We start from the raw sequence: 115,914 nt of genomic DNA on the forward strand, positions 1-115,914 counted from the left end.
GGGCGGTGGCTGGCCAAAGATCCCTTGGGGACCATTCTGTGGCCTGTACTTGCTTGGCTGGGCCAAGAAGTCGTCTGTGAAAGGGTGGGGGGCAACGGGAGGAGGAGCCCCCTCCCAGCCCAGCCCAAGCAGACACAGGGCTGGATGACAGCCAGAGGAGGACCTGGGGCACGCACTGCGGTCAGCCCTGCTTGGGGGCGACGAGGGCTGTGCTGGGATCCAGACGCCAGGGGCCTGGGACGGCCTCGGCCAAGCCTGGGTGCCCTGCTTGTAGGCCCCACGGCCTTGGGCTTCGCCTCCTGCCTGCAGGGGTGCATGCACATGGGGGAGCAGCCCTCTACCTGCCCTGGACTGCTGGGCCAGGGGCTGGGGCAAGAAGGGAGGTGCAGCCTCCCTGTGCTAGCTCCTGCGGGGTGGGCTCAGTCCCTCAGGGGCTGACCTGGGAGGCAGTCTGAGCCCTGTTACTCAGTAACAGGATCCTGGGCAGCCCAAGTGTGGGCCTGGCCGGGGGTGTGAGGACAGGGCTCTCGCCATCTGTCGCCATCTAAAAGCGACCTTCAGAGGCCATGACGGTCCCTAGCTCTCCTCCATCCCCGACAGAGTGCAGCTCCCTGTCCCCCACCCCAGGGGCTGACCCGGCCCGGGGGGGGTGGCCAGGGACCTCACTGAGCCCCAGGACCCCGAGGGGGCCCCTGGCTGTGCCACCAGCTCAGCCACGGCCAGTCTACTGGTCCTGGGGGAGCAGAGAGGGCAGCCCGATTCTCAACTCAGATTTTCCTGAAGAACGAGAAGAGCCGCTTGCCTTCTGCGGGGCCAGGCTCATCCCCCCGCCCCGCACTGGGGCCCCTGGAGAAGGTGTCGGCAGGCCGGCGCTGCTCCCTCCGGTGCGTGTCCATCAGCTGCCGGTCAATGACCCTGTGCATGTCATCCTGCGGGGGAGAGTGCAGGGTGCTGAGCTGGGCCGACGTGGCCAATGTCGTGAGGCCATGGGATGAGGATGGAGAGTGAGATGAGGGAGCAGCCATAGCCGGGGCTTGCCCGACCAAGCAATGCATGTGAGTATGATGCCAAGACGCACACAATCCACGTGACCCTTCCGGTCTCCTCGGGGCTCGGGCTGGCTTCTCAGTGCCCTCTCCCCATCTGACCCCGCACTCCTGGCTGACTTCAGACACCTGTGTCAGTAAGGCCAGCGAAGGCACAGTTCCCACCCCCACCCCCTGTACCAAGCTCCGGGGTCCAGTGCCCGGCTTGGCGCGCCTCACCTTGCCAGCCCTCGGGTCCAGCAACCTGGCCTGGGAGACAGCCTCATGGAGCCTGCAGCAGCAGCTGCCCAAGACACATCTAGTGCCTTCAGCCCGGACCTGCCAGGCTCTGGGCTGCCCTGGGTGAGTGCCTGCAGTTTGTCGGCTGCAGCCCAGTCCACCCTAGGCTCTGGCCCATCAGGTGTCTGAGACAGGGAGGAGCCCAAGTGTGGCCTGTCCCCTTCCTCAGCTGGTACGCTCAGCATCCTTCTTGGTACCTTCCTCCTTTCCACTAGTCACTCAGATCTGACATCGCCAGCTCTTCGCCAATATGTGACCCTTACTTCCGGGCACCGCACATTTAGCATGTGCACAATACTGTTAAACACTGGTAAACACAATGGCGGAAGGGACAGCACTGGTGCAGTGGGTAAAACCACCCCTGCAGAGCTGACATGCCATATGGGCGCCGGTTTAGGTTCCAGCAGCTCCACTTCCCATCCAGCTCCCTAATGATGTGGGAGAACAGTGGGGGATGGCCCACATTCTTGGAACCCTGCGTCTAGGTGGGAGATCCAGAAATTCTTGCCTCCGGGCTTTGGCCTAGCAGAACCCCAGCCATTGTGGCCATATGGGGAGTGAACCAGTAGATGGCCAATTTTTACCTCTTTAAAACCACTACAGATTTTTTAAAAACTTTTAACAGATTTCTTTCTATTGGAAAGATTTACAGAGAGGAGGAGAGACAGATTCTCTATCCACTGATTCACTCCGCAAATGACCACAACAGCCACAGCTGAGCCCATCCGAAGCCAGGAGCTTCCTTTGGGTCTCCCATGTGGGTGAAGGGGCCCAAGGCTTTGGGCTGTCCCCTACTGCCTTCCCAGGTCACAGGCAGGGAGTTGGATGGGAAGTGGAACAGCCAGGATATGAACTGGTGCCCATATGGAATCCTGGCACATGCAAGGCAAGAATTTTAGCCATTAGACTATTGCACCAGGCCCCAATACATAGATCTTAAAAGATGTATGATAAGGGAATATGTCTTCTGGGAACAAAGTCCTTTCAGAGCTGCCAACGGCTTTTCCTGGCACCTTGCAAACTGCACTGAGCAGTCGGACCTGGCAAGGTCTGGGTATACACGTGCTGCCCCTCCCTCCACACCTGCTGTGGCTCCTGAGGTCAAACCATCCAGCTGTGAGGAGGCGGTGTCGAGAAACCAGAGCCGGCCTGTCAGAGCCGGGACGGCCCGTCAGCCCACCGGACATGAGTGATGAGGGAGAGGCCATGGCTTGATGGCAGGGGACACTGCACAGAGATGACGCCGGGCTCCAGCACACACAACACGGCGGCCACGGGGGCAGGATGGTGATGGCAGTGGGAGGTTGGGGACACAGACCCGGGCTCACCTCGAAGGCAGGAGGGGTGTACAACTAAAGCTGTTGATACGGGAACTGAGAAAGGCCACTAGATCAGAAACCAAAGGAGCCAGATAGTAAAAAGCCCTGAGGAAGCAAACTGTAGCCAGGAGAGAAGAGAGAGAAGGGAGGTGAGCGGCGCAGGAGCCGAGGTGCTGGGAGGCATGGCCCATGCAGAGCTCCCCTCCAAAGGCTCCGGTGGCTTCTGAGTGCTCAGCACTCCTCAGGCAGGGACACCGACCCTAATGTCCAGATTCTAACTACTGCCTCAGCCTCAGCATAGTGCGCTGCGGACGATATCTAGCCGCAGCTTCTCTGGGCCCATGCGGTTCCTGCCCCCTGCCTCGTGGCAACCTGACTCCTTTCCTGCTCCACTCCAGGCCAGAGCAATGCCGCAGGGACCGCAGCTCCGAGCCCCAGTCCGCCGGTCCCAGCAGCAGCAGCCGGGGAGCACCGTGGACTTCTCCCCAGGGACTGGGCCCCAGGAACCCCAGGAGCCCCAGGCCACGTCCTGTTCGGCACCATCTCCCTCTTCTCCCCGCCATGGCTCTCATGGCCCCGCTCTACCTGCCAGGCCTCCAGCTGCTGAGACAGGTTCAGTTTTTGCTGAATGGCATCCAACAGCTGGCTGTTGAGAGACATCATGTCCATCTTGCACTTGGCCAGTTCCAGCTCCACAGCGTTCTTCCTGTGGAGAAAAACCACAGCAAGCCTGGAGCCCAGGGGGCAGCGCTTCCTCCCGGGGGTGGACAGACTGTGACCACAGACCAGCAGCACGGACAGTCTGACAGGCTTGCCCCTGTGTGTGCCAAGACTCCTAATCCACCTGCAGGTGGCACCACTGCTAGTCCCCTCCAACATAGGACAGATGCAAGTGCAAGAGGGCCAGCTCCCCCAAAGGGACCAGAACCCAGAGGGGGCAAAGGCCTCTCACACCCCAAAGGTGCCAGCTACTACTCTTCCCAATCTTAAGGCCCAGAGACCGACCTGCAGCCACTGACAGGCACGAAGGTGAGCTGAGCCCAGTGCCCAAGAAACGGGAAGGAAAGTGACAGAGTCAGGGGATGCCACAGGGACAGGGTTTACTGACAAGCCTGGCTGCGCTCAGCTAGGAAAGAGTCAAGAAATGGTCCCAGGACAGGTTAGTTTTTAAATAAAGCTGTCCCTGGCCTAAGGGTGGACCCACTGGCAGGGATGGCACCGCTGCAGGAAGAGCTGGGGTTTCAGTCCTGGCTCCACTTCCCGCTCCAGCCTGCCACTTGCACACCCCGGGAGGCAGCAGCTGCCGGCTCTGCAGTGGGGCGGAGGGCCGAGTTCCCGGATCCAGGCTCTGGCCTGGCACGGGGGGAAGGAGCCAAGGTGGGCGCTCTGCCTTTGGGTCTCTGCGTCTCAGTCAACAGAGAGAAATAAATAGAAAATAAAATTAAAAACAAAGAAAAGGAGGAAACAAACCCTTTGGTGAAGGTGGGCACACACACATGGAGCTGAGCATCTCTGGGTGAGGGGGACAGCCCCGAGCGGGGCCCAGCTCCCGCTGAACTGTGCACACTCATACCGAGTGTGCTAGGGCTACTGTGGCGGGAGGCTCGGGCTTGGCACAGCCCTGGTCATGATGGCCATGGGTGAAGGGAACCCACGGATGGAAGACCTCTAATTCTGCCTTTCAAATAAATCCTTTTTTTCTATACAGAGAGGAGGAGATACAAAGAGGAAGATCTTCCGCCCGTTGGTTCACTTCCCAAGCGGCAGCAATGGCTGGAGCTGAGCCAATCTGAAGCCAGGAGCCCGGAATCTCTTCCAGGTCTCCCACGCGGGTGCAGGGTCCCAAGGCTTTGGGCCGTCATCCACTGCTTTCCCAGGCCACAGGCAGGGAGCTGGATGGGAAGTGGAGCAAGCGGGACATGAACCTGCACCCATATGGGATCCCGGCGCATGCGAAGCAAGGACAAGCTAGCAGCCCCAAGCTCACTCTCTGCCGCTCACAGAAATAACCCTTAATTAGCCCCAGCAGAGGGTTAGACTTCCCGGCTGCCGGGTCCCCGGACAGTGTCCGCTGGGCAGGGCTGCTGCACCGTGTGAGGGCAGCAGAGCGGCTCCCAACCGGGGCTGCTGCCTGTGCTTGCGCCTCCTGAGCCTGGCACCCACAGGGTCACCAGGCCCCAGGACCGCGCCCTACCAGCCTGCCCTGCAGGGTTCGCTGCAGACGGCTCAGCAGCAGCCTCGGCTCTGCGCACTGCGGCTGCGCAAATAGGACCCGAATCTGCCCAATGGATGCCAGTGGCTCAGACGCAGCAGTGTCTTTGCCACGCTCACTGCCATTGGTGCGCGGCAAACAGCCGACGAGGCTCCCGTTGCCATGGACGCTCGGCGGTCCTGGGGCGCTAGACCAGGCCCTGCGCTTGCAGGTGTCTGCCGGCAGGTGGTGCCACGTGCAGCCTGGAGGCTGGGGAAGGTGCTGACTAACGGGGTGCCCGGCAGCTAGCAGGCCAATCCCGAGGGGCTCCCCGCTCCCTTCCCTGCAGGATCTCGAAACCCTAGCTCAGGAGCGCAGGGACACCCAAGCCGCCCCCCCCCATGCCTGCAGCCATCACATTTATTGAAAGCATCTGTACAAGGGCAAATCAAAGCGCTAGTAAGTGACTCCTCTAGGTTCTAGAAGGCAGACTGTCAGTGCCAGGTTCATTTTGTTCTCAGTGAGGCCCCTGTGCCAGCAAGGATATAAAACCAGCACTCTTGGGCAGACCGAGAGTGCGGTGTCTGCACCTCAAATCCCAGGGCCTGGGTCCCAGCCCACTCCTCTACCAGCCAGGCCTCCTGCTGATGCGCACGCTGCAGGCAGGACTGCACCTCCCTCCGCGGAGCCTGGGGTACAGCTGCTGGCTCCTGGCTTAAACCTGGCCCCGCCCTAGCCCTTGCAGACATCTGGGGAGTGAAACAGCAGCTGGAAGATCTCCCCCTCTATGTCCCTCCTAACTCTGAAATCAATCTTCATAGGGGCTGGAGAGGACCAAGGCCCCATCTCCTGAGCTCTCCCTGCCAGGGGCAACCTCCCGGTGACTGAGTCTGCAGGGTGGCAAGTGGCCACGGACAGCACAGCTGGCTCTGTCCAGCCCCGACTGCCGACCAGCGGGCCAAGGGGCAAAGCTGGGTCCCCATTTCTGAAGGCTGTGGGGCCGGAAGGGCCACTTGTTCTCCTGTGCACAGGCCTGACTGTGCCTCCACCACCAGGCTTCCCCTCAAAACTTTCTGTAACTTTGTTACAGAAACATTCACCAGGCAACTGAGAGAAACTGAACTCACACTGGACCCCAATGGATGTATCCAAAAACACTGTTTCTTTTCAAATGCAATGATTTGCTTCCGGCATCATGACTTGATCCGGCAGGGAGGTGGAGGGAGCAGAGGACAAAGATGAGCTACTTGGATCACATGTTGATCAGTGTGGGACTGGAAGACAGAAAACATACCTGAACCACACCTGAATCACACCTGAACCACACTTGAAAATGCTCATAATTTTAAAAGAAAAAGGTAAATATAAAAACAGATAAAGTCTAAATAATATCACTGAGAATCTGTCTAAGAGACAGACAGCAAAAAAGGCCAAGAAATGTAGAATTGTTCCACTGATGTTAGAAAACCCTGTATCTGAGTCTGGCACGGTAGCCTAGTGGCTAAAGTCCTCGCCTTCCATGCGCTGGGATCCCATATGGGCGCCGGTTCTAATCCCGGCAGCTCCACTTCCCATCCAGCTTGTGGCCTGGGAAAGCAGTGGAGGACAGCCCAAAACCTTGGGACCCTGTACCTGTGTGAGAGACCTGGAAGAAGCTCCTGGTTTCAGATCAGCTCAGCTCCAGCCGTTGCGGCCACTTAGGGAATGCATCAGCAGACGGAACACCTTTCTTTCCTCTTTCTCTCTGTAAATTCGACTTTACAGTGAAAATAAATAGATCGTAAAAAAAAAAAAAAAAGAAAAGAAAACCCCACCACTGTATCACACAGCGTGTATGAAGGCACACCGGTTTTCAATGGAAGCGTCTGTCCAGGCAGGAGAGACTAGCACTGGGGCAGGTAGCAGGAAAGCTAATTTTCACATTGCAGTTCTTCTGCATGATTTGGTTCTTAATTTTCTTTTGAAAATGCATGTAAGTGAGCCCTCCCCACTCACTTGGCAATGGCCTCATCCCGGTCCCTGATGGCCTTCTGGAGCTGCTCCTTGGGCTCCTTGTCCTGCGACGTCTCTCGGAGCCGGTCCCTCTCCTCCTTCAGGGCGCTCATCTCCACGCTCAGCAGTGTCACCTGACGGGAGCGAACAGGAAGCCGTCACTGCTGCTGTGGGGTGGTGGGTTGCGGGGGGGTGTGGACCAGCCCACTGCGGCCCAGCTCCCACATGCTGGATGCCACATGCCATGCCCAAATCCAGGGGGCTGAGGAAGTTCACCCTGGCCTTGCAACTCCGAGGCCAGAACTCCTATACTCAGCTCTGAACACCCCCCTATGTCCTCAGCCACCCCAGGTAACTGGTGAAGGAAGACAAGGAGAATCGGGGCTCTGGATCACATTTATATTCAAGTTTGGCTTCCAGCCATCTTCTCAACATGCAATGCTGCCACCCAACGGGGCCCTGAACTGACCGTGGCAGCACCTAGCACGGCCTGGTTCTCTTTCTCACTCAGCTTCCAAGGTTAAAGCCACATGAAAGTTACACACCTAAATGATGCTGTCATCTTGAACTTCCTGTCTGTTAGCCTGCCCTGTGGTCCAAGGCTCCGTGGTTGGCACCACAGCTTCCTTGGGCCTGACAACATGGAGGTTAGCCTGGGTGCTGAGGTGTTCTACCTGGCAGCTCCGTCAGGGCCCCGGGCTGAGCCCACCCACACGACAGCGACCCTGTGGCCCTGTGAGCACAAGTCTGTCCCAGCTTTCCGTGCAGCCCCAATGCGGACTGTGTACAGCGCTCATTCCACCCTGGCAGGGGACCCTGTGCGATAATGACTACTCGTCACACGGCATCGATTCCAGGGGCATCCTGGGGGTCATGGTCATGTTGGATGACCAGGCATGACCCCTCTGAGGGACAGAGATGTCTCCCTTCTGGGGGCAGGTGAGCTGGAATGGCCAGGCACCGTGTCCCCAGCTAACGTCGCCTGTGGAGGGAGTCCAGAGAGCCACAAGTGAGGCGGTCCTTCACCGGCACAGCACCCACTGTTCCTTTCCCACGAGCTGGGCTCCCCCGCCTCCCCGTGGACTCTCCAGGCTATCAGATGTAATTCAGTAATTCTCTTTCTGCTCAAGTTAAGCTGAGCAGATTTCTGTTGTCTGCAACCAGAAACCCTGCCTGGTGGAGCTTCGCTGAACAACAGAGGGGTGCGGACCCCTTCTCAGTCCAGACGTGAGCCAGGGCGCCTGGTCCTGCCCTCCTGCTAGTATTCCAAACACCTGCACTTTTTCCCAAGGTAGGATCACTTCCTCAAAGCCCGCCTGCCTCCCTCCCACAAGGGCACCTTCCGGAGCTCCTCCACACTCGTTTTCTTTTTAAAGAGTTACCTATTTGAAAGGTACAGCTCAGGGTGCGGGTAACGGGGTGGCTGGGAGGAGGGGGTGGGGAGAGAATGGCCACACAGCCAGGGCTGGGCCAGGCTGAGCCCTGGTGGCAGGGGACAAAGCACTTGAGCCCTTTGTCTTTGTAGGTGCCATTAGCTGGAAGCTGGAGTGGAAGCAGAGCAGCTGGGATTTGAACCAAGGCTGCTGATGAGAGGAGGGCGGTCAGCCCCGGGGGCAGCAGCCACTGAGCAGCAACAGGGATGCAAGAAAACTTGTTGCCACCATGGACGATGGATTTCTGTGCTCTCAGCAGTGTGGAAGGGGACATCAGAGCCTAATGCTGCGAACTGAGAACTGACCAAGGCAGCAGTTTTGCTGGAGAGCATGGCTGAGTGGGCAGGTTGGCCCCCTGCACACGCCCCTGGCCAGAGGGTTGAGGGCATGGGTGAGAGCAGGTGACAAGGGCAGTCACCCTACTTGGAGGCGGGCTCAGCAGCCTGGCAGGCTGGAACCCAAGAGCCAGAACCCACCTGGCAGAGCGCACCAGACCTCCACAAAGCAAATAAGCCCTGTCATGGGCGAGAGCCAGCCTGCCAGGCTGCCAGCTGTGCCACAGATGGGTAAAACTACCCAACATGTACCGTGGTTCACGTGAAACACGCCGGTCCGCTGGGCCGGAGAGGCTGATCCAGCTAATGCCCACCAGCCAGCCACCTGCCTTGGAAGGGACAAGGCACTGGCCTCTGTGAGACACACATTTCATAAAACGCAGAAATAAAAGTAACTGATCCCCACCAAAAATTCTTTCAGAAAAATTGAGACATGGATTCCAGGCAGGGCTCCCGTGCAGTCAGCGGCTGGTCCACAGGACTCCACTCCCCGGCAGTGTGCGAGCCCCGCCCTGCGGGCCATGCAAGGCCCAAGAAATGATTTGTTGTGGCCCTGCCATGACAACTGCAAGCAAAAGTCCGAGCATCTGCAGCAGGCTGATTCTATGTTGATACTTTCACATGGTCTGCCAATGATCTCATACATAGCCAAGTGCCCCCTGGCAGACATACCTGAACCACACACACACCTGAACGTGGCCTAACCCTCTGTGCCCCACTCATGCTCTGCCTGATTCGAGATTCCTGCTAATGAAACTCTGGGAAATAGCTGATGACGGCTCGACTTGGGGTTCCTGCCATGCATGAGGGTGATTTGGATGTGGTTTTGGGCTCCAGGCTTCAGTCCGGCCCAGCCTTGGCTACTGCAGGCATGTAGGGAGTGAACCAGTGAGGAAAATTCCCTATTAAATGTAATGGGGGAGGGCCCAGCTCGATAGCCTACTAAAGATAGCTAAAGTCTTCGCCTTGCATGCACCAAGATCCCCTATGGGGTGCCGGTTTGCGTCCCAGCTGCCCCACTTCCCTTCTAGCTTCCTGCTGTGTCCTGGGAAAACAGTGGAGAAACAATTGAGGGCGGCCCAAAGCCTTGGGATCCTGCACCCACATGGGAGACCTGGAAGAAGCTCCTGGTTCCTGGCTTCGGATTGGTGCATTGTGGCCACTTGGGCAGTGAATCAGCTGATGGAAGATCTTTCTGTCTCCCCTTCTCTCTGTAAATCTGACTTAATAATAATAATAACAATAATAATAATAGTAAAAAACAACTAATGGGGGAAAAACCTGAATAGGCTTTGGGGACGAGTGCTGCTGCTGGCTGCTCAGCTTCCAGTCCCACATCTGACTCAGCTCTCAGTGAGCAAGCAACGGGCCCAGAGGCCTGATCACCTACGTGATGACATTTTAGTCTGCATTAGCTGCTGCTGGCTGACACTTGGTCCCCACTACCACGGCTGGACACTGCCCCTTAAAGGGTCAGAAGACAGCTCTGAGATCTGGAAACACAGACCTGCCCACTCACCTCATGCCTCTCAGGGCCGGGTGCTGTACCAGGCACACAGCAAATGGCTCAACAGATACGGAAAGACCCCTGGGGTGGCCCCACACTGTGCCTGTAGCGCTGGCTACAACTGTTGGGGGACTGTCTTCACCCAACCCTCCGCCCCGGGGCGTTGGCACCGACTCTGGTCTCCGACCGGCAGCATGGTGCCTGTGCTGAGGCCAGGGGCCTGTCTCCTCTGAGCATCTGGGACAGGATGCCTGCAGGGAAAGCCCAATCCACTCTTCTACAGCCATCGCCGGGTGAAGTCCCTGTGGGGGAATCCAGAGACCGGCTCAAACCTGCTCTCAGCCGAGCTTCTCAGGAAACTTCCCTGGTAAGAGATGACACCCTAGCTGCCTATACTTGGCACCTTTTGGTGAAGTTCTCATTTCATAGTTTTGAGAAGCAAAAAACAAAGCAAACTCCCCCAGTCAGTGAACATTAAAGAGCAGGAAGGGGCTGGTATTTGGGCTAGGGGTTAGGGCCAGGTTTGGAAAATGTCCCAAGGCAAAGTACCTGAGCGCCTGGGCAAAGCAGCCCCTGCCCGAGCCCCACTGCCCAGGGTCTGGCCAGAGCAAGCCACGGCTTCACATGGCATCTCTGTCCTTGGTGCCAAGTCACTCACAGAAAGATGGGTACACTCATGGCTGTGGTGGGTGGGTCTCCCAGCATCTTCCCAGACAATGTCAGCGATGCTACTGGGATAACCCAAGAAAGACAAGTCTTACTTCTGTTAAAGTACATTTGAAATGGAAAGTCAGGGTCAGGCTTAAATTCTCCCTCACAGAAATCTCATGTAACAGGAAGGGACAGGCAGCTTTGGGCAAGGAAGGGAGAAGGGAAGGCCAGCAGGGAGATAGGCAAGAGAGTGGCTCAACTGCCATTCAGAACGTCTGCACCCCATGACCCAGTGCCCAGCTCCAGGCCCTGGCGACACTGCGTGTGAGCCAGCTGCCTGCTGCTGCACACCCTGAGGCCCTGCTGCTGACACAGGAGACTTGCACGGAGGTCCTGGGCACTGCCAAGGCCTACGTCACCCCCAGCCACAGCAGCCATCTGACGACTGAACCAAGAGATGAAAGAGCCCTGTTTCTCTGCTTTTTACACAGTATAAAAACAAATTCCAACAAGATTTTTTAAATGTGGCTGTGCTCCTCCCCTGCATCCATGCCCATGCTCGGCGGAACTGAGACAAAGTGCTGACGCAGCTCTTCTCTGGCAGGGCTGCTCCACAAGCCTTAGCATCTCATAGCTCTCACAGCAGCATACAGTGGAGACAAGGCCTCATGACCCAACAGGAAGCAGCAGCGAGGCCACAGCGAGTGGCTCCAGCACTGCCAACCAACAGGGCACCTTCGAGGAGGGACGAGGCCAGGCAAGACCCACCATCTCTCAGTTGGGCAGTGTCTCTGCCAGGCACCTGCTCGGAACAGTATCCACAAGTGACCAGGAACCAGGGCACCTATTCCCCTCCTGAAGACCCCCATCTCCCCTCAGCTTCAGGCTGCAGTCCCCAGGGGGACTCCCGAGGGTGCCTACAGAGCCGGGCAGCATGTGCCAGTCCTCCCCAGGGGACTGAGGAGGGGACGCTCACCTGGCTGTGGAGTTGCTCCAGCTCTTCTAGGCTTTGCCTCAGTTTACCCCTCTCTCCCTCCATGAGTTCCCTTAGGGCTCGTGAGTCCTCACTGGTCTGCCTTATCTGTTCTTCTAAGGAGTCATCATCAATTCTCTGGGAACTCTGACAGCAGGAGAGCGAGGGAGCCGGCCACAGAGGGGGTAGTGCACCAGTTGACAGGAGATGGGGAGGACAAGACAGAGTGGAGGGCAGGCAACAGGGGAGGGAGAAAAAGAAAGGGCAAAGGCAAGAGGGAGAAGAAAGAAGGTTTAGGCAGAGAGCCTCTTGCTCAGTGTCAATATGCAAGCAGTGGCTGCACGTTCACTCCCATCTCAAGCTTCAGGGAAAGGAAGCTGAGTACATGAGTAACAGCTCGCTCTGACGGCACCCTCCTCCCACCACGGCCTGCTCTAGTGCAGCAGGGGATAGGAACTGCCCCCTTTGTCTTACAGCACCCGGAATGGGTAGGAAAGCCCAACCATCCCACGGGAGAACCAGGAGGAGGACAAACCGCAGCCTGAGTCAGCAGCAGGTGTATGGAGTGGATCTGGGAGAACGAGGTTATCAAGTTGGGAGGATGTACCCGTCTGCTCGGGAGAACCATGGGAACATGGCCCTCCTGCATGGGTGTGTGTGTGTACACCCCAGCCAGCTGTGCTGCTTCATTCACATCCTTCAACTCCACCACAGAATCCAAGGGCTCTGCAGAGGTGCCCCAGTCTCCCATTGCCAGACAGGTGCACTCAAAGTCTCCAAGGAGAGCTCAGTCACTGCGGACGTTAACCATCTGAGGAGACCCCAGCAGCACCCTGGCATCACCCAGCAGGTGGTCCGGGGACCTCTGCTCCCTGGCATCTACTCAGGGCCTTGCCTGAACATGGTGCTCTCTGTTCTCAAGCAAATCAAGAGGGTGCAGAGGAAACTCTTACAGCTATTTTAAAAGGCTACAGGTTCAGAGTCAGCTGCACCTTCTGGGCTGGACTGGCACCTCCCAGAGCCCAGGCACCATGGGGTCAGGCCTGCCCCAGCCTGGCTTCTTACCGTGGGCTCTAGGCCATCCACGATGCTCTGGATGAGTCTCTTGAGCTCGTTGAGGGCAGTGCGCAAGCTGCCGGCTGGCACATCTTTGGCGGATGAGGTTTCTGAAGACTCATCCATCGAGGAGTCTGTGGACACGGCCGAGTCGGCGCTGTCGTTTCCCCGAAGGTGGGAGCAGAGATAGCGGACCTGGCAGTAGGCTTCCCAGAGCTGCAGTCTCAGCTGTCCGGGACACAGAGAGACACCCCTGAGTTCGGACTGCTGGGGACATCACCACCTGGCCACCCTCCCCCAGTGCCTGAGCCTGGAGATGCCAGTTCTAGGAGGAAGGTGGTATCAGTTTACTTCCAAATCTACTGTCCCAAGCCATGATGACAATTTTTCTGGGCCCAGTACATCTACTATCCCACTCCCAGGTTTTATCCTGCCATGTACAGCACTTCTTTCTATCGCAAGGTCATTTTGGAGGGAGTCAGGAAACAATTAGGAAATGAGTGGCCATGGGCAACAGAGCGGCCACTTGGCTGGATGGGATGGATTAGGAATATTCCCGAACAATAAAAATAGTAGGGGCCTGATCATTAGCCACTAATTCCTTCCTGAAAGGAACTGGAATGAGGCCGAGTGGGAAGTGGCTCTGCCCGGACACTCTGCCCTTTGGCAGTTCTGCCCAGTGTCAAGGTGGGAGGGGAATGGAGGGCTAGGTACACTTTAGTCAAATCTGTTTCACAATGCTCCAGCTGGCAGGTCTGAAGAGTTCCCACCAGGTTGGCAGCAGGGGGGTGGGGAGTGCCCCTGCCGCGTCCCAGGCCCGAGGGAGGGGGTGCCAGCACCTGCTCTCGCTCCTGCTCCAGCTCCTCGGCCTCCATGCTCTGCTCGATCTCCGACAGCAGCGATGTGCTGGTGGCGGCAGAGCTCTGCAGGCTCCGCTCCTCGTTGAGCTCTTCCACCTTCACCTGCAGCTGCCGGTAGGAGAGCCGCACCTCCTGGAGCTCCAGCTGGCTCTGGTGCAGCTTGCAGAGAGAGGGGCAGAGGCAGTGAGGCTTGCCAAGTGGAAAGGCAAATTGCAACAACTGACCCTCACCCTGACTGTGCTTCGGGGCTCAGCCACCAGCTCACAGAAGACCAGGGAGGCAAGTGGTGTCCACCGGGGGACACGGTTAGTGACATCTAGACTGGAGAGATGTTGAAACACAAACAACTCCATTCCTTTACCAAACCCATTTCAAGAAAAGAACCTAGAGATTATAAAAAAAGACTTCACAGGTCTAGCAACTATTTGCAATGTACAGGTCTATTTTAGTTGTATGTTGATTTGGAAAAAAAAAGTGAAAAACATGACATTTGTAAGACAACTGAAAATCTAAACACTAAGGATATTTAGGGAAACTATGCTAAATTTTAAAGGTACTTTAAATAGTAACGTATTCATATTTTTATTATTTTCAAAGATTTATTTATTTGAAAAGTACACCAACAGAGAGAGGCAGAGTGAGCAAGAATGTATACTTCCATCCACTGCTTCACCCCTTAAACACCTAACAGTCAGGCTGGGGCCAGGTCAAAGCCAGCTGCAGGAACTCTCTCCAGGTCTCTCCCACATGGGTGGCAGGGGCCATGGGCCTGAGCCATCATCTGCCGCCTTCTCAGAGGTGTTGGCAGGAACCTGGATCAGAAGTGGTATAGCTAAGACTCTAGTCAGCCTTCCAATATGGGTTGCAAGAACCCTAAGTTCTAGCTTCACCCACTGTGCTACCATGTTAATCAGATTTTTTAAAAAGATTTATTTTTCAAAAGGCAGATTTTACAGAAGAAAGCAGACATGCAGACACAGACACACACACACCAGGAGTTTCCTGTGGGTCTCCCACATGGGTGAAGGGGTCAAAGAACTTGAGCCATCCTTCTCTGCTCTCCCACGTCACAAGCAGGGAGCTGGATCAAAAGTGGAACATCTGGGATGCAAACTGGCATCCATATGGAATGCCAGTGCCGCAGGTAGAGGTTTAGCCCAGCACTGGCCAGTCCTCCAGCTGCCCCCCCGCCCCTTTTTAAATGTTTCTACTATTTAGGAGTATTTTTAATTTACAGGTTAACTTATTAAAATTCTGACTTTTCCTTTAAAATAATACAAGTGAAGAGACAATAGATGCTATGAAGATGGCACAGGCCCAGGCAGGGACAAGCAGGCAACTGTGCACATAGCACCACACCACTAGACTTTCACAAAACTAACAGAAATAATTTTTAAACAATAACATGAAGTGTTAATGAAGGGTATGTATATCCCTGAATTTCAAATGATCTCAACAAGATATTTCACGTAAGCCTACAGTCTCACAGTTGGCTGGGCCACTGATACCAATGGATCCAACACCTCAGGTTCCCGAGGGTAAAACTGAAGCTCGGTGCAGGGCGGTAACACCAATGGTACAGAGGAGAGAGCAGCACAGGGATGGATGACGCCTGAGGGGTGCGGCTCTGCCTCTCCTGTGGCTCCTGGGCATGGTCCACCCCAGGGCCCCCTATTGTGGTCAGGTCTCTACAGCTGAAGATGGGACAACCCAACTATTCTCTCTTCATGGCATGACCAACTTTTAACTTTTGTACTATGGCCTAGCAGCAGCTCCTGACTGTAGAAGCATCCAGCAGCATGCCAGCTGCCAGGCACAAGGCCACATGCCCAAGAGGAACCTCTCCTACTCTTGATATTTGTGGGTTATACCTCTCACTGACAAGATGCTGGGACTGAGAACAGGAAGAGCTTGCGATTTAACTAATGCAGCCTTTCATCAGACATTTCTAGGGTTTCCTATGTTCTATGGAGAGAGTGGCCTTGGCACAGGTCTGCCTCAGCCCTGGCCTGGGGCTCCTGAGGATGGTCTCCGAAGGGAGGATGGCAGCAGCACCTCAGAGATCCGGTTCTCAGGGAGGGCAGGCTGTCTTGCAGAGCCTTTGGCCAGTCTGACAATGTCCTGCCTTCCCTGGTCTCAGCCAGAAAACGGCTGGTGAATGGCACCAGCTTCTGGGGGAGCCCTCCCTAGGAAGGCTTGGGAAGTTGGCTGCTCGGAGAATGAGTGAGTAACTGGCAAGCCTACTCTTTGTGCCTCCCGTGGATCAGCACTGCCTGCCAGTCCAGTGGGAACTCCTCCAGCCCCAGTTTTGAGGAAACCCAGAAAGAAAAAAAATAAATCAGCGTTATGGAAAACAAAGAGAGACATTCCTAGGAGGCATTTGGCACAATTACAAACGGCATATTAATTTGGCAAAATGCTTCCCAATGATTTTCTAGACAACCCTACACGCTTCTCAGCAGGGGAAGCTGACCACAGGCAAGCACACGATCTTACGCACTGGACAAAATTAGTTCAATCACTCATACACACTCAAAGGTGCTTAACAGAGTCTAACAGCAGAAGAACAAAGCACCAGCAGAGACCTGCACACTCTGGTCAGGGACCAATTCCTCAACTGGACAGACACATGCAGAAAAACAGAACCAGAACAGGGAGAATCTGTTAACTGTAAGGACTTCCAACAAAATACACTCTTGACACAAAACAGATGGCACCGAGTGTTACAACAGGGATGACATCGGATTTGGCACACTAGGTTCCAGCGTACAACAAGCATAGGGGCAGAGGTGAGCATCTCTCCTAGCAGAGCCAGAGTGACGCTAAGTGATTGGCCTATAATGATGAGCGTCACAGCCAGTTCTAGGCTCCAGGTCGCCTGCTTCCTGGGCCGCCCGTGGTGAGTAGGGCCTGGGTCCTGCACGGCCCTGGAAGATTCCTGCGTAGCAGACAGGAAGTAAAGTGGTCCTTCAAGGGACAAAACCGAAGTTAAGAGTTTACCAAAATGTTATTTACTGGGAGGTCAAAAAGCAATTCTTATTCCTATCTCGGGTCTGAAAACAACAGCAACACAAAGCCAGACCAAGTTGGATTTGATCAGTGGTGTAGAAATCTGATTTTGACAGCGGGACACCAATTACACGGTGAAACATGAAGTGCAGGCTTCCCTGGTCGGCGGGTGGTTTACAGCCTGCTCAGTCTTCTCTTCACTCCCATCTCAGGGTTTCCAGTCACAGGGTTTAATACACTCCAAGGCTGCGAGCTTTCTGCTGCACAGGCCTGGGTGAGGACTGCGCAGCCACCACCTCAGCGAGCCCAGGCCTAACTCCCATGTCGGTTCAGCTCTCTGCAGCAGCAGAAGGGCCCTTCTGGAGGACAGTGGTAACCGGTGGCAGCCTACGCAGACTTTCACATGTCAGAAACAACAGAATTATCAACAGGAAAGAGGAGAACACAGGTCAGAAATTCAGATTTTCCAAATTATAGGGGGACTTTGGCCTTAATGCAGGGCCTCAGGTGAGCGTCACTGCTCGCTCTGGAAGGAGGGTGGCTAGAAGACAGCGGACAGGCAGACGGCGGCAGGGATGGGCACATGGCAAGCCTTGGGCTTCTCACTGCTGCAGACACAGCCCACTGTGCTCCTGCTCCCGGGTACCTGATGCTGGTTCACCAACCCTGGCTCTCTCCCCCATTCCCAGGGCCTCCATTCCTTATCTGAAACAGAGACTTTTTATCTGGGAGCTCATGCTGGACCAAGGCTTCTTTTAGGCCTGTGTTCTGTTACCTCTCCTTCTCCTGTCCACATCCTGTCTCAGCAAGTCTCCTGAATGAGCTTGATGGGGAAACAACTGCTCAAACACTGACACTCATGGGCAGGCAACACATAAAGTTATCACTGAGTAACAGGCTGAGCAAGTGGGAGGGAAGTGATCTGGAAGCTGCTAAGGGTGACACAGCTTTGGAGAACTCCTTCACTTCTCTTCCTAAGATTTATTTATTTTTACTGTAAAGTCAGATATACAGAGAGGAGGAGAGACAGAGGAAAATCTTCCATCCGATGACTCATTCCCCAAGTGGCCGCAATGTCTGGAACTGAGCTGATCCAAAGCCAGGAGCTCCCACATGGGTGCAGGGTCCAAAAGCATTGGGCCGTCCTCGACTGCTCTACCAGGACACAGGCAGGGAGCTGGATGAGAAGCAGGGCTGCCAGGATTAGCACCGGCACCCATATCTGGGATCCCAGCGTGTTCAAGGCAAGGACGTTAGCTGCTGGGCCACAGCACTGGGCCCCTCCTTCACTTTCCTAAGCCTCTGCTTTATGAAGTGGGTATGAGCACTCTGTCTTCCCATGAGGAGCATGCTAGCATTCATCACTACTATTGCCAACCCTGGGAAGCAGCAAACTTCTCCACTCTAAAAACTGCCGGAAATTTCACCCAGCATTGTTTACTGAAGCCCTACTATGTGCTCAGTCACCAGCTCAAGGGACAAAAACCCGGAGGGAGAAATGCTATTGGTCATTTCCTGTAAGAGGTGTCCCACTCAGATGGCCGCCTCCCTAAGGGTATCAAGCAACAAGTAGCGTTGGCCTCAGATGCCATTCTCCTCATCCCACAGCCCATGGTGGCGTTTCACGGCTGGACCTTTAGGCAGGGATGCCTGATGCTCCAGTATCCTAGGCTCACCTGACCTCCCCCGCTCAGAAGGCTCTGTTGCCCTGGGACAAGCAGAGGGTTGCAAAGGGGCCCAACATACCCCTGGCCTCTGACTCCGGGGACTATCAGGCCAGTCTGAGGTCAGTTCTGCAGGACGTGGAGGGGTTGCCTCTGCCGTGGAGATGGTTTGAACTAGGACACGAAGGTGAAGCCTGGTGACAGTCCCCAAGTTAGGACAAACATGGTGACCTCTCTGAGGTCCAATAAGACTCACACAGGGTCGGCCTGTGCCCTTCCGGGTGACCGGCAGAAGCAGGACACATGTCTAGTGGAGAGCATCTTGTTCAGCTTTGTGCCAGCCAACTAACCCCACCATCCCAGCAGCAGGGGGAGCTGTGAGCTGAGATAACCCAAGGTTCCCTTCTAGCAGATGTCACAAATGCTGGCGATGCAATGATGAGCCCATTAACAGCCCAGAAGGAACCCTGCAGAACTGCTCTGGGAGGCTGGGACTCAGGACACAGTGCAGGGATGACCTGGGTAATCAGACCTTTAGTGTGCGCACAGCCAGAATGGCCGAGCCGGTCAGCACCTGAGGGGTTACTACAGGCCCACTGGGAGACCTCTGTCACTCACTCACATACAGCTCCTGTGCCCCCTGTCATTTTCCTTCTGACCAAGCAACCAACTGCTCCTTGGATTTGGTCCTGTCCTGCCATGGAGCCGTTGTGCCCCAGTACCTGGAGGTCTTTGTCATGGCCTTGCCGCTCCAGGATCAGCACCCGGTCCTGCAGTTCCTCCACGGTTCCTTGCAGGAGGTCATTTTCCTCTAGGGTGGTGCTGAGACGATGCTCCAGCTCCCGTTTCCGATCGGACAGCATCTTGATCTGCAAGGGTGGAAAGCCACAGCGGGTACGGAGTTACACTTGGGCTGATGGGTAGGAAGGAGGGGGGGAGCCCCAAAACATGAAGTGTTCTGCCCAAGGACTCAGTGTCCCTGTCTCTGAGAAAACAAACAGGAAACCCTAAGCTGGGGAAGCAAACCCCTCCCCTCTAGAAACGTGTCTGGGAAGGGTGGGAGTGAAGCTTTGGGGAAGCTGGAATGTGGGATGCCAGGCAGAGGAAGGGAAGGCGGGTGCTTTGGAAATTCCAGAGATAACACAGAGGCGGCCTCACCTTGCCTGCCCTCAGTTTCACCCCAACCCTGCAACGTGCACGGGCAGGCGGAATCAGACCTGCTGCACTACTCCTCTCCCTGCTCAAGTCACAAGCTCAACCGCATGCCCACGAAAGGCCACAGGCTGCTGTGCTCCACACTCCAGGGCTCCCCGCTATCCCTCTCCTACTGAGTGCCCCTCCGGCCCTGGAGGTCTCAGCTCAAATCTGGAGCTTCGAGTCAGAAGAGGAACTGGGAGGAGCACGAGGAACTGTGAAGGGGTAGGACATGATACTGTGAATAATGATTTCCACTGAGCAAGTAATTCACAAAGTGAAGCAAACTCTATTCTTTCATGAGACAGGCTGATGTGTCTGAATGATGGGTACCAGTCAGTCTTGACATGCATAAAGCTTCTGCTGGGAAGGGTTGTCTGCTGTTCAGTGTCAGAGGGCAAAGACAGGAAAGCAGTGCCAAGTCTTTGGGGGTCCAGGCTTGCAGGGAGAGAAGCTGCACAGCAGCTCCCTTGGGCCAGTGATGCTCCCCACCGAGGGTACCGCTCTACACAGGGGTTCCAGAAAGCCTGCCAGCTCTGCAGGAACTTTGGGGGTTCCACCAGCTCCCCTGAGTTCTATGCCAGCTTCTGGCCCATAAATCCTCTCGGGTCATGATTAAAGTGTCCTCTAGACGCTCCAGTGTGGCCAGGGCAACAATTCCCCAAGGTCCTGCCTTGCTGAGTCCTCTGAGGGCCGCCTTTCCCCCCGCTCTGAGCCGCTCTCACTCTCCACACTCTACTTGTGACCAAAGGACACACATCTTCCCTGGCCACCAGTCAATCAGATAGGATGCTGGCCTGGGGAGACGAGGTATGTGGCCCTTGTCCAGAGCTCAGGTATCGCAGCAGACAAAGAAACGCTGTCTCTCAAGCAGGCACCTGGCAGAGGGAGCCAGAGCAGCCAGCCCCTTTTGTGAATGGGCCCCCTCTTACCCCACACTGAGGCAGAGTTACCCAAGTGAAGCGAATTCCTACTCTAACGCATTTTCATTTGAACACCTTCTGACCTTCCAATGTTCCTTCCCGTAGATCAACTCTGTTTCCCATAGTTCCCATGATCGCTTTGTTTTCTGTTTCACTTAGTGAGGTAATGAGTTAATCCAATTCTGACACACAACTGACTCTTTAAAAGCTTTAGTTCAGAGCTACATGAAGCAACATCTTTGTAACCAATAATCTCACAGCCTGGCTTTCAAAAGTAGCAGTGGTAACACATGAAGCAAGGAACCGGTACGAAGCTGGTTCCCTCAACCAACCCTGCACACCCCAGGGCGTGTGACCACATCTGGCAAACAGCATTCCTGGGAGTGACCCTGTTTATGAGGGTCTCAGAAGGGGTCAGAGCCTGGCAGAAGCAGCTGGATGGCAAAGTCATGCACACAAATGGTCACAGATAGGCATGCCAACCCCAACAAGCTTACTTACTTCAAGAACCTGCTGCTCAATACCAGTAGGAATTCCAAGAGAAAGGAGGAAGGGAAGGAGTGGGAAGCAGGAGAAAAGAGAAGACATTGACAGACTTTAGGAACAACATCCTCACGTCATTGATGAAGTGGGCAAGCAGCCATCTGGAAGGGTCTCTGGCAAGCTGACTCCTGAAGACAGGGGAGGGCCTCACTCAACCTGTCCTCCGCTGTCTCTCAAAGCCCAGCTGAGACGAAGGGCTGCTGCTGAGAGGGTCCAGAGGGCAAGGCTGCGTGGAAGCCTCTGATTGGGGTGTTGATGTGACCTTGGCCTTCTCCTCGCCTCCTGCAAGTGTGTTCGCCCAGTACTGCTCCCCAGGGGCTCTCTTGGTTCCTCCAACTACCTCAGGGCCAGGGATCCTGGTGGCACGTTCCAACCTCCCATTTGCCTTCAGTGATATCCCTACATCCCAGCTACCACTAGGTGCTTCCCATGTATGAGGATACTTCAATAAGTTTCTGGAAAATAGAATTAAAAGACAACATTTTTGGGTACAAGACATTAAACAAATTCAAATATATGATGAGTATTCAAAAAGTTATGGGAAAAAAATGTATAAAAACTATGTACAATGTATTATGTTAAAAAAAGTAGATTCAAACTTTTTTACACCAAAATAAGCTTTATCTTTTATTTCAATTTTTCTGTAAACTTCCTGAAGTATCCTTATATTCATACAGCAAATTGTCACAAAAGCTATTCAGACTAAAAATTGTTATTATCTTCATTGTGTAGTCCATTAAGATGGACTGAACTGGACCAAAGTGGAATGCAGAGAGGGAAGCTGCCCTTCCCGCGCTATGGTTTGGGACTGGCTCGAGGGATTAGCATGGTCAGTAAAACGTAGGTCACTCATGCTTCCAACACACTCAGCAGTCACACTGAGCAACTCTCCTCTTCCAGACAACAGGCTACGGAGAGGAACATGGATCAAGTGCTGCCCATTTAGTTTCTCACAGACATGCCTCTCCATGGAGCTTCTGAAGCCTTTGATATAGAGCAGGCCTTTCTTTTCCAGGTCAGAGGGCTTCCTGTTCAAGCCTGCTGTGAGAACGGCACCTCTAGTTCCAAGCACCACCCCGCCGGGAGGCTCACCTCGGCCTGCAGGCTCTCGAGCCGGATGATGTGCTGGTTAGTGGACGAGTTTTTCTCCCGGAAGTCTTCTCTGAGAGCGTGGACCTGCATGGAGAGCTGTCTCTCAACTTCTGACGCCTGCAACAGAGGAGACCTTCAGAGCTGAGTCAAACGCAGTGCAGACCCGGCTGGCCGAGATTTCTGCCTCAATTTCTCAAGTATCTCTTTGTGCTTCCCACTCCAGAAGGTGTTGGGTGGGATGACAGGATCCATCCACCTGCTACAGAACCATTGCTCTACTCTCCAGCACCAGAACTAGACAATCTCTACCCCGTCTGCACCATAAATGACAGCCCAGCTCACCCGTAACAGGCTTGGAGCACAGCAGGCTTACGACACCAGTTAGCTTTATGATTCTACACATTGCGGAAGCTCAGCAAACACAAGGGACAGAAACCACGAGAAAAATAAGACAGATATACCTACAGTCTCAAATATTACTTTATTCTCGCCATCAACTTCCTCAGCAGGACTCAGGCAAACCACCTCTCCCAGCACTTCTCACAAATGCTCAACATGAGCTCTATGTGAAATTAACTGTCACATGGGTCGGACACTTGGCCTTCAAGGACTGTTATTATTTTCAATTTTTAAATTCTCTGCAGTGTGCTGGGTGAGGTGCTGATTTTCTAACCCAGCCCATTTACTCAGACAATGGAAAGTGAAAAGCCACTGGGTGCCGTGGGAGCGTTGTCCGCTTAAGGTGCACTCACTTGGCAACACATGCACTCTGGTTCCTCCCCAGGGCAGCAAGAGGGGAGAGTTCCAGAACAAGAAACTGTCTTCATGCTTTTCTGAGGCCAGAAGGGGTCAGCACGTTTTCTGGGTTCTTGGGAGAGCGCCATGGGCTGGAACAGCTGGCAGGGGCTTGTGGAGGCAGCAGGATGGTGATCCTGTGGAAGGGTCGGCTGCCTGCACAATGAGGGACAATTCAACCGTGATTCCCTGTGTAGTGCCTCTCTGCATCTTTAAGCTCTTAATAACCAAATGTCCATATTTTGGGGAAGGGAAATCTTCCACAGATTCAATAAATGCTGCCTTCTTGGATTAGAGAGCTACAAGAAAATCTTAATGTATATTTAGCTCTACTTTTTATCTTTCTTTAATTTGATTTGAAAAGCAGAGCGATAGAGACAGAGATATATTTTTTCCATCCACTGGTTCACTTCTCAAATGGTTGCAACAGCAGGGCCTGCACCTAAGAGTCCAAGTCTCCTACAGGCATGACAGGGACCCAAGCACATCGAGCCCTAGTATTTTAACCTGGGATGCGGGCATTGCACACACAGCATCTTTACTATTATTATTATTATTATTACATTGCATTATGTGACACAGTTTTTTAGGCACTGAGATTCCCCCTACCCCTCCCCTAACCCTTCCCTCATGGTGGATTCCTCCACCTTGTTGCATTGCCACAGTTCAAGTTCGGTTGAGATTCTTGCATTGCAAGCATATACCAAGCACAGAGTCCAGCATCTTATTGTCCAGATAAGTTCAACAGCTTCTTGTGGAGACCATCTCTGGTCTGAAGGTAGAGCTAGCAGAGTGTCATCCCGACCAATCAAAAGCCACAACATAACATCAGCAACAATCCACAACGTCATGGAGTTAGTGGACATAGTATTGAGTAATCAATATGTTAGAAAAAAAATTACATTTAAGGGACTATTTTCATACTGACATCATTTCATCTTAAATTAAGGCAAACATCACACACAGCATCTTAACTGCTCTACCAAACACCTGCCCCAAGCTCTGCTTCTTAAACAATTGCAAAACACAAAACAAAATCAAATCATCATCCTCTTATAATCCTGAATTTAATTTCAGACACCGTGAGCAGCGTGGCTTATCAGTTCACTCAGGAACACATTAGTCACTCACTCATCCTTGCCAAAAAAAATTGAGAACCGCTGTAATGTTTACTGAGTTCTTACTATCTGCTCAGAACTGTGCTAAACGCTATCAACGCATTAGCCCAATTACTGCTCCTTCTCCACCCTTGACATTTACTCAGGAGGGAACACACTAAGGAAGTTGCCCAAGATGTTACCAAGTGAGGCCATCAGAATGGTACATTTGGGGCTAGATTTTCTTCAAATTGGGACTGAAATTTCTTGTACTTGAAAAAGTTTCAATTGATTACTATGAGACAAAACTTTACATTAAGTCCAACCTGGCAAGACTTTTTTTTTTTTTTAAAGTGTGAAGCACTTTCATTTAAGGCTCCTGAAATTTGTTCAAATACAACATAAGACCCATCAGGAAAATCCCCTTTACATGCTGCCGCCTGGCTGTATTACATTCAGCTCTTCACAGGGTTTCCAACACTTGCCAAGCATGGAGTAACACAGGCAGCTGACTGTATTCCCAGCATTACTATCCTGACACAAATCCCTAGGAGCACAAGGCCCACGGAGCTGCCCCGAGGACTCCGACTCCAACAGGGCTGGTACAGAAATACTCTCCTTGTCCAGACTCCTCTCAAGGCAATCTTCCTAGAGCATAAACACTGTTCTCTTCCTGTCAAAAAATTTCATTCCAGAGTCCCTTAAGTTAAAACATCCTTGGATGTGCCTGGGGATGTACTGTTCTCAAAGGTGCTGAACTTGTACTTATGTGAACCTCCCAGGACCTGAGAAGCAGGAATGGGGCATTGGTCTTGTGTGGCAGACAAGGAGGCGGAAGCGCAGACATCAGCGCAGAACTGGTGTTGGGCTGTGGCACCATGGCCACTTCCCAGTCAGGTGGCCAGTCATGTGCCTGCATTGCTGATGAAGGGCAGACACAGATAAAAATTACAATTTTACCATTTGCCAGCAGCAAATGCATGTTTTCAAAGCCAATTGTGTCCTTTCACAGAGACCAGATATCCTTCAGATGTCTAGATTTGACTGTGTTTTTTCTGTACACATGCTATATAACAGTATCTTTTGTTTGTGAATCGAATGCTCTACATGCTTGCTAACCACACTCTTGGGGACCATGGCTCCACAGCGGGCTCTGGGCTTCTGGGAAGCTTCCCACACAGGAGAGCCAGCCCAACAGCAGTTTGCTCCTCAAGGAGGACGGCATCACTCAGAGGAAGAAAGTTAAGGCCAAACCACGAACGGTGGGGTTCCTGTCCCGCCATACACACACATACGATTTACATTAGTCAGAAAAATGTCTTCCAAACCCATGGCCTAAATAAACATAGTCTTTTTTTCTTCTCTGCAAGCTTGCTGTAGTGCCTTGGTTTCCACACTTGATCTTAGCCAAAAGGCCGAGAAGCGATCTCTGCCTTGGTTCCCTAACAACTAAAAATGAGAATCCAGTAGTGTAAGTGGTTGGAACAGTGTCTTGTGCCCAGGCAGTACCATGTCTTACTACTTTCAGCTCATTCGTGTCAGACAGCTCTGATCACCTTTTGCAAATATCAACACTGACTGAAGATATGATATTCAAGTTGCTGGCACAGAAAATTTTAAAAGGTTAAAAGTAATTGAGGGCAGGCCTTAAAACAGTCTGAGGCACTCTGGCCCAGGGACTGAGGAAGGAAGAGGACAGCCCAGTGCTGCAGGGAGGAGTGCAGGGGCTCTGCTTCTCTCACCAACAGTAGTACAGTGGTAACAGAAACTCTGACAAGTCTGGCGAGTAAGGGAGACTTGGATCAAAATGTACCCGAGCGAAATTGGGGCACTGCTTAGCCCCAAACTTCCTCTGTGCTCAGGATGGAAAACACAAGGATAACTCAACATGTTCATGGAAAATGAAATTAAAAATATGAGCCGGTTTTGACACAAAATTTTTTTCACAGTACATACAAAACGGCTATTATGAAAAAGATACGCATGGATTTCAAAAAGTTTCTAAGTCTAAACGTTTCTTGTAAGCTCTGTGACCCAAAGAAAGCAAAATGAACGGATGGAGAAAACGCTAGTACATTCATTTTGCTTTCTTTTGGTCATAGAGCTTACAAAGAAAGTTTAGACTTAGAAAGTATAGAAAATTAAGATATTCTTTGCAGCTGCATGGTTTACAGAAAAAAAAAAGTCTTTCCAAACTGACAGGTTTTATTTATTTATTTTTTCTCTCTCTAAAATAAAACTGTTCTTGACATCCTGTTCTTTCCTTTCTCCCAACCACCACACTCATGGCCCTGCCCAGCGTGTGCTCCCTTCTGCAATGTCGTTCCTGGGAAATTTTTACCTGAGAAATTCTTAACCTGATTGGACTCCTTTGAAGTCCAAGTTCTATCTTGTTTCCAGGGTAAAATCACATGGTTTGCAGCCCTGTCAAACTCTACGACACCCATATTATCAATGCTCCCTTTATTTGTTTACATGCTTGGGGAGTTTTCTCTTTTAGATTTATGGGCAGGAATTGTATCTCCCAGTTACCTTTGTTTCTTTAATCAAGTGCAGGACACACGCTAAATGCTCAGATGTTTACTGTGTTAAACCAAACAAACAAACAAAAAGATCTGAACTTCTTCAGTAAGTTCATTTTAGAGAAAGCCATGACTCTGGAAAACAGAAGAAAGATTAAGCTAAACCCCAGAGCGCTCCTTTAGCCAGGTTCCACCAGGTTCACCAGGGAATATGAGATAATTCTTTTTGACTTAAATGGCCGGCCCTGGTCAGGGCACTCTTTCCTCCCGGAGGTCATCACCATGGCTGGGCCGACTTACTTTTGGCTTTGATGTAAATCACCCGTGACTGATCCTGGATTTGCTGCTCACTGCTCCTGCCCACACCTTCACCCTGTCTTTGGTATGTGGAACCATTTAATACTCAGAACCCACAACTTCTTCCCCTGTGCCCTCTACAGACCTCATGTAAGCTCCTTATTTTATAAGGTTATTAGCATCCGAGGGGAGATGGACTTGATTTTTTTTTTTTGAGCCTGTCGTCGTTGCAATCTCCACCACTCACAACAGGAAATTAAACAGAAGGCTCGATGCCCAGACTTTTCCACCCTAACCAGAGCAGCTCATGCTTTGCTACCCTGGGCTGACTGCAGCGAATTAAACCTGGGGAAATGTATTGCAAAAAGTTTTTGATTGACTGATTGATTTTTTTTTTTTTTTTTTTTATTTAAAGATTTATTTTTATTATTTTTTATTGGAAAGGCGGATATACAGAGAGGAGATACAGAGAGGAAGATCTTCCATCCGATGATTCACTCCCCAAGTGAGCCGCAACGGGTCGATACTATGCCGATCCGAAGCCAGGAGCCTCTTCCGGGTCTCCCACGCGGGTGCAGGGTCCCAAAGCTTTGGGCCGTCCTCAACTGCCTTCCCAGGCCACAGGCAGGGAGCTGGAAGGGAAGCGGGGCTGCCGGGATTAGAACCGGCGCCCATATGGGATCCCGGGCGTGCAAGGCGAGGACTTAACCACTTGCGCTACCACCGCGCCGGGCCCGACTGATTGATTTATTAAAAGATGTATTTTACTTTCATTGCAAAGTCAGATATACAGAGAAAAGGAGAGAAAGATCTTCCATTTGTTGATTCACTCCCCAAGCAGCTGAAGCTGAGCTGAGCTGAAGCCAGGAGCCAAAAGCCTCTTCTGGGTCTCCCACCAAGTGCAGGGTCCCACGGCTTTGGACCATCCTCCACTGCTTTCCCAGCCCACAAGGGAACTGGATGGGAACTGGTACCCATCTGGGATTCCAGGTATGCAAAATGAAGACTTTAGCTGCTAGGCTACTACGCCAGGCTCTTGATTTACTTTTTTTTTTTTTTTATCAGAAAGTCAGATATACAGAGAGTAGGAGAGACAGAAAGATGTTCTGTCTGCTGGTTCACTCCCCAGGTGGCCACAATAGCTGGAGCTGAGCCAATTTGAATCCAGGAGCCTCTTCTGGGTCTCTCCCGCAAGTGCAGGGTCCCAAGGCTCTGGGCCATCCTCCATTACCTTCCGACTGGATGGGAAGTGCAGCAGCTGGGACACAAACCTGCGCCTATATAGGATCCCAGTACATGCAAGGCAAAGATTTAAACACTTGGCTACTGTGCCACGCCCAAACTTGGAGAAATATTAAGCACTTTTTACCTCTAAGCACTACTCAAGTGACATACATGTCATTTTATTTTTTAAAAAGACTTACTTATTTTTATTTTTATTGGAAATTCAGATTTACAGAGAGAAGGAGGGAGAGAGAAGGGTCTTCCATCTGTTGGTTCACTTCCCAAATGGCCACATCGGCTGGAGGTGAGCCAATATAAAGCCAGGAACCTCCTTCAGGGCTCCCACACGGGTGCAGGGTCCCAAGGTTTTGGGCTAGCCTCCACTGCTTTCCCAAGCCACAAGCAGGGAGCTGGAAGGGAAGTGGAGCAGCTGGGACATAAACTGGCACCTGTATTGGATCCAGGTACATGCAAGGCGAGGACTTTAGCCACTAGGTTACTGCACTGGGCCTATGTCATTTCACTTTATCTTGGTGACTATGGGATACTGTTGGCCCATTTAAAAATCTTTTTTATTTGAAAGGCAGAATTAGTCAATTGAAGGAAAACAGAATGAGCATCTTCCATTGGCTGGTTCACTTCCCAAACAGCTACAATGGCCAAAGCCAGGACCCGAAGCTTTTTCCAGGCCTCCCATGTGGGTGTACCGGCCCAAGTACTTGGGCCCTTTTCTGCTGCTTTCCCAGGTGCATTAGCAGGGAGCTGGATTGAAAGTGGAGCTGCAGGGACTCAAACCAGTGCCCCTTCCCACTACACCACAATACTAGCCTAAACACAATTGTTACACAAACCAAACAGCTGAAGCTAAAAGAAATGAAGGCACATAATTTAAATAACTCAAAAATGAGAGAGCTAGTCTTCAGAGTTCAGATCCCAAATATGACCAGGGTCAAAGGGAAAACACAGCCCTCAGGTCTACCTGTGATCAGGCTAAACAGAAAATAAGACATTGCATTGGCACTTCTTCCTGAATGCTGTGAGTATGCTTTTGTAATTTACCTCCTGACCTCCAGTTCCCACACCCAGGTGTCTACTCCATACATCCTCTGGGACAGCCAATCTGTGTCACCCACCCAACACTGCTGCAACCCAAACTCCTGTCTGCGGGCTTCACCCTGAGCATGCTTTCCCTCCTCTCCTCTTCCCAGGACATGGTCACTTCACAGGTCCAAATTGATCATTTTTCCCCCTCACATTCCGCATCCAACTGTCTACAAATCCTTCAGATAGGACCTTTGCAATTTCCCTCAGAAGACTGCTGTAGGCATCAAACAAGCTGACATTTATAAAGCTGTCAGGGCCATATTTGCATGAGTGGTGTACGATCATTTCCTGAGTGAAATAAACATCCAGCATCCTATCTGCCGCCCACTTCTTGCAGCTCCAGCCAGTGTCGTCATCACTTACTACTGCCTGCCTAACTACCTGCATGGTTTCCCTGCTCTGACTCTTGCCCTAGCTTCAATCCTACATACCACAAAGCTAAGAAATCCTTTAATAACTTAAGTTAGGTGGGCACTTGGCACATCCCAGATCAGAGTTCCTGGTTGCAGTCCCGGTTCCTCTGCTTCTCATCCAGCTTGCAGCTATGCACACTGGGAGAGCAACTGATGGCACTCAAATCCTTGGGTCCCTGCTACGCTTGGAGGAAACCCAGATTGTTTTGGGCTCCTGGCTTTGGCCTAGCTCAGTCCTGGTTGTTGTAAGCATTTGGGGAGTAAACCAATGGATGGAAGGGCTCTTCATCTGTCCTCCATCAGATAAAATGAAAATAAACAAAATAAAAACTCAAAGTCAGACCATGTAGAAGTTTTCTTTCTTACTTTGGGTAAAACAGAGCCCTATCTTGTAGAATTCCAATCTCTTTAGGCTGGCATTGTGGTGTGGTGTTACCAGTCCATGTCCAGGTGGCTCCACTTTTTTTTTTTAAAGATTTATTTATTTTTATTACGAAGTCAGATGTACAGAGAGGAAGAGAGACAGAGAGGAAGATCTTCCGTCCGATGATTCACTCTCCAAGTGACCACAAAGGCTGGTGCTGCGCCGATCCAAAGCCAGGAACCAGGATCTTCTTCCAGGTCCCAAGGGTGCAGGGTCCCAAGGCTTTGGGCCGTCCTCGACTGCTTTCCCAGGCCACAAGCAGGGAGCTGGATGGGAAGTGGGGCTGCCAGCATTAGAACCGGCGCCCATATGGGATCCTGGTGTGTTCAAGGCGAGGACTTCAGCTGCTAGGCCACGCCGCCGAGCCCAAGGTGGCTCCACTTTTGATCCAGCTCCCTGCTAATGGCTTGGGAAAAGCAGTGAAAGATGGCCCAAGTGTTTGGGCTCTTTCCATCCACTGGGAGATATGGAGGAAGTTCCTGGCTTTGGCGTGACCTAGCACATTTAACCCATCTGGGGAGTGAACTAGTGCGTCAATACGTAAATATTATAGATATGATTTTCAAATAATTTTTCTTCTTCTTTTTAAATTCTGACCTCTTATCTACTGCATTCTCTCTGACCTGTATATTTTTCCTCTCTCTGCCTCGAACAGTCTTCCCCTGGCTACGGTGTCTTCTTAAATGCCATCTTATCAGAGAGGCCTCCTTTGCTCACCCTGCCCTACCTGCATCAAAGTGTCCTTACTCCCTTTAATTTTTCTCTGTCATGTGGACATATTTCCATCCAGCACCCTGCTTATGGTCTGGGAAGGCAGTAGAGGATCACTCAAAATCTTGGGACCCTAGACCCACAAGGGAGACCTGGAAGAAGCTCCTGGCTCCTGGCTTCAGATTAGCTTAGCTCTGACTGTTGTAGCCACTTAGGGAGTAAACGAGTGGATGGAAGATCTTTCAGCCTCTCGATCTTTCTGAAAAACTGCCTTTCCCATAAACATAAATAAATCTTTAAAACTTTCCCTTTAATCTGTAAGTAAAACTGAGGATAGATCACCCCACTGATTTAAACCTTTCCCCTACTAATTAGTAGTCACAATACCTTATATAAGTTTGATAACACTTTTCCCTTCTAAGATTCACCTGATGTTCATTTTGCATAAATCAAACAGAATACCAGTACAATGCTATTTCTTTACAGAACAAAATTCATGGCCAAATTTCTTTTTCCCTCAAGAGTATCTGCTAAATGTAAAGCAGTCCATCTAATCATCTACCAGTGGGACATTATGCCGTTAAAATGGGGTATTTATGATGAAAATACTTCTCCCATCTGGCCTCCCAGATTATGCATCATCTGATGGCTGCTGGATAAATAGTAGTGACACTAACAAGGATTAGCCCTACAGGGTTTCTGCAGAGTCATTGGGGGAGGCAACAGAGAGAGTATGTGGGAATAAAAAGCTGGTGAGATTCCCTGAGTGCCGGAGGATGACAGATCCAAATTCCTCTCCCAAAGCACAATCTATCCTTTCCTTATCCTTACAATACCTACAGCTTGAAGCCAAGTTCTTTAAACTCTACAGCCTCCACAAAGCCTTTTCAAAATTCCACTCCTGGTTGTTGCTTTTCTCTCTCAATTCTTTATTTCTTCAAAAGGCCTTCATATAATCATCCAATGAGGATACCTTGCAAGGTCCTCTAGATCTTAGGTTTCCGGGTACCTACCCTGAGCCAGGCACCAGGTTCCAAGTGCTGTCACATACATTATTTCATTACATCCTAATAGTCTGTTAACCAGGTATTAACTTACTTAAAAAAATTTTTTTTAATTATTTAATCGTCAGGTAGAGAGACAAAGATTGAGATCTTGCCTTTGGTGGATCACACCCCAATGGCTACAAAAGGACTAGGCCAGGTAAATGTCAGTATGAGGAAACCCATCCGGGTCTCCCACAGGAGCGGCAGGTGTCCAAGCACTTGGGTCATCACCCGCTGCCTTAGCAGGTGCATTATCAGGAAGCTGGATCAGAAGCAGAGCAGCTGGGACGTGGACTGTAGTCCTACAGGAATTCCGGTGTTGCAAAAGCAGTTTAACCTGCTCCACTACATCACTAGTCCCTAACCTATTGTTTATCTGAGGAAACTGCACTTCAAAGAAGTTAGATGACTTTCCCAATAAAGTAAGTTAGCTCCCCAAAATAAGGCTTTGCAATGACAGTAAACTGTTAGTTCCTTAAAACAAAACAACCAAAAAGCAAAATGTGACTCAACTCATCCTGCAATCTCTAGTATTCAGTCAGAAAAGGTCTTGTCTCACAACAATCAGCAGACTGAAAAATGACAAAGAGCAGCAACAATAAAAATAAAACATTTGGGGCCCGGTGCGGTGGCGCAAGTGGTTAAGGTCCTCGCCCTGCACGCCCGGGATCCCATATGGGCGCCGGTTCTAATACCGGCAGCCCCGCTTCCCTTCCAGCTCCCTGCTTGTGGCCCGGGAAAGCAGTCGAGTACGGCCCAAAGCCTTGGGACCCTGCACCCTTGGGACCTGGAAGAAGATCCTGGTTCCTGGCTTTGGATCGGCGCAGCACCAGCCTTTGTGGTCACTTGGAGAGTGAATCATCGGACGGAAGATCTTCCTCTCTGTCTCTCCTTTCTGTATATCTGCCTTTCCAATTAAAATAAATAATAAAAATAAATCTTAAAAAAAAATCATTAATTATTTAAAAAAAAAACATTTGGAGTGAGCAAGCAGAAACTGAGAGTCTGCTATTTTTTTCTTCTTTGGTTTATGTTTTGGTTTAAGTAATCAAATGTAGTAAAATGCTTTTGACAATGTCCAAAAACTATTTTGAAAACAACAATTAAGACCCAAAAATGCCACGTACATCAATCTTTCACTGTGAACATCTCAGTTTTGATCAGTATCAGTTGTGGGCATCTCGTGAGTCTTTTTTGATGACAAATAATAATGAAGTAAATCCTTTATTTCAAAAAATTATCTCTAAGGGACAATTTGGAAAGCTCACTCTCTGCATCTTCTCAAGTTGGAGGGAACTGGCACCGCAATGGCTAGTGCTCTGGGCAAACATTACGGAAGCACTCTGTCTTACGAGAAAACAGGAGAAGCAACACTGGGATGGGATCCCCCACTCCTGGCCTCCATTCCTGGCTGTTGCAAGCCCACAGCACAGGCCGGTCATCCTCTGTCTCCTCAAGCTGTGGAAGACATGGGACAACGTATCTGCCAATGCCTGGTAGGTGGAGCCAGGCAGGTGCACCTGCTACCTCTGCAAACTGCTTTGTGAAGCTGAAACCAGAAGATTTCAAGTTGTAGACTGAGAAAAATGGAAAGTCAACGAGGAGTCCATGAGAACAAATTCAGGTTTTACAGAGAGAGGAACATCCCGGGGCTCTACCATAGTAGAGAGACTTCAGACAATGTACTATATGTCTCCCTAAATACAAAAAATCACCATGGGAGGGTGGGTGGTGAGGTGGTTACTGGAATACCTGGTCTAAGTCACAGATCCTTTGCTTCTGAAGCAGTTCATACTAATGTCCGCTCTGGAAACAGCAGGTGATGGCTCATATTCTTGGGTCCCTGTTACTCAAGTGTGAGAGCCGAACTGTGCTCTGGGCCCCTGCCTTGGGTCTGACCCAGCCTTGGTTGTTGTGAACATTTAGGAGGGAGACAGCAAATCTAAGGTCACTGTCTCTCTTTCATACAAAGAAAAAATGAATTTTTTACAAACTTGGTAACAGAATTTAAAAAACAAAACCCTAGATGACAGTTCAAATGTTTTCACCACAAAGAAATGTTAAATGTCTGAAGACAAAAATTATTTTTACTTGGGACATTTTACAATGTGTATATATACACAGCAATGGTACCCCCTAAACATGCATATACTTATAAATAATATATACAAATATGTATATAATCATGTGTTTTAAAATTCTAAAAATTAGTTTACACATTAAGAAAAATGTATTTTGTAAACCATCCTTCCAAATCTGTCTCAATGATTTTGCAAATTTACAAATAAAGTTGTTTCCAAGTGAATGTCACCTTCTCAGAAAGGGTTAAAAGATGAAAAGCATCTCCTTTTCCCAGCTATTACACATGCCCATAGTGCAAAGCCATTTCCTGCTTCTCCAAGGTGCAGGAACACTGATTAGCTAACGCCTAAGGCTCTCAGGTGTAAAGCGCTGTCTCACTCTAACCACACCTCTGCTTCCTTTCTGTCAACCAACTTCCATGTCGATCTGGGATGTCACGCTGCAGAATATTAATAAACTGAAGTCTTCCAAGCCTGAAAAATTCTCAGGAGCAGGAAGGCTTCTAAAAAGATAAAAACAAAAACTTGGAGCTTCTAGACCAAGCTCATTTAAATGCCAGAAGAATTATTTCAAGTGAAAAAAAAAAAAAACTGGATTTCAAATAACCCTGCTGCCTCAGAGCTCACAGTGACAGAGAAGGTGCTAGAAACATTGAGACAATCAGTTAGAGAAGCTAACTACATCATTTCTTCTCTCAAAGCCAGTCCAGGAAGCAAACACCAGGGCACTTCAAAATGTTTGTGGAAAAATAGAATAAAAAGTATGTTTATTTCGGTGCAAGGGATTGAAATCCATGTATAGTTTTTAAAAATATCTATACATATTCTTTCAATGTTCTCAAGTACTCTCATACAATAAAGATAACAATTTCAAACAGCAGGTACCAACACCATTTGACATGCAATTACTGAACAGTAACCACAGGCCAGGCAACGGTGCAGCAGGCACTGGGTGGGACAAGTGAATGAGGACAGCAGGGATGACCCTTGCACCTTGCTAACGGAGCAGCAATGACATGAAAGCACATGCACAAGCACAACTGAAAACCATTCCACTGACCGAAGTTCTAAACAACAAACACTCAAAGAAAGCATACTCCACACTTCCTTCAGGACACATCTGAAAACGGCATTTCTGTGTCACGAGACTCATGAACAGTTCTGAGCTTTCCAGCCATGACTACTGCATAAATCAGAAGAATGGGCTTCACACAGCATGAAATATACTTCCAGATGAAACTGTGAAAGAAACAAATCTAAATGCTACCCTACTAGCGCTTACTGACTCACAGGGTCGCTTCCACAGACTGAACTGCTGGCTTACATGGCAGCAGAAATTCCAAGGCTTTTACTGATGACGGAGTACATTCACGAAGTCCTGAAACTACATTCCCTGGCTGCACCTTCCGATCCATTAATTTTATTGCTAGAAATCTATCCTCAGAGAATAGCTGGGAGAAGCTGGCAAAGATGTATGTACTTAGAAGTTCCTAGCAGTATATTCTTCTGATACATGCCCCAGAATATGCACCTAAGACGGGTTTATAATAGCATTATTTGTTAACAGCTAAACTCTGCAAACAGCCAACACCAGTAAAATACAAACGGTGTTAATATCCATACAACAAGCGATACAGTCATGAAATTAATTTAGCAACACACATTCAACATGGATGAGTTGTAAAAACAGTTAAGAAGTCATTAATATAAGTGCTGATGCTGTGGCACAGCTCGTTAAACTGCTATCTGCAATACCAACATCCGAAATGAGTGCTACTTCAAGTCCCTGCTGCTCTATTTCTGATCCAGCTCCCTGCTAACATGCTTGAGAAAGCAGCTGATGACGGCTGGAGGACCTGAGCCCCTGCTACCCGTGTAGGAGGCCTGGCCCAGTCCTGACTGATGCCAGCCACTTGGGAGTGAACGAGATTTCAGAAGATTCATCTCCCCAGCTTTTAAGTAAAGAAATCAATTTTTTTTAAGTAATTAAAAAAATTCCAAAAAGGCAAAACAAGATGGGGGCAAACCGCTCTGCTGCGAAAGCCTGGGTAGAAGGGCAACCTCTTCGTGGGTGCCAATCCCACAACACAAGGAATGGGATTCAGCCAGCCACCTGAAGGAACTCAGAAGAGGACTGTGGGCACCACATGTGAACCTGACCCAGCCCACACTTTCCATCACAGAAGACCTAGTTGGGCCAGCGCTAATACCTGGTACCCAGGAATAGTGGGATAATACACAAAAAGCCTAAGACCCTTCTATTCCTTGAGAGGAACAAGTGACTGAAGCCAAATCGCAGTGAGGGAGTTCCTTGGATGACCTTGTGCCCTGAACAAGGTCATAAAGCCACATGTCCTGCCTCCCTGGGGATCAGCTGCCTAGGACCAGATGCCTCTGTTCAAGATCAGTGCTCCCACTCAGGAGGGAGACCCAGCACCAGACGGCAGTTCTCTCACCCCCCCCCCCCCCGGTGCTGTGCTCAACTAAAATTTAGCCCTTCCTGCCTTTCCAAGTTACAGTTAAACAATCTGTGTTTCACATGTTCCTAAATCAGGGACGGGAAAAGAATTCTTAGCTTGCCGTTTCCATAGTCGGCAGATTCCAATCATGTTTGAATGCTTTCCTAATTTCATTTTTAGGAAATGAAATATTTATTTCAGTCTATAACTATACTGGTTGATTTTCTAAAATCAGAAGAAAACAAGTTATATGTATCAAACCACATAGGAAAGTTACATGTGAAAATCTGACTTGATAACTGGGGCAGGCCCTGTGAGCCAGTGGGTAAAGCTTCCACCTGCAATACCAACATCCCATGTGGGTGCTGGTTCAAGACCTCACGGCTCCACTTCCAAACCAACTGACTGCTAGTGTGCCTGGGAAAGCAGCTAAAGACGGCCCAAGTGCTCGGGCTCCTATATCTACATGGTTGACCTAGAAGAAGCTCGTGGCTTTGGTCCTGCCCAGCTCTGACTATTGTGGTCATTTGGGAAGTAAAACAGTGGATGAAAAATCTGTCTCTTCCTCTCTGTAACTTTACCTTTCATATAATATATAATCTCAAAAAGAAAATATGGTTGTTGACATGCCATTTTTATCAAAATGCACAATGACCACAAAGGATGAAAAACCGTGTCCCAATCTTAAAAGTCCATGCCTGAACACTCTGTAGACTACCTTTTGTGAATAAAGGATAAAACCAAAACCAAGCAGAAGCATGGTCTGCAGGGACACTCAGCTACACGAGGCAGGCAATGCCTCAGAGGCGGACATTCCCAGCCAAAATATTATCTGACTTGACTTCATCGAGCCTTTAGATATAAAATACAGTTAACAGGAAGCAGCAGGGTTAGAAGAATGAGCCATCAATGTGAGGAAGTAGCCAAATAAAGAACATGAACTCTGTATGGGAAAACTGGCCCAGCTTCTTCAACATGTTGTTGGCATAAAAAGGAAAGGATGGGTTGCACTAGAACAAGTAGCTCTGAAGGGACACAACACAGGTCTTGCACTGGATACAGATGTGTAAACCCACTGCAGAGGCTGACTTCTAAGGCTGACTGAGATAAACACCAACATGACTTTGGTTATGATCATGAAAAATTACTGGGGTTTTGGAAAGGTAGAGATCACTGACCTAAAAATGAGGTTACAAAACAGTGTTCGTATTTTGGCTTAAACAACTATAGTCGTGGGCTAGCACTGTTGCTCAGTGGGTTAATCTGACACCTGCAAGACTGGCATCCCGTATAATGCTAGGTGAAACCCTGGCTGTTCTACTTCCCATCCAGCTCCCTGCTAATATGCCTGAGGAAAGCAGCAGAAAATGGCCCAAGTCCTTGGGCCCCTGCACCCACGTGGAGATATGGATGGAGTTCCAGGCTCCTGGCTTTGGATTGGCCCAGCCCTGGCCACTGTGGCCATTTGGAGAGTGAACCAATAATGCAAGATCTCTTTGTAAGTGCCTTAAAACAAAACAAAACAAAACAGAATTGCATTAAGCAATTTCAGTGGAGTTCTCCAGAATGTGAAAATGCAGTGCTTTTAGTCTGGAATTGCTGTCTGTCTTCTAATTTTTTTTTCTCTGCATATGTACTACTTTTGTAATAAAAGGTTAAAAAATTTCAAAATGTTCCCAAGGTAGTAAATGATAATGAGTTTAGATAAAACACAACACTATGTCCTAAAACAATGATGAAAGTATTCAAGGAGAGTGAACTTGGAAGATGTACAGAATTTGGCCAGACACTGACAATCCTTTAACCCATCAGTCAGCTAGAGTAACAGGACTATATGGATAGCAGCTTCGTTAGGCCATAAACGGGTTCTTAGAAACAACAACAAACCTCCCTTTAAGTCCCAGCACTTGCTCCTTGTTTCTGACACCATTCACAATCCTAAACTAATCCAATTCATTACCATGAGGAAAAGGGGTACTGACTTAAACTTGGCTCATTTCTCACCAGATTCTTGCCTTCTGGGTTTGTGTGAACAGAAAGTTCTACATAGGTTCTGTAAACACATAACAGGGTGAAGAGGTTATCAGTGGATGGAATTTTGACTTATCAAGTCAGCAGACATCAAATAGTCTTTTAAAGCTGTGTGGGTTAAAAAAAAAAAACCAACTGTATGGGCTCTACCACTTTTATAAGTGTGAGGAGTCCAACCTTCTCATTTTTGGAAATTGAACTTTAAAAAAATCTCTGTGAAAGGCAGAACCACTGAGAGTAAGAGACACAGAGATCAGAAGGCCCCCGGCTCACTACCCAAATGCTCACAACAGGCAAGCTATGGCCAGGCTCAAGCCAGGAGCACAACTCCATCTGGCCTTCATGGTGGCAGGAATCCATGTACTTGAGCCAGCACCTGCCGTCTTCCAGGGATACATCAGCAGAAAGCCGGAAGCAGAGTGGAGACTCAAACCTAGCACTCCAATACAGTATGTAGTTATCCTAACTTATGAGATAAATGTCTGCACCCTTTAATTTTTAGATCCATGACATACTCAGTAGACATTTGCCTAAGCACCTGTAATGTACTTGGCACACAAAAAAGTGAAGCACACAAACAAAAAGTGAACTTTAAATAAGCATTGACCTCTAGGTAATGATGAAGGGTCTTCAACAAGCTCATGGAAAAATGAGTATTAGGAAAATCTATGCATAAATCACATTTTTTACACCAAAATAAACTTAAGTCCATTTTCTGTTAAGTTTTTGAAGAACTCATACCATTTTGAATTATTTAAGAGTTAAGTGTACTGATGCCAAATTACTCTGAAATGTATCAAAACATAAGATGAAGTCACAGATGAACAGAACTGCTGCAAGATCGAACACACAATAAGTAAACTTAACTGCAAAACACAGGTGAGGGCCATTTAAAGTATTCAGTGAAAGCTACTTAAAACTTCTCTGAAAATTTTCAGAATAAAGCTTTTAGGGAAAATGCACATAGCTTGATATCTTGCCTATAGCTGGCATTCAGTCCTCAATAAATGATTTTATGAAACAGAAACAAGCTAAACAAGGCCCTGAATGTAGATCTGAAAGCACGTCCTACTGGTCAAATCTAAATCTGATCAAGCCCAGAGTTTGATTTTCTGACTGCAAAACTTAAACTGTTAAGACCTCCACATGCAGGCTGCTAGGCTGCTTATTGTTCAGCTTTTGCGGGAACCAAGGGTAGACATGCAGCTTTAGGTCACGCGTGAGAGCAAGTGGGCGGGACAAAATATGCATTTCTCTATAAACACAGCACAGATGTGGGCAAGTCCATCGGCGATGAGGGCACAAGAACTGGCCTGAGGCTGAACCCAGCCTTCCAGATCCATCAAGGGCACTACGTGAGTCCAAGTCATGGACTCAAGGTTCCTCTTTTGTAACAAGGCCTGTGTCTGTTTTCCACCTCACAGGATTCTAATCAGGGAAATACAAGTTTTGTCAATCTTAAAGCTTAATGCAAATTACTACAGGAGAGCTTAGTGTAAGTTAACATAGGATGAAGCATCCTCATCACCCTGGTAGCTCCATGTGACACAAATCTGTCCCACTGTCCAAAATACACTCACCTCCTGGAAAACAGCGACTATCAGCATTGTGAGTCCTTTCCTTGGGTTCTTGTACTCCCTTAATGGGGGCGTGGGCTTCCCTCTAAACCATGGGGCTGCAGTAAGGAGAATCTACATCTCTGTTCAAGTTCAATCTACTTATTATGCCGTGTTCCCACTACTATCTAAGAAATACAGCTAATACAGTATTATTTACTTATAATTTTCCATGAAAATAGATTTTAGTATCCTCTCTCTCACACACTGGTAAAATATGAATCAGTTTTGTTGCAGTTTTGTTGTTCTACAATGTATACACACATCAATTCCTGTTGTACAGTGTGAATATATATGTGTATATATACATGAAATTCTCATTTGTGAATTATACCTCAATAAAACTGAAGAAAAAAAGGTGAGTATGCATTAATAACAAAAACCAATTCTCTGAGGTCAAACATTTGGGAAATACTGGGTGAGAAGGGTCTAGAATCCCTACGACGATACAGTGTTAAATGTTTCCTAGATTCGTTCAAACACAAGATCTTTTTATCCTGAGACACATTTCTTGGCATCGAGGCTATAATGAACATACTTTGAGGAAAGCTGCTGTAAATACTTCTAAAAATTTTAAATCTGCATTTCAATTCAGGGTCCATGTATAGCAACCAAGTTAAAAATAAAGAAGAACATTTAGTTATAATAATCACAAAGCCACAGGCTGCTTTCCACAGAATGAAATTTAAGGATCTACATTCTACCTATTGAGAAGAGAAAATGGCACAAGCCTTCATTCAAGTAAAATGACAGCTTTGCAGTTCAGAGCAGAGAGAAAGACTGCCCTGGGGTCCACAGTACATCTTGTGCATACCCGTGATGACTGAGCAGGCTACTGTTGTGTGACTTACAGCAGGGTTCCCCAGGGGTCTCTGACCACACACTGACAGTCACAGTTCTAAGGGCCCTACCCTCAGCTCAAGGCCTACATTTGCTCAGCAGGCATTGCTAGAGTCTTCTTAGTTCTTGGATCACAATCACCTCAACATTCTTTTTACCAGCCTGCCTTGCTAATTTCTAGTTTAACTCCTTGTTTACCTGTAACCATGGCATCTATAAACTGCCTATACTGTTAAATTACTGGCAAGTCCCTGCTGAATGTTGCCTTATTTCATAAAATAACAGCTTTTCTTCTTAATTTTTAAGACCCTATTTTTGGACGGAAGGGGAAGCAGTTCTTGGATGAATGGTTCACAATGGGACTGTATAAAGGTCAAACGAAATAAGTCTACAGGCAGAGAGTAAAACAGAATTAGAGGTAATTTCTTATTAGCTAAAACTCCAGTGAAAATGAGAATCAGAGAGACTACGTCACTGTATTTCTAATAAAGCTTGTAGTCTGAGATAATGACAGACACACACTTCAATTCCAGATCTTTGATGAAATGACCCTGATAATCCAACATTATGAGAAAAACAAAACCACTTAACAGCTAGCTTTCAAAGTAGCCAGTTTTCTGGATGAATTTTTGAGTGATTAAAAGAATAAGGGTATGGGTGAGGCAGAGCACGATTAATAGTCACTTAATAGTCACGACTTTTCAATTAAAATTCTGCCTTAAAAGTATCCATTTAAGAGGATACATTCAACATTTCAGTGTCCCTGAACCTGTGTCTTTTTGCTGTTCCCCCATCTTTCTACCACGATTGCAAATTAGTAGCAAACAAACCTGTTAATTAGAAATAAATGTTAAGTGATGTTATTTTCGGTCCTGGATGAAAACAACTAAATGAGTCTAATGGGGACCTAAGATATTTTGGGTGTTTACTTAGCCCAAGAGAAATTACTGGGGCATAAATTACAATAAAAGTCTTATTGTCAATAATATCTACTGAGTATAAATCGGATTTTTTAAAAAAAAGATTTATTTACATATTTTTATCAGAAAGTCAGATATACAGAGAGGAAGATCTTCTAGCTGATCCGTAGCCAGGAACATGGAGCTTCTGTGTCTCCCATGCAGGTGCAGGGTCCCAAAGCTTTGGCCTTCCTCTACTGCTCTCCCAGGCCACAAGCAGGGAGCCAGATGAGAAGTGAAGCAGCCAGACATGAACTGATACCCGTATGAGATCCCGGTGCTTGCAAGGGGAGGATTATCCAACTAAGCCTCAGAGAAAGCTCTGGACTCCTGGCTTCGGATCAGCTCAGCTCTGGTCATTGTGGCTGCCTGGGGAGTGAACCAGCTGATGGAAGATCTTTTTCTCTGTCTTTCCTTCTTTCCATATATTTGCTTTTCCAATAAAAATAAATAAATCTTTTTAATAAAAGTTGCTTCAATAAGAAGCTCTAAATAAAAAGATAAGGACCTTGCAAGTGTATGTACCTAATATTATTTCACATCTTAAATAAAAATTAAAATAACTCCTTAATATCATCTGACACTTGAATACTCAAATCCTAGCTGTACCAATACATCATACTTTAAAATAATCTCATTGATGTGTAACTGGTAGACAATGAACTGCACACACCTTTTTCTTCTGGGTATCCCACATGGGTGGAGGGTTCCAAACCTTTGGGCCGTCCTCGGCTGCTTTCCCAGGCCACAAGAGGGAGCTGGATGGGAAGTGGAGCATCGAGGATATGAACCGGCATGCACATGGGATCCCAGTGCATATAAGGTGAGAATTTTAGCCACTAGGCTACCAACCCACACATATTTTTAGTATACAACCTGGAGGGCAGGTGGGGAGCAGCTGACCAGCCATCAGTGCTCTGCAGCTGGGAGTCTGACCAGAGTGGGCAGGATGCCTTCTGAGCACAGGCTGAAGGAGCTCAGGAAAGGAAGACAGCACCCCTATGTGCTCTCCCATACACCGGCCGTGCACCTGCACCAGAGACAGGAGTGTCTACCTCTTATCATGACCCTTCGAGATCCTGTACTAAGAAAGCTTAATACAGCGCACACTTCAAGAAAGACTGAAGCATCAGTCTGTCCATTTCAAAGCATGCACTAAACGGGGTTTAGAGGCAGAAAACTGACAAATGACAGTGGAATAGTCCTAAAGTTTCTTGCATTTGAGGTTCACTGAGATTTTTTTCAAACCTATAAGCTATATATTTTGTAAATAAAATTTGGTTAGTTTTCAGCCATTTCTTCAAATATTTTTCCTATACTCCTCTTCTGAGAAGTCAATGATACATATATTAACCTTCTACAGTTATTCCACAGCTCACTGATGCTTCTTTTCCCATTTCACTTTGGATACTTTCTGTTGCTAAACCCTCGGATTCACTTTGCTTCTATAATGTCTAATCTAGCATGAATCCCATCTGCTGCATTTTTCATTTCAGATAAAGTATTGTTCATCTCTAAAAATCTGTTCTATAATCTTTCACGTTTCAACTTCTGAAAAAGCTGCAATATAGGCACAACTCCTCTCTGAATGTCACGCCGTGTTAATCTTTAACATCTGTCAGTTTCAAGATTATTCTCCTTATCATAGAGCATGTTTTTTGCCTCCTTGTGCATCATCTCTAGATGCCCAACACTGTGAATTGTACCTTTGAAGCACTGGACATTTCCAAGACAGTTTGATTCCTCTGAATCCCATTTTTCAGGTTTGTTACAAGAGCCTGCATCTGATACAGCGGTTAAAAAGTTGCCTTGGTTCCCTGGGTTTGAATCCTGGCAGCTTCTGGATCCCAGCTACCTGCTAGAGTGTATCTTGGGAGGTAATAGACGATGCTCAAGCCAACTGGGATCCTACCATCCACTTAGGAGATCTGGACAGAATTCCCGCTCCCAGTTGAGTCTGGTTTAGCCAAGATGTTGCAGACATCTGAGGAGTGAACTAGTGACTGGAGGATCTTTGTCATTCCATACCTCTGTTTCTCTATTCTTCCAAAAGGAATTCTGTTACACAGGTACAGGAAGTACTCAATCCAGAGCAAATTATTTTCCTATTGCTAAAGTAACACATTCCAAAGGACTCACAATTAAACTTTCTTTTTCTTTCACCTTCAAACCTGGTCCTCAGTATTCTGACTCAGTACTGGGGACAGAACCTGAGCTGTGGGCACCACTCTGAGTCGGGAGCAGTTGGCTCCCATGCTTCTGCTGAGTTGAATGTGCAGTGTATGAAGCGTAGCCGCACTGGTCTAATCATCACCTCGGGGAGTCCGTGGGCTCTTCCTCAGGTGGAAGTCTTCCTGCTGGTGGAAGTCTAGGGGTAACCCTGGCCTCACCTTTTCTTCTCTACTTCTCAGGAATCACTGCCCTCCATTTCCTGATACCCAGTGCGGTGAAAACATGAAAACATTGTGTCCTACAGTTTGTGTGTTTCCTCCTATGGAACTGAACAGTTCCAGTTACTTTTGCTGTAGGATGTTTAGGACTACAAGCTCTAAAGATCCAGGGACTACATATAAGCTCTGTTTTGGGTTGGATTTAAAAAAAAAATACTTTAAAAATGTAAAACCAGTTTCTTAGCTCAAAGGCCACATACAGATAGGCCCTGCATTGAATTTGGTCTGAGGGCTGTAGTTTACAGACACCTGATCTAACCTGTGGGTTTTCTGTAAGCTAAAAAGCCAGCTAAAGCTTTGAATTCAAGCTTTGTTTCAAGTTAAACAATTATCACAGACACATCAGAGGTGACACTACTGACCTCATGCTATATCATAATGGAGACACAAAACTATTGCTTGCCCCAGTATCTTCTTGTCTGCCATGGTGGCTTCTCTCAACCCTTTCTTTGCCTTTCAAATTCTGTGTCTTGAGCAGTCTGCTCACATGCTTCTGTTGACCCATCTCTGATAGGTGCTTCTCAGAAGGCACACACTTCCTGGTGTTGCCACTATCACACGGTCAAGAAAGGGCACTATACCAAGTAACGCCCTGCCAGTCACCAAACAACATGTGGGGCAGCATCTAGCTCTGTACTCTTTGTAAATGACTTTTGCCAGATTCAATTCATTAGGAACTAAAATGATTTCACTCCTTAATATCACCTCTTACATAATGCTTAAAAGAATCCTATGTCTGGAAACAAAAGAGCAAGAATTGTACCACAAAGCACCCATGTGACTAAACCTCACTGGTAAACCATACGCACAAACGAAAAAGGAAAATCTTTCCATTACAGAAACTCTCATCTCCAAAGAAAACCACCAAAATAGCAAAAATGAACGAGAGAGACGGGAAGGCGCAGAGAACACACAAAGCAATCAGGGAACAACAAAGCTGTCATAGTGCGTTCTTTTCAATAACCTCATATATAAATAATTTTCCAAATCAAAATATATGGAGTGGATAAAAAGGATAGAAAATGAGACATTCTATGAATGCCTCCAAAAACCTTTCTAATGAAGACACAGACTGAAAGTGAAAGGTTGGAAAAAGGTATGTTACACAAATAAACAAGCGAGCAGGAATAGCTATACTTAATCAGAAAAAGACTGAGTTACAGACTGCAAAAACAGAAACCTTCTAATAAAGCCTCAATCCAACAAGAGGAAAAGACAACCATAAGTATAAATGCAACCAATACTGAAGCATCCAATTATATAAAAATTAGACTAAAAGGAGAAATGAATGGCAATATAGTAATAATTCAGTATTTCACATCCTGTCTCATCAATGGTCGTATTATCCAGATAAAAATCAACCAAGAAACAGAGTTAAACTACTCTATACACCACATGGACCTAATATATTTATATAAAACTCCATCCAAATCCACTTTTTTCTCATCAGCATGTGACACATTCTCCAAGATAGACCATTATCAGGTTTCAAAACAAGTCTCTCTCAACAATATAAAAAAATCAAAATTGCATATATGTAGATTCTAGAGCCATAATGTAATAAAACTAGAGAAGTCATCAAGAACATTAAAAACAGTACAGAAATATGGCAATTAACACACTCTTAAAATTAAAAAAAAACCAAAAGGGAAATTAAAAAATTTTTAAAACACGTATCCAAACAAAACAACCCTGTGGGCTCCAGGGGTTGATACTGAGGCTCAGCGGATCAGGCTGCTGCTTGGGAAGCTCTGCTTCCTACGAGTCCCTGTGCTCCAGCCCTGCACCTCTGCTTCTGATCCACCTTCTGCCACTACGCACTGCAGAGGCAGGAGCAATGGCCTGTCCTTGCGTCCCTGTCACTCACGGGCAAGGCTGGTGTAGAGTTCCAGGCTCCTGGCCTTGGTCTGGTCTGGCACTTGCTGTTGTGAGGGCATTTAGAGTGAGCCAGTGGATGAAGATCTGCTTATTTGTCTTCTAAATAATAAACATAGAAAAAGTACTAAAAGGAAAGCAACAAACATCTACACCAAAAAGAGACAGTTTCAAATAGCTTAATAATGCTAGTTCAATAGAAGAGCAATAAAATCCACAGAAAATAAATTAGATTTTAAAAATACAAAAGATCAACAGAGTTGATTTTCTGATACTAAAATTAGTCAGCCTAGGCAAGAACAGAACCAAATTAAAAAAAAAAAAATCACAGAGGAGCTATTACAACAGATACAACAGAAATACAAAGAATAAAAAAAAAAGCGAAAAAGAAATGCAAAGAATCATCAGTAGCTACTATGAACAGCTTAATACCAAACAAGTCAGAAAACAAGAACAAAGACATAAATTGCTGGGTACATATGTCCCACAAAAATTCAAATCATGAAGTCCAGGACCAGTTACAGACTATGAAATTCAGTGAGAAATAAAACATCTAACCAAGAATGTCTAGGACTTGTCTGAATGAACTGAATTCTAGGAAATATTTAGATAATCAATGAAATCCTTCCTAAATTAATACAAAATAAGAATTTTGCCATTCACTTTATGAGGGCAGCATTACCCCAACACAAACAGAAAAATAAAAATCAGATGAATATTCCTGACGAACATAAATACATAAATTCTATTAGCCAACTAAATCCAATGGCATACAAAAAAATTACACATTACATTCATGTAGGATATGAGGATTCCTCAACATACACTTATCAGTAGAATAAATCAAGCTTATCGATGTATAATCATTTCAACAGATGCAGCAAAGACATGCAGTAACTTTCAATGACTATGATAAAAATCCTCAACCTACTTGGTATTAAAGGAACTTATCTCCCCACAATTAAGACCATATAAAAAATCCACACAAAGTGTTCATGGAAAATATATATTATGAACAAACAAGGCATGGCTTTCAAAAAAAATTTCTTAGTCCCAAAACAAATGCATATTAACTAGCTAGAACATGTCTGAACAGGCTCTGGTATGAGGCCTAAGACAGATATTAAGTTTGAAAAAAGCCACTACCAAACATAAATTCTACTAGAAGTGAAAGAAGAATGAATATCAAATTGATGATGAAGACTGAGCAGAGGAAGGGTGAAATTCCTGGTGTTTTACAGCATATGCCCTATGAAATCAGCAACTTACAAATGGATGACTTGTCTTTAAACCATGATGTCAGGATTATGATGAAGCCCACAATCGCAGACCAGCCACATCCATGCCTGAGGGAAAAAAAATGAATCTTGTCCATGCACTAAATGAAGAAAACCCAAGACTAGTAACAGTCCACATCCCCACTTTCTCTTTGACAGCATCGAACTATCACGCCTACATCACCTGTAGGCAAGGGAAGAGCTTTCAATGGAAATGTCAAACAAATGGAATCAAGACCCCAAATCATTCAACAACTGTAAAGGAAGATACAACACCGCTTTAACACAACGGTTCTGAACACTGAACACGATCAAAGCAGCGGCCGCCAAGTGGGCTCATCCACAGCAAGCAGCTGACAACTTTTTTTTTTTTCATGGCATGATCAGGGCATTTTGTTTGTTGACTCAAACGTCCACAACACCCAGAGCTTGTCCCGGGAGAAGTCAACAGCCTGGAACTCCACCCAGGACTTTCCTGTGGGAGGCAGGGACCACACACTTGGTCACTGCCTGCTGCCTCACAAGATGGACTGCAGGTAGAGGTGCGGCCCCAAACTGTGCACTCGGAAGTACAATCTGACAGTCCCAAATGGCAGCTTAACCACTGCAGCACAACGCCAGTCACTGCGTGTTGACTATGTGCAACCTAAGGAAGCCAAAGTTTTAGCAGAAAACCAGCCAGGAGAGGTTTTCTGAGTCCCCCATAACAAATCCTATTCATTCCTCTCACCAAACCAAGGAAACTCCGCAAGTTTTTATGGGAAATCATTAGGAATCTCTTATAGTAATAATGCAACACCATCTGACAATTTTTGCTACTGATTTTTTTTAGGTTTATTTATTTTTATTGCAAAGACAGATATACAGAAAGGAAGATCTGTCTGATGATTTACTCCCCAAGTGGTCGCAATGGCCAGAGCTGGGCCAGTCCAAAGCCAGGAGCCTGGAGCCTCTTCCTCCGGGTCTCCCACACAGGTGCAGGAACCCAAGGCTTTGGGCCGTCCTTGACTGTTTTCCCAGGCCACAAGCAAGGAATTGAATAGGAAGTGAGGCTGCCAGGATAAGGACCCATGCCCATATGGATCCTGGTGCGTACAAGAAGACTATAGCTACTAGGCTATCACACCGGGCCCCACTACTGATTAATATACATATATATATAAATATATTTTTTTTATTAGAAAGGCAGATTTATGGAGGAAAAGAGAAACAGATAGAAAGCTCTTCCATCCACTGGTTCAATTCCTAAATGGCCACAATAGCTGGAGCTGAGTGGATCCAAAGCCAGGAGCTTCTTCTGGTTTCCCACACTGAAGCAGGGTTCCAACACACTGGGGTGTCCTCACTGCTTTCCCAGGCCACAAGCGGGGAGCTGGATGGGAAATGGAGCAGACGGGACATGAACCAGCGCCCATATGCGATATCAGTGGCTTGGATTAGCCAGGTGAGTTTTCATGCCAGTCCCTTGCTTTCGATCTTAAAAAAAAAACTTTATATAGGGTAGCCACTGTGGTGTAACAGATTAAGCAGCTGTCTGCAACGCAGGCATCCCACGAGAGCACTGGTTTGAGTCCCAGCTGCTCCACTTCCCATCCAGCTCTGGGAAGGCAGCGGATGATGGTCCAAGTGCTCAGGCCCTTACTCCCTCACATGGGTGATCCAGATGAAGCTTCTGGCTCATGGCTTCAGCCCGGTCCAGCCTCAGCTGTTGTGGACATTTGAGTGTATCAGCAGATTAAAAACCTGTCTCTGCCTCTCCCTCTCTCTCTGAAATTCTGCCTTTTAAATAAATAAACTTAAAGAAATCTTGAAAGGGTACCCATTCTTCTTTGGGTGGCACTGATATGGTTAAAGGCTTAGGGCTCTTAGTTCTTTTGGAACGGTCTAGATGGCTGGCATCATGCCTCGCAAAGTGTCCTATACTTGATGGCACTTCTGCTGGGATACAGTCTGTATTTGCATCTTTTTTTTTTCCCCACAAAAATTTTGAAATCTCATATATAACAAACTCACAGCAAATATGCTAAACAGGGAAAAACTGAAAGTGTTGCTTCTAAGATCCAGAACAAGGATGTCCACTTTCACTGTTCCTATTCAACGCAGTCCTGGAAATCTGAGCCAGAGCAATTAGGCAAAAGAAATAAACAAAGGGCAGCCAAACTGAAGAGGAGGAAGACAAATCATCCCTGTTTGGATCACACAGGTAAAAAACAAAAAAATTCAAAGATTTTAACAACAAACTCTTGGAACCGATGAACAAATTTAGCCAAGTTGGATACAAAGCCAACATAAAAAACACGCAAGTATTTTACATTCGCTCTGCTTCTGCCACTCACCACTCTCCTTGTCAACTTTTAAACCTCCAAAACTATGAACTGAAATAAACCTTCTTCATTCTTGGCCAGCTTCTCTCGGGTTTTTGTGACAGTGATGGAAATGTGAAACTTGTACTCTGAGGACAGGGTTGTTAACTATCCCAGAGGCTGTGGAAGAGCCTTGGAAAAAATGGTTCCCTTCCCCCACAAAATAAATTGGAAGGGTTTGGAGGTAGCAGGTTAGAGATCGTTCCAAGTATTGTCAGAGTTCTGTGGGTGACTCTGAGGAGGGCTCACGACAGACAGGATGTGGATGCTATAATTTACGCTCATGAGGGCTTTTATAAGTTTTTTTTAAATTAACTTAAAAGGCAATGTGACACATACACATACACACACCGATTATTCAAAGCACCTGGGTCATCTTTTACTGTCTTCCTAGGTACATTAGCAGGCAACTGGAATGGAAGAGGAGCAGCCAGGACCAACTTGACACCCATGAGATGCTGGCCCTGCTCATGAGGTGTGAGTTAGAATGAGGTTCTACAGGGAGCTCGACTAAAGGCCACCCTTGCTACCGCATGGCCAGGAACCTGGCTGCACTGTGTTCTTGTCCTGAGTCCTTGTGGAAGGGTGAACTCACAGATGGAGGGCAGAAAAGGATCAGGCTGCAGCCTGGGTGTTACTGGCTGCTGTTGCACTAAGTTTTATTGTGAGGACCGGGAACAAAAGAAAACTGAGTGGAAAGATTCCACAGATTCAGAGCCAGAGAAGCAAGAAAAACCTTACTTGAGACAAGAAAGTGAGATGGAGCTAAAGAGGTTAGCACAAATAAAAAGGAATTTTGTCTACAGGGCAGGAGAAGTGGGAGAGAGATACTCAGGGCGTGTGGAGACCGCTGAGGCTGTCCCTCCCCACAGCAGCCCAGAAACCTGCAAGGGTACAAGTGTTTCATGAAACCCTAGAGAGCTTGCAGCAAGCTTCCCCAAGACACCCCAAGATGGCAAAGCACGGGGGCCTGCAAGTGGGACCAGGTGGGGTCTGTGCCAGTGTCCATGTGTTGCTGGCTTTGCAGAATCCAAGTGTTAGGGGTCCTGGTGGCTTTCACTGAGATTTCAAAGGGAAGCCTGGGAGGTGAGGCAGAACAGTGTCACAGGTTGCAGTCCCTGCCTGGGGCAGTGGTTGGTGAAGCTATGGGAGGAAAGCCACAGTGGAGCTCCGGAAGTTAGCACTATCAGCATGAGACACTGACAGAGTAAAGCTACAACCCTGTGAAAGCCACTGACATGAGTGTGAAGCCTTAGAGAGTAGTCATGTGGGCAGGGACCAACAGGGCCCCAGGGAACTCCATCCAGATTTCAAAGAATGTCTCAGACAACCTGGGAGACCCAGGCAGGGACAGGAGCAAAGTCACTGCAGAAATCCCCTGCAGGCCAACGCCTGGTGGGGCAGCAGAGAAGACTCTCCTGCGAGAACTGAAGCAGGGCCTGTAACCAGCAGGGCACAGCGGGGGACCACTCCCCTCTCTGAAGCAAGCCCAGGATGCTGTGTTGGGGTGTTCGGGACTTCACACGTCCCCTGCTGGTTTTGGTCTTGCTCTGTTATGACTCGTCAATTCTGTTTTCCTGTCTCCCCGTCTTTGTACTATGGAAGCATACAGCTTGTTTTTTTTATTTCATAGGGGTTCAAAGCTAACAGTTTTGCCTTGAGTCTCAGATGAGACTTTCAATTTCTGAATTAACTCTGGGCTGAATGAAGATTCTGGAATTAGTAGAGACAAAATGAATGCATCTCACATTGTGAAAAGGGCATGCAACCTTTGGGGACAAGGGATAGTATCAGTGACTTCCAAAGGCTCGTGTGTTAAAGGCTTGGCTTTAGGGTGGTGACCTGATCCAACTATGGTATTTGGGAGGTGAGCCTAGTGGGAGGAACTTAGGTCCCTGAAGGCATGCCCTTAGAAAACAGTTCCCATGAAAGCATCGGTTATGTAAGAAGCCCCAGGTGCTATCTCTGATTTTTGGCCCGTCATGCGATCCTTTGCACTTGTTCTGCCATCCACAGCTCTCATCAGATGCCAGACCAAGGGAAACACATCATTCTAGACTGTGAAGTTTCCAAATTTTCTTTCACAAGTAGCTTCCCTCAGGTACTCACTATAATGTACTCACTATATAAGGTACTCACTATTAAAAAAAAAAAAAAGCCAACTAATACAAATACCCGGGAATAAATTGTACTAAGAATCTGAAGGATGACTTCAACAAAAACAAAACATTGATAAAAGAAATCATAGAGGACAAATAATAGAAAAGACATCCCGGGCCCACTGACTGGAACAATATAGTTAAAATGCTCATGGCAGCCACAGTGATCTACAGCATCAATGTAATCCGTATCAAGAAATCCGTATCGAGACCCCACCGAGACAGCTGAGCAGGATAGCAGCTCATTCATCAGCCATCCTGGCAGTCAGCTATTCAGACAGCCAGTCACCTTCTCAGGAGCTGTGTGAGCCATGTTAGAATCAAAGGTACCCGGAAGGAAACAGGAAGGAGTCACCCACATTCCCCCTTCCCTGGCTTCAAGTGGCTTTGTGTGCAGATGGATGCCTTAACTTGAATCCCAGTACGAGGGCCTCTGTCCTGGAGAGCGGGTGGGGAATGGACTTGATTTACTGTGTACTGCTGCTAGCTTCCTATTGGCCTGGCATGCACCCCAAGGACTGCATAAGGCCTAATAATGACTGTGACATCCACGTGTGACTCCATTTAGTCACACTTTGGGGAGCCAAGGTACTGCATCTATCAACCCTCCTCTAACCTTGGGCAGACAGAAAGGAACCACAGAGCTGTACTCAGAGCCAGGCTGATAAAACCACACATTAGGAATACAATTTCACATTTGTGCCCAGGCCAAATGCCATAGATGAACTTTTAGACCTGATTCTGTGCCAAGTAGAGCTCTGTGGTCCTTCTTGATTGGTATTCTACCCAGCACCTTCCGCAGCCGGGCCGGCGGGAGCAGCCTCAGGCCGTGGGAACCTCAGCAGCTGCCAGCCAGGTGAGCTCTGTTGTGCTCCGCAGGATCTGAGTGTGAGCTAGTACTACTGTCACAAGACCAAGTACTGGGGCCTTCTCCAGGACCAGGAAGAGACTTGATGGGACCACCTACCCCTTTTTAAACATCTCCTAGTTTATTCTTTATTTCTCTTTTAGAGATCTTAAAAGGCAGAGTGACAGATCTTTTATCTACCAGCACACTCTCCAAATGGCTACAATATCAGGAGCTGGGCCAGTTGGAAACCAGGACCCTGGAACTCCATTTACGATTCCCGTGCTGGTGCAGGTGCCCAAGGCGTTGGGCCATTTTTCCAATGTATTTCCAGGTGCATGAACAGGCAGCTGGACTGGAAGTAGAGCAGCTGAGACTCAAACCACTGCCCACAAGGGATGCTAACACTGCAAGCAAAGGCTTCACCCATATGCTACAACACTGGCCTCACTAAAGAGTTATTTTTTTTTAAAGATTTATTTCATTATTGTTAGAAAGTCAGATATAGAGGAGAAAAGACAGAGTAAGATCTTCCATCTGTTGACTTACTCCTCAAGCGGTCACAACGGCCAGAGCTGAGCTGATCCAAAGCCAGGAACCTAGAGCCAGAAGCCTAGGTCTCCCACGCAGGTGCAGGGTCCCAAGGTTTCGGGCCGTCCTTCACTGCCTTCCCAGGCCACAAGCAGGGAGTCAGATGGGAAGCAGGGCAGCTAGGACCAGAACCAGCACCCATATGGGATCCTGGCATGTGCGAGGCGAGGACTTTAGCCACTAGGCTATTGCACCAGGCCCCTAATGAATTCTTAGTAACACACCAGTAGAAGGTTTACAATAGATCTGGACTTAAGCAATAATTTAGGATCAAAACAGTGAAGCTACCTAACACAGATAAAGGACAAGTTTATATGTTAATTAAAAACTCAAATCATTTGATTCCAGAAAAGCTTAATTATTTCCTTCAATCAATATTGAGAGTAAGGGGTTGATGTCTGAGTAAATTTTACTGTTGGCGAGGAAGAATCAAGCTGATGGAATAGGGTAAGGACATGTTTAAACAGACGAAGAAACATCAGCCAGTGTGAAGCAGAGCGGGCACATTCCAGGAAATAGGAGAGGACAGAACGACAGCAGAGGGGCACCTGCAGACTGACAGACACGGGAAAGCAGCAGACACAACAATGTGGTGCTGCAGTGGCCAATACCCCAGTGGCACTCAGCGAGTGTTATCTGAACTGCACCAGCAGTCAGATCTCCAAAAGCAACAAGGTGGGAAGGGATGTTCACCGGGAGCTCAGGAGGTGGACCCAGACAAAGAACCCACAACTAACCAACAGTCCCTTCCAACTGGGTTGTGTCGTCTTGACTCTGCCGGTCTGTTTTAGACAGGTGTGACTACTGCACTAGGCTTTTAAGGCATTCTTGCTTCCGCTGACATGCTGTCTCAGGCTCCCCCTGTCTAACTCTAGCTGCAGACCTGGAACTGGTTATTTCTCCAAGGAGCCCTGGTGGCTCCTTTCTGTGAGGAACAAAGACTCAGAATCAAAACCTGAATACTAGGTTGCACTACTGTATTTCACTGCTTCTAGACCTTCTCAGGATGGAACAAGCAAAAACACACCAAACCATGCAAATGAACTACACCCGTGGCGTTCATGTTTCCCTTGCCGCCCTCCTCACCTGTTTCGGTGCTGTCTCCATCAGAGCTGTTCTTCTCAGTCATCACTCACACCTGCTCCTTGCTTGTATCATACTTGTTCTAACTACTGAAGTGTTTTTTGGGAAATACTAAAATGCTTCTGTTTCTGTCCTTGGGTTGTATGACATCACATGACTCAGACCACAAATCTTATTTCACACAAAATGAAGGTCTACTGGCAACAGAGTAAAGCATAGATAGCAACACTTACAGTGGCATGTCTATGAATTATTTACCTAAGCAGTCAGCCAATTTTTTAAAAAAGAAAATTGCCTCTAACTTTTGAAATTGTATACCCTTCTGAGTGCAGAGTACTATGATTAGTACTAGAGATAAAAATGAGTCTAAAATAGAAACTTCATAGTCCCTGGGTTTTAATTCCTAATTGCTGAGACAAAACATGAATAAGGATTTCTCCAGTCCAGAAGACAATCAACCCTAAAAGGTATATAGCATGCCTGACCTTTAAAAAAAATCCCTATTTTTTTCTAGATGAGGAAAACGTTCTTGAACCTCAAACAACACAACCAAAACCTACATCCATTTCACCACGGCGCGCCGCCTCCTGGGAGTAGTTAAGGAAGAAATATGCCTTGATTTCAGCAAGATTCAGGCCATTTTGCTTCATTCCACAATGTAACCTTTTCCTTACAGATGTGCTGCCCGGGTGGAAGCGAGGCTTACCTCAGAGGACCCGCCAGCAGCCTGGCGTCATTCTGACAGGGTCCGGGAGTCCATCTTGTTCTATATTGATCAAGTAATTAAAATACTTGTAGCATGAGCTGCTGACACTAAAATTAGGTAACAGCAGCTGTCTCCAGTCTTGCTTTACATTGGAATAAGAATGCTCATCCCTGGTTACATATTACAATCACCTGCTTTCTGTCGAATAAATACATCTTTTAAAAGGGGCGGGGGAAGAGTAGACACAGGGGCAGGCAGTTAGCTTAGCAATTAAGATGCAGGTTGGAACGTCCATGTCCCATGTGTGAGGACCTGGCTTCCATTTGCAGGTCTGGCCCCCAGATTCCAGCATCCTGTTGCCGGGTATTCCAGGGGAGAAGCCATGGATCAGATAAAAGCTGGGTTCCTGCCTCTCCTGTGGGGACACCTGGATCTGGCTCCCAGCTTCAGCCCAGCCCAGTACCGCATATGATGGTACTTGGAGAGTGAACTGCCAAGCTGGGAGCTCTCTGTCTGCTGGCCATGTTCACAAAAAAGCATGTACACAAGTGTTTATAGCAATGCTATTCACAATCCAGAAATCTATTCACTGGTTAATGGATAAACAAAATATGATCTAATCACAGATGGAATACTATTCAGCAATTCAAATGACTTATGTGTTACAGCACGATAACCCTCACAAACATGCTAAATGCTAAAAGTGTGACACAAAACTGTACAGTGATACATTAATATGAAATACCCAAAAAAGGAAAACCAGTAGAGGCAGGAGACAGGTAAGAGAGCCCTAGAACTGCAGGAGTAGAGAATGAGGAAAGAACTTTGCACTTGGCAGAAATTATTTAAAAGAGGATTGTACAGCCCGGCACAATGGCTCCCTTTGCAAGCACCAGGATCCCATATGGGTGCCAGACTGTGTTGTGGCTGCTCCACTTCCCATTCCAGCTCCCTGCTTGTGGCCTGAGAAAGCAGCAGAGGATGGCCCCAAATCTTGGGATTCTGTACCCACGTAAAAGACCCAGACAGAGCTGCTGCCTCCTGACTTTGGACTGGCTCAGCTCGAGCTGTTGCAGCCACTTGGGGAGTGAAACAGCAGATGGAAGATCTTTCTCTTTGTTTCACCTTTTCTCTATAATCTGCCTAATAAAAATAAATAAATCTTTTTTAAAAGAGTAGATTACAGTTATGGCTGCACAACTATTCATTTACTTCAAAAATTTGAATTATGTGCTTACAATGGGTGAAGTTTATATTCTGTAAGTTATACCTTAATATGCCTACTCAAAAATATTTTAGGTCTCAAAGCAGTGAGAGGTTTTTACACTCAACGAATGAAAACCAGTGATCTAGACAGGGTGAAGAAATTCTTCCTAGAAAGAGGCTGTATTAAATAAAGTGAAAGCTAAACTCTACGGATGGGTAAACTCTTTTAATAATCCATCAAATCTGCATACACATGAACCATGAGACTGAATGTAGTCCTAAGCACACCCAGCGTTCTACTGAAGTGCTCAGTCCTCCGCAGAGCAGCCTCAAGAGAGCAGTCAAACCTGCCACGCACATGAACTGACCACAGGGGCAGGGAGTGGCAAGCAGCAATGATTTTGAAGAAGGTACTCAAGTGCTTCTGGTAGGGGCAGAGATCAAAGCTGCTGGGCCGAGAACGTCAAAGGCATCTTGGATGAAGTAACAGCTGAGCCTAAGGATTGGGGGTGGGATAGTGGAACTGCACCAGGTGGCCGTGGGAGGCCGGGAGGCTAGGTGGGAAAGCGCAAGGCATCCTGAGGAAACAAGCTGATTTGGTTGCAGAAATGCAATGGTAATGGGAGAGCCGGCAGGAGACCTGGAACCTGGGGCCGGGTCCAGATGGTAGGCAGCCGCCTTTGTTATGCAAAGGCGAGTCCCTGGAAAGCGCTGAGGTGCTCGCAGCCAGGGAGTAAGGCAGCTGACAATAGGAAAACGGGAGGGCAGGACTTCAAGTGGGGAACTCACTGGGGGTTACTGCATGGAGAAAATGACAAAGAAGGGTGCACTGCAGGAAAATGAAAAGGAAAACTCAGTAGCTCAACTCTCTGGTCATAGCGCGATGGCTGGTCACCTTGAACTCTGTGTCCCCCCCTGAGGGCTTCTGCTTTGCCTGTCTCTCATGGAATCCATAAATTCATAATTAGTAAAGACATTTTTCATTCTTTTTTTTTTTTTCTGTTGGTAAATGAACTGCTTTCCCTTTAGGTATGTGACATCATGCGAAGAATAGCTTTCTCACTCAAATCGTACCGGCTTTCAAAAGGGATGTCAATTTTGAAAGACTGGCTTCAATCCTATGCTATGTTCAATTTCAATTTGGTTTGAGAAATAAGGCAACTATTCAAATAGACTGCAAGGCTCTGAGGGGATCTGAAAAGGTAACTGTTGTGTTGTTCACAAAAACACCCATTAAAAACAAATTCTAAAAAGAAAATTTTTTTTTTAATAAAAAAAAACCCAAACTTGAAAATAATGTGGGACTGCCAGCTAGCTGAGTGAATAGACTGTATAAAACAAAGTGCTACCACTTACGTAAACACAGGACACAAGGTATTAGCTGAAAATATTTTCTACCTTGTTTTTGGCACAGTTTTTCCTTTTTTAAACCACACATCTGCATCAACCACAGCTTCACTGGCTTTGTGACCTTAAATGAGTCACATCCTCTTGGGCCTTGGTGGTTTATTCAGGCAAAGTGAGAGCTAGACACGATGGGTTAGCCTTGCTCGTCAGTGACTCTAAGGCGAAGAGGTTCTCACCATCCCGAAAGTCTGAGAAAGCTCCAGTCAAATGAGTCATCATCTGTCCTTTCAGTCCTCAGAACACATCAATAACCCATTTCTGGATCCCTGCCACCTGCGCGGCACTAACGCACTGCTGGGGATAAGAACCTGCTAAAGACACATTCTCTGGTTTCATGTTATCTAAAAAGCTAACAGAAAGGCAAACATAGTCATGTGTGAATCTAAATGAAAAAAAAAAAAAAAACTTGGCCCAATGGCTTCATTGTTTAGGTAAATCAAGAGTTTGATATTCGTTCCCAAATGTGCCCAACTGAGAGTACTATCAAGGTAATAAACACATTCCACGTACAACCCTCCCAAAGGACACCGGTCCATGGAAGCAGGAGCTGGGCACGGATGGCAGGTCTCACGTCTGTATTGCATCATCTGTTAGTTTTCCTTCTGCAGACTGGAATAGAGGAATAGGCTGTCCAGGTCTCAGCTAATACCTTGTGTCCTTAATTTAAATAGCATTAGAGCACGAGGAATCAATGTTTACTTTGATCTTATTAATAGAAAGTGGGGAAAGATAAGATGCTAAAATGTCTCTGACATCACAGTTACGTCTTGCAGGTGCTGTGAGTCTGACCAGAATGGTGCCATAGGAAGGATAAATGGTATCCATAGTAACATCATCAGACTGGGACAATATAAAAAGCTGTAACCTAGCAACTGATGACGAGAGGTTGTCTGTAAGGGGAATTCTTCCAGTTCTGCAAATGACAAACATGCAGCACTGAATGCAACTAATCCACACTAGGGCACTGCGGAAAATCTGACTCGTAAGAAGCTGAGGAGTATCAACCTCATAAAACCTCAGCACTGCGATGCACAATTTTAAAGAGGAAAAGCACATAAACACCTCCTCATTCTCCACAGCGACAACTGCGTGCCGGAAAAGCACCTTATGTGTCATGACTGGAATGGAACATTAATTGTTGTGCAACCCAGCGATGTGAGTCTCTATTGCTTGTTCTACAGAGGCAGTGATGTGGGTGAGAACAGAAACCACCCCTGCTCCCAGAGCATGGCAAGTATGATCTTCATGCAAAGAAGGTAGCATTTTAAAGCTACCCGACACAACGTACATAGCATGCAAGAACGTCTGTAAGAGTTATCCTTCTCACCGAGACTACACACACCGATGTGGACGTTTAGAGAGCGAAGGAACCACTGAACTCAATCCTCTTGTTTTACTGACTTAGAGCAGGGATTTTCCACAAGGTCGGGGAGTTAGTAACAAAGCATGGGTTAGAACAGCCTAGGTCTCCTGCTTTCCGGGTCAATCCTTTCCATTTATGTAAGACATTATTTTTTTCCCTTCATGTTCAACCAGCAACAGTGGACTTCCTAGGAATGAGAAACCTGCATCATGTAAAGCCATCAAGGTTCTTAAGGTTTATCTGTTATAACAGTGTCACCTACCAAATGTAACCATAAAAGGATCTATCTTACCCACTCCAAGGCAATTAGAAAAACTTTTTATTCTCACAACTTCTAAAGAATTGACTCAGCTCTGTGATTACCAGGGACTGTCCAGGTACAAAAACACCAAACAGTCTGCATTTGGGTAGAATGGTGTATGCATACCCCCCCAAAAAAGGGGGGGCACTGTTATTACTATGTCAGTTCTAGAATCCTCTCTGGTCAGGACTGGAAGGGACTTGAAACTGGTTCTTTCAACTCCCCCAGAAAACATGTGGTCAGAGAAAGAATCTTTTCTCCTGACACTGTAAGACTGGGACTGGCCAGCTGTTCACTGATCCCTCTTCTTTTTCCTGGCCACTACGTGGGCCTGCATGTCCCAACCTCTTTCATGACAAAGGGTGGCACTGGGACAGAGCTCTGATATGGGCCAGACTCAGGAAACTCTCCCCCACCCACCTTTTTTTAAGATTTATTTATTCTTATTGGAAAGTTAGATATACAGAGAAGAGGTGAGAGAGAGGATCTTCCGTTCACTGATTCACTCCCCTCAACAACTGCAATGGCTGGAGCTGAGCTGATCCATGGCTAGGAGCCCGGAGCTTTTTCCTGGTCTCCCACGTGGGTGCAGGGTCCCAAGGCTTTGGGCCATTCTTGACTGCTTTCCCAGGCCACAAGCAAGGAGGTGGATGGGAAATGGGGCTGCTGGGATTAGAACCGGTGCCCATGTGGGATCCTGGTGTGTGTTAAGATGAGGACTTTAGCCGCTAGGGTACCACACTGGGCCTTGATGTTTCCTTTCACCCAGGACATCACCTACTGAAAATTTTTCCTCCCCTTTACCAAGTGATATAGTTACAACCAGTTTTTTATACAGCCTACTCACAACTGCACAATATTCCTCAGCTAGAGAGGGCAAGGGGCTCTAATGCCAGTGTCTCCATTTAGGCCAGCACAGACAGAGGCCCTGATGGTCTCTACTATGTTAAGTGTGGTGTTTATATACACTACGTCTATTTCAGCCATGGTTTTTCAAAGCATCACAAGTTTTAAAAGCCAATTTGCAGAGCATTTTACAAACTGCTGGTCCAAACTGCTTTACTTCTAAAAATTATGAAACAGCACTGGATAGGCTTCCAGAACCCAGTTAACAGAAAGGTATTATTGGCTCAAAGGGTGACCTACTCTTCTGCTGGCTGCATTTATTCACTGAATACAGATCTTTTATTTCTCAAAGCAATAATATTTAGGGGCCAGAGAGTGTAACTAGCTAGCAAAAGTAACAAAACACAGTTTAATTTTCTTTTAATTATCCTTTCTCTCTGCTTGTAAGCATCTAACTTCTTCCCACCTGCAAACCATCTGCAGATCACCTTGCATCGGGTGAAGGTGACTTTCTGAGCTGTTTCCATTTCTCCAACACATATTGACAAGTTGTCCCTAGGGGCTGAGGGAATTCAGACTTTATTGCTAAAAAAAAGCTGACAGTCCCTCCTACAGTAATTTACTTGAATCGTAGGCCTTGCCACCTCCAAAATTTAAACTTAGCATGGAAGAGTTTCAGAAAGTTCATGGAAAATGTTAATTTTTTTAACTGAAGTTTTCTGAGAATTACCTGAAGCCCCTTCAATGCACTAGAATCTTGGGCTCTCCTCCTTTGGAAAAGAAAATCACAGCCAGAACCAGACGCGGCTGTAACCAACACAACGAGCCTGAAGGCACGGATATAAAGTAGGACTCCCTGGACAACTAATGAAAAACAGGTTCAAATAATTGAGACAAGAAAACCAATAAAACACCCGTGCACTAGGAGTAAGCAACAGCACTCTCATGGGCTGGACCCACTAATTAGCAAAGGTATCAAAGAGGAGACGCTATCTTCAGAGAGAAGTCCCTTAACCCAAGAGCGCCCTGTTCCACGTCAGCTGAAGGGATTCTCTCAATGGGACTTTTAATCTTTTGAGCACACCTTGGATCTAATGAACAGAAACTGCTAGAAACAAATTCCAAACCTTTGGAGTTTTCACCCCAGTGACACTAAAGTTAAGAGGCATGTAAGAAACACCAGCAGCAGCAAATACCAACAGTAAGAAGTAGAATGGGTGAGGGCCGGTCAGGAAAGGCCACTGTTTTGGCTAGCACAGGATGTAGACTAAGTAGGGCTGTAGATTGCAGATTCGCTCTGAACAGGTAACTGACTGCTTAGTTCGTCAAACATGTATTATTTAACAACTAATTATAAAGCAACTGCCCGATTCCCATGAAGATCTCCAAGTAGAACACAGTCAACTTTGCAGAGGCCTCCTCCAGCCACGTTCCCTGAAATCACCGCTGCACGCCCACTCCCCCGCCCCTCCACCAGTAATCATTATCCTGAACGTTACAGTGAGAATTACCGGTTTTCTTTACCCTTGTACTACTTACGCATGCAGAGTAAGTTCTTTGGTCTTAACACAGACAGATGTTAAGGAGTGCACAGACTATGAAAAAACATTCTTGGAAGGCAGTATGATAATCACTATGAACAATTTTAAATGCCATACCTCCTGACCTAGCCAGCCCGTTTCTAAAGAAAAATGCTAATATGAGTGCAAAGATACATGTAGGAGGATGATCAAGGCAGCAGAGCCTGTAGCACCAGAACACTGCAACCAGCACAGATGCCCTTTAATAGCACAGTGTTACCCTATCAGTTACACACACTTCACAGAATTTCTGGAAATATGAAAATGAGCTCAAGATACAGCAAGTGAAAAAAATCCAAGCCATCTTGTTTAAAAAAAAAAAGCAAAAAATTAAAAAAGTATTCATGTTTGTCTGTGCCTATGTATGAAAAAAAACACAGAAAGTAAACACCAAACTGCCACCAATCTTTTTGCAGGAGATAGTCACGGGAACTTTTTACTGTTTAACATTTATATTTTGTCTCAATTTCACATTAAACACTGCTTCTTTTAGTCATTCAAAAATGTGCATACACGTATGTGTATTTAAATGTAAAAAAATCTAGAAAACGTAAGAACCTTAGGATAGAGGCAAAATTATAATTCCTGAGATAGAATCTATTGGATTTTTCTAAGCTCAATTTCTTAGGAAGTGACCCCGGTTCTGACAGGATCTAAATTCACAAAAAGACCTCCCACTGGGGAGTGATTACCTCTCACAGACACAGATTCCAGACTGCTGGCCTCCCACGAACTACAGTGGGTCTCTGTTCTTTACTGTCATCTCTTCATCACCAAGATCATTCCTCAGGTACCTCTGGGTCTGCGTGGCTGAAACCTCAGTAGTGGGTTTCTCCCGGTCTTGGCCCCAGGCCTAGCTTCCTGCTGAATGCCTTTTATCCCTCTCCTTAGCTGGGGTTCACACAGTGATCACTCTTTAGCTACACTGGGGCCTCCTGAACAGCTCTAGCCGTAGAATGCCCCCAGTACAGCTCCTGGCTTTGGCACAAAGACTATAAAAAGCTAAAGCCACGGGGACCAGGAACACGAGCACAACTCTGTGTGGAAAATTATGGAGAGTTTGAAAAACCTGCAGACCCACAAAGGAAAGGAAGGCCCAATGAGAAGCAGCTTGGGAAAGCAGAAGCCAAAGGAATTCATCACAACGCCTAAATAAATGAAGCATTCAAATGATGATTTTGAGGTGAGAGTCTGACTCTGCAAAGCAGCAGAGAAGGCTGCCCAGGGAACAACTCCAGATGGTGGGAGGGGCTCTGTTCAGAAGCGGTCACTGTTTAGCTTTCCACAAGGGACTCTCCAGCTGCCACCTCCTCCACATGACAGAGCATTTTGTAAGAATGGACTAGACGACACTGCAGTTGGAATCAGGGAGTTCTGCAGTCCAGTGTGCCTTTATGCTTCCAGGAAGGGGGAAAGCCACGACACCCACACCCAAATAACAGCCAAGTCCCCCATGAGACAAGACAATTCTTTTGTAAGAGCAGAGATTCTCATTTCCAAATCTATATATGAGGTGAGACGATGACAGGGTAAGTCACTACAGGGATCAACTGACTGTAGAGCATGAGTGAAACACAGCAGAGCTGTCACTATCCACTGGGCAGAGAAAACATAGCTATACAAAGCTTAACTTAAAAATGAGGCACAGTTAGAAAAGAGTAACTGACAATAAACTAGAATGTTAACAAGACTCTAATAATCAAATTTGTTAGCATGGTCTTTCTCTGGCAAAATCTCACCCTGTACTCTATTCGTCCTTCTTCCTGTCACGATGTGACATTTTTATTTACTTAAAAATTTTTATTTATTTGAAAGTTAGAGTTACAGAGAGAGACAGAGACAGAAAAATCTTCCACCCACTGGTCCACTCTCCAGATGGCCACAAGAGCCAGGGCTGGGTCAGGCTGAGGTCAGGAGTTTCATCTGAGTATTCCGTAGGAGGTGCAGAGGTCCAAGGCCCTGGGCCATCTTCTGCAGCTTTTCCTGGGCCATTAGCAAGGAGCCGGGTTGGAAGTGGAGCACCCAGGACATGCAGCAGCATCCACATGAGATGCTGGTGTGGTAGACAACAGCTTTACCTGCTACCCCACATTCCAGCCCCATGAGATGACACTTAGAGGATGCACTTTCTAGCTCCTCCTTAGCATGACTGAATTGCCAACCTCATCATTCTTTTATTTTGGGATCTTTATAGAGTAAAACAAAGGTGACTTGACCTCAACCACTGTGGTACCATCATTGTGGACCCATCCAATATGAAGTGTCTGATGGACATTCCCACACAACCTGGAAATGCTGCACAAAGGATGGTTCAAGACTTCACCAGGCTACTCAGAACTGTGCACAGAAAACTTAGAAATTATTTCTGGAACTTTTTATTTAAAACTTTAGGACCACTGTCTTCCTGGGTTAAATAAAACTGGAAAGCAAGCTTACAGGGATGGGGACCACCACACAACAAAAGAACTTGCAGGCTTTAAATCAATACACAAGAGCTCTGTCCCTCCTAACTGCTATTAATTTGCCTCAATCTAGGGGAGGCTGGGTTTTAGGCAAAGCCAGGAGGATCTATAAGGACAGTTTAGTCCTCTAGGCCACTGACTCACCACTGTCCACACCCTGCCTGCCCACACCCTGCACCCACATATGTTTTGACTACTGGCTTGTAAGCAGCACATCTGCAGACTAAGGCTTTTTGAAACACCCAGTCACTGCTCTCCTCACAGTGCACAGATAGCACGTTGCCTTCCTGAACATTTCTTTCTTGCAATAATGTAACAAACATCAAACAGAAAATCCAACAGTCTTTTACTGAATGCTTCTCTGTTAAGACAGTTTTTTCCACCCCATCAGGATGGGTGTGGTCTCTGCTCGCAGAGTTCACGTCTCACAGTGACCATCAAAGATTTCCACCACTGCCTTCTCACCCGTCAGTGCTCCTCTCAGACATCGCCTCCTCTGAGAAGCCGCCCCTGCCTGCCCTCTCTAACGTGCCATGGTGAGTTAGGCTGCCGCCTGCAGCACCAGCATCCCATATGGGCGCCGGTTCGAGTCTCAACTGCTCCATTTCTGATCCAGGTCTCTGCGTGGGAAAAGGGGTGCAGGATGGCCAAAGCGTTTGGGTCCTTCCCACCCATGCAGGAGACCTGAAGGAGCTCCTGGCTCAGCCCTGGCCTTTGCATCCATGAGGGGAATGAACCAGCACACAGATCTCTCTGTTTATCCTCTCTGTGAAACTCTTTCAAAAAAAAAAAAAAGCCACTGCCAAAGCCACAATGGTGTTACTTCCAAATTATAAAGTGAACTGCTTTCTCCAAATATGTTACCCCAATTTTCAAAAGTAATACTCACAGAATGTTATTAATTAGAAGATAGCTTAACATTTAGTCAAATGAGCAACTGAAGATATCTATCCCTAGGATATATGTAACAGCAACCAGGGAATATTGGGTGTCACAAAACACCAGCCTCAATACCTAGCAGGGTCAAGTTTATATATGTAATATATATAATAATATATTACGTATGTTATATATATTACTTGCTGGGTGCTGCAGATACTTGAGCTCCGTCTGTTACGGAGACAGTGTGATCACACACAGAAATCTCACCGACATAATGCAGATGTAATGATGGCTACTATTTATAAGCACTCACTACATGACAGGCACTGTGGTTATTAGAGCGTTTACATGCATTATTTCACTGACTCCTCAAAACACCATTAGGTACTTGTAATAACATAGCTGTTTTTGTAATTCAAAAGGTAAGAACAAAAATGTTAATTTCCCATGTTCAAGCAACTAAGTCATGTTTGATATGCTAGTAGCAGCACTGGTATTTGATCTGGCTGCAAAGTCTATGATCTTGACTACTGCCTTAGAAATCGGAAATTGAGGAGCTGGCACTGTGGCTTAGTGGATCAAGTCACTGCTTTGATGCTGGCATCCCACATGGGCAAGAGTTTGTGCCCCAGCTGCTCCATTTCCAATTCAGCTCCCTGCTAATGTGCCCAGGGGAAAGCAGAAGATGGGCCCCATGCTTGGGTCCCTGGGAAACTGGACGAAGCACTTGCTTGGGGATCTGGCCTGGCTCAGTCCTGACTAATGCATACTTGGGGATGAACCAACAGGTGGGGAGATCCCTCTCTTCCTATAACTGTGCCTTTCAAGAAAAACACACATACACACACAATTTAAATCTGAAATGGAGTTGAAGGAAATCTCCTCAGTCTTGAACTGGAAGAGAACTTGAGTCAGGGATCTTCCCGTCCCTCAGGTGTTCCCAAGTGTGTAATGAGAACAACGCCTAACTCTTCCCCCCTCTCGATACAGCCCAGCAATACAATCCTATTTTAGATCTGAAAAGACCTTGTTCCCCACAAAAATGTGTATACACATCAATGTTCATGGCAGCCTTATTCACATTATCCCCCAGATGGAAACAACTCAAATATCTGTCACCTGACAAATGGACAAAAGATTTATGCTCATACACATGGAACATTCTTCAGTCATGAACTGGAATGCAGTGCTGACATGGCACAGTCTGGAAAAGTCCTGACAACATTAGGTGATAGAACTGGGCACAGTGGTCTACCTATGGTTGATTTCACTCGCATGCAGTGTTTAGAGTACACAAAATCACAGAAACAGATGAATGGCTTCCAGTGTTTAGGTATGAGTGGTGACTGTTAGTGGGTGCCAATCTTCTTTTGTGGCATCTACAAAATGTTCTATCATAAGGCAGTGCCCATGGCTCACAATTTTATCTTAAAAACCGACATGGAACACTTTAAAAGGTATACTGGGTCAGACGTTTGGTTTAGCAGTGGCCACATGCACCCTGTATTCCCAGCTCCTGATGCCAGCTTCTCGCCTGCGCGACCTTGGGAGGCGGCCCGTGATGCTTCAAGGCGGCTGGGTTCCACTCACTCACGGGAAGACCTGGATTCAGTTTCTGGATCCTGGGCGCAGTCTAGCCCAGCTCTGGCTGTTGCAGACATTGGGGAACTGACCCAGAAAGTGGGGGAGCTCTCTAAAATTTGAAGGGATGTTTTTAAAAAGGTAAACACTATCGTATGTGAATTTTAACTGCTATATACATGTGAAAACACTCCAGATGATATCACAAAAATACTGTACTATGGTATTTTAGATATTAGACATTTCTCAACTATAAAATTAATTACAGCCCTCTGTATCTGCAGTCTCCATATCTATGGATTCAGCCATCCAATATTCAGGAAAAAAAAAAATCACTGCTCCTGCACTGAACACAGATTTTTTCCACTTGTCATTATTCCCTAAATAATACATGATTAACAACTATTTACACAATATTTAATTGTATGGAGTATTATAATTAATCTAGAGATGATTTAAACATATGAGAGAATATGTACAGGCTATACAAAAACACTACACCAAGGGACAGCAAGCATCCACGGAGGTCTGGAACCACTCCCACCACAGCCCTGCACACAGGAAGAGGACTCTGCACATTTCAAGCAAACCTTAGCCGTCTGCTATCTCTGCTGGTTGCCATCTTGTCCTAAGAGAATCCTAATTCACTTCAAAGTACTGAACTCCTCTTGCTTTGGAATACTCAGTTAATAAAATGCAATTTAAACTTGCTGCTGGTAGCAACCCCAGGGACTTGTCCTGCTTAAAAGGAAAAGGGGGGAGGGGATGGTATCCAATATGATAGCCTAGTGGCTAAATCCTTGCCTTGCATGTACCAGGATCCCATATGGGTGCTAGTTTGTGTCCCGGCTGCTCCACTTCGCATCCAGCTCCCTGCCTGTGGCCTGGGAAAGCAGAAAAGGACAGCCCAAAGCCTTGGGACCCTGCACCCGTGTGGGAAACCCAGAAGAAGCTCTTGGCTTCAGACTGGCTCAGCTCTGGCCATTGTGGCCATTTGGGGAGAGAACGACTTTCCAATAAAAAAAATAAATGTTTAAAAACAAGGGGGGGGGTTGGGAAGGAAGCCACAAAACAGCAAGGGCCTTTATTCAAGGCCACAGAGAGTAACAAGAATCTGGGTCTAGTGGAAATGTTATCTTCCTACACTGCTTTGGGAACAGCTTATCAGGATTTTCTACAGATTCAAGAAACGAACAACTATAAAAACACTGCTTTAGTAAAATAACCATCAACACCAAAACAATCCTTTTTTCATATATCATTTAATATAAATGTTAATTTCATTGCTGTACGTGGCATAATTTTTTACCTCCATTTTTAAACAAGCTGTCACCAACAAGATCACCCGGTTACTCACAAGTACAATCAAGCTCAGGCTGTATCGTCTTTCATATTGTCCTTTTGCTTTTTGCAGTCAGCCCTCTCAGCTTTTACTAGACCAGAAAGTAGGGTCAAGACTGCTTTTGCTCACTTTATAGTGGAACTTGAACTTAACCCTCAAGAAATCTTAGCTTCCCCTTTAACTGTTCTGGTTTGCTTCATTTGTTCCCTAAGTGTCCATCAGGAACAATGGCTCAGAATATGCATTAATGTCTTTGAACAAATAAACCAACCCCAGGCCTTTCTGGTTCATATTTCACAAGTAATAAGACTTAAAAAAAAAAACCTTAAATTTTTTACAAGGATCAAGATTCATATCCCAGATGCTGAAAAGGGTTTTAGAACGAAATCAGAAATGCTGTTAATGAGTCAGTCCCATGAAATGACTTCTTCAACTGGCCAACTCTGCCTGCCAGCTGATCCAATGTGGTCAGGCTCTCTAGACAGGAACCCCAGGTAAACCAGCAGTTCTGTCTTCCGAGTCCTGACTTTCCACAAATAGGTTCATACTTCCCCGCCACCATCTGTTTTCCAACTATAGACATCATTTCTGTCTTTCTTCCTCCCTCTCCATCTTCTCCCTCCCACACTGGTAGCGTTTACTTCACACTTCCTTGTGAGGCATGAAGGTTTTCCATGGTCTCAGAACACCAATGGGAAGCACACAAACTAGGGAAATAACTTTGTATCCTGACTCTTACCAAATCAGAGGAAGATCCAGGACTCTGGTACACATGGCGCAAGCTGGGCCTTCCCAAAGACAGAGACCATACACTGACCACCCTGACCAGGCCATGCTCACAACAGAACATTAGAGCTTATGGATGAGCTGTTCTTTTTTTCCCGGTAAATGTAAGGACTGAGGCACAAAAGTAAACAAAGGTCTTAACTGTCAAATGGAGGTGGATTTACAAATCAACGTAGCAAAAGCATTCCTGTATTAGTTAAAAAGGTATATTCTGTATTTCAACTAGGTCTCTACTTATTCAACCGAAATCTTCTCTTTGCAATTTTACAGTCTTGACCTTAGTTAATACTTTAAGGACACCATGCTATTCAAGTAGTTTTCACTTAATATGAAACTAAAACACAATTCAGACATACATTCACAAATGCAACATTAATGAAAACTGCTTGCTCTAGCAATGTTCCCTAAGTTTTTGTTTAAAGACAGCACCATTAATATATGAACTAATGAATTAATATCATTCACTAACGACTTTAAGAAATCGAACTTTCAGAGCCACAGAACAATAAGGAACTTCAGAAACCATTAAGCACAGCTTCTTCATTTTGAAAATGAGCAAACACCCAAGTCAAGTGACTGTCACAGACTGACAGGTCTTGGTTCTTGACTCCCAGTTGGGTATGGCAGAAGCTCCGGCAGCTGGAACACTTACCTTGCTGGTATCAAAAACGAAAGGCATCAAACGCTAGCACTGCTCTTACAATACACCCCTGCAGGACCCACATCACAGAGAAGCCACTTCACCATCGATCCCGAATCCGCCACTCACCCTGCTGAGCTGATCCAACAGTCTTTGGTTCTGTTCCGACAGTTCCTGGACGGCCCGGGTTTTCTCTCGATCTGCTTCCCGCAGATGAACCTGCTGCCTCTCCAACTCATCCTGCAGCTGTTTCACGTCACTCTCCAGTTCAGACACTCGCCCTTCCCATTCTCCTTCCCGGTTCTCAAATCGTCTTCTCAGTTCATGCTTCTCTTGTTCTAAGTGCTGGGTTAAAAAAAAAAAGAAAAAAGTGAATAAGATTAAAAACTGTATCCCACAGCCTTTTTATATTCTTTTTGCACTCCTCTTCTACCCAGTCAGCACACAACAAAACACTGCCAAATAGGACAAGCTTCCCAATTCACAGTTACAAAAATATCTCCTTGATGCGGAGCAGGGAAGGAGCTGGTTTCACAAAGGAACATCTCTCCCACTGAAAACACTCAATGTTACCCTGTTTATTCTTACAGGAGGCATGAGACTCCACATTTTGGAATTCACTTGAAACTTAGCAAGTTACTTAATCAACTGGTCACCTCTAGCAAGCAACTAGAAGTGCATCTCATAACCCAAATTACTCAGGTACTTTTTTGAAGAGACCCCTTTTTTGAATCAATTATTACCCATAGCAGGCTCACAGGCTCTTGAAATCACAGAATTTTCAGAGATGAAAAGAAACCCAGAGATCTTTTTTTTTAAACAACTGAAAATCAATTTGTCTAGATGAAAGGCAGAGTTAGAAGGAGACACAGAGAGCTTCCACGCACCGGCTTTCTCCCCAGATGGGGGAACCGATATCAGGAACACCATTTTTTTGGGGTCTCCTTGTGAGTGCCAAGTGCAGGGCGTTGGGTCACAATGGAGCAGTTTGGAATCCAACCAGCAGTGCCAGTCTGCCCTCCCCTCCCAGAGACCCTCTGGATTATCTTAAAAACGAGGCAAAGCAAGACAAGCAGTTAGAGGTGAGTAGTGCAAGGCCAGAACTAGTAAATGGAACAGCTGGTATTCACGTCTGAGTCAAGCGACTAACGCCTGCAGTGACAGCTCGGCACGTATCTGTTGCTGTCTTCCATACGGCACTTCATTTCCCAAACAGCATGGCAAGCTCAGGTTCCAGCCTACTTTAATCATGGTCTACTAACAAGATGTATGTATTTATTTCTGATCTAGTTTTTTGGTTTGTTTATTTTTTTGATAGAGAGGGAGAGATCTTCATCTGCCAGTTCACTCCCCAGGTGGCCACCTTAGCAAGGGCCGGGCCTGGAGCTTCTTCCAGGTCTTGCCCCACTCTTGAATGGCACAAGCTCAAACACTTGGCCCATTTCACATTGCTTTCCAGGCCATTAGCAGGAACCTGAATCAGAAATGGAATATCAAGGACATGAACTACTACCTGTATGGGATATTGGTATTACAGGTAGAGGGTCTCCCACACAGATGCAGGGTCCCAAGGCTTTGGGCCATCCTCTACTGCTTTCCCAGGCCACAAGCAAGGAGCTGGATGGGAAGTGGAGCAGCCAGGATTAGTGCACACGCACCCATATGGGGTCCCAGTACATGCAAGGCAAGGATTTAGCCACTAAGCTATTGCACCAGGCCCACAACCCTTTTCTTCACGGAGTTTTCATTCGACTGGCCGAGAGTGATAAAATATAAACTGTGAACAACCAATGTGGCATACAGGAAAGATGCAGATGAAGTAGCAGCTCAATCATAATCATAAAAATGCATCCTTTAGACTGAAGGAAATAAGAATATATTTTTGTTATGGTAAGACTAATCACTTTCCTGCCTGAAAAGCATATGCAGTATCTAAGTATACATCTCAAGGAGTACATGAAATGGACAACAGAGACAAGTCTTCAACTTCTGGTGCTCTCAGAAACGTCCTGCCATGACTGTTAAAACTAGACCCGCCTGGGCCCCGATTAAGACTGAGACTCACCCGAGAATGGGAGGGGGTGTTGGCACTAATCTATGCACATATACTTGCTTCTACAGGAAATTCTGATGCACTGAAGGGCGAAACCAACAACTGAGACTGTTTCCACAAACTAAAGCGAGCACAGGAATCTTCCCTTTCAGAGAACTCAGCTCTCTCGCCCTTGGAAAGCCACACTCACTGGAAGGAAGCGTCTTCTTTGCCAAGCCTCAAGGGCCATCTTTATAGTTGTGCAGGAAAAATGTGTCCCATTATGTCACTTCTGAAATACATCTAGTAAATAGATTATCCCCGTTTATCCTACCATCCTGCTACTGTTGCTGAGTCAACTCATCGCCCAAACATGAAAATTTACCACGACTGAGCACAGTCAAAACCACGTGCCAACACAGCTAAACAGTCGTCCAAAATGAAAATTCTGAACACATTAGCAAAGGCAGTTTTCACTGACTCCAAAGTAGACTGCTTTAAGGGGATAATTCATTTCGCTTTAGTCACTCTAAATATATTTAATGAAAAAAAAAATCACATTCATTTATGCTTCACATAGCCTCATTCCGGAGTCAGCGGAAGCAGCAAAATCAGGGAAGGGACCTGGATCCAACAGTGGAAGTTTCTGCTCTGTGCTTCCCTTAAATTGCTCAAACTTCCCCTCAAAAAGCTGAAAACGTTTTTGGTCACTTAAAAACTTCACAGACATGGAATACAGAACCAAATTCTAACTGCAATTCTAAAACTGATCTTTAGTTTTATTAAATTTTTCCAAAATAAAAAAGATTGAACAGAAGGCAACAGCATAAAACTCAGTAATCACAGTGTTACTGAGAGGCCAGATAAATTAGGCTTGTGTTCTGAAAGAACAGAGAGACTTAAAAATACTCAGCAAACAGCTGCTGCTGAACATCCCAACCAAGCAACTAAAAACAATCCAATTCGCCATGGGGGAGGGTCTGTGAACAGGTGGTACTCATGGGGGGAGAAGGAATAAAAAAAGTGACACTCTTTTTTTACCTAAGTCCAGGACATGATTTTTGAAAGAAAATGTATAATGAGAAGACAAATGAGCGCTGCTGTAAAATCAAGAGTCCTGGATGCTTCCCTCACTCACAGTGACTCCATCAGTGTGGATGCATTTTTCACCTGTTCTTTCCTGCTGTTAACAAACTGTACTAGAGCGGGCCAGCACTGTGGCAGAGTTAAGCCACAACCTGATGACACACTGGCATCCCATATGACCACTGCTTAGGGTGCTGACTGCCCTTCTAATTCAGTTCCCTGCTACCAAACCTAGGAAAGCAGTGGCCCCTTGCTATCCACATGAGACCAGGGTGGAGTTCCTGGCTCCTGGCTTTTGCCTGGTCCTGCCTCAGCTGGTGTCGCCATCTGAGAAGTGGGAAATCTCTCTCTCTCTCTCTGTTAACTTTGCCTTTCAAAGAAGTAAATCTTAAAAAAAAAATCCTAGAATCCTGAGAATTTTGGACTAGGAAGAAAGAAAGAAATAACTGAGGAAGGAGAGTTCTGCAATAATAATCCAATTTTATAAAGGAAAACTAGAGGAATGACCAATCTTTGTATGACAAATATTTGACCTGAGGGAAAAATGTATATAAATTCAAGTTACTTGGATCATATTCTAGAAAAAAAAATGAAGGACTTGGCTGTACATAAGTTTTTATCTGTAGATATAGAAATTTTTAAAAATCCCTTTAGAATGTTAAGCATATGAAAACCTGATTCATACACTTGAATTAATAAGATGGAATGTAGTCCAGAGTCGGAGAATATACAAAATCTTCAAGGTCCCCAATGAATGTGAGTGGTTGTTTTAACCCTGAAAGCTATACTGTTAAAATCTCCCAGGGAACAGTGACTGTGCCTGCATTCCACTCTGGGGTACCTGGTTCTATTCCTGGCTTGGGCTCCTAGCACCAGGTTCCTGGGAACATAGATCCCAGGGGACGGTGGTAATGACCCAAGCCACAGGTTCCTGCAACCTCCATGGGAGACCCAAACCATGTCATCAGTTCCTAGCTCCGCTCAGCTCCAGAGGTTATAGGCATCTGGGGAACATGAACTAAGGGACGGTATCTAATTTTCTGTTTAACCAGTAAATTAAGTTCTGGTTACTTTCATTCAGCTTCCTGGTAATGTGTTCTTGGAGAAAGTGGATGATGGCTGAGGTTACTGGGCCCAGGCCACCTTCATCCCCCATGGGAAACCTGCATAGAGACCCAGGCTGCTGGATTAACCCTGGTCCAGCCTTGGCTGCTGAGACCATTTGCCTGGGTAGGAATGGTGGTTGACCAGTAGATGGACAATCTCTCATTCTGCTATACTGCCCTTCAAAAGGAGATTAAACTGAGCTGAAAAAAGCAGTAGAAACATGGTTTAAAGACTATATTGGGGGGTCCACATGATTGCTCAATGGCTAATCCTCCCCCTGCAAGTGCTGACATCTCATATGGGTGCCAGTTTGTGTCCTGGCTGCTCCACTTCCCTGCCAGCTCCATGCTTATGGCCTAGGAAAGCAGCAGAGGATGGCCCAAGTCCTTGGGACCCTGTTTCTATGTGGGAGACCAGAAGATGCTCCTAGCTTTGGTTTGACTGAGCTCCAGTCATTGTGGCCATTTAGGGAGTGAACCAGCAGACAGAAGACTTTGTCTTTCTTCTCTGTAAATCTACCTTTCCAATGAAAATAAGTAAATCTTACAAAAAAAAAAAAAAGCCTACATCAGTCTTTAAAACAGAGGCTTTAAATGGGTAAATGGGTAAAATGCCTGAGTAATTAATGTGTTAAGAGAAAAAAAAGTGTTTTGGATTTGGCACAAAGAACTGGAGAAGTAGTTCATGTTAATTACTAACTAGAAAAGACTTAAATAAATGATCAATCTGTCCTTCAGTTAGAAGGATGCCAATTTCGTAGCAGGGAGCAGGGAGGATTAACACCCAAACCAGCTTCATGTAACAGTGATGCAGCCATTCCCTCGGAGCCCAATACCAGGTCTGTTCATCTCCCAAACCTACCTGGAAAACAACGTGACTGTCTCCAACATTCTGATAGTTTCTGGGAAGTCATGCTGCTTAAAGTAAGGGCCACTCCACCTGGCATGACAGCCTAATGGCTAAAGTCCTCGCCTTGAATGAACCGGGATCCCACATGGGTGCCAGTTCGTGTCCCTGCCTGTGGCCTGGGAAAGCAGTCAAGGACGGCCAAAGCCTTGGAACCCTGCATCCCCCAGGGAGACCCACAAGAAGCTCCTGGCTTAGGATCAGCTCAGCTCTTGCCATTGCAGCTACTTGGGAAGTTAACTGGTGGATGTAAGATCTTTCTCTTTCCAATATAAATAAACAAGAATTTTTTTAAAGGACTACTCCTAAATCTCTGAATGTAAGCTAATAACATAATGGAAAATACAGAGATTGTATTAGGGTTTTGAAAGTGCAACATTCAGAAATTTGGGTTGCTCAAGAAATATACTGTGAGGAAAACTCATTTGCAGATATTAACAGTGTCCTGTAAATGTGAGTTTACCTTATATATTAAAAGAACTTAGAAGTTAATGGTTGTCTAAGATACCTGTACTTTTGGTAGTACACTAAAAAGCTTTAAAACTTTCCTGATGATTTAAAAAAGTATGTGGGAGTAACAGTATAACTGAACCTCTATCACTCATTAATGATGCAGATTCGGCCTCTTAAAAACAAATGCTTTGACTTGGTCACGCCTTACTGTGAAAGCACACATCCTCACTCAGCACTCTAACCTTTTTTCAGTGAGCAGATCAGTAGGGTCCAAACTGAGCTGAGAACTTAAACTTTCCATAGTAAGAGTTCAAGTGCTCCTCCATAGAGGCATGAGCAGTTCTGGGCTTCTGGCACTATTTTGTTATTGTCCATCAGGTCAGTAACAAAATATCACAGATCATTTATTCTTTTCCCATGGAACCTTTTTTTGTTTTCACGTAATTTTGGAATCCTTTTCCTTTGTTGCCTACACGTGCGGGGGCTCTGGGTGGAATCCAGGATGTGTCTGTATAACCACACAGTCAGGCTTACCACAAAATCTACCACTAGTCACCTCGTGACCCTGCTAAGGACGCTGGCTGTCTCTTAGGCCAAACCCCTCACTGAAAGGATTTCCAATCTCAGGAAGCAATCTCTGCCTGCGGTACTTCTTTACAGAGCTGGGTAACCGAAGTCTTGTCCTTTATATTCCTGGACCTCTACTTCAAGGGAAATGAAACGATCCTTTTCAGGAGGCTGCTTTTTAGGGGAGCGGACCGATGGGTTTCACAGACGGGCTTGCAGACAGCTATCTGGCGGGTTCATCGGCTGGCAGACCCAGGAAACAGGCCAGGGGAACTACCCAGCCCCTCCCGAGTTTCCTTTTTCCCGCTGGACTGTACCAGTGATATGCCCCCGGTGCTGCAAACACACACAAACATTTAGAACTGTTCCTGGAACCACATTCTTTCTTGCAACAAGTGGCAGAGCTACGGCACCTGACAAGGCTCAAACTTTGAGGCGTTATTCAGGTTTGCACTACACTCTCGTTTTATGAAAACAAAAAAACAAAAACCAAAAATGCTGGGTGCAACCAATCTGAGTAACAGCAGAAAACAAAAAGGCAGAAAAGATTGAATTTTCACACCTTCCACTGTCACAGATGACTCCCATCTCCTTCAATTTTTCCTCAAACCTTTTTAATTGTTTAGAAATGCTGGCATGCTGTAGGGCAGTCAAGGCCCTACTCTGGTCCAGGGCAAGCAAGCAGACAGGGAGAGCTCCAAACGACTTCAGGCCAAGGAATGGGCAAATACCGGAGATGCCGTTAAAGAGATTTACAACGATTAAAAAAAAAAAAATCCCGCCCACAGTTCTAATATGGTCCCCAGGGGTTGTACTTAGCCTTCCAACCGCAAGCCTGAGAATTAGAACTCAGGGGGAAAAATAATAACTAAATACCCAGGTCCAAATTAAACCCACCACCAGCAGCAGTCACACGCTGAGCCTGGGCGCCCCACCTCTGCCGGGCAAGCACAGCTCCTAAGCCCCGGGTATCTGAAGGCTATAAAAAACTCCTTCAGGGGCACTTGCTTCCCACAACTCTGAGCTGCCTGCAAGTTTAAGAAAGACAAGGGCATCTAGAGGCCTTAATGCCCCAACTGGAAAGCATTAAGCTAACACCCTGATTAGAGATTAACCACTTCCCCCCCAAACCTGCAGGGTGTTTGAAACGCTTCCCCGGCTTTCTCACCTCGGCGCTGTAAAAATTAGTCATACTGTAAGCTCTATTTTAGAGCCTGTGTACCCCGCATGCATAGCACGGCTCCCAGCACCCGCACCTGTTTGCCGGTGGCAAAGTCAGGTGCATTCAATTCTTGTCCTCATCTGACCATCACATAGAATCCAGACTACTACCTCCCGTTGGAGGAACTCGCTGGGACGCGGAGCGAGGCAGGAAGAAGGTGGGGCGAGCGTCTCCCCAGCTGCCCAGGGCCCTGGAGGGGAGCCCGGGCTGTCCCCTCCGCCCCGCCCCACTCCCCTCCCCCCCAGGTCCTCACCTCGAGCTTGTCCGTCAGCTCCTTGTGCATCTGCTCGTACTGCCGGCTCATGTCCTGGTTCCTCTCGAGCAGTGCCTTGCCCAGCCGGGCCGCCAACACCAGATCCTTCTCCTTCTGCCGGATCACCGAGAGCAGCTCGGGGTCCTGGGGGCAAGGTGGCTGCGGTGCGGTCCCTTCCTCGGCCGGAGGCTCGGGCTCGGCCTGAGGATTCTCCCCGGCCGCGAGCAGCGCCAGCTCCTCCTCTAGCGCCAGTTCCAGATCCCCGGGACCCCCGGGGAAGGAGACGAGGGCGGCGGTGGTGGCGGTGGTGGCGGCGGCGGTGCAGGCGGCGGGGCTCCGGGCTGCGTCGCCGGCCGCGCCGGGCAGCTCCATGCAGCAGGCGCTGTCCGGCTCGGCGGGTGCTGAAGCGGGGCCGGCCAAGCCCAGGCAGAAGGCGGACATGGCCCGCGCGCACCCGGGCGCGCGTGGGGCTGGATGTGTGTGCGTGCGTGCGGGGAGAGAGCCCGCAGCGGTGCGGTGCGGTGCGGTGCAGTACGGTCCGGGCCGGCGCGCGCCAGGCTGCAGCGGGGAGGGGCCCCCCGCCGCGCCGCCCCCCGGGGGTCCCCGAGAAACCCTGGGCGCGGCGCGCACCGGCCCGCTCCTCCCCCGCACCGGCCGCACGCGCCCCTGGCCCCGGGGGGCTCAGCTGTTGCTAATCCCGCTCGCGCGCCTAGGGGAGGTGGTGGGCTGCGAGGGGCGGAGAGGGGGAGAGAGGCAAGCTTGAGGGTGGGTGGAGGGATGCGAAGCCTGGGAGAGGAGGTAGCGAGGAGGAGGGCACCCCCCCACCTCAAAAATATAAAATAAAAAAATAAAATAAAATAAAAGCCGCCGCCGGGGTTTTCTCAGCCGCCCTGTTGCTGCTGCTGCTGCTGCCGCCGCCGGCCCGGCAGCGCCTCACGGGGCGGGCTGCGCTCCGCTGTGGCCTCGACGCTCGCTGCTGCTGCTGCTGCTGCCGGCGGCCGCCCTCGGCAGCCGCGCTCCATGTCCCTCAGCTCGGCGGCGGCAGCAGCGGCAACGGCAACGGCGACGACGGCGGCTGCTGCTGCTGCTGTAGGGGCCGAGGCGGCGGCTCCACATCGCGCGCCGCCCCCCCCCAAAAAAAAAAAAAGAAAAAAAGCCCGGCCGGCTCCCTTCCTGCCGTTCCCCCAACCCGCCCTCCACCCACACAAATAAATAATAATAAATCAATCAATAAACGCTCGTCTCTCGCTCCCCAGGCCGGCGCGGCCCGCCCGCACCCCACCCCGCCGCACCCCAAGCCCGAGCCGAGCCGGGCGAGCCGGGCGAGCCGGGCGAGCCGGGCTTCCGGCCGCGCCTCCTCTCCCCGCCCCTCGCCGGCGCCTGACGCGCGCGGGCACCTGTTCGCCGCGCCCGCGCGGGATTCGCCGGCTCCACAGTCTCCTCAGCGGCACCCAGGTGGCGCCGGCGGCTTTAACCCCTGCGCTGCCTCACGCCGGAGGGTGGGGGGAAAATACGAGAAAGAGAAGGTGTCGGGGGGCGGGGTGTGCGTGTGTGTGTGTGGGAGGGGGAAGCTCCCCGGGGCGGCTGCGCGCGCACACACCTGAGGAGCCGGCGGCCGCATCCTGTTCACCACCTCGCCGCCTCGCGGGGCGCAGCCACGCCCCCCCGGCCTAAAAACCGCCCACCTCACGACGGAGCTCCGCCCCTCACGCGCGCACCTACGGGGCGTGGCCACGCCCGCAGCCTCGTTCTCGCCCCGGGAACGAGGGGGTCGCCCTCCGCCCCACTGCTCCCTGAGGTCGCGGTCTCTCGTATGGCTCCGGGTCAGGGTGTCCGTCGCTCAGCCTGGCCGACAACCTGCCCGGTGGTCGCTCTCTGTGTCCCAAGGGCACAGGAGGACATTTCCTCTCTTAAGAGAGGTGGCCTCGCCCCCCGCCAGAAAACAGTCCGGATTACGGCATTTCGGAGTGAGGGCCCACAGGGGCGAAGCCGTCAGGAGAGGGCGCTCTAGCGAGGCAGGAAGGAGGTAGGATGACTCAGGGATATGAAGGACCCGGCTCCGTGAGCAGAAATCCGGGAAGGGGCTGCATGACGCTGGAGCCAGGACACAAAGACTTTCCTTGATCATAACTGTAGTTTTTCTGGTTTCTTCGTGCATCCTTTCCCCGGCACTGCGTGTGCATGATCTTAAGTGATCATTTTTAAGATTTATTATTCTTCTTTATGTGAAAGGCAGTTACAGAGTGGGTGAGTGAGCGAGCGTGTGTGAGAACTTTCAGCTGCGAGTTCACTCCCCAAATGGCCACCACGTCTGGAGCCAAACCAAGCAGAAGTCAGGAGCTTCCTTTAGGCCTCCCGCGAGGGTGCAGGGCCTTGGCCCACTCTTTTCTGCTTTCCCAGGCCATTGGTAGGGAGCTGGACCGGAAGTGGAAAATAGCTGACACTTAAGCTGGCTCCCCCATGAGATGCCCAGTGTCAACAGGTGCACGATTAACTTGCTACGCCGATCTTAATCTGCACGGACACCCCATAGCGTCGTTGTTTCGACTTCACAGAGGAGGATGTTGAGATCTGAGGGGTGCCCTCTGTCTGCCCAGATCAGAGTGAGGGTTGCCCTTTGTAAGGTGGCAGGTCTTAAGGAAGATGATCAGTGATTAGGGTCCAAGATTGGTTGGCTTAGGGAAGGAGGAAGGCGTCCTGCGATGGTCACAGCGATCCAGGAGCCTCGTGGGTGACCTGCAGTCAGCTTGGGAGTGGCCTCCCTGTGCTGCCTTGTGGAGGGTGCGTCCAAGAGCCAGAATCGAGCCTTCTCTTCTTTCCTTCTTGACTCATTTCAGCATGACCTTGCACTTTGATTCTTTTCATCCATTCAGATCTGTGACCCCACCCTGGAAGGGGTCAAACCATCTCTACCGGTTCTTATTTTTCTGAAAGGCAAAGTCTAAAAGAGGTATTTACTTCTCCATTCACTGTACTGACACTCTAATCGAAACATATAAAGAAAATCTAGTCTCAGACATGTATTGATCATATTTGAATAGTATTTTCAGATTTATATATATGTGAGTATCTTCTATGATATTAAACCTAAACTTGACAAATGATAGTTTTGTGAAAGTTGGTTGCAATATGGGATCTAAAAACCATACCCAGGAGCAAGTGTGGTGGCACGTCAGGTTAAGCTGCTGCATGGGTCGCTTTCATCTCATATCAGAATACTCTTTCAATGTCTAACTACTCCACCTCTGATCCACCTTCCTGCCATACATCCTTGGAGAGAACAGTCAATGGCCCCAGTGTTTGGGCCCCTTCTAACCGTGTAGGAACTCAAGTGAATTCTTGACTTCTGACTGAAGCCTGGCCCAGACTTGGTTGAAGCAGAAATTTGGGGAAGGAATCAGTGGCTGGATGGTTCTTACTCTCTCTCTTTCTCTGTCTTTAAAGTAGATGACAATAAATAAATATTTTAGGGGGAAAAAAAAAGAGAAAATCCATTTCTTTATCTTCCAATGTTAATGCATTTTTAAATTGTTACTATTATTTTCCATGATACAGTTTTATAGGTATGGGGATTCCTCCCTCCCCCTCCCATTTCTCCCTCTTATTTTCTTCTATCATCCCCCCCCCCATATTATCACAGTAGCATAGCCTTTAGTAACTGTTACAAGCCTAACATTCTGATACTTAAGTGTATCATGGTATTGTACAGGTACAGGCAATGCTAGAAAAATCTAACATGAGGGCCCAGCGCAGTAGATTAGCAGCTAAAGTCCTCACCTTGCACGCACTAGGATCCCATATGGTACCGGTTCTAATCCCAGCGGCCCTGCTTCCCATCCAGCTCCTTGCTTGTGGCCTGGGAAAGCAGTCAAAGACGGCCTAAAGCCTTGGGACCTTCTACCCACATGGGAGACCCGTGTGGGTGACCTGCTTGGTAGAACTGCCTAGGAAGAGGCTCCTGACTCCTGGTTCCTGGCTTTGAATCAGTGCCCCATTGTGGCCACTTGGGGAGTAAACCACCTGATGGAAGATCTTTCTGTGTCTCCGTCTCTCTGTAAATCTGACTTTCCAATAAAAATAAATAAATATTAGAAAACTTAATGTGAATTTTTCAAGGCATATTTAACATGCATACATACATTTGTTTATTATTTATTTTACTTGAAAGAGTTACACAGAGAGAGATCCATCTGCTGGGTCATTCTCTAGAAAGTACAATGGGCAGACCTGGGCCAGTCTGAAGCCGGGAGCCAGGAGCTTCTTCCAGGTCTCCTGCATGGGTGCAGGAGCCAAAGCCTTGGGCCATCCTCCGTTGGTTTCCCAGGCCAACAGGGAGCTGGGTCAGAAATGGAGCAGATGGGACTTGAACTGGCGCTCAAATGGGATGCTGACATTGCATGCAGAGGATTAGCCTGATATGCTACCATGCCAGTTCCTAAATGGTTCTTTTACCCAATATATGATTGATTCTATAATGGCCTGCCCTGGGCACTGAGTTATGCACATTTGTCTGAATTTTCTGCACTATGAAAAAAAATCACATTTATTTTTGTCACTATGGATCTCATACTAAATGTCTTTAAAGCATGAGGGGGGAGGCTGTTACATTCACTGAGATAGACAGGAGTTTTCCAAAGTTCTTATTTTCTTCAGAAAACTCAAATGTTAGTCATCGGTAACAAATGGTGATCACCACGTGCCTTGAAGTGACGGTTTCCCTGGTTCATTCCTGAGAAAATAACTGGCCAGTACATCCTAAAGGCCATAGTGTGTCGGTCATTTGTTCCAGTAAAAACGGTATTCTGTGAAAAACATGGCTGCTTCCCTCCCAACTCAGACGGCAGTACAGGTACCTCCCCTCCAGGCCCTGATGTGTTTCAGTACGCAGAAGTGCTTTGCGAATCCTTTCTATTTCATCATGTGGAATATTGCAATGGTGTCTGCTCGGAGGTATGCAATTTATAATCACTGCCTCATCAGGAAACTTCTTTACTGAAAATACCCTTCTCCCTCTATGAACACGTGAGAGGGAAGAACCACGTGTCCACCAGCATGTCTGGATACCGCTGCTTTGATTCATGCTAAGAGAGGAGTACTGTCACCTGCCATTGTTTGGCACCATCATTGAGAACATCAAAAGTGTCAAAAGACAAAAATTGGAGTGGGTACTGGGTGCAATGGTTAAGTCTCCATATGGGTCTCCTGTATCCTGGTTTGGATTCTGGATTTTCTCCTTGTCATCCAGCTTCCCGCTGAGGTTGACCATGGGAGGCGGGGAGTGATGGCTCAAGTTCTTGGGTCCCTGCCAGCCACGTTGGAGACCTCACCTGAGTTCTGGGCTCCAGACTTTGGTGCGGTCCAGTCCTGGCTGTTGTGAATATTTGGGCAGTGACCCAGAAGATGAAAGATGGAAGGTCTTTCCTCCTTTCAAAGAGAATGAAAATAAAATTTCAAACAGATATTATGAGGTAAATGGATCATGACAAAATATTTTTATCATTATTAATAAAATCAGAATGACTGTGATCACAACCATGATAAAAATCAGTTTTGACTTGATAGCCTCTCTGGGACTTTTAGGATCAGTGTACTGTACTCTGAGAACTGCTGGTTTAGAGCTACTCAGGCTTGTCAGGTCAGCGTTGAGGTCACAAGATGAACCTGCACCTGCCTGCTTGGAAGTTAGTGCCCGGATTTAAAACTCAGGCAATGCAAGCATGTGACAACCTGTAGATTTCTAAGAAGCTTCTTACTGCGTTTATTCTGCTTCAGGCCTGAATAGCAGCTAAGATACATGTAGCGTCAATTTGCACATCCTGTATATAGCATGATCTCATTCAGTCCTCACACTAGCTCTGTAAAGGGCACATTACACAGGGATGCTGATAGCTCTAACTCCAAAAGCCTTACTCTTCACTACTGTGCTTCACTTCCCATTTTTAGCTTTTAAGTATTACCCTGTTTAATATATTTACCTTGAAGTTGATTTGGGTGAACTTGAGCATGACTCACTTAACACACCTTGGATGGATTTCCGCAGAAGTGCTGTGACATCACGAAAGGGCGCAGCATGAAATTTTCCTTCTTAGCCATCTTGATAGCTCCAAATGTGATAACACTCTTCCAACTTTCCCAGTTGTTTGCTTCCATTAACATCTTGATCTGAAAAAAAAAAAAAAGAAAAGAAAAGAAAAACCACGGAAAGGGTAAAAGACAAAACATTTCCCAGAAAATTTGTTTTCGAGAAGTAGAGTGTTGAGGAGACGGAAGGAGCTGGCAGAACACAGAATGAGCACAGTTCCAGTTCTGGGCTTGTATTTTTGTGCCACAGTGAGGAGTGTGTGAGTGTGTGCGTGTGTGCGTGTCTGTTAAGTTGTATGTTTTCTTTGTGAAGAAGTAGTTGTGAAAACATGAAGATCTCAAGAATTCCTAAAATGTTACCCAAAGCTTCTTATGTAGATATCTATCTATATATAGATATAAGCATATAGTTTGAAGATGAGTTGCCTCAACGTCGCATAGAACGCAGAGTGTATACCCTTGCTGGTTCTCAAATTTTAGAAGGAAAATACTACTTTTCAGTGCCTGCTGTTCATCACCATCAGTCTTTACTCAGTTTTCTGCCTTGGCTGCTGTGAGGACAGTTTTCCTGCTACCCAGAAAGTGGACTGAAGCTTCGTTTTGTCCCTATCCTGAGACACAGTATACATCCCTGCCCTGCCTCCTTCCCTTCTACCTTCTGTCCCTCCTCACCCTCAGCTTTGCTCTTCCAGGTGAGAACTCCTTGGTCCCAAGGATTGGCTTTCTATCCAGGTCCACATGTCTTTTTCTTGCTTCCTGTCATTTCCTCCCCACTATTGTTTTCAACCCCACATCTGTTACTAAGAGGATCGTATCCAAGTTCACCAGAGTGTCCAGGCACCAAATGAAATTCTGATGCTCTTCTCCCTGAGTGGTTGAGGATATGGACTCACAGGATGAAGCTGTCACTGTTAATACCCATGTCCCCTGTGAGCCCCGGGACTCTGGCTGCTCTACTTTAGGCCAGCTCCCTGCTAATGTACTGGGAAATCAGTGCAAGATAGCCCGGGTGCTTGTGGTCCTGCCACCTGTGGGAAAGACTTGAATGGAGTGGCAGGCTCCTGGCTTCTGCTTGGCCCAGTTTGTGGCCATTTGGGTACTGAGCCAGCGAATGAAAGATCTATCTATGTCTAACTCTCCATTTGTATTCCCCTTCTCTCTAAAACTATCTTCCAAGTTTTTAAAATCTTGGGCCCACCACATGGCTCAGTGGCTGAATCCTTGCCTTGCAAGCACCAGGATACCATATGGGCACCAGTTCTTGTCCCGGCTGCTCCACTTCCCATCCAGCTCCCTGTTTGTGGCTTGGGAAAACAGTAGAGGACGGCTCAAAGCCTTGGAACCCTGCATCCGTGTGGGAGACCTGGAAGAAGCTCCTGCTTCCTGGCTCCTGGGGTCAGATCAGCTCAGCATTAGCTGAACTAATGTGGGCCATGTGGGGAGTGAAGCAGCAGGAAAGAAAATCTTTTTGTCTCTCCTCTCCACAAGTCTGGTCTGCTTTACCAATAAAAATAAATCAGAAAATTTTTAAAATCCTAGAAAAGAAGTGAGAGTATGGATTCACAAGCTGGCCTTCCTAGGCTGGAATCCCACTTCTGCCACTTTTGGGTGACTTTGGGTCTCTATGTCTCTGTTTCCTCATCCATAAAATGTTAATCATCATAGTACTTACCTAATAAAGTTGTTCTTGAGATAGAAAGATTTAATATATAGAAAGTACTTTAATAGGGTCAGACCCATGGTCAGTACAATGTTGAGTGTTTGGTAAATAAATAAATAAATAATTGGGGCTGGTACTGTGGTGCGGTAGGCTAAGCCTCTACCTGTGGTACTAGCATCTCTATGGGCATTGGTTTGATTCCTGGCTGATCCACTTCCAATCTAGCTCCCTGCTAATGTGCCTGGGAAAGCAGTCCAGAAAATGACCCAAATCCAGTGTGGGATGCACAAAGGAAGCTCCAGGCTCCTGGCTTTGGAATAGTCCAGCTCTGTCCATTATGGCCATTTCAAATAAAAATAAATAAATCTTAAAAAAATAAACTGAACATAATTATCTCCTTCTGATGGTATGATCTTTTCTAATATTTATGTTGTTCTTTTCCTGTATATACCTGTTTCCTTTCAAAATAAATTTCAGTTACAAAGCAAGCCAACCCTAGGCCCGATGTGATGGTTCAACTAGCTGATCCTCCCCTGGCAAATGTCCACATCCCACAGAGACTCCGGTTTGTGTCCCGGCTGCTCCAGTTCCCATCCAGCTCCCTGCTTATGGCCTGGGGAACCAATAGAGGGAGGCCCAAAGCCTTGGCATCCATGTGGGAAACCCAGAAGAAGCTCCTGGCTTTTGGCTTCAGATCCGCTTAGCTCTGACTGTTACCTGTTGTGGCCATTTGAGGAGTGAACCAGCAGGTGGAAGATCTTTTTCTGTGTCTCTCTCTGTAAATCTACCTTTCTGCTAAGAATAAAAGAGCAAGCCAACTCCAATAAAAATAATCAAGGATACAGATGGTATTAAGTGTGAAAATAATCAGGATGGTGGTATGCCAATGACTAGAGTTGGGATGCAGTAGGATTATTGGAGTGCCAACGTGGGGTTTCTAGATTTGATCTGCCATGAAGCAGCTGTGTATGTTTGAGCACAGCTGGGTCATCATTCCTTCATTCTTTAAACCAGTGTGTCTGAGCTTGGGATGATTTGGTGATTTGGAAACAGGGGCAGGCACACCCCAAAGGCACCCAGGAACACGGAAAACATTGGGAGACATTAGTAGTTGTCCCAGCTGGACAGCACAGCCGCTCCTGGGCGAAGTCAACACTCCTGCTTCATTAACATCCTGAGTCTGGACTCAAGTGTCCATAATGCCAAGGATGAGAAGCACTGATTGTTAAGTGACGGGCTTCTGTAATTTGGGCTTTGTCTCTTGAAAAAGGTACAAATGGGAGCCCTCTGTAAGAGGCTCAGATGGAAGCCTAAGGGTGCATTTGGCTGCACTTAGAAATTTCCTCCAGAAAACCAGCCTGTGGCAGAGCCACAGCATTCAGGCAAATACATAAGCAAACAGCGCTTTTGCTTTGGGCTGAATTGTTCCCAACATTGACTAAATTGCTTTCTCTTCCCTCCCTCTTTCTACTAATGATTTAGCTGTCCCCGTTGCCCAAACTCATCAGAAAATGATTGCTTTAGACTCGGGTTGGCTATTTTTGGTTTTTTCTGATGCTCACATCGAAAGAGATTTGTGGTTTAATTTTCTGTGCGTTCGCATTGTCAATGATCTTGGCCTTCCAACACACTGCTGATGTGTTTTGCTACATACATCATTCATCTGAAGCTATTTTGAAACATTTCCTAGTTCTATTTCATCTCAAGAATTTGCTAAACATTTGTTATCTCTTGTTCTTTCTGCATCGCATTCTGGTTTAATCTCTTGGCAGGCAAGTTATTTATACTTTCCAATACTGCTCATATCAGCTCACGCTGTTTCTTAAGTGAATTTCCTCCTATATATATATATATATATATATATATATTTTCCGTCAGTTTTGGTGTAAACTGATTGTAGAAACTGGATATCATTTAGTTGCCAGGACAACTAAACACATTTGAGAGTAGATAGGGTAAATGTTTTTAATCTGTTTTTCATAGTTTATGTTATCATTGCTAGTATTTCCCCCCCCCCCCAGGTAATACTAGAAGAAGCCAGCTAGAAGTCAGGATCCTGGAACTCCATCGAGGTCTCCCACGTGGGTGACAGGGATCCAAGCACTTGGACCCTCTTCTGCTGCCTTTTTAAAGTGTATACATGCTGAGCTGGATCAGAGTGCTGGTGAGGCAAGAGGTAGCTTAATCCCCTAAGGCCAATCCCAGACAAATTCATTTTCTTTTCTTTCTTTTTTTTTTTAAACTGTAAGGAAATGTCAGTGACTTCATGCTTATCAGCTGGTTAATTGAGAATTTATCAAGTAACCATTGGGAGTTGGTGAGTTTGGTATTAGCATTATCTGAGAATGTTAGGATTTTAGAAAATTTTAGAAAGCATAGTCCCTATCTTCAGGGAGGATCCTGTATTTATATAAGGGAATAGTCAGACTAGACATTCATTGGTCTTACCATGGCTTGCCCATAGCACATGCCATAGGAAATGCAATAATTTACAACATGATTCTCGTGTAAGCCCTGGCTCAAGTGAAGACCCCCCTACCTACTCACTGAATAACATCGGACAAGTTAGTTGACCTCTCCTATTTACAGGCATTGTGTAAGCAAATAATTTTGTTCATTAGTGGACTCTTACTTGTTTGTATTTGAGTGACACAGAGCGAGAGAGAGAGACACTCTGTCCGCAGGTTTGCTCTCCAATAGCGCAATGTCTGGATCTGGGCTGAGGCTGGAGTTGGGAACCAGGAATGCAACCCACGTTGCGCATGTGGATGGCAGGAACCAGTCCCCTGAGCTATCTCAGCCAGCCCATGTTCGCAGAAAGCTGGGGTCCAGGACTGGAGCTCATGCTGAAATCCATGTGCTTTTATGTGGGATTTGTGTGTCTTAACCAATGCCTTCACTGCTAGGCAAAATGCCCATCTAACAGAGTGGCTACCACACACTAAACGCTGATAGATTTTTATGGTGAGTGAATAACGTGTGAGAAAAAAGCACTTAGCACATTGCCAACACATAGTGATCACCCAAGAAGACATTAGAAACAACACCTAAAACCTTCCATCTCAGAAGGCTGGATTTGTTCTGTAGAAGAGTGGGCTTTGTGGTTTGTGTTAACTTCTTAAAACATTTATCATACCATGGTAGAAATCATTGGTGTGTGTGTGTGTCCAAACAAAGATTCTGTGATCTGTGCCCTCAGAAGGTTTATAATTCCATAAGGGACAGAAAATATGAATAGAAATAGCTCTTCTTATAGGCAGTACTGGAAATATATTAAGCCATATATTAAAAGCATTACAAAATATGCAGTACATTTCTAGGATTTAGAGGAACAGGGATCCTTCTGGGTACCACAGTATAAAAGGCTCATGTGTTTTATATGTTCACCGTGGGCAAGCGATTCAGGACCAACCTCCTGTACACTCCCTCCCGTGCCCCCTGCCCTCGACTAACCCCCGCACACATTTGACATGGTTTGTGCAAAAGATCGTGATCAAACTGATCATTGGCTACTACTCTCACCTTGACTTGGCCATTGCTCACCCCCACAGGATGGAGAGCAGGTGTCAGTGTGAAAGGAAGCATGCCTGCTTCATGAGGCCATTTTCCCATCTTCTCCAACGCCCACCTGCAGCACAGGGCACCCGACCCACTCCACCCGCTCATTCTCGCTCTAATAAAGGAGAGGATTAAGGAGAGAAGCCACCTTGCCAGTGGGCTTAGGAAATAATTGCACAGAAGGCTGTGCGCGCATTTGATTCCACATCTGCACTTGCAAAAATCAAGAATGCAAAAGCTCATGTTCAAGAGGCCATTCGAAATCACCCAATTAAAGGAAGAGATGGCAAAGACTCAAAAAAGAATTGGTTACATAATTTAATTTAGTTGAAGGAAAACCAAGAAATACATCAAAGGTATAAATCTGCATTTCCCTGGGGTCTCAATGGAGTGATTCAGCGTTTTTCTTTTTCTTTTTTGGTAAGTGGGTCAGAAAACTGCTAATCTTATGATGATTTTGTTCAGCTGTACTCAGCTGGTAGCTGTATTTCTTGCAGTCTTTTTTTTTTTTTTTTAAACCAGGCGTGTTAAAATTGTCAGAGTTGGTGTCAACCCAATGTCAAATTGCTTTCTTTGTCAGCCGTGAGTACAGGGGTTATTTTCTTGATTGAAAACTCTGTCCTTTTAATTGGCGAGCGGTGACAGTGTTCTTGATGGTCTTGTTGTGAAATGCTGCCTTCTGTGTGGCACCATGTTATGGTTTAGCTGATACAATGTTGCCAAGTGAGAGTTTGCAGCAGAATTAACATTTGACAGCACAAACTCATCGGTGCTAAGAGGACAAATGCAGGAGGAGCTGGTACAGCAGTGGCTTTGTGAAAACAGCTGTTAAAAAAAATTACACATTAGCCTGGAAGAACTACTTTTCTATTTGTTCTGGGTGGTGGTTCAAACATACAAACCATCAGGTTTATTTCTTCACTGTTTTTAACACTGTGGTGTTAACTACGTCGGCATTGTGCAGCTCTCACTGTTGTCCAGGTACAGAATTCTTCATCCTACAAAACAAAACTCAAAGCATCCACTCAATAGTAATTGTTATCTTTCCTCCCTGCAACCCTTGGCAATCTATTCTACCTTCTGCCACAGGAATAGGCCTACTTTAGATATCTTACATAAGTGGAATTCTCCAATATTTGTTATTTTTGTGACTGCTTTATTTCACTTGTCGTTCTGTCCTCACAGTCCATCCATGTAGTTAGCGTATATCCAAATTTGTTTGTTTTTAGCTCTGAGTCAAATAATCGTATCTATTTATCTATTGGTCATGTTTACACCCCTTGGCAGGTTATTACTTGGCTTGCTTCTACCTTTTGACTACTGTGAATAAAGAAACTGTGAACATAGGTGTACAAATATGGGAGCTCTTCATAAAGTTTGCAGGACATGGGTATTATGAAAAAAATTTGTGGATTTCAAAAATGTTTGCACTGAAATAAATTCCCCCCCCCCCGATTTTTATTCATTTATATTTGTTTTATTTGAAAGGCAGAGAGGTGGCAACAGAAAGAATCTTCCATTCACAGTTCACTCCCAAATGCTTGCAACAGCCAGGGCTGGGCCAGGCAGGAGTCAGGACCTGGAAGCACAATGCTGGTCTTCCTGTGGGTCTCATGAACCAGGTACTTGAGCACTCATTGCTGCATCTCAGGGTGCATGTTAGCAGCATGCTAAAAACTGCAATAGAGGCAAACTCTGGCGCTGCGGTACGGGATACGGGTGTTCCGGGCAATGTCTTAACTGCCGTGCCAAACAACATCCCCAAATTGACTTTTTGTATAATACCATTTCCATGATGTTTTGAAGTACCTTTATATATCTTTTGAGCTCCTGCTTTGAGTTATTTTGGGTACATCTTCAGAAGTGGCATTTCCAGGGCGTGGCACGGTGGCTCAGTGGTTAAATCCTCCTGTTGCACATACCAGGATACCGTATGGGCACCGGTTCGTGTCCTGGCTTCTCCACTTCCCTTACAGCTCCCTGCTTGTGGCCTGGGAAAGCAGTGGAGGGTGACCCAAGGGACCCTGCACTTATGTGGGAGACCCAGAAGATGCTCCTGGCTCCTGGCTTTTGGATCGGTTCAGCTCTGGCCGTTGCAGCTACATGGGGAGTGAACAAGCAGACGAAAGATCTTTCTGTTTCTCTATAAATCTGCCTTTCCAATATAAAGTCTTATTAAAAAAAAGAAATGGAATTTGTACAACAAATGGGAATTCAATTTTTAATTTGTTTGAGAAACAGTCATTCCTAAAAACTGTCAAGTTGCTTTTGTCGTTGTTATTAGTGGCAGAACTGTTTTTAAGTCCTCTGACATGGGGATGCATTCATTCATTCCTTCGCTCTCATTCTTTCCACCAACATCCCTGAAGATTCGCCCTATAGAATGACTCTACTAGGCTCTGCGAACTTCATAAATATGACACTTTTGTTGGTGCAAAAACAAAGGGATCAATGCAATGACTATGCAATAAACAAGAATAGAGAGCTACAGTCCTCCCCCAACCAGTGCAAGGCTTGCATCCAGCTGTTTATCACAACTAAAAGCTCTTTTTGTCTCCTGGAAGGGGAGATACTCAATTTGGAAGCATTGAAAAAGAAGCTTCCATACAGACGTAAACATTCAGAGTCCTATGAAAGCATAGCTCAGCAGTGAACTTCTATTGTTGCTGACTCATTGGTGAGTCTGTGCTGAGAGGTGGGGTATCCAAAAAGCTAACCGAAGGCATGCCTTTTTAACCCATTCATCTAACTCTCCTTGCCTGAACCCTACGCTCCTGACACTGTGTCCAGATTGCAGTTTGGCTCCTTTGCCTGCAAATAGAGAATGATTTGGGTCCTGCCAATACCAGCAAGAGCTTCAGTTGCTTTTCCATAAATATTAATCAGCTGGATCTTAGGTCTAAGCATTGGACTTTGTAAGCTCTAATTAACTAATATGAATCCAATTCTAAAACATGGACTCATTCTTGATGTGCTGAGAAAAAAAAAATCGGATTTCTGAGTTTAATAGTCTGTAGGCCAGAGCCAGGCTCATAGCAAGCACGTTGTAAACATTGAATCTTGTTACTGATAGGAAATCCTCCAAAGCGATACTGTTACCTTATGAGATCTTCTGACCTCCTGGGCTTCTTTTCCATTGAAATCTGCATAGCTCCTTTTCTCAAAGTGCAAGGACACATAGGGAGTAATTATCTTGGTCATCTCCTTCTTGTGGTCTCTTTTCCTTATTCCCAAGAACTCCTTACTCCTCATTTTCCACTCTGATAACACAAAGCCAGCGTGCAACAGAGAGAGCCCCTAGCTCCATTTTTCAATAACCTGACAAAGTCACTGTAGCAACTGTGAGAATCATACCATTGTTGGTGCAATCATGACTAACCATGCAGTTCACACAGATGTATGTTTCAACCTTCCTGCAAATTTATTGCCAACTTTGAGGTTGTCAAATTTAATTGATTAAAAGGGGTCAAAGGAAACAAAACTGTTGGGTCTTTGGACCCATTTGATGTCACTTTGTCTATTGTCTTGTCTCCTGTCCCTTTTAAGAATTCTGGGTGGCAACATTTGGTACAGTGGTTAAGCTGTAGGACACCCACATTCAAAGGTGGAAGGTATAGATTTAAGTCCTGTCTCTGTATATGACTTAGCACAGTCCTGAGAGTCATCAGACAATGGCTCAAATATCCAGGCCATCGCAACTCATGAGAGAAACCTGCATAGTCCTGGCTTTGTTCTGGCTCAGATCCAGTTATTGTGAACATTTAGGGGAGATGTCTTTTTCCTTTCATATAAATAAAATAGTAAAGAACAAAAGTTCTTTCTTTGCCATGGACCTAGAATTTCTTTTATTATTATTATTATTATTTTAAAGATTTATTTTTATTATTTTTTCATTGGAAAGGCGGATATACAGAGAGGAGAGACAGAGAGGAAGATCTTCCGTCCGATGATTCACTCCCCAAGTGAGCGCAACGGCCAATGCTATGCCGATCCGAAGCCAGGAGACTCTTCCGGGTCTCCCACGCGGGTGCAGGGTCCCAAAGCTTTGGGCCGTCCTCGACTGCCTTCCCAGGCCACAGGCAGGGAGCTGGAAGGGAAGCGGGGCTGCCGGGATAGAACCGGCGCCCATATGGGATCCTGGGCGTGCAAGGCGAGGACCTTAACCACTGCGCCACCGCACCGGGCCCTTTTATTATTATTTATTTTAATTTTATTAAAGGCAAATAGACAAGAGAGATATCTTCCATGTACTGATTCATTGCCCAAATGCCCACAACAGTTGCCAAGAGCAAGAACTCAATTTGAGTCTTCTATTTAGATTGTAGGAACTCAACTACTTGAGCCATCACCTGCTGCCTCTCAGGGTAGCATTAACAAGAAACTGGATTGGAAGTAGAGTGGGGATTCCAGCCCAGCACTGTGACATGGGACATGAGCACCCCAAGCAACATTTTTTAAAGGATTTCATTTATTTAATTGGAAAGTCAGATATATAGAGAGGAAGATATACAGAGAGGAAGATTTTCTCTTTGTTGATTCACTCCCCAAGCGGTCACAATGGCCAGAGCCGAGCCAATCCAAAGCCAGGAGCCAGGAGCTTCTTCTGGGTCTCCCACCCAGGTGCAGGGTCCCAAGACTTTAGGCTGTCCTCAACTGCTTTCCCAGGCCACAAGCAGGAGCTGGATGGGAGGTGGGGCTGCAGGGATACGAACCGGTGACCATACAGTATCCTGGTGTGTGCAAGGTGAGGACTTTAGCCAATGGTTCAGAGAATTGCTAAGTGGAGCTGGTATACAAAGCAGCTGGTAAACAAAACCCACAATGAAGATGCTTGTGAATAGGATTATTTAAGATGAAAGATGGAATAGCCTGCCCTGTTATTTCACAGAAGGTAACGATCAACTCTGATTGCACTGAAGGATTTTATTAAATCTCTAAAGAACATTTGCTGGAAATACAGGTTGTGGCACTCTGTAATCATTTACTGATTTGCTGGCTGTGGATGGTTTTTAAAAATTAGCGTGCGTTGCAGATGAAATTGGCAGACAAGTCTTGGCCTGGGTCTCGTGGGGACATTGGAATGCAGGGACCCTATCCTGTCCCTGTCAGCTCTGCAGAAATGTTTCAATAAAATCAACTCTGCAAGATGCAATAAATAAATAGATAAATAAATAAATAAATATTAGTGTGTGGGGGAGGGTGGCCCAAGCACATGGCTTGGTTGACTAATCCTCCCCTTCAAGTGCCAGTATCCCATGTGGGCACTGGTTGGTATCCCAGCCTCTCCACTTAATAAAAATAAATTCATTAATTATACATTAATGTGAGATCATGCATTTGGTCCAGCTGGAACACCTGCATCCTGTGTCTCTCTGTTTTTCTCCAGTAAAACAGGACAATAGGCATCACGGCCCAAGGGGGTCAATGGTTGCTGGGGATGTTAGCACTCCTTTTCCCCGTATCTGAGTTCAAATCCCATTTCACCTTGAATCCAGCTTCCTGCTAATTCTCTCCCTGGGAGGTGGGTGATGACCACCAAATACTTGGGTCCTTGTCACCCATGTGAGAGATCTGGGTGGAATTTTGGGGTTCTAGCTTTGACCTGATCTTCCCTGGAAACCTGATCGGAACTAGGGTTGATGGCCCTGACTTGCGTGACAAAAGGCACTGCTCACTCCTCTCCAGGTAACTGCAACACAGAAAAATTCCCCAGCTCCAGGAAAGTGGTCCAGGGTTTATGTCTTCAGAGGCACAGTGTGTGATTCTCCTAAGTTTGAGATTCCAGGCTGAGGTGATGAGAACTTCTGGGTGGGAGCAAATATAGGGAACAGGATTGTTAAATGCAGGAGCCGTGTGAGTGGGAGGGAAGACCAGGACCGGCGGCTCCAGCAGCCTTCAAGCTTTTACAGGATCGGAAACTCAGAATCCTCTATTTTTCTATTTTCTTTTTTTCCTTTCTTGTTGTTAGTACTTCCTTTGCTTACTAGAGGATCTTCTTTTGAAAATTGCAGCTAATCTCATCTTTGCTAAAGGGAACGAGGGAAAATGGGTTCTATTGTTGAAAGGAAGAAATGTTTATCCAGAAAGAGTTGTGTTTTTTTTGTTGTTGTTGTTGTTGTTTTGCTTTTTTAAGGCAGTGAGAAGGGGGAACGGGAGAGAGATCAAAATGTTGGTTCATTTCCTAAAAGCCTGCAATGGCCATGACTTCGCCAGGTCAAAGCCAGGAACCTAAAGCGCCACCTGGGCCTCCCACGCAGGTGGCAGGAGCCCAAGGCACCTGGGCTTTCCTCTGCTGCCTTTCAAGGAACATTACAGCGAGCTGGATCAGAACCAGGGCAGCAAAGTATCAGAACCTGAGCTGAACCTTCAACATGGGATTCCGGTTTTGCCAGTGACAGCTTAGCTCGCTGACCCACACCAGCCACAACCCCACTTTGTTGTTTTCATCAGTTTTCTTCTTCTTTTGAAGGCTAAAAATGCAAACAGCAAAGTGCTGGCTCCCATGAGAGTCCCACAGCAGGTGTCATGTGTGTGAAAACAGAGGGATCGCAGTTTAATGCAGGGAGCCAGAGAGATAGGTATGGGCTACACTAAGCCTTTTGTAAATCTCTCCAGGACTAACCAGGACCAGGATGAATACCAAAGGCAGATCCTCCAGTCCCAAGCATCTCCCTCGAGGCCCTTCTTTCTCTCTCTCTCTCTTTTTTTCTTCCAAAGATTTATATATTTACTCTGAAAAAAAAAATTACAGCAAGAAATCTTCCATCCATTGGTTTACTCCCCAAATGGCCACAACAGGAAGCGCTGGGTAAGGCTGAAGCCAGGAGCCTGGAACTTATCTGGGTCTCCCGCATGGCTGGCAAGGAACCAGGTAGTTGAGCCATCAACCATGCTTTCCCAGGCTACAAGCAGGGAGCTGGGTGGGAAATGGAACAGCCAGGAAATGAACTGGTGCCCATATGGAATAGGCCTCTGGAGGCAGAGGATTAGCCAATTGAGCCATCACATTGGGCCAAAGGAATAAATTTCTAAGCTTTCCAAACCAGGAGGGGTCTGACTGATGTCCTGGACCTGCCACCTGGTAAGCAAGGTCAATCCCTTTGAGTATCGATACCATATCCATCACTCCTGCTAGCAGTCAGATATTCAGCCATGACAAAGGCAGAGCATCATTCACGCTGCCTCTATTCTTACCCATATGGTCATTCATTCCACGGGCCTATTGTGCAAGAAGTGAAGGCGGTAGACAAGAAACTCCAGCAAAGACAGCGTTTCTTATTCTTTTCTGAATAGTCAATATAGAAATTACTCGGTAAACACTTAAGAGTTTGAATTATTTACTCAACAAACATTTACTGAGTTCCTACAGCGCAGTAACAACCAGATAAGAATGGTAGCTGGGACTGGCACTGAGCTAAGCCTCTCCCTGTAACACCAGCCTTCCCATATGGACTCCAGTTCATGAGGCATAGTGGGCCAAGCCTCTGTGAGCCAGCCTCCCATACGAACTCCAGTTCAAGTCCTGGCTGCTCCACCTCTGATCCAGCTCCCTGCTAATGAGCAGGGAACGCATCCATCCCATGTTGCAGGTTGAATTCTCTGGAAACAGATATTGGGAAGGTGTTTAAGGAGTGGGAAAAGGCAGATGTCAACTGCAGAACCATCCAACAGAGCATTGGTGAAGCCAGCAGGGAGCTCTGTACCCCTATCCTGCTAGCTTCCAAGCAAGAATGCCGTCTTAAGGGAGGCTGACTCCAAAGCAGCTGACAGCTGGAGGCCCTCTGCCTACTGCACTCCTCACAGCTGGAGAGCAAATCTTCGCAAGATCCAAGCAGCTTCTTTCTCTCTCTCCCACGCTACCTCCCTCGCTGAAATAAAGGCCTCTTGTGTGCCTCACTTGCTGTGTCTGGCATTTGGGTTTGTGGGGAGAAAAAGCTAACAGGGACTAGTGCGTGTTTATCCAAAGTGGGTTGAGCTCTCCTGGGCCTCGTTCCTTCCAGGCTCAGCTAGAGGCGATGACGGATGACCTCTTTCTCTGTCAGTTCACCACACTTGGATTGGGTCAGGCGGATGCATGCTAGCCGTGGTTCATGATGAATTCTGAGCCCGTGTTTGCTGTCCAGTCCTTTCTGGTTTTTTTCCACCCAAGGGAAAGAAAGTATCTGTGAAGGAAATTTCCCACCTGCTGCTTGAACCTGGCTTCACATTTTGTTATCCCAAGCTCCAAGGATAGTTAATTACAAACAGGACAGCTTCTGCAAGTACAGACACTCAGGTGAAGAAACAGGTTCGTTCTTAAGTTGTTGTTGTGGACTCTCTTTGTGTTGATGAGAAAAAATAGAGGCTGGCAAGAGAGACCGAGGTGGGCGTGAGCTGGGGGCATGGAAGAAAACCTTGCCTGGCATCTGACAGTACGTCATTTTGTCACTCTCGTTGTAGGCTTCAGCTAGGCCATAGCTGAGCTTGCGCATGGCAGAAACGAAAAGCATATTCTTTACTTGTAAAATAACTCGGGTTTCTCGGCAAGGCCCTGTAGATTAGGATGTACACTTAGCCTTCAGGGTGGATGTCTTGTGTTTCGGTTAAAGGTGCTGAAACCTAATCGGCGTGACTCAAACCAGAAGTTAAAAGCAGCAACAGATCCTTTGAGCTTTCCTACCCTGCGGGGAGCCAGCTGAAAGGGGCGAAAGTGATCAAAGTCAACGTTGAACTCATTTTCTTAGGGGAATTCTCCACTCTGAAATTCACCCACGCAGACCATGCGCCAGTGGACTACTCAGACGAAACAGGTTCACGGCAACATCATCTAGTTGCTTCCTGTAGTGAGAGGAACTTGACCGCGGGTGATGGTAAAAGAGGCTAAGAAATAAATAACAGAAAGATTTTCTCACCACAGAAGGCTCACTTTTAATCATCAGTGGAAATAATGATAAGCTGACTACATCAGACATGTTCTGGAAAGAGAATCAACCCTGGAAATTATATTGCTAAAGTTCAATGATTGGAGATACCAAAGTTGGTAACTGCTCTAGGTCGGCTGTGGTTTCAGCGTGTCCTTCAAAGGTTCGCACGTGAGGGGTTTGGTCCCAGAGTGATGGCCAGAGCTGTAGGGCCCTGCAAGCAACCTGGACGATTCATTTCCTGGATAACTGTAGCAAACCGATCCTGAGTTGAGGAGGTTACACACGTTGGAGACGTTCATATTCCAGTCCATAGAAAGAAGCTGGTTTGGGGAGAGGAGGCAACTATGGGCCATGTACCTGAATACGGACTTGGAATCCTCTTCTGTTGCTGTGGGGTTCAGGGCAGGCACTGGCTTCATTTGCATAGCTTAAGAGAGGCTGCCAGCTTCAGAACCAGCGGCCAAGTCTGTGAAAAGGAGGAAAATAGAGGATTCAAGCAGACAAGTGGTTGAGATGGTGCCTTTCGCTTCTACTCACTAACACGGTTAGGATGAGAACCTGATCACCTGACCGCTATTAGAGCAGGGGAGACTGGGCAAGGTGATTTACAGATGGACAGAAACCCTTGGGTGGAAAGAGAGAGAGAGAAAATGTAGCGCATCCATTGGAACAATAATGAATACTTTAAAAATATATAACTATGTCCCATTTTTGTTTTTCAGATAAGCAATGTATGTCCCTAAATGGGATGTAGTTATTCTAAAAAGCTATTCATTGTTTACCTGAAAGTCAAATTGAATTGGGAGTTCTGGAACAGAGGGCTGTGAAGGGCTACACCCTAGAGCCCAAGTTCATGAACTGCTGCTGAATTCTCAAAACTCACTCTGGTGCATTCCTTTTCTTTCTAATTTTTTTTTTTTGAAGATTTGTTAATTGTTATTGGAAAAGCAGATAGAGAGAAGGAGAAGCAAAAAGATCTTCTATCCACTGGTTTACTCCCTGAATGGCTGCAACAGCCAGAGCTGAGCCAATCCAAAGCCAGGAGCCTGGGGCTTTTTCCAGGTCTCCCATGTGGGTGCAGGGTCCCAAGGCTTTGGGCCGTCCTCGACTGCTTTCCCAGGCCACAAGCAGGGAGCTGGATGGGAAGTGAAGCAGCCAGAGCATGAACCGGTGCCCATGCGGCATTCTGGCACTTGCAAGGTAAGGATTTAGCCACTAGGCCATTGCCAGGGCCAATGCCTTCCTTTTCAAAATTTTAGTTCTCCAACTCTTCTGTTTCCATAAAATATCTCTAGTGTCCTCGCAGTGACTTCCTCTCCCTCTCCCCCTACCCTCCCCTGGCTTTTTTTTTTTCTTTCCTTTCATGCTCATATTGTCTCATAGAACATTTCCGTTCCTTGCAATCAAAAGTTTGCAAACCAAATGTGGCCTATACCCAAGTTTAACCTTGAAAGAGGCATAAATGACAAGAACTCCAGGGAGGAGTATTTGTCATTTTGAGACATCTGTCGACGTCATCACATTTGTCAGCAACAGGATCGAACATGCTCCCACGGTTTGTATTTGATTGTTGTTTGTAAAGATGCTGACACAAGGCCTGTGCTGTTCACAAACAGGGGAGGCACGTATTGATGCAGAGAGCTGTCACCTCCATTTTGGAAGGTAGAATTTGAATACGTTTCTACTAGGATGTTGGCCAAGAAAAAAAAAAATTAACCAATGGAGGTTTTATTTTGCTCTTCTATCCGGGTTGACAAAGGAAGGAAGCGGAAGAGGAGAAGCAGAGGGAAACTAGAAAGACAAAGAAACTAGAGAGAGAAGAAAAAGCCCAGGCTTTCTGTAAAGTGAATAGTCGCATCTATAAAGATACCAGTTGGGAGGCGTGCATCTCACATCACAGTGCTTGGTTCCCAGTCTGGGTTCCACTGCTGACCCCAGCTTCCTTCCGACATGCATCCCGGGAGGCACCACGGGATGACCAAAGCGGCTGGGTCCCCATCCACCCATGTGGGAGACCCGCGTGGAGTTCCGTGTTGCTGGCTGGGGTCTTGACTATTGTGTTAATCTGGGGTGATGAATCAGAGGATGAGAGATGTCTGTCTTTCAAGCAACTAAAATAAGTTAATATTTACATTAAAAAAAAAAAAAGGAGAAGACACAAGAGAGATATGTCTGGGTAAAAGGTTCTGATATTCAGGGAACAACCATCGTTGGATGATATCAGATTTGGCAGATAAACTCATTAAAGTTGTTTTAAATTTTTCAAATTTTATGTGTTTATCTGAGAAGTGTGTGTGTGAGAGAGAGAGAGAATGCTCCCATCTGTTGGTTCACTCCCAAGAATCCCACAATGACTTGTGGGCTGAAAACACAGAGGCAAAAATTCAACCCAGCTCTCCCACGGGGTGGTTGAACCCAACTGCTTGAACTATTACCAACACCTCCTGGGTCTGCAGTGGCAAGGGGCTCCACACAGATGCCAAAGTCAAGAACCCAGGAAAAATGTTGTGGGATGTGGCCATTCTAACTGGCATGTTAACTACCAGGCCCAGTGTCTGCCCCAGGAGAGGTCTTGATAAAACTCAAAAAAGATACTTCTGGATACCTGAGAGACGACAGCACAATGAGAAAACAAATGATTGTGGATCTTCATCTCTGGAAAATTGGAAGGGAAAGGGAAAACCACTGATTTGTCTGAGACAGGGTGGGGAAGCTTGTCAGATTCTCCAGTGTCCTGCACTTGTCTTTGGAATTCTGTGGGATTTTCTCCCCCTCATCATCGCCATGCCCGGTGACTGAGCTCGTTGCCCCATGAGTCCCTGGAAGGCAGAGTTTCTGGAGACCTTTGTGGGGGGAACCTTCGTAGCACAGACACAACATCTGATGCCCCACACACCCTTCAGAAATATAATTTTGGGGGGGCCGGTGTGATAGCTCAACAGGCTGATCCTCTGCCTGTAAGCAGCAGCAGCAGCATCCCATACAGGTGTTGGATTGTGTCTGGCTGCTGTGCTTCCCATCCAGCTCCCTGCTTGTGGCCTGGGAGGGACGTGGAGAATGGCTCAAGTGCTTGGGCTGCTTAACCCCTGTAGGATATCCGGAAGAGGTTCCTGCCTTCAGATCAGTTCAGGTATGGCCATTGTAGGCATTTACAAGGAAGTGAACCAACAGATGGAGGACCACTGTCTCTAACTGTCCTTCTCTCTGCAAATATGCCTTTCCAATCAAAATAAATAATGTTTTTTTAAAAAAAGAAAGGAAATACAAGTCAAGATTCATAACCTACTCCGAAGTGTGGCATACCCAACGACCTGTCACACACACACACACACACACACACACACACCACCCAAGTTCTAATTATGCAGAACAGCAGCAATCATATTCATGGTTACCTCTTGTGAAATTGAAGCGTGACACTTCAGTGGCTGCCAGGTGGTGCTGAAATAAACAGGGCCACTTCACCTTGAGAGCGTGGGTGAAGTGTTAGGAAACAAAACAGAAATCAATCGTCTACAAAGTTGGATCTCCTGCATTCCAAGAGTCTAGTTCTGAGCCCAGTGACATCATAGCCTGGAGCTGTTGAGTCTTTGGAGAGTGTGATGGGGGGACTCAAGTTGTCACTTGAAGTTCATTGGAACGAGAGAGTTTTTTTTCTCTGTTGGTTTACTCCTCAAATGCTGGTAATTAGTGGGACACAGACAGGCTGACATCATGAGCTGAGTGCTCGATCTGTGTCTCCCACGTGACTGAGGGACCTGGCGCCAACACCTGCTGCCTCCCAGGCTGTGCATTAGTAGGAAGCCGGGATTGAGAGCGGAGTCAGGACTCCGATACGGTATGTTGGTATCCAACATGCTGTCTTAACGGCTGTTTGGTGTTTTTTCTGAGCTCTGAGTACAAAAGAATTATTTCCAACCCAAACTGCCTTCCCCAACTGAGAGAGACCGAAAGTATAGGAAGTATAATTATACACTGACATTTCAAAAACTTTATTACACAAAAAAGTGTAAAATATCCCATGCAACTTATTATATAATGCTTGTGTGTTGAAAGGACACTGTTTTGGTTATAATATGTTTAATAAAATGTCTCATGGGCCTGGTGCAATGACTCAACTGGCTAATCTTTGCCTTGCAAGCACTGGGATCCTGTATGGTCACCGGTTCACATCCCAGCTGCTCCACCTCCCATGCAGCTTTCTGCTTGTGGCCTGGGAAAGTAGTAGAGGATGGTCCAAAGCCTTGGGACCCTGCACTTGAGTGGAAGGTCCAGAGAGAAGCTCCTGGTGGCTTTGGATGGGCTCAGCTGTGGCCGTTTTGGCCATTTAGGGAGTAAACCTCTGGATGGAAGAATGCTCTCTTTGTCTCTCCTCTCTGTAAATCTGCCTTTCCAATGAAAATAAACAATTTTTAAACCATGTATCACACCTGTTTCTTTTCTTGCTTTTCTCATTCTGCTACTTGAAAATTTGAACTTGCGTACATGGCACTGCAGCAAGACTGGGTGGAAGGCAGAAACCAAGGACACTGTTGGATTCTCTCACGTGGGTGATGAATCCTTGAGCCGTCACCTGCCACCTTCCAGGAAAGAAGCATAATCCCATAAACGTGGGAGCAAAGTCTGGAGTTCTAGAGGGAACCAATGAGAAGCCTTAGAGAGCTGTTTTGTGTTGTCTTCCCCAGGAATTCTCACTGAGTGAGGCAAAGACTCAAGTGCAGAGAGTCTGGGAGGTGATGTTAGGAGGCAGCAGTATGGGGAGCCGGGAAGGGAGACACAGAAAGAAAGAGAGCCTTCGGGCGCTCGGAGCTCATCTCTCCTGGGCACCTCTGGAAGACATACACAGTGTGGCTCAGCGCCAGGCCCCTGGAGGGCAGGAGGAGCTGGTGCATTCAGTTACCAACTCCCAGCCGCCCATGGGTGGAGGCTGTAGTTAGGGACATGAGCGTTCTGGGTCCTCTAGGCTGTCCTCATTGCTGGCCAGGTGTGCTTCCGTGATCAGAACAAAAGCCTCATTTAGGGAGTCACATGACCCTTGTTAGGTGTAGAGAGGTGAGTGTGGAGGGGTTCTGGGCAGGGCCCCAATCGAACCGGCTTATACCAGCCATGATGCCGTGTTTACCTCTGTGTGGAACTTCCTTCTGACCCCATTGCAATCCTCATTCATGTTTCAACTTTCTTTTTGTTGTTCCTCTCCTACTTGCAATTCATGCTAGCTGGCTCTTAAAAACAGCCTCAAATCTTCTCTGAAATGCAAAAGACTATAAAGAAATATATACATATCAAATGAGGTTTAGCACTTTTGTTGTCTTTTTGAGCCTTTTATTTTTTCTTATCCTGTGACCTGGGAACAGGGAATCTTTGCCTGTGTTGAATGCACTCATAGAAAACATTTGATTGTTATTATTATTAGTATTATTATTACTATTATTTGTAAAAGGGGAATATAGCACAAAGATTCACAGAACTGTCCAGAAATTTACTCTGTAACCAGATACAGAGAGACCTTTGTCTGTGGCCCTTCCCATCCTGGACCTGCTGCCTGTCACCCAGTAGGCTATTGGAAGAGTCAGAGAGAATCCTATATCCTAAGACATCACAGAGACCATCGGCTGGAAATGCACCATTAGACTAGAACTGCGCATTTCATAAGCTCAAGGCTGCCCTTGAATCGCCATCTTCTGGGTGTTTTTCTTTTCGTGAGCACTAGCTTGGAGGTAGGGTCTAAAGATAGAGCTGCAGATAGTGTTTCAAATGCGTCCCTAGCAGGCTACGTACGTCTAAGGACATCCAATGGGCAATTCAAAAGCAGCCTGCTTATGAGCTTAATCTGGGCTTGTAGGTGTCCTAGCAAACTGTGCCTAATAAACACTCCCATGGAGATAGGAATTGCCAGCAAGGCTGGAAACTGGGCTCCCCGGGAATTTCAGATGCTGGGAATGGCGCGACTTCTTTACAGTCTATGAACCAGAAAGAAGTTGTTCAAGTGCTAGGCCACAGGCACGGAGGTGTCTGGGGTTTTGCACTGTCATGTTTTTCCCTTCATAGGCAGGCATGGTAGATCTATTTCATGAAACACTAACTAGAGATAGAAAAAAAAAAACTAGTCTAGTCTTTAGAAGTCAAACTCTTGCCATTGAATTATTGAATTTACTGGTGTCTTATGCATTTTAAAAAATAAATTATTTGAAAGGCAGAATTACAAAGAAAGAGAGAGAGAGAGAGAGAGAGAGAGAGAGGGAGAGAGAGATCCTCAAATGGCCACAACAGACAGGTCTGGGCCAGACTAAAGCCAGGAGCCAGGAGCTCCATCTCAGTCTCCCATATGGGAGAAAGGAAATAAAAAGGATTTCAACAGATAAGGCCATTTTTATATGACAGGAGAGAATTATGTCAGAGCCACATCAGAATTTACAAAACAGGCCCGCTGGTAAATCTGCATCTGCTTTGCATAGGGATTCTTAGTTCAGCATATTTGCAAGTCAAAATGTCATTAGCTCTCCTGGTTGTTGTCTTTTTAAAAATTATTATTAAAAAGATTCATCTGAAAGACAGATTGACAAAGACAGGAGAAACAGAAAGAAAAAGGAGTCTCCCATGTGCTGGTCTGCTCCCATAAATGGCTGCAATGGTCAGGAGCCAGGAGCTGGGAACTCCATCCAGGTCTTCTACATGGGTGACAGGGGCCCAAGGACTTGGGCCATCTTCAGCTGCCTTCCTGGGAGCTTGGACAAGGAGCTGGATCGGAAGCAGAGTCCAAGTGCTCTGACCCGGAAAGCGGCCATTGCAGGTGGCAAGCTTCCCACGCTGTGTCGGGATGCCGTCCTCCTTCCCGGTTGCATGGTTTACCTCTTTGCTAAGATGTGCCGGTCAGAACCTCACAGTTACAAGGGGCAGGGGAAAAAAAAAAAAAAAGATTGCAAATTGGCTTGATCCTTGTGATGCTGACTCCTGCATCCCACATCATAGAACCGGGGTTGGCTTCCCTGTGGCATCAAAAGGAAATCTCTGTGCTTTTCACCCAGCCTTTTTCTCTGGATCAGGTCAGTTTCCTTGTGAGTTGGGGCCATGGAAAGTGGACTGCAGACCCCTATCTTCATAGCTTAAGAGCAGGAAAGCTAGGTGCCCTCCATCTCTGCCCTGACCCTCCAGATCCGTTAGAACAAGCTCATCCTTTGTCTTGGTCTGTTCAGGTTGCTCTAACAAGCGTCTGAGACCAGATCATTCATCAGCCACAGAACTCATTGAACCAAGACACCTTTGGCCCGGTTACTGCAGTCAAGGGGCTAAGGTCTAGACTGAGCCGGCCAAGGCCAGAGCCCCACACCCCTGCTGAATTACCAGGAGCTTCCCGGTACATGTCTATGAAAGATAGTTGGGGGGCTGGCAGCTACCAAATCCATGCCTATCACTGGGGAAAATACAATTTTATGCACTGTCAACCCTTAATTCTTAATGAATCTATCACACACTTCCAAGACTATAAATAACAAATCCATTTCCCTTCCTTTCCAATGCAAATATTTTGAATATTTTAATGATTGCCTTCCAAAGCCTACTTTTCAAATCACCCCTCCAAGTCTTGTGCCAGCGGATACTCCCACAAACAGATGGTGCCGGGCGGCCTTGAATTACACGCCGATCCATCTTGATGGTTTTCAGCTGAGAACATTTCTCCCTCCCCAGGGAGGGACAACAGCAGTATTTGGTTGTCACAACTGGGGGGGAGGGTACCACTGGCTTCCCGTGGGCAGGAGGACAGAGTGCTGCCTGGCTTGCTGGAACGGACAGGACAGCTCCCCACGGTAGATAATGACCTGGTTTTAAATGTCAATAAAGCTGAGACAGAAAAGCCCTGACCAGGCGAACACAGAATCCTCAGCAGCGGAATGTAAAATGGTTGGAATTAAAAGACTCGGCCTGACAGTCAGGCTTTGGCAGCGTGCAATGTGCTGTAAGGAGGGAATGAAATGGGGAAGCTCGCTCGGCCCAGAGTCAAATGCTGACTCCATTAGGTATTGGTGCGGCTTGGGGAAAATCATGCAAGTAGCCATCACGTGCGGATTTGTAAAATGACTAATAGCACCGCCTTAGAGGGTTGCCGTGTAGATTAGGTAGTTACCATACATAAAGAACTTAAAATGGTGCCTAGGACAGGCTGAGTATTCTTTATCCGAAAACATGTAGCTAAGTATTTTTTTTTTTAAAAGGCTGATTTACGGTTATTGCAAAGTCAGATATACAGAGAGGAGGAGAGACAGAAAAATCTTCCGTCTGATGATTCATTCCCCAAGTGGCCACAGTGGCCAAACTTGCGCTGATCCGAAGCCAGGACTCTGGAGCCTCTTTTGGGTCTCCCTGCTGGTGCAGGATTCCAAGGCTTTGGGCTGTCTTCGACTGCTTTCCCAGGCTACAAGCAGGGAGCTGGATGGGAAGTGGAGCCACCAATACACAAACTGGTGCCCATATGGGATCCTGGCATGTGCAGGACGAGGATTTTGGCCACTAGGCTACTGTACTGGGCCCATAATGCTTTTTAAAAAGTTATTTATTTATTTATTTTACTGGAAAGTCAGATTTACAGAGAGAGAAGGAGATAAGAGAGAAAGATTTTTCCATCCACTGGTTCGCTCCCCAAGTGTGACTATAACAGGTAGAGCTGAGCCTAGTGACTCTGGTCACTAGGCTACTGCGCTGGGATCCAGGAGGATTTTTGAATTGGGGACTTTTTTGTGAGGTTTTGGAATATTTGTGTATAATGAGATGACTCGGGGGTGGGATCCAAGTGTATACATGAAACTTATGTAAGTTTCATATACAACTTCCACATAAAGCCTTAGGTCATTTTTTCCAGTATTTTTAATGCTTCAGACATTTAAAACTTTCATTTATTTGAGAGGCAGAGAGAGAGAGAGAGAGAGAAAGCTCGCAGCTTTGGTTCTAAAAGTCTGCAACAGGGTGGGAACCTTGCACTCCATCCAGGTCTGCCATGTGGGTGCCAGGAAGGAGTCACGTGGACAGCCACCTGCTGTTGTCCAGGGTCGGTATTAGCTAGAGTTGGGAGTTGGGGCTAGGACTCAAACCCAAACATTCCAACATGGGACACGGTCGCCTGAACTTGTGTCGGACCCAGCGTCCAATTCTGTGGTCTGACACTTGACTATGACCAGTCACATGAGACCACACTGATGCTCAGAAAGTTTCAGATTTTGGACGATTTGGGATGTTTGGACTAGTGACTCTGCACCAATGCCGTGCGCGTGTTTTCAATGCTCTGCCACTTTCTGAGAATCCGATGTCAGACTGACACCCAATAGGAAGTGTTAAGTGAATACTGAATTGTTTAGTGTGGGGTGGTGTTGAGGATCTTTGGGTTTAAGTATCTGAGTTTTCCAAAAAAAATAATATTTCACATAAATCTTAGCAAATGCCTCCGTGTGTACATCAAAGTCCTCTGGAGTTAGGAATATTCGGGATTGACCAAGTACCTAGTCCACAAGTCAAATCCAGCTAGTCTTTGCTTTAAAAATTTTAAACTCTTTTTAAAAGTTTTAAAATGTCTTTTAGAAGCACAGAGAGAGAGAGAGAGAGAAATGAGAGAGGAGAGAGTAGGTGAGAGAGAGAAAACCACTTACCCATAGGTAAGTCCCAGGTATCCAAGACAGCCGGGGCTGGGTGGGAACTGGAAACAGGAGCCAAGAACTCAACCTAAATCTCCCTTGTAGATGTCAGGAAATCAATTACCTGAGCCATCACAGCCACCTCCCACGGTCTGCATTAGCAGGAACCTGGAGTCAGGAGCTGGAAGTGGGATTCGAACCCAGGGGCTGTGACGTGGAGCACAAATCTCTCTCTCTCTCTCTCTCTCTCTCTCTCTCTCACACACACACACACACACACACACACACAGGTATCCTATAAACCAGACCAAATGCCCACTCTTCTGTTTGGGAGAAGAGGATTTTACTGGAAGCCAGTCACATCTTTCTGTCCCATTTTGCCCAAGGAGACTTCTGAGCCTTCCTGGAAGAAGTGCAGTCACCATAGCCGACTCCAGGGGTCAGCACAGAGGCTGCAGGACTTGCTAAACCGAAAACCAATCCAGCCTTTACAGAACAAATGTACCAACCCCTAGTTCGCTGCTACTGCAAGTGTGAGAGCTGGTTAGAAGTGCAGAGTCCCGGGTCTCCCCAGACATCCGGAATCGCTCTGTCACTGTCTGTTCCAAGGGCCCCCGTGAACAAAATGCAATGCAGGGGTGGGGTGGGGATGCTATGTGGAGGATACTACTGGCTTTAGGAGGGTTCCCTCCAACATCAGGATCCTGATGGTTTGTCCTTCACTGAGCTGAGCTGTAAAGTTTAAGCATTTCCCTTTAAACCAACACAATGAGAATTGAAAAGAACGTAAGAGGTGTCACTTCTTCCTTCTCTCTCTTGGCCCAGTTTTCTTAGTCACTCCTCAGGGTCCACGCTTCCGCAGCGTGGGAGGAAGCTGTATTTTCTGTCTTCAAGTCCTAGCAAAACCAGAGAAATGACAGCTGTCTGTTGGAGTCATCTAAAGTGTCAGAGAAGCCGCGTTTTCCTCTCCTAGGAACTCTGCCCTGGACCTAAGCGAGCTGAATTTCTGTTTCCTCATCTGTCACATGGGCGTGCCTCAAAGGGGTAAAATAGGGATAAATTGAAACGTGGTAGCTGAAAATGCTTTATCACGGTGAGAAATCATCTGTAGATGGCTTGGGCCCAGAAACCTGAACACAGTAAATGCCACCTTATTATTTGTTGGTGGGCAGTTTTTCCTGCGGGAACTCTCCAACCATAGCCACCAGATGGCAGCAAAGAGCGAGCTTCCCCTTGGCTGTTCCCTCTGGTTTGCCCGGGGGGTTGAGAGGAAGAAAAATGGTTTTTCTGGCTTTTTCTAACAAGGGGACTGCCCTGTCACTCATTCCTTCTCATCTAGCCACCTTCCCGACCCCACGAGTCTTTTCGCCATTCTTCCTCTTAACTAAGGGAATGATTTTTTTTTTAAATGCACTGAGGAGATTTGAAGTGACAATCTTTGTGCTCAGAGTTAAGTCAATATGGATCGGCCATGGGATTAAACCTGGGGAATTTATGAAATAGTGTTCAGGTAAAAGGGATGGAGACTGATGAGGCAACGGAGGAAGAAAGGAAAATATTAAAAATATTGAAACAGATGATTTGTTCTTCAGTCCCATTCCAGGAACTGGAACATTGACACCTGGCTTGGGAATACAGCTACAATGAGTCTTCAAAAATACTTGGAATCAAATGATGTTTATTCTGGTAGAAAAAGTTCAAATTGCATGCTTAGTTTCTTCATAGGATGCATTTTCTATGAAATTGTCTTTTAAAGGTTTGTTTATTTATTTGAAAGGCAGAGTTAGCCAGGGAGAGTTCCCACCCACTGGTCCGCTCTTCAGATGGCTGCAGGCAATGGCGAGGACGGGGCCAGGTGGAAGCCAGGAGTCAGGAGCTAGGATCCAGGGACTAGGAAATCCAACTAAGTCTTCCACATGGGTGGCAGGGACCCAATCCTTGGGATAGCTTCAGCTGCCTTTCTAGGAACGTCAGCAGGGAGCTGGATTAGAAGCAGAGCAGCTGGGACTGGAATGTGGGCATCACAGCTGACAGTTTAACTGGCTATGCCATGATGCCAGTTCCTTTCCTGGTTGCATGGTTTACATCTTTGTGAAGATGTGTTGGTCAGAACCTCATAATTCCAAGGGGGCAGGAAGCCAATGCAGACTGGCTTGAAAATAGTCATTTAGCTTCGTGGTTCTGACTCCTGCATCCCACATCATAGGACCTGGTTGGATTCTCTCTGGCATTGCAAAGATTCCTGGGCTTCTTACCCAGTCTGCTCTCTGGAGAGTGGCTCTGTGTTCTCAAGACACAGAGAGGGAGAGCAAGAGAGAGATTCCATCCACTGGTTTATTCCCCAGATGCTGTGATTGTCAGGACTGAACCAGTCCAAAGCTAGGAGCTAGAAGCTTTTTCCAGGTCTCCCATGTGAGTGCAGGGGCCCACCAACTGAATGCCCATATGGGAATGCTGACATTGTCCTGCTATGAACATGTGTAAGGCCTCTTGTGTGTGCTGACTTCAAAAGTTTTTGCACCCAAATCAAAACTCTTGACTTCATTTTTTCAACAACAATTTTGTTTGAGAGGCAGAAAGAGAGGGAGAATTGCCAGAGAGACAGAAACAGAAGGAGACTTACAAAGAGAAAACTCCAATCTGTTGTTTCATTCCCTAAACGTTCACCATGGTTGGAGCCGGGCAAAGTTCAAGTTAGAAGCGGGGGTCTCAGTCCAGGCTCTCCCTCATGGTGCAAGGGACTCAGCTACTACGCCATCACCTTCTGCCTTCCAGGGGCTGCCCTGGTGGGAAGCTGGAATCAAGGAGAACTTGAACTGTGGGAACTGTGCATCTTAGCTGCTGGGCACATGGCCTTCTTTTTTTTTATTTTATTCTTATTTTTTTTTTAATTGGAGTGTCTGGTTTGACAGAGAGAATAAGAGAGGGAGAAGAAGGTCTTCCATCCTCTGGTTCACTCCCCAAGCTCTTGCAATGGCCGGAGCAAAGTCAGGAGCCAGGAGTTTCTTTTGGGTTTGTCATGTGGGTGCAAGGTCCCAAGGCTTTGGGCCATCCTCAACTGCTTTCCCAGGCCATAAGCAGGGAGCTGGATGGGAAGTGAAGCAGCCGGAACATGAACCAGTGCCCATGGTGGATCCTGGTGCATACAAGGAAAGGACTTTAGCCACTAGGCTACAGCGCCGAGCCTGCCACATGCAGGCTGTAAGTGTAGATGACAAATCACAGAAATATCCGTGGGGCCCATAATTTAGACACCGACAGCAGTCGCTGAATCCTGTGTACGGAGTGTGGTTTCGCTGCTGTTATCACAGAATCCATGTCCTTGCTGATGTCGAAGACATGGCAGTTTTTAAGACTTGCTGCTCCGTCTCATTATTTCCGTCATGAATAAAATCATGCATATCTCCCAGACTGGGATTTTAAAGTATTTGGATAACTGGATTTCAATATCGTGGGTTCCTTTCTAACCCTGTGTGATTTATCTCAGGCTTTCAAACCTATTTATTCTGGAAGAGTCATTTCGTTTCCAAGGGTTGCCCAAGGGATTTAGGAAAGACCAGAAAATTCTGCAAAATCAAGGATTTATTAAGCTTAGTTTTTACCTTCTGAGTGCTATGACATTTGTGAGACCAGGACACTATCTCTCTCTCTCTCTCTCTCTCTCTCTCTCTCTCTCTCACCACCATGGGCTCCTCCTCCAAAAGATACTGCAAGTTGTATTTCGCGGGTTGTATTTGCATAAAGACAAATACCACCCAGACTGAATCCATTACTGTTTTGTTTACTTCTCTTCCTCTGTGCTCAAAGTCAATTAAAACAGTCTGATGGCACCTGCTGATGCCTGATGGAGAAATCAGCATTGAGTAAACTCCTCCATTTTCGCTTCTTCAGCTCCTGATGAGAGTGAGGCTCCGCCCAGTCGATGCCGTTGATGATCTTGAGTGAGAGTCACAGAGGGAGAAGCTTTCAGGGTCATGCATGGCTTTCCCCTCTCCTTCGCTCCCCCCATCCCATCAAGGATCAAGTCTGGTTGCCGGTGCCTCCCAGGCACAGCCAGGCTCAGCTCCCTGCTACCTCCTGGCTACCTCCCCGGAGCCTCGGATACAGTGTAGCTCTGAACTGCTGGTCTGGATCTCCTGCAGCCCTCTCATGATCTTCCTCCACAGAGTCACCTGCCTGGGCGCTCCAACTGACCATATCCCACCCTTGCTTACTCCTTGGCCCTTCTTTGTCTAAATTAATCCTGAGTCTCACCCTGGGGACTCTGTGGAAGTAAGGATTTCTGGCATGTGCTCAATTCACTTACTTTTGGATGAGGATCTGAAATCTGCCTTAAGAAAAAATATTTGAGAGGAAGAGATAACCCCCATCTCCTGATTCACTGTCCAAATGCCCGAGAGGTTCAGGGCAAGACCAGGGTCAATGTCAGGAACCAGGAGTTCAATGCAAGTCTCCCAGGCGGGTGGCAGGAACCGAACTCTCGGAGTCATCACCGCAGCCTTTCAGGCTCTGCATTAGCAGAAAGCTGGAATAAAGAGGGAAACGGCGGTCCTAATTGGCGTCTTCACTGTTGGACTCGAGGGCCACCCCAGGTGGTTCGTCATGCGACAGTTCTTAGATCCTGCTTTGAGACACGCTATGGTCAGAACGGCTGAACATGCCATGGCTTTCATTTCACTTCCTGACCTGACTCTTTTAAACCTCCTTGTCCCACACTCCAGTGATGCCATGTCACCCATCTCCCCTCTACGCCTTCACACGTTCTCCGTGTCTAAAATGCCTCTCTTACTACATGCTGGGGAGCGCCTTATGTTCTGGGGTCCAGTGCAAAGGCTGCTTGCTTCTCTAAACCCTCTTTGAGCCCTCCAGGAAGAGCCATGCACGGGGTGTGTAGACACAGAGGTGGAAGGAAGCCGGTGCGTGAAGATGTGTGTGTGCACCGTGGGTGTGTCCTGCCGGGAGGAGCGCACTAAGCCACCTGTGTCCATTGCTTCCTGTGGCTCCTCCGTGGGCTTTGCGCTCTTCGGAAACTGACAGCTTCCACTCTCAGCTCCTTTTCCAACCACTGAAATATGACTGGGTAGAGACGGTGTGGGTTTGGCCTGGTAGGTGAGATGCCCGAGTCTCCTGCCGGAATCCCTGGGTTTGAATCCTGCCTCTGACTCGTGGCTTGCTCAAGTGGTGGGGTCACTGCCACTCATGAAGGAAACACCAGGAGGTGGAGATGAGAGTTCTGACTCTGTCATTCAAACGAAAAAGAAAAAAAAAAGGTAACAGAGAAAGAGGGCGTGGGAACATTCTCTACAAATGCCCCTTATAGGGTCTCACTGCAAAGCCACCAATTCAGACACTCTGGGTGGCTACAATGACTCCCCGCGACTCCCCGCATGCAGGTGAAAGATGAGAAGCTAGGTTAGGTTAGCATCATTCAGACCAGGCTGCACATGAGCGCTACTTGGGGAATAGAAAAGAAAAAAAAAAAAAAACACAGTCGAGATGAGCAGACTCCACCCCAAACCACTTACACCAGAATCCTGGCAGGTCTGGGGTTACGCGCATCTCTCTTGCTGATTGTGTTTGCTGTCAGGACTAAGAGACGCTTACACCGGTTAAACAGCCCCTGAACAATGGGTGTTTGCGGGAGTGAATGGTTAATGTGTTCTCTGCAATTTGATCTCAGACATCATTGTTTTATGCAGGGGAAGGCGGAAAACACCTTCTTTGGGGAGGTGGGGGGAGCTGCCATCCGTGGGAGAGCTGCAGAGTTAACCACTTCCTGCATTTTTTTTCCCCCAGCGCCGGGCACAGCGCTGTGCAAGGTTCTGAGTGTGGGCAGAGCTGGGGTCTGCACCTTCACGCGTGCCTTCACACGCAGGGGTCTGTGTTGCCGGCGGGGCAGCTACTTCGGGGCCTCGTCTGCAGTAGCTGAGATCCATGGTTGGCCTTTTGCCCAGCTCCCTTGGGAATGGACACAGCTCTTTCCCTCCTTGTTTCGTGAGATAAATAAGGGACAAAAACACAAGGACGCTGCTCACAGCTGGCTGTGTTGCAGGTGCCGTGGGCGAGGTTATGCAACAAGCCGGGATGACTGGAGACGAGTCCAAGCAATTGGCCACCAGAGTAAGTATTTTTTGCATCACACAGTTCCTTGCCTATTACCCTTGTTCAATTTCAAAATTGTCGTTACATAAGCTGAACTCATGGATTTCAGAAGCATAGATTTCAAAAGGGAATTAAAAAAAATTTTCAAGACAAATTTGTTGTATTGGAAAGGCAGTAATACAGAGAGAAAGAGAAACAGAGAAAGATCTTCCCTCCAGAAATTCATTTCCCAAATGACCACAAGAGCTGCAGCTGAGCCAATCTAAAGCCGGGAGCCAGGAGCTTCTCTCTGAGTCTCCTACACGAGTAGAGGATCCCAAGGCTTTGAGCCATCCTCTACTGCTTTCCCAACCACAAGCAGGGAGCTGGATGGGAAGTGGAGCAGCCGGGACATGAACTGGTGCCCGTATGGGATGCCAGAGCTTGGCGGTGGAGGATTAGCCAGTTGGACCATCACACTGATATTGCTTACTAACTAGAAGATATTGACCTAGCTATATAGAACACACACATACAGACATGCAATATGTAAAGACACTGTTCTAAGCATTTTACAAATCATTTGTCAACATCCATGAGGGATTTTCAAAAACATTCATGGATAACAGGTTTAATAAAACAAGATAGATGGATTGCATAATTTTTTAGCAAGGAAATATTCCTCACGCTAACTTGTTCTAACATGTCTGAGCAGAATCTAGTCTGAGGCATTAAATAGGCGCAGACATCAGTTTGAAAACAGTCCAAATGAAAGCAAGAACAAACACCATGTTCATCTACAGTGAGCTTGCAAGCCGGAAGGTGAGATCATTGCTGTAACAAAGAAACCAACAGCGGAAGCATGGGGAACTCATTTTAAAATGCAGCGAGGTTAAAAGAAAATAAAGCAATTCGATGATCCTGAACACGATGCCTACAGCAGTAGCAACCCGCTCACCACAATTTGCGAGGAAAAAAATTCATCTCGTTCATGCTCTAATTGAAGGGAACTGACAATTAGCAGCCAAAAAAAAAAAAAAAGAACCGACAAGATAGGCATCTCAGTTGGTTCGGCTTGTTCAATTTGAATTCCAGCAGAAAAACATGAACCCGGAGCCATGAGTGCCGGAACTGTTGCTGCACTCGGGTCAGCTTCAGACAAGAGGAGAGACACAAGGGCCGATTTTCAACAAATGGAATCAAGATGCGGAAGTGTTTCGGACAAGTGTCTGAGCAGAAGATGGAGCACGGCCTTCACGGAGATTGCTGAAGACAAGGCACCTGCACCAGCACGTGGCTCGGCCAGGGGTGAAGGTCACGGCCGTGGGGTTTGGGTGTGCTGAAGGCATTTTGCTGCTGCCTTACTGGAGGGTCTTCTGACTTCTTTTTGTTTCTTAATCTTCAAAACAAACAAAAACAAAACAAAACAAAACAACGACAAAACCCACCACTTTCAAAACTACCCATTTCTCTTTAATTAGTAATGTTGAAAAAAAAAAAAAAGACCGCGCATTGGCAGGCTTCTGCCTCTAGAACCCTCAGTTCTTTAGGGATGGATTAAACAGCTTGATTTACAAAAGAATCTTGAACTTGATGGAGCTTATGTAGAGATAGAACATTTATGTTTTCAATTTTCAAAAAGGGTGTATTTATTTAAAAGGCAGAGTTACAAAAAAAAAAAAAAAAAAAAGGAGAGAGAGAATTTTCCACCTGCTGCTTCACTCACCAATGGTTGTAATGGCAAGAGCTAACCTAGACCAAACTCAGGAGCCAGGAGCTTCTTCGGGGTCTCCCACACGAGTACAGATACCCAAGTGCTTGGGCCATCTTCGTCTGCTTTCCTAGGTGCATTGGAAGAAAGCTGGATCAAAATGAAGCAGCCAGAACTTGAACCAGCACCCACATGGGATACCAGCACCACAGACGGATGTTTCATATGCCACACTACGGTGCCACAGTCTATTTCTCCTTAATTTTGTGTTTTTAATTTTTTTTTTTTTTTTTGAGTTTAAGAGTCAGAAAGAGGGAGAGCGGCCACAGTCTTATTGCGCAGTCTGTCCCCTGTTCCAGCCCCTGTTGGCGGGTGCTGCAACCTATCCCAGCCCAGCCTGATTGCTGTCCAGGTCCTAATGTGAACTGCCTGGTGTTGTGGCCCAATCTGGCTCCTCCTGCCTCCCTGGTCTGGTTCTCAGATCTGCCAATGGGTGTTATGTGCAGGCCCAGACTGGGCTGTACCCAAACCTGACCCACATGTGTGCCAGTGGGTACTGTAGCTTGGCGTTCTTTGGGCTGCTCATGCCTTGAGTCCTGTGTTCACCTGCAGGGCCTGCGTCTCAATGAAGGAGTTTCCCAAGCTCTTCCACCGAGTTTCCTCCCAGTGGCAGTTCTTGCACACACCAGTAGGTCGTTGGCCTAAGCTGACTTTGTCCACCTCCTGTCGTGACAGGAACAGTGGCCTTGTTCCACTGGCCACATCCATTCTGGTTCTTGTTGTTGGTTGTTGCACCCCAGCGCTACCTGCAACCCTGTTTGGGGCACCTCCTGAGCTCCCCAGCAAAGCCTGACCCCATCCACAGTTCTTGGAGGAACCAGCAGAAATTGTAGTCCTACGGGGGTGAGCCCACATAGCCCCCCAGATTCTGCTTCTCTCACTCTTGTTTTCCCCTCCAAACCACTTTGGTGTCAGGCCCCTACATACGTATCTATGTTATGGATTTATCAACGGAAGTCCCTCAGCTGTAATTCCTGATATGGGCATAAAAACCACAGGTCATCTCTCACTGTCACCTGTGTGATCCCATCATCCCCTGCAAATCAAGACCCTCTGTGAGGCAGCACACCCAGGCGACCCGAGGGTCTTGGCCCAGCACCTGTGGCAGCTGGGCTGCCCGGCTACAGGCACCCGTGTGGCTCAAAAAACCCTAACCTCCCGATGGGATGGTCCTTGAGGCC

The 115,914-nt window shown here is 47.0% G+C and overlaps 1 protein-coding gene across 2 annotated transcripts; it reads right to left on the minus strand.

The window, feature by feature from the left end:
• Positions 1-242: 242 nt before the first annotated feature.
• On the minus strand, positions 243-77,597 carry BICDL1 (BICD family like cargo adaptor 1). 2 transcript variants are annotated; one of them, XM_041003915.1, is made up of 10 exons: positions 77,060-77,597; positions 69,563-69,778; positions 22,068-22,184; positions 19,038-19,184; positions 13,622-13,801; positions 12,792-13,010; positions 11,730-11,873; positions 6,831-6,961; positions 3,230-3,350; positions 243-929 (listed from the first exon to the last, which is right to left on the minus strand). In XM_041003915.1, the coding sequence occupies exons 1-10, from the start codon at positions 77,498-77,500 to the stop codon at positions 768-770; spliced, it is 1,878 nt and encodes a 625-aa protein (XP_040859849.1). In that variant the 5' UTR covers positions 77,501-77,597; the 3' UTR covers positions 243-767. The 2 variants fall into 2 exon arrangements, with proteins under 2 accessions (XP_040859849.1, XP_040859850.1); XM_041003916.1 differs by lacking the exon at positions 11,730-11,873.
• Between the last annotated feature and the right edge of the window lie 38,317 nt (positions 77,598-115,914).

Source organism: Ochotona curzoniae, unplaced genomic scaffold, assembly GCF_017591425.1.
Source record: "Ochotona curzoniae isolate NIBS_2020 unplaced genomic scaffold, NIBS_Ocur_1.0 scaffold_274, whole genome shotgun sequence".
NCBI classification, from domain to species: Eukaryota; Metazoa; Chordata; class Mammalia; order Lagomorpha; family Ochotonidae; genus Ochotona; species Ochotona curzoniae.

Excerpts from the sequence above, each read along its gene's own strand:
- BICDL1 (XM_041003915.1), bottom strand. The coding sequence starts at position 77,500 with ATGTCCGCCTTCTGCCTGGGCTTGGCCGGCCCCGCTTCAGCACCCGCC. Across the intron at positions 19,185-22,067 it reads TCGAGAGCCTGCAGGCCGAG|ATCAAGATGCTGTCCGATCG; the intron begins GTGAGCCTCCCG and ends CCACCCTTGCAG. Across the intron at positions 13,011-13,621 it reads TGGAGCAGGAGCGAGAGCAG|CTGAGACTGCAGCTCTGGGA; the intron begins GTGCTGGCACCC and ends TGTCCCGGACAG.